The 112,178-nt window shown below is 38.7% G+C and overlaps 7 protein-coding genes and 1 long non-coding RNA gene across 16 annotated transcripts; 2 read left to right on the forward strand and 6 right to left on the reverse strand.

Annotated features, from left to right (window-relative positions):
- Positions 1–1,900: 1,900 nt before the first annotated feature.
- On the reverse strand, positions 1,901–86,974 carry LOC143847353 (actin-related protein 2/3 complex subunit 1B-like). 6 transcript variants are annotated; one of them, XM_077356152.1, is made up of 17 exons: positions 86,968–86,974; positions 24,765–24,868; positions 24,515–24,588; positions 22,708–22,793; positions 16,858–16,934; positions 16,500–16,594; positions 10,563–10,632; positions 8,423–8,492; positions 7,307–7,380; positions 7,155–7,197; positions 5,498–5,579; positions 4,179–4,267; positions 3,961–4,046; positions 3,381–3,444; positions 2,549–2,655; positions 2,329–2,387; positions 1,901–2,205 (listed from the first exon to the last, which is right to left on the reverse strand). In XM_077356152.1, exons 3-17 carry the CDS (start codon positions 24,582–24,584, stop codon positions 2,153–2,155), a joined length of 1,125 nt encoding a protein of 374 aa, XP_077212267.1. In that variant the 5' UTR covers positions 24,585–24,588; positions 24,765–24,868; positions 86,968–86,974; the 3' UTR covers positions 1,901–2,152. The 6 variants fall into 6 exon arrangements, with proteins under 6 accessions (XP_077212267.1, XP_077212271.1, XP_077212268.1 ...); XM_077356156.1 differs by lacking the exon at positions 86,968–86,974 and having other exon boundaries at positions 22,708–22,812; positions 24,765–24,887; XM_077356153.1 differs by lacking the exon at positions 86,968–86,974 and having other exon boundaries at positions 24,748–24,886.
- On the forward strand, positions 26,494–41,706 carry LOC143847348 (GDT1-like protein 4). Of its 2 annotated transcripts, none has more exons than XM_077356148.1 (10): positions 26,494–26,620; positions 26,911–27,037; positions 27,120–27,188; positions 27,372–27,527; positions 27,625–27,723; positions 27,996–28,068; positions 29,254–29,339; positions 32,484–32,567; positions 32,842–32,901; positions 41,328–41,706. In XM_077356148.1, the coding sequence occupies exons 2-10, from the start codon at positions 26,924–26,926 to the stop codon at positions 41,514–41,516; spliced, it is 930 nt and encodes a 309-aa protein (XP_077212263.1). In that variant the 5' UTR covers positions 26,494–26,620; positions 26,911–26,923; the 3' UTR covers positions 41,517–41,706. The 2 variants fall into 2 exon arrangements, with proteins under 2 accessions (XP_077212263.1, XP_077212264.1); XM_077356149.1 differs by having other exon boundaries at positions 26,502–26,620; positions 26,915–27,037.
- On the reverse strand, positions 41,792–47,453 carry LOC143847347 (nucleobase-ascorbate transporter 1-like). Of its 3 annotated transcripts, none has more exons than XM_077356147.1 (15): positions 47,192–47,453; positions 46,396–46,524; positions 45,188–45,285; positions 44,888–45,064; positions 44,663–44,763; positions 44,494–44,569; positions 44,354–44,413; positions 44,056–44,243; positions 43,746–43,842; positions 43,557–43,643; positions 43,313–43,371; positions 43,119–43,210; positions 42,958–43,035; positions 42,526–42,686; positions 41,792–42,415 (listed from the first exon to the last, which is right to left on the reverse strand). In XM_077356147.1, the coding sequence occupies exons 2-15, from the start codon at positions 46,469–46,471 to the stop codon at positions 42,317–42,319; spliced, it is 1,449 nt and encodes a 482-aa protein (XP_077212262.1). In that variant the 5' UTR covers positions 46,472–46,524; positions 47,192–47,453; the 3' UTR covers positions 41,792–42,316. The 3 variants fall into 3 exon arrangements, with proteins under 3 accessions (XP_077212262.1, XP_077212260.1, XP_077212261.1); XM_077356145.1 differs by having other exon boundaries at positions 41,801–42,423; XM_077356146.1 differs by having other exon boundaries at positions 41,801–42,423; positions 47,060–47,453.
- LOC143847350 (uncharacterized) lies at positions 49,786–60,593 on the reverse strand. Its single transcript, XR_013235020.1, has 3 exons — positions 60,374–60,593; positions 59,563–59,678; positions 49,786–50,421 (listed from the first exon to the last, which is right to left on the reverse strand). It is a non-coding gene; the product is annotated as an uncharacterized LOC143847350 (long non-coding RNA).
- PSAL (photosystem I subunit l) lies at positions 69,821–72,265 on the reverse strand. Its single transcript, XM_077356151.1, has 2 exons — positions 72,057–72,265; positions 69,821–70,409 (listed from the first exon to the last, which is right to left on the reverse strand). The coding sequence occupies exons 1-2, from the start codon at positions 72,222–72,224 to the stop codon at positions 69,918–69,920; spliced, it is 660 nt and encodes a 219-aa protein (XP_077212266.1). The 5' UTR covers positions 72,225–72,265; the 3' UTR covers positions 69,821–69,917.
- LOC143845538 (ER lumen protein-retaining receptor) lies at positions 73,677–81,046 on the forward strand. Its single transcript, XM_077353916.1, has 6 exons — positions 73,677–73,900; positions 79,204–79,469; positions 79,696–79,811; positions 80,323–80,396; positions 80,490–80,553; positions 80,650–81,046. Exons 1-6 carry the CDS (start codon positions 73,810–73,812, stop codon positions 80,684–80,686), a joined length of 648 nt encoding a protein of 215 aa, XP_077210031.1. The 5' UTR covers positions 73,677–73,809; the 3' UTR covers positions 80,687–81,046.
- Positions 83,344–91,682, reverse strand: LOC143847355 (small ubiquitin-related modifier 1-like). Its single transcript, XM_077356161.1, has 3 exons — positions 91,474–91,682; positions 83,709–83,858; positions 83,344–83,604 (listed from the first exon to the last, which is right to left on the reverse strand). Exons 1-3 carry the CDS (start codon positions 91,558–91,560, stop codon positions 83,533–83,535), a joined length of 309 nt encoding a protein of 102 aa, XP_077212276.1. The 5' UTR covers positions 91,561–91,682; the 3' UTR covers positions 83,344–83,532.
- Positions 91,683–94,556: 2,874 nt separating this feature from the next.
- On the reverse strand, positions 94,557–111,889 carry LOC143847356 (vacuolar-sorting protein BRO1-like). The gene is made up of 8 exons (XM_077356162.1): positions 111,023–111,889; positions 108,814–109,764; positions 106,861–106,950; positions 104,801–104,869; positions 103,233–103,373; positions 100,155–100,203; positions 95,434–95,537; positions 94,557–95,350 (listed from the first exon to the last, which is right to left on the reverse strand). Exons 1-8 carry the CDS (start codon positions 111,674–111,676, stop codon positions 94,811–94,813), a joined length of 2,598 nt encoding a protein of 865 aa, XP_077212277.1. The 5' UTR covers positions 111,677–111,889; the 3' UTR covers positions 94,557–94,810.
- Between the last annotated feature and the right edge of the window lie 289 nt (positions 111,890–112,178).

Genomic DNA, 112,178 nt, shown 5'->3' on the forward strand with positions numbered 1-112,178 from the left:
CAGTGAGAAAGTTCACAGAAAGAAGAGTGTATCTATCATGAGAATTTATATGATGGGTGGCCGTGAAAACACGTGAAGTCTGAAAAAAGTAGGTACGGCCCACTTTTTTTATGATCCAAACCGTTCATCTGCTTGGGCACAACGTGAATATGCCCAAAAAATCATTTCCATATGATGATCTTAACCCTCCGATCTGTAGAAGATTCCATAAATGATTTTTGGAAATCTCCATATTCAGATCAGTTAAGATCGGAGGGTTGGGATCATCCTATGGAAATGATTTTTGGGGCACAACCTATTTACGTTGTGCCCAAACAGATGAACGGTTTGGATCATAAAAAAAAAGTGAACCGTACCTACTTTTTTAGACTTCACGTGTTTTCACGGCCACCCATCATATAAATTCTCATCTATCAAAACATGGGTTTCCAATATCTAGACCAATGAAAAATTACTAATTTTTTAAGGGAAAAAATGATCTTTCCATCACTCTTTTCTCCCCATTTTGCCCGCATTTTTTGTGTACGCTGTGTTTTCTTTCTGCCTTTCTTCTTTCACTTCTCCAATTTAAGGTAAGGAAGTGATGATGGTATTTGGGTATTCATTGAAGAATTTAATCCGTGAGGGTAATTCATGCAATTCCGCCCATTGTCTTATTTGTCATAGTCGATAGCCTTTCATTGTATTTTGCAGGCCCCTGTTTTGATAATGGGTACTCAGTTTGATAATTACACTCACTTTTATATGACACTTCCTTATGTTTCAGCCCATGTGAGTTTAAGATTATGAGAACCGATGCCGAGTCCAATAATCGGTATTGGAATCACAATTGGTTCTCATAACACCACGATCAATAGTCACTCTCTTTGCACGCCTTTTGAAAGTTGCACTAACTCTGTTTTGATAATGTTACTCATAATAAATAGTCTTTACCGCACTAATCTCTCTCTCTAGTAAGTGAGAAAATGGTGGAAAAAATAATTCTCTATTTGGGAATAAAAAACACAAGGCATTTGCTTATAATTTTCATGTGAATTTTATGAAGGAAATGGCACTGACAATGCATTTGTTTATAATTCTCATGTAAATTTTATAATTGAAATGGGTGGAAAATTTATTTTTTATGTTGAAAGTATCACTGCAAATGGCATTTGTTTATAATTCTAATGTAAATTTTATAAAGGAAATGGGTGGAAAATTTATTTTTATGTTGAAAGAGATACTCTACCAATTGTAAAAGGGCATAAAATTTGTTTTACTACTATTTTATATGAAAGAAAGGAAGCCTGTATGTAAAAGCAAAGGTCCTCCTAATAAAAAGAAATCCATTAATTTTGATTTATTTTAGGAGATTTGATTGGGACCATGGCAGAAGGAATTTTGCGGCAGGGCCGTTGCATGTTAGAACAGCCACACAGGCTCAGATTTTGTCTTATTCATTTAATTTACCTAAGGTGCAACGCTTTTGGAGTCCCCAACCGATTGTTGGACTCAAATTTAGTGCAAATTTTGGTCCAACAATCGGTTGGGTACTCCACAATTGGTTGTTATAATCTAAAACAAACAGGCCCTTAGCCAAATTAGGATTTAGGAGCTTCTAGTGAAACATTTTATATCGAAATCTACAAAAAAAAAATTAGGGTTGGCACTCCTCAACCCAGGTTCGGTTTGGGTCGGGTAGGGTTGGGTGAGATTTTTTTTAAAAATTTGAATGATAATTCCTTGTCTTTTGTTTGAAAAGGGGCTATGATTGCTGCACCTTAAGCCTAAAAGTTAGCTATAAACATGATAGAACTACAAACAGTCTAACAGAATTCCAAACAGTGCAGACACTGAATTGCAGGCAAATGGTGTAGAGAAAGACAAGTCCTGGAAGGAAGAAAATGGTGAAACGAGAGAATTGAACAAAGAAAAACCAACTAAGGAATTATACGGAGTGATGACTTTATCAGTTTAATAATTCCTACAAATAACTATCTTCTTTTACAATACAAATAAAATGCCGTAAAATATGATATAAGGGCTGGGGATCTAACCTAATTAATCTCCGGTTATGCTTCTAATCACTAGATATACATCACTTGCAAATAAGCCAGGGGGAAAAAAATAATTCTACAAACCTTCAAGGGTCCCAGGATGTTGGTTGACATTATCAGTTGTATGCTTCGTTTTCCAGTTCCCAAATAACCACTTTACCATCCAATCCTGTGTAAATGACATGATAGATGAGTTAAGGAAAATCTTAACAAAAAAAGGCAATTCTTAGGAAGCAAACATCTAAAAGACAGGAAGACTAGTAAGAAAAACAGAACCCATCTTCCTACTAACCAGAAGTGCTGAAACTTTTCACAGTATTATCCCCTGCTTTCTTCAATGGCACGATATAACTAAATAGCCAAAGAACGGTCCGTTAAACGAAAAGAATGCAACATGGAATAGTGTAGTCCCTAGGGATTAGTCCCGCCCTAAATGGGGTGGGGATACCCTATGCCATAAAAAAAAATGAAATAGGGGAGTCCATGTTATTGATTGAGCCAAGAAAACGTACGTTATGCAATTTTCATGAGCACCTCCCCGAGGTCTCGAAGGTTCGACTGCATCGTTGCTCACTCCATGTTTTGATTGACCATACAACTTCCCAAATGCTTCTGAAAACTGAAATAACATGTATTCTAAAGTATCAGATTACCAGCTCCTATACAAGTCTTAATGACCTAAAAGCCTTGCATAATTTTTGAACTTAAAAGGACTCCCCTTGCTCTAATTCATGATTGGAACTATGGAAATGATGGCTTAGAAAACATAGATATGTGGAGAATCGCATGAACACAAGGATTGGGTTTTACTGGAGATTCATATTCATTATATTTTATGGTTGATATTTTTTTCCTAAGTTTTGGATTAGCATAATAAGTTGCAACATGAATGCTTCCTGTCAAAATAAATAATCAGGTGGATCAATGCAGGTTGAGTTTTTTTAATATTTGATAACAGATAACCATACTTCATTAAGAAACAAAAAATAAAATCAGCAAAAAGACATTATAGCATGATAACATTGGGCAAGAGGCCCGATATACAATTGCTGCCTATGAACACGCAACTTCCCCAATATATCGGCAAGGTCATTAGCACCCCTTGAAAATTCTCCCAAATCTCCTTTATAATAAGATTTTCTTCTTGTTGGTTTTACAAAAGTAATATGCCGAAAAAAGAGAGCTAAATAAGCATTTGTAACGTGTTGGAGAGTAACTAAAATTCAAACTCGTCATTACTTCAACGTTATTTCCCTAAATTCCAGTAGCTAAGCATTTTTACTTACACGTGCATTATTTTCATATCCATGAAAAATAGTCATACCCTGTAAAATGAATACATACCTGTGAACCATATTTTGAACCTGATGGTGCTATTTTCCTTTCATCAAGGAATTTGACAAAGCTCCTAGGACAACAAAACATACAAAAATGTCAATCGTTTTCTTCTTGAAAGAAAAATTCATGACCCTTGGCTGTAATAAAAGAGGCTAACCAGCTTTCAATCTATGTCACCTGGACTTAAATTAGGCACTTGTTCAGTGAAAAAAGAAAAGAAAAGAAAGCAACACAAACAGTTCCAATTTCATCTTAAAATACTATCAAATGAGATGCACTGCAATTGTTAGGGGAAAGGGTGCTCTAAGTGAGCCTGATTTGTCTCCAAGAACTACTAAGCCCAAAAGATCCACCTAAGCTGATAAGGAGGATCCTATTTCATATGTGGATCATATTATTATTTGAAAAACGGTCTTCACATTACGCAATAAGAGATTATTTATACAATGAACCATATAGCATAACATATTCCTCTTTCATCTGCAGGGAGGATCCATTTTCATATGTGGATCACACTATTATTTAAAAAAGGAGTCTTCACATTAAGTAATAAGAGATTCTTTATATAATGAACCATACGACATACCATATGCCTCTTTCATCAGCAGTGAAAACCATAGGGTTGCAGTCAAATCCCACACCTATAACCATCCTCTCAGAAACAAATAAGACCTGGAAAATGGTGACATGATGCCCACCAATCATTATTCTTCAGTATATGCATATGTTTCAAACCAAAAGGCACTAGAAGATAAAATAGAAAGCCCAGATATGTAAAGTTAGCAAGAGAGGATGTTGACCCACATCACGGAGAGGCAAATCATGGAATGCTACATTTTGAGCAGAAGGAGATGGACCAATGTCATCAACAAAGTAGATCATTGAATTGTGACCTGAACAGTTATAAAAACGACATGGTCATTTTAAGTTCATTCCAACCTCTCTCTCTCTCTCTCTCTCTCTCTATATATATATATATATATATATATATATATATATATATAGAGAGAGAGAGAGAGAGAGAGAGAGAGAGAGAGAGAGAGAGAGAGAACGGTTCCTGCACATATGTGTAGATAAGTTATCTACACACTAACTTAAAATAGAGTGGGGGCCACATTATTTGGGTGATCCAAACCATTCATTTTTAAGGCCCTCACATAGATAGGGTGTCCACAAAAAATCAGATCCATAGGATCATCCTAACCATTCGAACTGTGGAGACAAAAAATGGACTAATTTGTGAAGGTTTAAAGACATCCATTTTACCTCCACAAATCGTAGGGTTGGGATGATCCTATGGATCTGATTTTTTGTAGACACCCTATCTATGTGAGGGCCTTTAAAATGGATGGCTTGGATCACCCAAACAATGTGGGCCCCCACTGTATTTTAAGCTAGTGTGTAGAGAACTCTCTACACATATGTGTAGGAACCGTTTTTTCATATATATATATATATATATATATATATATATATATATATATATATATGAGGAAAAGGATTGTACGCTCGACCGTACCTAAAGTTAGGTACGGTAGAGTGCCAAATCACATGGGTCCCATATTTTTGGTGGGCATCTAAACCATTCATTTGCAACCGCAAATCTGCCCATTTTGGCCTCCAGTTTTGGAGGGGTTAGGATGATTCAATGGTGCTGATTTTTGGTATGCACCCTATCTATGATGGGGCCTTGCAAATGAATGGTTTAGATGCCCACCAAAAATGGGGGACCCATGTGATTTGGCACTCTACCGTACCTAACTTTAGGTACGGTCGAGCGTACAATCCTTTTCCTCATATATATATATATATATATATATATATATATAAGCACTTTTATTGATAGGGAAATGAGAGAACTAGAAACCAGGGAATGCAAATAAAAAAAACACAAAAAATCAAAGAAGCAAAAATCACCACATCCTATCGCAACGGTTAAACTTCACACAAAGTATTTAAGTGCAATAGAAGGCTGCCATAAAGTCAATATGAAGGCCAAACATTATAAATCCAAAATTTATATTATAAACTACCATTAAGCTGTTTCGAAGGTAGAAAATGTCCTATGAATAATTGGAAAGATGTAAATATTCATCATGGTGAAGTTGGTGGAAAAATCTGACCTGCATAAGCTAAAGTATTGCCACTTGGGGACCACTTTACACCAAATGTCCAACTAAATGAAAGGTCAAGTTGCACGATTTGCTGATTCAACAAAAAAAAATCGTCAGACTATATAATACGTAAGGAGAAATATACACAGAGGAGGCTCTGGACTTTCAAGTCATGACTTGAAAGATGAAAATATTTTTTGATGGGTAAGATGAAAATATAAGATATTCATTGCTGAAAAGCCCGCCACACAAAATCATAAAAAGAAGAGAAGCATATTGAAAAGAATATGGGAGCATGAAGTTTGACAACTTGAACCAGCCTCAGTGGATACAGATATCACTGGATAGCTTCACGATATCTCCACACTTTATATATAATAATTACCAAATTTTCACCAGCCTCACGAACGATGAATTGAACTCCTAATAAGATATTTCTCTTAATCTTACCAAGAACTCAGAAAATTGGATAAGCATGGCAAGCAAAGTGATCCAGAAATTCAGTAACCAAATAATGTCCATCAAAATTTTGGTGTTGATAATCGCCAAATCCAAGTCAAAAGATTAATTTGCAGGTCATATAGGTTTGGCACCAAACTACAATTACTACTATTTCGTCCCAGCTACTGCATAATGAGGACACCACTATTTCAAGAAGATAGCATTATACCCAAAGTTCCGTACATCACAATCCAAACACTTCTGCCTAAATATAATTCTAAACAAATGCTTCAAAACCAACTTACAAAATATTGCTTCCAACTTCCACAACTACTCCAACTCAGTGACTCGACTCGGAACTCCGCCGAGTCAACTCACTTTTACCTTGGCTGTGTTCCACGTTGCACTGCATCTGCATTCTGCGTTTTGCCTTAAAGAGTCAATAAAAACTCCTTGACTCTTCCGAGCTATGACCGAGTCAACCGAGTACTCAGCCGCATCAACTACGTTCTTGGCCGCGTCCGCGCCGAGTCAACAAGGATTTTTCTTGTCCGTGTTTTGCATCACATCTGAGTTTTTGAACACTGCTCCAACTCCAACTGAATGAAACGAGCTAGCATCACTAATTATGGATGAAGCCAAAAATTTTGAGCTCAAACATTTGGTTACAACAGAAAGACATGAATGCTAACTATTATTGTACATAGAAGTGAAGCTCAAAGCACTGAGGTCTTTTAACAAAGAAAAGTTCGGTAGTTTTGAGTCTTATGAGCGAGTACAATGTTAAGAGAATTGGAATGAATGTAACTTAGTTTACAATTAAAAGCCCTAGAGAAATCAATGCATTTTCGAGCTCTTTCCAGACTGATCTTGAGCAAGAACACCTTCCAGTGTTCATACAGGCTGAATATCCAGGATCCAAGAACTAATTTTTTGGCATATGACCAAAGTTTTAACCAGGGTTTAGTCCAGAAAAGGCATCTATAAATGACAAGACAAATGCAGAAAAATAAAAGAGCATACTATTTTCATACTCCTTGCCTTTGTTCTTTAAGTTTAAAAAAACACAACTCCAAATATGCAATCAGTTTATAAAGGAGGACATTCTATATAAACAATACATAATTCATAAAGAAGGATCACAGGTTTCGATGTCTTATTCAAAATAATGAACAGGAACACAACATTTATAATAGCAAAAAGGAAAGGTTATTTATAATGGGACCTCTCCAAATTTCAAATCAGAAGGCAGGCTTGTTCCTGAATCCCTGAATCAATAGGAATATACAAATATTAGATATTTGGATTACAAAATATATAATGAAAATATTTAGTTAGATTCGAATTAAAATGCCCACACAGCTTATTTCGACATACCTTGAATCAACACCCTTGATGAAAGTGGAAAAAATTCTGCATTTTCCATCAGTAGATGTTGTTGCTACAAGAATCTGTAAACAAAAATGAGACATGAGCATTGAGAACAAAATTAATACATTACCGACATATGCTGCACACAGGAAGAACCGAAGAAGTGCTGAAATTGCAACGCCGGTTAACCAATAGATCAATGCTTACATAGTTTGAGTTAATGAAAGATAAATCATGAATATTTCAAAACTATAATCATGTGAAGCAAGGAAACAATGCTTTTACTAATTCCAATGTGCAACCAATAAGATTGTGATAGAAAAATTCAGTTACAGCTGCTCTATGATGAGAACATCCAAGTTGAAAAGACATTTTATCATTAGCATCTAAGTGCAAAATTTTAAGCTTGACAAAATGATAAATAGCATCGTGTACCTACACATACAAGAACTACTTGATATCGCGTGGTCAAATACAAACTCAATCACTGCTTTGGAGCTTGGAATGGTAAAATGCAGAACTAGTAGCAGATGGTTGTAAAATAAGAGCTACAATTCAGTGTCTATCAAGATGCCATTCGGAAAAAAAAAAGATGCCACAAATTTAAGAAAACTTTCAATCATCAACATAAAAGATGTAAGATGTGTCAAATGAAGTCAAAATTATTTCTCGAAATTGAGTGGGTATACAAGATCTAAGTATAAAGCCAATCGCCGCGTTGAAACTTGTAAGGATAGAAAGCGAAACCAATAGCAAAAGGATGTAACATAAGAACCACATTTGAGTCCCACTATCATGACGACCGCAAAAAGAAGAAAATTTCCAAATGCCAGGGTTAAAAATGGAAGATGTGACAAAAGAAGTCAAAAGAAAGAACCTTTTGAACTGAACTGAAAGCTGAATCATTAGTTGGCAAAACAAATATAATTACAGATGCACCCTTGACATGTTATAAATGATCATTTATAAGTATAACCACATCCATTAAAAACAGTCCGGGTTCTGCACTTCCAGACCATGCTTTCAATACTACTTGCGCGTATCTATGTTCTTCCAGGTTTAAGGATATAGAGGATACTCAGTGTTAAGTGTAAACTAAGAAAAAAAAGGAAATATACGTACGTTATTAGGATGCCAGGCTACACTTGTAACAGATGAATTATGCCTTTTCCTGATAAGTTTACTCACCCACCTGGAGAAAACACACCATCCAGATGATAATCATTGAATCCAGAGACTACAATTTGCATTAGAATCACATCGCCCAACCATGTCATCTATATTCAATCAGTTAAGACAACAAGACTACTTTAACTACTGTGCAGGAAAATTATTGAAAATGACAGCACACATTTTTATGATAGAATATTGATAAGAAGCTGATATTTGCACCTTATTCAGGTACCATACACCCCTCTTTATTTTTAGATCTTTAATTGGTTTGCAGTTCAACGGGAAAATGAAAAGAGTTCAAAATACAGGGTAGGCTAATAAATAGAGAATGACTAGGTGACATTCACTGTTGGGGTCAAAGTATGTATTCACTGTTGGGGTCAAAGTATGTGAAATCAAAACTTTTGATCTTGTAGAACAACATGAGACGACCCTCATGATCTTGGTCTCATGCCGAATAGACAGCCCGTGTATAAGATAAAAGGGCTACAAAAATCAATGGTTTAGCCTTGCTTTGCGGGATCCTAAATGAAGCTTGACAGACCAAGGGGCTATGATAATCTAAACTAGGTGTTCTCAGCGGCATTTGGGCAGACTTTTGCTCTACTTGGATCTGATCATATTCGCATGGCACAAGCAGGCCCAAAAAGTAGATGTTAGGAAAAATCTCAAAAAGACACTTTAATAATAATTACAATATTTTCATGTGTTTCAACATGAAAACATCGGAATGGTTTCATGATATTTTATTTTTATTTTTTATATATTTTCAATATTTTATTTTTCCAGTTTTTATTTAAATATAAACCCAAATAATAATAATAATAAAAGAAAATCCCCAACAATTTTGTTCCATTTTTCTCCTACATCTGAACATTCCAGTGTTTCGTTTAGGAAAAGACGCTACAACCAGTGGAAAAAAATTGCATGAGAAAATGGCAAGATTTTCTAAAGTTCAAGTGGGATTTTTAGGAATGAATAGAATTCTTGAGCATGAAAATGAGGGGTTTTGATGTGTTTTCAACCCTCCCATTTGTTTGGAAGGTTAAGACATTAAATGCCCCTCAAATGGTTAGAAAGTAACCACTAACAAAGGCTAAGAATGGAAAACCAAAAAAGAGAAAAAATTGCAAAATTGGAAATAGGCAAACTTTTGGCGCAGCTTCGGGTGGAATGGCTTGTTTCAGTTGAAATGACCGGAATAGGCATATGTTTGCCCGGAAAGTTCCGTTTCTAGTTTTGCTTTGTTTTCTGCTCCAGAACGGGATGGAACAGGACGGAATTGATAACTAAGCACGAGACATACCCTTCCTGAGAAATGCACAGGACAAATATTTGTGACTAATACAAAAGTGCCTTGTGTAGATGAAATTTGTGGCCTGCAAGTCATTTTTAATTAAAAATTGCTATGTGCTTCATGGGCCATGTTAGGATGTGTGTATTGGCATCATATAAAGTGAGGTTCTTGTTCCTCCACGTATGTATGATATGCTCGAAAGCTGCTTGACACTAGAGCTAGTGCCACAGCTTTGGTTGTAGGTTAGCGGTGGGGCAATCCCCGGGATTAAACTCTTGCTCCTTTATAATATCACTTTTAATTATTGTTTCTGAAAAGGTGCATTATCTAACATGAAACAGTTGGTACTTGGTGCTAGTCTGGATACCCATTTATGGAATTAGACCATGTCAATTAGCCTCTGCTAGTTATCCAAGATTCTAAACCAGTGCACCAAGCCACTACCCCAAAAATTGAAGGTATATTATGTTTGTCAACTTTCCACAACTTACAAGTAAAATGCACTTTTGGAAGCTAAGGGGCGGATAGACTTTTCACATGACATGTTACTCTCACGGACACTAACGACATGGCAAGTGGGAGAATGTTCTACAACTGTTGTAGATGGGAAAAGTCCTAAAAGACGAAAATATAATGAAACAAGTGCATCACTACACATATTAAAATTTAGCACTTACATGTTTAACAAAATTTAGGCACAAAGAGTTGAAAAGGAGTATCAGTTACATTTTAACAAAATTTAGGCACAAAGAGTTGAAAAGGAGATGATAAAAATGGCAGAAAAGGATTTACCAGTTATTCTCCTGCTCATAATAGCAGATACAAACAGTTTTAGCCCCACTTCCAACAGCAAACTTGTTTTCTGAAGAATGAGCCGCTAACTCATCAAAATTATATGCGAAGCATTTGAATAGTAAAATGAATTTTATCTCTACAAGTGCAATTTCAAAAGCAAATATTACAGTTTAATGAGCAGTTAAATAGTAAAACTAATCTATCTCTATAACAACATCTAAATCTTACTTTAATGAAAAAAACCTTCCATAATGGGCAGATATGAAACTAATAGAATACAAGCTAGTATGATTATGAGAGAGAGCAAATGACATTGTGTTCTGACTTCTGAATCCCAGACATGCTGTTACGAAAGTGCCTGAGCTACCGACCCTGGTCAGTTTCCTGTTCGGTTTCTTTCCACTTGTTTCAAATTACAACATGCATTTTCCAATTTCAAACAATGAATTCATGCAAAATGTCCAATGCCTAACCACCCTATAAGATTATATCTAAAGCACTTTGTTTATGATGGCATGGCAAACTCCCCAACTACAGACAATTTAACACATGAAAGTTACCGCGTCGATGTTCAATTACATACCTATGTACTTTAGCAATATCAGTTTTGAGTTTTGTAACCCAAAAGAATAATAATTAAGTGCAGTTTTGAACCGAGCATAAATAGTTATTGAGCAACATTTATGAACTCCTAAGTCATGATAAATGACACAAAACTCATGCATCTTTGATACAGAAACACCTTTAGGAACTATTGTGATGATCCGTGAGTATTTTTTTTTTTTTAGTATTTGATTGATAGAAATCCATTTTATTAGGATAAAAATGTTTTAATTAAAAAGAAAGAAGGAAACATCACCTGCAGACAGTATGCAAGAGCTAGAGACACACAACGACACAAGCCCCTCCGGCAAACACTGCTATAGGTGGAAAAAAAAAACTACCCCTGATGACATAAATAGAGGTCACCTGTAATAAATGCTATGTAAAGTTGACCACACTAGAAGTCTCATTAATATGAGATGATATTGTAAAAGATGAGGCAATCTCATGTGAGGAGGTTGGAACAAGAGAGTAAAGGAGAAAAGAGAGACACACCCACATCATATTGACTTAAGTGTTCTTTCTAATGCTCCCCCTCAAACTGGACTGTCTTTGAACATGTTCAGCTTGCAAGATTGATAGGGATGGGGAGAACCTATCTTCGTGCGTAAGAGAGGGGAGATGGGTTTGCAATTTTTGTAGGTCAGGAAGGGGACATTTTAGTCCAAAATTGCTAGATTTTGTATAGGGGTTTGAGAATCTTCTAGGTTCCTTTCTTTCTTATATATATGCATGCCTTAGGGACCTTTTCTTTAAGCCTTTTTTGCCAAAAGGTCCCTGCTTTGAAAAGAATATGCTAATAAGTCCTTAAGAATACCATATTCTCCAAAAAATAAAAGCTTTTTGAAAATAATTGCTAAACAGCCCTAAAACAGACGACTGTAAATTTGCTCAATTAATATTTTTAAAATAACAAATGACCTTTAGTTTTAAGTCATTTTCTTTATTTCACGGTTTACCTTCTCCCTCCCATTTCTCTTGCATTCACAAATGAAACTCTAGCTCTTATTCTCTCTTCACAATCAAAACCAAAACCGTATCTGGTAGCCGTGATCGACATTTCTCCATTATGCTCTGTTTGGTTGATGGGTTTTTTTTTTACCCAGGATTTATGTGGGTAAAGGTTTAGTGGTCACATCTGCTTTTTCTTGCTGACATCAGCAAAATCTTGTCTTGAAAATGGTGTTCTCTCTTTCTCTCTCTACTCTCTCTCTCCACTCATCATAATATCTTTCTCTAATTAATGCTTGTCCCCTCTTTTGTCTCCTACCTTTACCCACATAAATCCCAGGTAAAAAAAAAAACCCAGCAACCAAACAGAGCATTAGAGAACCCAATCCGTTTCACTGAAGATCTCCACCAAGCCGTCAAGAAGTCCAACATTTCTCCAAGGTGAGTATTTTCTCTTAATTACTCCACCAGGCCATCATGTACATTTCTCCACCAGTTCGTTTGTGGGAGAGGGGTTTTCGTTGGGATTTTTTAGGTCCTGTTTGTTTTGGATGGATTCACAATTGGTCGTTAGTTTTGGACTCACCGCCATCTACTATATTGATTGCAATAGGGGTGCAACTTGGGACGGGTCGGGTTGAGCTTTTGCTAAAAATGAATTAAAATCAACCCGACCCGATTTTAAGGTAAAAGCTCAACCCGAATTTCAAAAAAGTGACCCGAGTTGCACCCATTGCAATAGGATCTACAAAGCCTCATACACCACAATATACTAGATTGTGATGTGTGATCAATCGACCTCCGGTTTGATGCCCTAGGATCCTAAGGTGTGAGGCCCTGGATCAACTATCTTCCTTCTCTATCTCATCTTCTCCAAAGGTATTACCAAACCCTTCTATTTTTTTTTGCTCGAATTTTAAGACCATCTGGGTGATCAACTACTTCGAGGTTTTTTATTGAATTTATTTAAAGGTTTTATTAGAGCAGTAATACGACCTACCGAAAAGAGCACTATTGAGATTAATCTGAATGGATCAGATTAATCTCAATTGGGTGTCGCAGCCAAAGGGCATATAGGGTGTCAAAGGAATCCTGGACGCTAGATGGTGGTGTAGGAGACTTTGTAGATCCTATTGTAACATATAGAAGCCCTCATGTTGAAATAGTAGCACATGCAACTCAACAAACGTAGGTGGCCTTTTGCGTGTGAGAACGGAAGTATTAAAGATGCCAATCATTTTCGAGAGCAGAGAGTATGTAGCATACCATACCATGTTCACAGAGAGTAGCAAATAAATCAAAAAGACCTTTCATTTTATTGAGGACATGACAATGGAAAGGTTTCCTTTACAGTAAGTATGAAATTTCATACAAAGTTGCACGATACAAAATTTTGATTGTTGTGAATAGGAATCATGTAGTGCAATCCACGAATGACAAGAAGAGAGGGAGGATAAGTGGATAAGCTCGTACTTCCCCAGTAAGTGAGGAATTCGGCCACACACGCACGCGCACGAGCGTAATGCCAAGGTTTTAAATCTCGATTTCGGTTTCGGTCATCAGCGAAACCGAAATGTTTCGGTTTCGGTCATCAGCGAAACCGAAATGTTTCGGTTTCGGTATGAAATTTCGGACGAAATCTTGTAAAAAATTTCCGAAACGTTTCACCGAAATTTCCGAAACGTTTCAACGAAATTTCCGAAACATTTCACCGAAATTTCCGAAATTTCGAGTGAAATTTTGTACTTCACCGAAACGTTTCACTGAAACCAAAATATTTCGTTTGAAACGTTCGTTTCGGCCGAAATTTCCGAAATTTCGAGTGAAATTTTGTACTTCACCGAAACGTTTCACCGAAACCAAAATATTTCGGCCGAAACGTTCGTTTCGGCCGAAATTTAAAACCATGGTTTCAGCTTCTATCCCCACCGAAAGACATACCGAAACTAAAATGCATAGCGGAACCAAAATCATAAGAGTATTAACGGCGTACTATACTAGTATGTTATACATTATTATATTTATATGATTTGCAAGTGAAATATGGAAAAATTTTAAATGAATTACATGATGGGTGATTTTTTGCTCATGTGATGATTTTTTAGTGTATTTGTGCTTATTCTAGCACTTCCTGAAGTTTCATCTTAAATGCATCCAAAATTGACATGTTTCAATTGCACATATTTCCATACGTTTCCATAAATTTACAGGATTTCCACGAAAATTTCCATCCAAAATTGACATGTTTCAACTTCCACACGACAGAAACACATACTGGAACCGAAACATAAAATGTTGACCCCAGTCATGTGATCAATCATTCCTAGTGCGTTTGCGATCGGAGTCGTGTCCTTTTCCAAAGAAGAAAGTTATCACGAGATAACTTTAAAGTAACAAAATGGGCAACAGACGATAAAGGAAAGATTTTTTTTTATGGAAGAGGAATTCATTGGAACTGATAGGTTGTCTCTTCCCCATCCACCCTCTCTTTTTTCACTTCTATTAATTAAATAGATTTTTTGGGAAGAATTAGGGTTAGAGAGAAAGTGGTAGAGGAATTAGGGGTTTAAAAGAGAGATTTGGAGATATGCGTGTTTGAAATGAGGATGCGTGGAGTTTAGGGATTAGGGTTGTGGGATGGGTGAAAGGAGATAGGACTCAACCACTCCAATAATGGAGAAGGTAAGATCCTCAATGCACAACTCAGACAGCTCAGAAAAAATATTAGAACAAGAAGAAAGATTAGACTAGATTAGAGGTTGAACTCTTCCCTGCCTCCTTGATCAATTGTGTTTGCGTAGTAGAATATGACTTCCTTGAACCTTGATCGACTTGCTTTGATATCATGTAAAAGATAAGCAATCTTATGTGAGGAGGAAGAACAAGATATAATTTAGAGAAGAGGAGAGAACCCATACAATTCGTGGGGCTGGTATTGCTGTTGTATTCTCTTAATGAATGGTACATCCCTATCGCATGTATATTTTTCTTTTTTTTGAAAGATCGCCAATTTTATTGAAAAGGAGACCGAGATGGTCTGATTACAAAATAGAAAAAAGAAGAAGCATACAACAAAACAAATCCAGGGAAGAACTTATATAAAGTTATGGAGGGAGAGAGTAAAATAAAGCCAAAGACTCTTTGGACACCCCCAACTTAGCCAATCTGTTGACTTATTTGCGGATCTTGGTACATGCTTAAAGATCAAAGATGTTGATCTTTTGCAGTCGCTAATCTCATCAAAGAATTTGTCAAACCTCCAAGGGTGCTTTTGAGTCCCTTTGAGCCACTTGAGGACATTTAGAGAATGACCTTCTACTACCACATTATTCACATCATTTGTTGCCAAAAGTTGATTCCTCGATGAGCGGCACGGACCTCGGCCTCCGATGCGTCCGCCACCTCGATTGGCCCCGCAAAAGCCCACATTATATCCCCTTGATCATTTCTAAGAACCCCCCCCCCCCCCCCCCACCCCCCCGCCCAATTCCGGCCGGGCCTGGATTACCCAAGCTAGAACCATCAAAGTTGAATTTTAGAAAGCCAGTAGGAAGGGGATCCCAACTTTGGGAAACTTTTTGCTTCTTTTCCACATCCTTGCATATCTCTTGCCAACCTTCCCAAAGGTCATAAGCCGATACAAATCTAAAAGATGGGAGTCTTTACCCGAGAAATGGGCAGGGCTATCACCTTGATAAATAATAAGGCGGTACCTCTCTATTCCCTATCACATGTATATATAAACCCAAAAGTTACATAATGACAAAATTTCCATTAATGATGTGACACATCATAAGACTGTGTATGCACCACACTGACTAAAGTGTCATTTCTACTAGCTATATATATATATATATGTATGTATGTATGTATGTATGTATGTATGTATAACTGCCACAACAGCTAAAATAAAAACGCCTTGAAATAATAAGCAATAACAGTGACTAAATTACTCCATGAGGTACAAACTATCACAAACATTACATTTCTAACACATCTTCAATATATACTGATCAGGCGATCATGCATCACTCTATTCAATACAAAAATTAATATTGAAGAAAAATGATTAGCATCCTAAAAACAAATGATTAACATCCTAAAAACATAATACAGAACTTCAAGCGAATGTATCTTCAATCATTGTGTAATAGAGTATCCATCTTGATGCAGCCAACCACAGTAGGCTATACTAGCAACTTTTATTCGGAATATGAAGTTTATAACACCTACAGGATTCACCATCCAAACAGAAAAACAGTATGACTTATAAGGTACACCCATTTGCATTAGATGATCCGCATAATGGAAAATTCAGAATAAATAAAGACGATTGCTCAAGGGAAAGCTAAATATGTGAAACTAGTTGGACTAAATTACCCTTAGGACTCCACTGAACACAAAGAGCAGCACGGTTCAGTCTAAGAATAACAAGGGTGGGTACCCATTCCAATGCTTCTTGGTTCCAAACATATCTGGAATGAAATCCATAATAAAAAGATCAAAAACATAGAATTATGGTTAAGTATGATGAGGGTCAGTTCCCAGTCATGTGGATCTAATCCCAAACATAAATGGGAAGCAATCATAACATAAAATCAAAATCCTGTAAATACAGACTTCAAAACCCATACTTTCATATTCTTCAAAAAAAATACCCAGACTTCCACCCTTTAAAAAGTTTATCCAACAAAGAAATTTTAAAGTATCCAATTAAATAGCCAAAGCAGATACTCACGAGTTCCGATCATGTGACACCGTGACAATCCTGTTGGACCTTACACTCCAGTCTATCCCAGAAATAATCTGATCATGCTGTGAGAGGATAAATTCCAAAAGGCTAAGATATCTATGATAAAATTTCTTATCCATGTTAAATAAAATGTAATCAAGAATATATACACATCATCAACAGATCAGGATGCACTAGAGCAATAATTCATAGAGAATTCAAAGGGTGAAAGTAAGTAGTTAAGTATAAATCTAGCACTATAATGGAAATAATCTGTGACTGATTAACATATACCATCCCATATGAGAATAATCCTTCATATGACACAAGCCAGAAACATTAGATAGAAATTACAAGTGAAGAAAGCATCAATATGAATGAAATAAAATAGTGATACTGGTGGATATATATATATATATATATATATATATATATATATGGCTGTATAAATATCCTATTCTGTTATAAATTATTCAGTATATACGACACACTAGAGTATATGCAATTCAATACAACTAATACGGACATCCGAAGTTATCGACAAAGCAAAATTTGTTATGAGAAAGATCACACCTTACTAGTGGATATATATGGCTGTATACATATCCTAATATGTTATAAATTATTCAGTATATACTACACACTAGAGTATATGCAATTCAATATAACTAATACGGACATCCGAAGTTATCAACAAACCAAAATTTTTGATGAGAAAGATCACACCTTAATGTAACCTTGCAATGAACAAAGAAATGGCTAGACAATCCCCCTCCCTTCAAAGAAAACATATATTTGCGAGACGAATTTCCTTCTTTTTAAAAATGCTGTATGTGCTAATGCTCCTCTCAACCACAGCTTAACAACAAGCACCAACACTTGGGGGCATCAAAGCACCCCAAAATAAACCATTCTGATTGAACGAACGAACTTAACTAGCAAAGACTGACCACGATTACTGGCGTCTTGATTAATATACCCAACCCTACTTTAATATTCTTGAGTGGTTTTACGCACAATGATAACTAACCTAAATAGGCTCGGATATGCATGCCACGTAGATACCTCACCAAACCAAAGGTTTTCCCAAAACCTAATCCCCCCCACAACCCACCCCACACACACACACAGACATCCCCTTCACCCCAACCCTAAAGCTCTACCCTCCTTGAATCACTTGAACATGAAGTGTTTCTATTTTGTTTCTTTAATCATCCATTTCCATATTACCAATCAAATTGTTAAAATCAGCATTTAAAAACTCAAACTTGACCTAGGTAAAAAGCAGTCAACTCAAGAACAAATCAATAATTGGCTTGGTCGATTCTGCATTAAGCAAGTCAAAGGACTATTTATAGCCTTGGTAGGGCAGAACTCGGACTCATGCGAGAACTCAACCAATTTAAAAACCGAGTAGACTCGGGGAGTTTTTAAACAGTGGTTGGACTTGGCCTTGTCTAATATAAGTATATTTGGGTCATGGCACCTTGCGAGTATTTGAACACTGAGAGGAGCCCTGAAGCTACAACTTTGTCTTTGCTTGTGAACTCCACAAAGTTTCCTTCCAATTACAATGGGGATCATCCATCACACTTCCCAAAAGTCCTTCCTCCCTATAGCCCAATGAATTTGCACAGCTAAATTTTTCTGGCTACCACCAAAGAAAGGTTATCTCCTCCTAAAACGTCCTTCGATTTCTATCATTCCATAGACCTCACATAACCACAAAAGCAGTGATCCTCCAAAGGATATTGCCTTCATCTCCAAAACCAAGAAAGACCACTTCAAAAGGATCTACAACTAATATGGACACGAGAAGTCATTGAGAAAACAAAATTTTTGAGGAGAAGGATCACACATTGACGGCACCTTGTAATAAACAAAGAAGTGGCTAGCCGATGCCTACTCCCTTAAAAAACCCATAGTTGCAAGATGAATTTCTTTCTTTTTAAAATGTTGCATGTATACATGCTCCTCCAACCAAAGCTTAACAATAAGCACCAACTCTTGGGAGAATCTGAACGCCCCAAAAAATTGAAGATTTTAAGGCGGAAGCTAACTCATTAATGACGACCAAATAAAAGGATTTGATTGGAAAAACAAAAATAATGAATAAAGATTTATTCTTTTGATTAGAAAAACAAAAATAAAGAACAAAGAAAATTAATAAAACATTAGGATTGAACAAGCCCTAACTTAACTAGCGAAGACTGACCACAATTCTTGGTGCCTTCCTTGAGATGCCCATGAAACCCCAAGTCTCACGTTACTCCTCCCCCCATCCTGCTTTAATAATCTCAAGTGGTTTACCCATATTGATAACTAACCTAAATGGGCTTAGATATGCATGGCACTTAGAGACCTCACCAAACCAAACTTTTTCCAAAAACCTAATCCCCCCCCCCCCCAAAAAAAAATAAAAAATAAAAAAAATAAAAAAAAATAAAATACCCTACAACCCCGCCCTAAGCCTCTACTCTTCTCGAACCACTTGAACAAGAATTGTTTCTATTTTGTTTCTTTGACAATCCATTTGCATACTACCAATCAAATAGTTAGAATCAGCATTTAAAAACTCAGACTTGATTCTTTACCAAGTTTTTGGAAGATTAAATGAATCTTAGGCTTCTTCGATGGGATGCAGATAAGGCGGTGGGGATTCAGAAGTTGGAGGCTATGATCAAACGGAAAAGGGCATCCAAAGAAAAGGATCTAAACGATGAGGAGCTCTTGACTATCAGTCTAGATGAGGAGGTTTTTGCATCCGAGATTGAACGATTTCTATCGGAATTACAAAAATGCTCATCTTAAGGGGAGTTCATCCAAGACCTTTATTAGAAGACTGTACAGGTTTTTTGATAAGTATCTATCAGGGTTTTGTAAGGTTTTTCAGGGCTCTTGGGATCACTTTGTTTTTTGGTCAGTGATAGCTTTAGAAGGATCTAACTCTAAGTATGGGATGATTATGAAGTGACTTAAGGAATTATGGGTTTTTTCCTCTTGGCCGGGGGATGATCTCCTGGATCCCATACGTTGTAAAACATACAGGGACTCCTGGTCCCTATCTTATGTAATCTTCGTATGATATATATATATATATATATATATATATATATATATATATATATATATATATGAGTTAAGTGAAGCTACACATACGTGTAGCTAACTTAGCTACACCGACGACTTAAAATACAGTGGGCCCACATTGTTTGGGTGATCCGAACCATTCATTTGATAGGCCCTCACATTGATAGGGTGTGATAAAAAAATCAGCTCCATTAGATGATCCCAACCCTTCAAACTGTGGAGGCGAAAATGGATAGATTTGTGAAGGTTTTTACACGTCCATTTTTGCCTTCACAAATCGTAGGGTTGGGATGATCCTATGGAGCTGATTTTTTGGGCACACCCTATCTATGTGAGGGCCCATCAAATGAATGGTTTGCATCACCCAAACAATGTGGGGCCCACTGTATTTTAAGCCGTCGGTGTAGCTAAGTTAGCTACACGTATGTGTAGCTACACTTCTCTCTCTCTCTCTCTCTCTCTCTCTATATATATATATATATATATATATATATATATATATATATATATATATATATATAAACTCAGACTTGATGAGACCAAGGTAAAAAGGAGTCACTCGAGCAAGTCAATGATTGGCATGGTCAAATTTCCATTAAGTTGGGCTATCAAAGGACTTTTTTTGTCTTCGTAGGGCAGAGCTCGAACTCAAGTGAAATTTAGGCCAAGGTAAAAACCTAGTCGACTCTGAGAGTTTTAAACAACGTTTTTTTTTTTGAGTGGTAAGGTAATTCCATTAAAAGGAGAATAAGGGAACAACCACGATCGAGATGGTTAGAATTGTCCAATATAAGCATATTTGGGCCATGGCACTTCCATGGAGAAGCCGCCGAATGACCAACTTACAGCATGTTGATGTCATGCAATGGTTCCAATCATGAAGCTTCACTTGCATCTTATCTAAGGAACTTCTTATAGTAGCATTACCAATATTATATTTTATTTGCTAATTATTTTATATAGATACATGAAAACAATGCAAAAAAGTAATACATAATTTTTTCCAGCTCATAATTTTTTTCATCATCAAATTAATATGAACAACACTATAGTTTTTATTGACCACAATAATCCCATACACAACTCCATATCCAAGTCCTGGGAACTGCGGAGTATCACCTGCATTTCCATATCCATATCAACATTTTGCTAAAATTGTGGGCTGCATGGAGATATGTGTATCGTACTTGTCATAGAAAGTGCGTGACCCTAAATACATACAAAGTGAGTGAACCTAAATATTGAGGACTGCATTATCTAGTGAAGAACATATTTCAATTTTCCAATATAACGTATCCAAAAAGAATATATTCATACAAAATATAAAAAAACCCATAATATTCAATAATAATAACAATTGAAGGAAATTCTAAAAGTATAAAGCATTATTCTCTTTATCTTTTAATTCCAAGTATGATAAGATGATCATAAAATTCGAATGGGGCTAACAAATAAATCACTGGCCTCATTTCTCTAACTCCATGATGTGATCCACATCACATATGGCTAACCTTTTCCTTCTTTTTTTTTGTTTACATTTAAAAAAAAAATCGAATGGAACAAATAAATCACTGACCTCATTTCCCAAACTGTATGATGTGATCCACATCACATATGGCTACCCTTTTCCCTTTTTTCCCATAGACCACACATGGCCCTTTTTCTTCCCTTTTACCATGGCCCACCATCACTTAAAACCAAGCCCATACCATGCCCCATCATCACTTAAACCCAAGCTAGTATTATCTTTTATCATATTGGTTTATCCATAGGGCCCACCACTTAACCCTTCACTTCAGTTTCTTTTACCTTAATGAATTCCTATAGGGGCCCACCACTTGCCCAACACCACCCTGCTATAAAGACCCCTAAATCCCCTTACGCTAAACACATTGAAGAAGTAAAAAAAAAGGAGCCTCCACCTACCCCCCAACACACACACACACACACACGCGCGCGCGCGCGCCACACCCCTTCACTTCTCTTCTCTCCTTCTTTCTCCTCTTCCTCTTTTCTTCCTCCACCTTCTCTACCTTCCCATTCACGATTCGGTGAAGGGGACACTCTCTTTTCCCTTCCTTTCTCAGTCTCTTCTCCCTCTTTCTCTACTAGATCTCCCATATTTTATTCCCTTGTTTTTTTTCTTATATTCTCCTCCTTTCCCTCTTGTGGCTGACATCAGCCCTTTGCATCTCCACCCTAGCTATTCCTGTTTTATATCTAGGAGACTACCTGCAGGCAGCAGCAAGACAACCAAGGCCCAAGGCCCAAGGCCCAAGGCCCAGCACATCATCCCAGGTATGAATCCTACATTTCTCTTCCCATTAGCCTACCCATATTTCCCCTTTGAATCTTTCCCCTCAACCTTAACACCCCAATCATTCCCATTCTATTTCCCTTATACTTATATTATACACTGAACCTATCAACCTCCCATATTTCTATATCCAGCTAGATGCTTTTGGCCATAGTCAGGTATTATTTAGTAGATCGGATTTATTTGATACACATATATTGAGATCTGAGTTCTTTTGATTAATTAGTTGATTTTTCCATTGATTAGAACTTGCTTGGACAAGTTGATTTCTACTGATTAACTATTTTATGGCTTTGAATCTTTATGAAAAATCTAACTGCCTAAGCTCCAAAGTCACCAGAAAATGACCTGTGAACCCTGGTTTGCACCACACAGGATCAGCAAGAAGGGAATTTGACATTTCTCAATCAAAGATTACAGAAATGAAGCATGAATATTGGGCAAGGTACCTTCTGAAGAACATGTACTCTCTCCCACTTGTCCAGCAAGGATTTATAGATATGAACTTCATTGTTGTTTGGACAAATTGCAACCACTACAAAAGGAAAGTCCACCTGTCACAAACTTGCAAGAAAATAAATTATGAGAGATAAATCACAGGGAGAAAATGCTTGAAATAACTTGGAATTAGAGAAACATCCTATATAGGACACACCTACTTATCTTCCTATAAAATATATCATCAACCAAAGGCTTTTGACAATGAAATATATGACTTCAGCAACAATAAGATTTCAAATGAATCACTGAAAGTTGCATACCAAGTGACCCAGTTACTGCTATAGCGCTATATATCAGTTGTATATCAGTTGATGAAGAAGCATTCATTGTGTCATAGTTTAAAATGATAATGGACATAAGAAAATGAAAAGTAGGTTTAGAAAGGGGTAGAAAATGAGAAAGATGGCTGAAACAGTAATGGAAAGGAAATCACGGCTTTGCTAGGTTCAGAGCTACACTGTTATAAATGGTGGAGGATAAGGTAGAGAGGACGAAGAAGAGGAATGGAGAGTCTCCACTAGGGAGCTCCCATGTAATATGATGTATATATAGGCCCAACTAGGGAAACATGTGTTCAAAGACTCTAATACCCCTCAACATACATATAATGCCTAAACTACCCTACGACACTCTTCAATACACGAAACAGGAAACTCACACCAGAAAGACTGCTATGTAAAATGGACAACCATGGAAAAGGAAGAATTCAGACATTTACAAAAAATTACTTGCAAAATTTTACATAGAAAAAATTGATCTGTTCGACCCAAAACTTGCTGCAGTATAAACATCACCTAACCTACTAATCAGCTCTGCACCCCAAGTTGCACCGTTGGAAAAGGGGCTCGATTATTCGCGGACAGAGATAGGTTCTGTTGGGATCCGTGTAGAACTCACCCTTAAAAGCTAGATGCTAAGCTCTGTTTGGCAGCAGATAGTTACCTAGTAGATTAGTGGAATAAGTAGTCAATAGCGAGGAGACGAACATTTGATTTACCTAGGATTTACCTTGTAGAATAGTGATAAGTAGTGTTTGGCTGCCAACCTCATAGAGTAGTGGGAGGGTGTGTCAATAACAATATGGAAAGAGAAGAGAGTGGAAGATAAAGAAAGAGAAAAAGCATAATTCTCCAAGCCAAATTCTATGTTTTTTTGAGAAATTTGGCTTGAAGGTATAAGGAGGGGACATGGATGCCATGTCACCAAATATGAAATAATTGCCTATGAAACTTTTGTCTGGTAGTCTCTAGGGATTTCAATGCTACATTGGCAACCAAACAAGAGATTTTGCTGACGTGGCACCCCAAATGCAAAGCAAAACCCCTGAACTATCCTAGCTTTTGCGCAACCAAAAACAACCTGAGGATGTGGGATCTTTACTTTCGCGTGGAACCCCCAACAAGGTACACCTTTACATTCCTTGTCATCTAACAAGCACTGAGAATGTTCTACCAAATTTCACAAGGCCCCAAGTTAATTTCAGACTCAATTAAAGGTCCTTTGAATTTCTTTTCTTTTCCAGCAAGCCAATACATAAATAACAAAATTTCCTAAATTCAGTTAAAGAGACACATTCAATCTGAAGATCAGAAACAGGAGGGAGATTAAAGAATAACCGTTCATAAAAACCAAAATTAAACCTTCAATAAAACGCAATCAATTGTTTAATTTAATAAACGAAGAAAGAAAGTGGATCGAGGATGAAGGTTAAAAAATAATAAATCAGATAGTAACAATAACAATTTAAAACATTACTAGTGTGATCGGGGCTCCAAGCATGGCAAGTAATGCATTGCGCAAATTGATGAACTGCAACCGCCGCCATGCCTCTGCAAAAACATTTCACAGAATTTCGAGGAGTCAAATACTGTAAAACCCTACCATTCCAAAAAAAAAACTACTATAAAACCCTAGTTCAGTACAATAAAACGGAAAAAATAAATCAATGGCGAGGAGAGAGATCGAAAGAGAAGTGAGTATGCAAATACACAGATTCCAAACGCACAAGGAGAAGAAGAATTCATATACTATGAAGGCTGATGAGGAAATTAATGAGAGAGAGAGAGATAGAGCTTTTTCTGTTGTTTTTAGAGAGAGAGAGAGAGAGAGAGTGAGTTTTAAAAAGGGAATGCGTGTGATTTGTGTGAAATCGGGGGATGATTAGGGGAGGCACCTGCCGAGCGGAGGTTTTGTTATTTCTATAGAAATTGGGGCTATTTTCGTAATTTCACCAGCAATGATTTTTCCCACGTATTCTTGCAAGGGATTGTAATGAGCCCCGAATACGAGATTTATACGATGTGTGGGCGCATGAACCTGTATTTTTCAAAAAGTAAGGTAGGGGCCACTCCATAGAATCATCCAAACCGCCCATTTGTAGGGTCACAATGTAAATAAGTTGTGACCCAAAAATCATTTCCATAGGATTATCCTAACCCTAGGATCTATAGAAGTTTCCATAATGTGCAGTCACTCTACATAGGTATAGGATCATTCTGTTGAAATGATTTTGGGGGCACATCCTATTTACTTTTGTCCCAACAAAATGGACGGTTTGGATCATCCTGTGTAGCGGGCCGTACCATACTTATTTAAAAATATGATTCATACGGCCACACATCATATAAAATCTCACTGTAATACAGTGTGACCCGTTTTAGCAAATGGGTCCCGCCTTTAAAATCTCACTGTAATACTATGAGGACATTTTTGCCTTTCAAACAAGTAAAAAATCTAGGGCGATGATATTGTCACCCCCCCTAAATTACGCATTCGCTCCCCTTTTGGCTTGATTTGACGTCAAAAAGCATTAATAAGGGGGGCGAATGCGTACGCAGGGGGGGTGACAATATCATCGCCCAAAATCTAGTATGGGTTATTTGGTCACAAACTAACCTTATTTGCAAAATTCACTCAAACCTGTCTGCAAATTGTTAAACTAGAAGACTCTTTTTGCAAATAAAGCAAAATAGAAGACTTCTTTTGCAATAAACCTTTACAAAAATATAGTGGGTCCACTCTATCGGATAATCCAGACCATTCAATAGTCGGGACCTACGTAAATAGGCGTTGCCTCGAAAAATCATCTTCATCGGATGATCTTAACCTTCTGATTTGTAGAGGGATGAAACATTATAGAAACCTCTACACATCAGATGGTTAGGATCATATGCTTTGTGGGGATATAATATTTCTTCCATTAGGGCCCAATAAATGAATGATTTGGATCATCCAATGAAGTGGGCCCATTGTATACTAGGGCCTACCCACTTGATCTCTGCATGGTATGGAATCTTCAAATCATATCTCCCCTTGTAGATGACATTGGATCATTCCAATCGAATATTCCTAATAGTTCGATTGTCATTCTTGGGATCAATGCAAATGATCCACATTGGGCACATAGGGACATGTAAACGATCGAGACCGTTGATTTTGTCGGCATCCGATCAAGGTGTTTGACTCTCTGGATCTGTGGATTCTCCGATCTAGTTGCGATCAATGGATTTGATCATGTACACGTGGCACAAGTTCCTAAAAGTTAGATGTTAGAATAGGGCGATGAAAAATTCGCACCCCCTGTAGGATGATTCGCATCACTGCTCACGTCAGCTGTGGCAGACTTTAACGCTTTTTGATGTATACAGGGGATGTGAATCATCCTACAGGGGGTGCGAATTTATCATTTCCCTATTTTAAAGGCTAATTGTACAATTATCACACCTTCCGTTGAACACGGCCTTAAAACAAGGTGAATGATTTTTGGACGGTGGTCTGTTTTTCGAGACCCAAATTCGAAGATTCTGCAAGAATAAAAAATATGCAAGATCTCTCTCAATCTCAAGATATCTCCATCTCTCTGTAAGTTCTCCAAACCCTAATTTTCACCCCTCTGTAAATTCCTTCTCATTTTCAGAAAAATTTCCCTCTCCTCCTCAAGAATTCAAGCCCCCTCCCTTCAAATTTCGCCATTCATTATCATTTAAACCAGATCTGCTCTCATCTCTCCGATATTTCACGAGATCGAGAGTTTCTGTTTCGATCCGTTTCTCTGTCTCTAGGGAAGTGCAGATCTAGATTCGGTTCTCTCTCTCTCTCTCTCTCTCTCTCTCTCTCTCTCGATTTTTTTTTTTTCTGTTTGGAATCTGAAGCTAGGGTTTGAAAATGCGGATCATGATTCCATCTACACGCCCTAGATGTGGATTTTCTCTTTCCTCACTCTTCTTCCTCCTCGTCATCACGTTCTCATCGGCGATCCTCTCGCCTGTATATGCTCAGGTAAATAAATTCATTTCGTTTCATTTTAAAATTCGTATGGATCTGGTGTTTGTTTATAAATTTTTATTTATTTAATTTGAAGGAAGTCGGGGAGGAGACTGGTGAAAATTTTTCTAGTGAATCTGTCAGATTCCTGGATAGGCGTAGTAAAGTGAGTAAATTTCTATATGATTTATTACTTCTTCTCATTCTCTTTAGAAAATCAGAAGATTTTGATTTTTGTCCCTGAAATACGAAATTATTATAATGTGTGCTATAATAGTGCATATGATTGGTTTTCTCTGTGTATTATTCTCATTTTTGCTAGTATATGTTTGTATATTTCTTTGGACAGATAGACCTGTCCTCTCTCCAAGGCGAGTCTGCAAGTGAACATGATGAAGGAGAATTCAGTATTAAGAGAACTGATCTTGGTGGAAATTCGGAACAAAGTGATCTTGGTGTTTTTGATGCTTTTTTCGCAAGCTTGTCAATGATTATTGTCAGCGAGGTTCGCACTATTAATTCCAATCATTAACCATTTTCTGTTTTAATCTTTTGTTCTATCTTGTTCTGATATAAATGCCATCAACTGAAAATATTGCCAGATCGGAGATGAAACATTTATAATAGCAGCACTTATGGCTATGCGCCATCCAAAGTCAATTGTTCTATCTGGGGCACTCACTGCCCTAATTGTGATGACGGTGAGTGTGAGAAATTGACATGGTTTTTTTTTTTTTTTTTTTTTTTTTGGAGCGAGATTTTTTTTTTTTAATCTTCTGGTTCTACTCCAGTTTTGTGATGATCATTAAAATTCGTATCCTCTGTTCTGAAGTTTTTTTTTGTGGGTAGGTAACATAACAGTGGTAGGTTCCGTCCATTATTGGGTCTAGTAGTAGCCATTTTTTTTTTGGAAATGACTAGTTAGCTTTGTTTTAACGTTGCCAACCTGGAACATATTTTACTTGCACATTAGGTACTTTCAACTGGGCTTGGAAGAATCGTACCCAACTTGATCTCCAGGAAGCACACAAACAGTGCAGCTACAGGTACTTTGTCACTAACTGCTTCTAAGTTACCAAGCCATCATTTTCTGCTGAATCAGATTGTTTTTTCGTATTTTAGTTGGCTGTGCCTTTTCTCTGTTTGTAGTAGTAGATTTACCGACGTCTACTTGCATTTCATGGACATTTAGCACAAGATGTCTTGTTCATGTTGGATTTTAATTCATACTTACGAGAAGCTTCCTAGTTGTATGAGAAGTTTGCTTCTGAAGCTAAGTTCTCGCACCCTAAATTTAGGTAAAGCACTGTTCCCAGCCTCTACCAAAGTGCTTCCTATGCGCTCCTCTTAATTAAGTGTTTTCTCTTTTTGCTAATGTTGAAGGAGCGTAGTTAAAAAAATAATATATTTAAAACCTAAATTCTCATCTTCAATTTCAAAAAAAAAAAAAAAACTTACGTGGACCTACATGAACGAAACATGTGAAACTATAAATCCGTAAAACTTGTAATTTTATTTAGCCGCAGAGTTCTTCCTACAACTTGTAGGCTAGCCTATATTAACCCTTTCTCTGAAACCTGCTATAGCCCCAATCCTTCCGTGCACTTTTTGTTCGCTTCCAAAAATTTAGAGCTTTTTGCTTCCTGCATTTCTTCTTCTCTAGACCCCTCGCTACCTACTTCTGGTTTGGGTAGGAATAAGTTAATATTTCTAGACTTCTATTGCCTTCCATTTGTGAATCTCTCTTTGTAAACGTACTCAATTGCCTTTTCATTTATGTACTCATGCTTCTCATGCACCATTTGTGTTTGTACATAGTGATGTTCGGGCCTGGGTACTTGCTCTGCTTTGGGAGTTGTTCAATTACATGTCTAGGTCTTTTCTAGTTCTCCAGTTAGTTTTCTTGAAAGGGTGAACATGATGCAACTTGCTTGTCTTTTTTGTTTAGAAACTGGTGTAGCGATTCTTTTCAACTAGTAACTTAATTTCTGTAACAAATTAGTGGACCTGTTCCACATAAATGTCTTTTTGTACTGCCTTATGTAACTTTTCATCTGCTTCTTGCTGTTCCTTTTTAATACCCCCTTGTATTGTTGGCTAGAGAAATAATGTGTTACTATTTAGTAGGGGTCTGTGTGGTTGTTTGGTACTCTTTACCAGGCTAGGGGTCTGTGTGGTTGTTTGGTACTCTTTACTAGGCTATGGTAACCTTGGGTTCTTTTCATATGCAGTTCTTTATGCGTTTTTCGGGTTTCGTCTGCTCTATATTGCTTGGAGATCAGATTCAAAGGCATCACAGAAAAAGGAAATAGAAGAAGTATGTGTTTTTTTATTCTCATCAGTAGATTTACTTTATGATTGTGTAATATTTGTAACTGAATCTTCAAATTAAGTATCCACTTTTAGGGGTTTTAAAACTTCTGCCTCGACAGTAACATGTTTTTTTTGTGTGTGGGGGTGGGTGTTTTTTTTTTTTTGGGGGGGGGTTGGGGTTGTGGGGATTCAAAATCCCTGGTGCTTGATCTAGTGGTGTTTTTGTGGGGTTTCAATCTTTTCCAAATAATTTTGAATTGCTAAGTTCATCATTGTGTCTTCTCTTTTATTTATGCTGTCTGTTGGATCATATTCCAGCATATTATTGGTTGCCACTATTCTTTTCCAAATAATTTGAATTGCTAAGTTCGTTATTGTGTCTTCTTTTATTATGCTGTCTGTTGGATCATATTCCGGCATATTGTTGGTTGCCAATAAGCTTATGTCAGATGGAAGGTAGTGAATGCTTATATCAAATGAATTTAGGCCTTGTAGTGAATGCTTATATCAAAAAGGGGAGAAGTTTGGAGAAAGAAATCCTCTCTCTCATCCTGACCAGCAATAGTTTGTGAATTTTCCCAGAGTGGTCTTATAGTGAGGCGACAGTTTTGAAGGCGGTGTTGTCATGAGTTGCAAGGCCGTTGGATGTTGCGGCAAAACAACAGGGTGGAGATGACAAAAAGGAAGAAAGACGAGGAAGAAGGAAGAATAAATTAAAACACCTAACTTGCCGTTAGCGGAGACTAAAATGGAAAAACTTATCTCTTTCTTAAAGAAAAGAGATATGGGTAGTTTTGTTGTGAATTGCAAAGAAGTTGGATGTGGTGGCAAATATGGGTGGGGATGACAACATGGAAGAAAGACGAGGAAAAAGTAAGAATGAATTAAAACGCCAAACTTGCTCTAAGTAGAGACAAAATGGAAAAGCGAATAGTTTCTCTTTTAAAGAAGTGATAAAAATATCAATACAAATGTTGTGCAATTTTAGTCTCGAGTAATGATTTACTTATCCTGTGAAAAGGAAATTCCATGCTTAGCCTCACGTAAGCTCCATTCATTTCATCTCTTATAAAAATAAAAATCTAAGAACCTCTTGGTATTTGGTTTTGAGAAATGCTATCTCGACACACCAACAATGTTGGCACTCTCTGGCGCCACCATTGTGGTTGGTGCATTTAGAGGGCCCATCTCTGGCATGTTAGGTGTCTAGAATGCGACCATTGAATGCACCAACCACAATCTTATCATGTTGAAGCGTGCCAACATGGTTAGTGTGTTGGGGGGGGTTGGGGTTGAAGCGTGCCAACATGGGTAGCATTCCTCTTTTCTTTTTTTTTTGTATTTTTATTATTCTTATTTTTAATTTCCCCGATTGTTTCCTGAATAATTCCCAAATTTTCAAACAATTACCTTAAAGTTTTTTTCTTAACCGAACATATGCAGAAATGTATGGTACATGATATCAATTTCTGTGTGGATTTATCTCTGCATGGCATCTGTTTAGGTTGATGGGCGTTTGTTACTTGAGTTTGCTTAGTTTTTCTGCTGCAACAACACATAACTGCATATTTTTTGTTATACGTGTCACTTGCATTGTGACCTTTCTGCCTGGTGTCCATTTACTTGCTTGCACCATAGTGCCATTGAGCTAATTTTCATGTATCTGTTTCTTTATCAAATATTTTCCATGTGACAATGTATGCTCGATACCTGCAAGTTTTAGTATCTTGAATACAGTATAATCTTTTCAGTGTATTTACTTTCCTGTCATCTATTATGAGTTTATCTTCTAAGGGCTTTTACTTGATTGTTTTGCAAGTTTGCAATTAATTGATTGACTCCTTTCAAGACGCTTCTGTGGCCAGAGAAGGGGAGCTCCGTGGAACATTCATTTTAAAAATCTACTACACTGTTAAAATGTTAGGAGCCATTTTCTTTCGGTGTGTGCGTATCATGTGTACAGAAGGATCATTATAGTATTATACTATACATGAGGCTCTGATACAAAGTTAATGCAGGACGGCCACAGAAGTGGTGCTCGAGAAAGTATACGATGGGATTAGGGACCAGGTATGTGGGATTTTAGTCTAGGTGCTGGTTTTGGGCAATAAACAGGTTGAGAACTGTTAGGACCGGTTTATCACACTAAGGACTGTTAGGACTGGTTAGCAGAGCAGGTTTAGGGCTGGAATACTTCACGTGAATGAACTGATCGCAGGTTTAGGACTGGTTTACAGGGTTTAGGACTGTAATGTCCAAAACAGTCCAAAAGAGGGTGGATTGGCTGGTTTACAGTCAATAGGGACTGGTTGTTGCAGAAAATAGGATGGTTAGGAGTTAGGACTGTTTGAAGCTATGATTTGTCCGACACTTTGAATTTATTGTTGACACACGTGTCGTGTCGTGTCTGAAACGACACCTGTGTCCACACGTGTAGACACTCTTTTCGACACTTTTAATTGTCTGCTAGAAGTGTTGGTAACTTTTTACGTATGTACGTGTATGGGCGTGCCACTATTTCTTGATTTTTAGGGGTTGCCATGTCATACACCCCATATCTGTTTTGAAACTCGGCACACAAATCTATATCCACAAATCAAAATTATATATACTTTCTATTTTAGCCGTGTCCCCGTTACTAAATTTTGAGAGTTTGCCGTGTCCGACACTCCGTGTCCATGTCGACATGCGACACTCGTGTCCGTGTCCACAAATCATAGGTTTCAAGGTTTTGTGGGGATTTTATGGGTGTAGGGACTGTAGGTTGATGGGTTGAGGGAGTATGCGAGGAAACGTGGAGATTGGAAGGTTGGGTGATGGAGAGGTGTTTGGGTGAGAGGGCTTGCGGCCAATGACCATGAGGTATATTTGCGGTAAGAAGAAGAAAAAAAAACAAAGAAGAGAGGCTGTGGTTCAACCAAGCTTGAGAGCAAAAATCTTCTTTCTCTAATGTACTCAAGGCTCCAAGACTTATCCCACTAATCCATAGCCTTTGGTATATGGATCGAGAGTGGCCATGCTACATATCAACCCCCAATTTCCCCATAGTTTACAAGATCACTGTTATATTGTACGTGAATACATCATGTGTGTTCAGGCTACGTGGAATGGTCTAGATTTTAAAATTTTGCTTGACCAATTTATGCAGGTGGAAGAAAAACTAGAGGCAGGACAGGGCAAAACAACAATTCGCCGCTTCTTTTCAAGATTTTGTACACCAATATTTTTGGAGGTATATGCTTTTAATAATTGTTAATTCCAACAGTGCTAGAGTTCTCAAAGGTAACATTCTTTAGATGTTTTTATGCTTCATATGGGAGGTATATGTCTGTACTTGTCACCTTTATTATACACAAATTTTGAAGTCTTTACACATGGTGGGGCTAAGACCTTTTTGTTTGAATTATTCCCTTATGTATAATCCTTGGCAGCATCTCTAGAAACCCATACTGCCAACATCATTTATAGAGTCTTATCTTAATATATTTCTTTTATGTTATTTGCAGTCGTTCATTTTAACCTTTCTAGCTGAATGGGGTGATCGTAGCCAGATTGCAACAATTGCGGTAAGCACATCTCTGTCCTTCATATCGTTTTTCTTGGATTATACTTTCTTGTTGCGATCTATAAAGTTGGATTATTATGGTTGAATTGGAATATGGACGTCTGTTGCATATCTGTTTTATGTGTTACACATAAGGTTCAAAATGTCAATGTCGGTCAGTGTATTGTTAGTACTGGTAATATTTATCGGTAACATTGTCGATAGATCTGTAAATTGGGTGATATGGGTTCTTTAAGTCCCAGAAACAAAGCAATACACAATGTTTCCACCATATATTTGTGTTCATTTCCATTTTAATGATTTTTGGCATATTTCCTTCCTTCAAATAAAATTATCATTAGATAATTTTAATTATAGTAATTTGTATAATTCGTAATGTGCTGGTGAGCACATTGCAGCTGCCTGCCTGTATGTTTGTCAATTTTTTTTACTAGTAGAACTAGGAGTATACAAGCAGATTTTAACTAAAGAAATGATCAAATAAACAATGAAAATAGGTAAAACACTAACACAAGTACACAAATGCATATGAAATTAATGGTTAATGGTACTTTGTCTCAGTAGGGAGGCAATGGGCATCATTTTTAATCACATTTGCAAAATCCGTATTGTTAGACGAAAGTTTAGACAGAGAAAATAAATGAGTTAGGGTTATCTCCCCCTGACTCATATCTTTATACTAAAACATAAAGGAATGTACAAAGTCCTAAATGCCCTTAGGCAAGTTACATATTCCAACACTCCCCCTCAAGCTGGAATGTAGATATCATACATTCCTAGCTTGTTACATATATCATTCAATTTTGACTTATTTAAGGACTTTGTAAACATATCAGCTAATTGGTCCCCTGACCGAGTAAACACAGTGCAAATCTCTCATTTCTGGATTCTTTGACGGATAAAATGACAATCCACTTCAATATGCTTGGTGCGCTCATGGAAGACTGGATTGTTGGCAATGTATATTGCAGCTTTGTTGTCGCAATAAAGCTGCGAAGGAGAAGATGAAATGAAGCCAATTTCAGAAAGAAGTGAACGTAGCCAAATAAGTTCCGTGCTTGTCTGTGCCATTGCCCTGTATTCAGCCTCTGCACTGGACTTAGCTATAACATCCTGCTTCTTACTCTTCCATGAAACAAGATTGCCACCTACAAATGTACAATACCCAGTGGTGGACCGTCTATCTACTCGGGATCCAGCCAAATCTGAATCAGAGGAAGCCTTCAACTTTCATATGGCCATGTCTTTTGAACATCAATCCCTTCCCTGGAGCCCCTTTCAAATACTTAAGAATCTGTGTCACCGCAGCCCAGTGAGAAGTACGTGGAGAGCTCATATACTGACTGACAACTCCAACAGCATATGAAATATCTGGCCGAGTAACCGTGAGATATATAAGTTTACCAACAAGCCTGCGATACCTGCCAGGATCCTCCAACAACTCTCCTTTTTCTGGAACGAGTTTCACATTAGGATCCATGGGTGCAGAAGCTGGTTTAACTCCAAGATTGCCTGTTTCTTTTAGCAAGTCCAAGACATACTTTCTCTGTGATAGGAACAAGCCTCTAGAGGAACGAGCAACCTCTATCCCCAAGAAATACCTGAGCTGACCCAAATCCTTAGTAGAGAATTCCTTTTGCAAGAAGGTTTTCAAACGTTGTATACCTTGTGAATTGCTCCCTGTGATGATTATGTCATCCACATAAACTATCAACAAAATACACCCAGCTGAAGAGTGATAACTGAAGACTGAGTGATCCACTGCGCATTGTTTCATGCCAAAGCGCATGACTGCCTCACTGAATCTCCCAAACCACGCACGCGGAGATTGTTTGAGGCAATATAGTGACTTGCGTAGGCGACACACGTAAGAGGAAGTCTCCCCCTGAGCAACAAACCCTGGTGGTTGCTCCATATACACCTCTTCAGTTAGGTCGCCATGGAGGAAGGCATTCTTCACATCCAGCTGATGAAGGGGCCATCTATGATTAACAGCAAGAGACAGGAGCACACGGACAGAGGGAATTTTTGCAACGGGACTGAATGTCTCAGTGTAGTCAACACCAAAAGTCTGAGTGTATCCTTTCGCGACTAACCGTGCTTTTAAGCGCTCGACAGTACCATCAGTGAGGTATTTGATGGAGAAAACCCACCGACAACCAACAGGACGGGCACCAGCGGGTAGGGAAACCAGATCCCATGTATCATTACTATGAAGAGCGCCAATTTCTAGGTTCATAGCATCACGCCAGCCAGGATGGTCAAGAGCCTCAGCCACTGACTGTGGTAAAGAGATAGAAGACAAGGAGGAAACAAAGCTCTGGAAGGTACTGGTGAGCTTATCATAAGAAACAAAATTCGAAATAGGATGTGCAGTGGAACGGGATCTCGTACGAGATGCAATAGGAGAATCAGAAACAACAGAGGAAGGCGGAAGAGAAGATACCTGAGAGCGGGAGAGAGAGATCATCGGCTCAGAAGATGATTGTGCGAGAGGAGGTAGAAGAGACCTATCTGTAACTTGGCGCCGCTGATACTGCTGTGTAATTTTAGGTGGAGCTGGCTTCTCCAACGTGGCAGAAGAAGTAGAAGCTGCAGAAGCTGGCCGCATGGAAATAGGAGATGACGGAAGAGAAGCAGGTAGATCTGGTAAGGGAAGCGAGACCTCGGACTTGAGAGAAAGGGTGAAAGATGCCGCGCCTTGTTGGAAGAATGCCTTAGACTCAAAGAACGTAACATCGGCTGAGACAAACCAGCGACGCAGACGAGGGCTATAACAACGATAGCCTTTCTGCGTACGGGAATACCCCAGAAAGACACAACGCTCAGACTGGGGATCAAGTTTGTCATGGCCAGGTCCAAGGTGATGAACAAAACAAACGCATCCAAATACACGAGGTGTCAGAGGAAACTGTTCCTTACTAGGAGATAAAATCTCGAAAGAAGAGGGGCACCCTCTAAGACAGAGGAAGGAAGGCGATTTGCTAAGAAACACGCCGTGAGAAGGGCATCACTCCAGTATGCCTTAGGAACCCTCATCTGAAAAAGAAAAGTGCGACCTACTTCAAGCAAATAATGAAGTTTCCTCTCAGCAACACCATTCTATTGAGAGGTGTACGCACATGAAGACTGATGTAAAATCCCATGTTGGGAGAGATAGGATTGAAAGCCATTAGTATCAGAAAAATATTCTCTAGCATTGTCAGTACGAAGACATTTAATATTGCAATTATATTGATTCTTAATTTCAGAATGAAATGTGCGAAAAGCAAAGAACACGTCGGATCGACTCTTAAGTAAATATAACCAGGTCATGCGTGAGAAGTCATCAATAAACACAATAAAATACCGAAAGCCAGTATTAGACGCGACCCTAGAGGGTCCCCATACATCAGAATGGACTAATTCAAATGGACTAGACACTCGACTAATGATCCGGGACGGAAACGACACACGACGGTGCTTCCCGAGTTCACAGGACTCGCACTGAAAACTAGAAAAAGGTCCGGGAACCAGAGAAGTCTGCTGCAGCCGCTGAAGTGAAGGATGCCCCAGGCGACAATGCCACTGAAATGTATCCATAGAGCTATGTAAGACAGTAGGCGGCCGGCAGTCAAGACGATAGAGTCCATCTACCTCACGACCCGTTCCAATCGTCTTCTCAGTCGAGAGATCCTGAAACAAACAGTAAGATGGGAAAAATGAGACAGAACAATGAAGAGATTTAGTAATTTGGCTAACTGAAAGTGAACTAAATGGTGATTTTGGGACACATAAAACAGAAGATAAGGTAAGAGCAGGATGAGGGGAGATATGACCAACACCAGTGATAGGTGTAGTGGACCCATCAACAAGGGTGATAGACTGAGAGGGTGATGAGAAAGAGCGAAAAGAATGAAGCTGAGAAGAGTTACCAGTCAGGTGATTGGATGCGCCAGAGTCAATGATCCATGACCCTGAGCTAGATAGAAGGGTAGTGGGTGAACTACCTGGCTGGGCGAAACCTGCAGAGGGAGGACGAGAACTGAGCCGCAGACGTTGGAACTCCTCATAATCAGCACGGGATAATGTATAGGTGGAATTAGCTGGTGCAGGAACAGAAGCAGAGGGAGCGCAATCTGAAACCGAAGCAGTAGTAGCACCCATGTGAGCCGAGCGTGCCTGACGAAGCTCGGGATGCAGGGTATAGCAATGGTCAATATAATGTCCCTCGTGCTGACAGTAAGTGCAAAAAGAACGGCCACGGCCACCACCAGAACGACCACCACCACGGCCGGTACGGCCACGACCAGAGGAGGCTCCAACACGAGGCGGGCGAGTAATGCCATTATAGGTCGCGAGAGCAGAACCATCAATAGGAACAGATATCACTGGATCACCAGGAGAGCACTGCTGGACGCGGGAGTAAACCTCAGTAAGGGAAGGAATAGCGCAAGAACCGATAATTTGCTGACGAAGATGCATGTACTCTGGACCCAAACTCTCAAGGTACTGCACAACACGGATCTGATCCCTCTGACGGGTAGCCTCTGTGAGATCCGTGGTAAGCGGCATGTAAACATCAAGCTGCTGACAGAGGCCAACGAATTGGCTGTAATGGGTGGCAAGAGGAAGATCACCACGGCGGAAACGCATCCACTCAGAATAGGTAGAGCAGATCCGACTAATGTTTGCCACGTCAGAGTAAAGAAGAGTAACCTGATCCCATATCCGTTTCGCAGTAGGCAGAAGCATCAAGGGCCCAGAGATGTAAAGGGCCATACTCTGCCACAGAAGGGTGCAAACAAGAGCATCATCCTGTTCCCATCGATCAAAGGTGAGATCCGTCGTAGGAGGAGGATCACGACGAATGACGTGGGCTTTCCCACAGGCAATAAGATACTTCTCGACGGCTGCTTTCCAAGTAACATAGTTTGCCCCATCCAACTTAACAGTAGTGATATGTGGGAATGATCCATCCACAGAGAGAGATGATGACGAAGAAGACGCCAAAGAGGGTGTCAGACGAACACCAGGAGCCACTCCTGTGGAAGGATTGTCAAGCACCTCCTCCATAACAACAAGCAAGAAAGAAACAGACAGTCCAAACCAAGACGAATAACAGGAGATAACAGAATAGGTGGGCAAACTAGGATAGGCCAAGAAAGCTAGACGCGGCTCCAAGAATGACGGGCATCGACGAAGCTTGACAAGAGGGAAGCCATGAGACACAGAAGGGAGCCGCAAAGACAAACAAGAATCAAAGTAGGGTAAGAGATGAAGATCTAACACATAATAACAGGGAGAAAAGAGTGGTAGGGTTTACCAAGGGATGAAAGGAAGAGACGGAAAAATGTTGTGGGTTGAAAAACTTGGGGTGTGAGGCTTACCAGCAAACCTAGGAATAAAAAAATTCTGATGCGGGGCGAAACACAGCATTTTGTGGGGGAGGGGGGGGGGGGGGGGGTCAGAAAAAATTTCCCTGGGGGGTGCAAATCCTCGGTCCTGGAAAAAGTTTTCCAGCTTGGAGAGAAAATATTTTCCGGGGGTGCAAATCCTCGGTCCTGGAAAAAGTTTTCCAAGCTGCGAAGAAAATATTTTCGGGGGGGGGGGGGCAAATCCTCGTTCTTAGAAAATAATTTCCGCCCTAGGTAGAAATTCTGTGGGGGGTTGCTGCGCGAGGGTACAGAACCAGGAGCTTCGCGCAGGGGAAGAGAAACGTGGCGAGCGGGAGGGAGGGCTGCCTTCGGGTCGGAGAGAATGGCTCCTCCTCAGGAGGAAAAAGATGGTGTGCCGGTCTGCCTCCGATGAAACTTGGCCCGGAGTTGGGTTTCGCGGCGAGGGGGGCGGCGGAGAAGATGGAGGCTGCTAGAGAACCCTAGGGATCAGAAAACCCTAAGGCTCTGATACCATGTTAGACGAAAGTTTAGACAGAGAAAATAAATGAGTTAGGGTTATCTCCCCCTGACTCATATCTTTATACTAAAACATAAAGGAATGTACAAAGTCCTAAATGCCCTTAGGCAAGTTACATATTCCAACACGTATCATTCAAAAAACAAGAAAGAAACAGAAAAACAATATATCAATATAAACTGCACAAATACTGAAAATTCAATCAATCTGACTACTTAAATTTAGAAAATAACAGAATAGTGACATAGGGGTTAGTATTGTTATTGTGAACTGTTATAAAGTGGGAGGAAGTTTGTTTTAGGGTGGGTGTTTCTTTGTAAATTTAAAGATGAGGTTTCCCCTTAATCATCTTGGGAAATTTCAAAAGGTTTTCGTTTCTCAAATGGAGGTCGATTGGAGAGGGGTTCTCATGTTGATTTTTGGCTAAATCGTTCTTTCACTCTCTTCTAGTTGATTGCGACATGTCCTATATTATGTAAAGTCATGCCTCTTGAGATTCCCAGGTTTTAGTTGGAGGCCGTTCCAGGAAAGGATTAGTGGTTTGGACCTTTTGATGATGAAGAAGATTCACTTGGTTAGTAGATGTGTGTTATATAAGTGGATGAGTCAACCATATATTTATTCGTTGCAAAGTGGTTAGGGGAATTTGTGTAGTGGCTCTAAGGTGGGTAGGGAATTGGGTTTTCATGAATTCCCTTGTTGCCATCACCTTGGAGAGAGACCAAGTTCCTTGTTCCATTTCTGCACTTGCTATTGTTTGGAAGGAAAGGAACACAAAATTTTCAAGGATAAAATAGGGAACACTAATTCTGGACATCCAGAGCCTGGTTATTAGGTGAGCACTTGTAAGAAAGGATTTTGGGGATTATTGATGTAATATCATTTTAGAACGTTAAAAGAGAGAGTTAAAAATAACTTTATGAAGGAAAAAAAAAGCACACAAAATGGTGTCCATCTTGCCTAAAACTAAGGTTTAATTTTGGCTATGGTCGTTGGGTAATATGTGGGGTTGGTGTCAATTGGAGGGGTTTTTAGAAATGACAAAAGAGATAGTATTGGGCATACTTGGGTCCAATAGGTTGTAAGGATTCAAACAAAGCAATGCGACTTCACTTAATTATGGGATTTGCATATGGTCCAGGAGTTATGTGGGAGGCTATCGATACAAAGGGACTGATAGAATGCCATTGGATGGATGGTTCTTTGTTTCCTTCTTCCATGATGGCTTGGTCATATTATTGATGAGATGGTTGATATATGTACAAGGGAATATTTTTGTCTCACTTATTTGGAGAAGCTAATGATGTAGCGAGCTGGTGCATGCTTTCAAGGAGGAATTGGATTTTGGGTAATCTCTGCCCTTCATGTAACTAGCTTTTTAAATTATTTCAATTATCATTAAAAAAAATTGTGCATCATTTTCTATATTGCACAGCATCGGGGGAAGCTCATCTAAACATTATGAGCTTTGCTTGGAGCTCTTATTGTTTGTAGTGCGCCAATTGAAGTAAAATTTCGTCCCCCATGTTCTTGCTTGTCTTCATTGGTCCAATCAGTGACCATAAAAAGAAATCAAAATCAGTCTGAACTTGACCCATGTTTCGTCTGCTACTTTTCTGCCGCATTGCTCCACGTTTTTCTAACCAAATCATTTCACATGCACAGGAATGTCTTGCCCTGAAATGGATAATTTTTCTATTTCCAAATTGTTATGTTGGATTAGTGGCTGATTGCAAGACGAGTGAAGACATAATTAATGTAGTTTATAGAGATGTATGATTACACCCTGCTTTTGATCACATTTCTCTGCTGTGCGAGCCGCGTCTTGCCTCCGCTTTCCGCATTTTGCCCTACGGAGTCAATAAAAACTCCTCTGTCTCTCCCGAGTTTTGACTGCGTCAACCGAGTACTTGACCGCGTCGTGCCGAGTTAATTAGGATTTTCTTTGGCCGTGTTTTGATCCACATCCGCATTTTGCAACACTGGGTGTAGCACATACTGTTCATTTGGATCTCTACTAGCAAGTTGCTATGATTGGCTTATCTCTTAACCGAAGTTAAAACTTTTGGGTCTTTGGGGACCCTAAAGTAGTTCAAAAGAAAAGAACTAAATGAAAAAGATATGTTCAGTATATAGCTTTCTGGAGGGACATGTGTTCTGAAGATGAGATTCAGAACTACACTCCTAGGAGCATTTGTTTAGTTGGAAAGTCTCAGACCAGCTGTGACCTCTGCTACATCAGTATGTGCAACCAATACCACCTTGAAATCTAAATCAACATGTATATTCATTAATTGCATGCAATCCATCCACATTATGTTAGTATATGCACGTCACACCATGAACATCTGGTTCCCTGCATGTGTGCAAACCATCAACCTGAACATCTTTTACCGACAAACCCATGCTTTTTCGGTAAAAGATGTATGCAAACCATCAACCTGAATGTTACAGAGATGGTGTGGAAACCCATGCTTTTTGTTTCAGAGATGATGTGGAAATGGTGATTAGTTTTAATTGTTGAACCTGCAGCTGGCAACCCACAAAAATGCACTTGGAGTTGCCGTGGGTGCAACACTAGGACACACAATCTGTACATCAATTGCGGTGGTGGGAGGAAGCATGCTGGCATCCAGGATCTCTCAAGGCACAGTTGCAACCATTGGAGGCCTGCTCTTCCTTGGCTTCTCTGTATCTTCCTTCTTTTATCCTCCATTGTGATTGTAGATTATATTGATTAATTTTTTAGCCTCTTGTGCCCATTTGTTCCTTTTCATTGGTGCTCATTTCACTCATCAAGCAAGACACTGATAGAAACTGATTCTGGGCCTGTTGTTTGTATAGCATCCCAAAAAGAGTGTATGTCCATTCTTGTATTTTATACCCCAATTCAATAAATTTTGCTTTATTATTTGAAGTGCAAGAAACAATAGAGAATATTTAAGAATCCTGGCAAGTCTGATTGTTAGGAAATTGGGATGAGGTTTGAGAAAATTTATGTGATATGCAGTGTCACACTCTCAACTGGTTCTGACAACTCGTGGCTTGGGTGTTTCTTTTGTAAGTTGCAGAATGGTTTGTATAGCAACCCTTGTTATGTATAGAGGGTCACAGGTAAAGCTTTTTGCCACATGTAGGTGTCTCCATCTTTAGGCACAGAAAGGTAAAAAATTTGCACGTCTTGCTAGTCATTCCCTTTTGGTATGGTGTTAAAAACTTAGAGAGAGAGAGAGAGAGAGAGAGAGAGAGAGAGAGAGAGAGTCTACATTTACAATGAAGAAAAATGATGACATCAGCCATATGTCCATGCTGCTGGACTCCATTTGAACTAAATTGAATCAGTTTTCATCCATAATACCTACAGCTGTAAGAAAACCTCTCCTTTTCCCCTTCATTCACCTAACTCATTTCAAGCCTAGGCTGGAGGGAAAAACCTGTTGAGATTGAATGGAAGTGTGTAGAACTCTTCATTTCTGATGTCCTCTCTGAAGTTTCTGAACTTTGCCCACCATGATGTCCCTCTATCCTTCTTTGACGCCTTGACATCCACCGTATTGTCCAACAAAGTGGCGACTATCAATGCTACTGTTGGTGCCGAAGAAAACATTGTATTGACGAAACTGTCAAACTGAATATGAAAATTTGCAGGTTCTGTATTGGTTACTTGATAGTTGATACTAAAGGATCTAGGGGAAACTTAGTAAAAAATGAAATAAATTTAGTGACTCACCCAACTTGCTTTTGTGTTCACCGGCCCATGTCCTGAATAAGCCCAAGACTGGTTAAAGTATTGTGGAATGGATAACCCAAGGAAAAGGGATAACCCAGTAATGAACAGGTTTCTCATTGAATTCATGTTTGTGAATTGGAGGAATGATAGTCCGAGAGATGCTGAAGTCACAAATATGAGAATGTCGTCAATTTATACATACATACATACACACACATATACACGCGCGCACACACACACACACACACACACACACACACACACACACACACATATATATATATATATATATATATATATATATATATATATATATATATATATATATATATATATATATACCCCCGCAGGCCTTTTCATTATGTCGTTACTCGTTAACAGTTGATATTTACTAATCTGATCTTTCATGGTGTAAGAGATTGATTTACGTACTTATTAGACCGAATAGAACACAGTAGAGTGCAGCAAATATCGGGAACGGTATGGATGCAAACAAAGCTCCAAATTTTCCTGCAGAATAAGGTTAGTGTCGAAAGTAGGAATCATCCAATGGTGTTTAATGGTTGTACGTTCTGCAGTCTTGAGTACCGTACCTAACACTGAGAAGAAAATCATAAAGCCAGCGGACACTTGAACAACCCGACGGCTTCCAACCCGAGATAGTCCGAGGACCCCCACATTCTCCCTTAAATCAGATTCAAAATCACTCATAATAATCTTCAAATATGCAAGTACAATTCAATGCAGAAGAGTCTATTAAACCAAAAATTTGCAAAAAGATCCTTACACAGATACAGTTGACCCAGTGACTGTTCCGTAGAGGCCATCAAGCAGCACACCAATTCCCTGTAGGAAAGAAAGTTACTGAGCATAGTGGGTATCTAAAAGAATTCTTGATCTAGACACTTCCAAGGAGCATAGGAGAATGAGGAACTAAATTCAGAAATGGCAAATCAAGGGTATCATGAAAGTAGAGATGGCTTTAGAGATTCAATATGGTAGGAACTAATTTGACACATGTGGGTTACTACCTGCCAGCCAATGCCTCGACTGAGAACATATGTTGGGGGTGGGGTGGCCATGGCAAACCGTGATGCCGCAAAGTATGCGGCAGTGGACTGCAATCACAGAAATTAAAGTGAGTAGACAAGCCAGACCCATGAGTCTGTAATAATCCTTGTACAGTTGAGGAACAGAAGCAGAATATTATCAGGATGAACCTCTATCTGGGAAACAATAACTGCTGCCATCATGGCGAATGAATGCCCTGGGTCAAATGTGGGTGGACCCCATTGTAGAGGATAGGGAAACTTGATCCTGAATACAGAGTAACATCATCCAGATTTATTTAGTCTGTCAATATCAATTGTGCATGCACCTCAAGGCTTACAACATTCGTCTTCTAAGCATATCTGTGTTTCCTCAAACTGATTCGAGTATATTTCTTAGACTTAAAGTATGGAGGAAATTTTCAGTCAAAAAAAAAAGTATGGAGGAAATAGATAAGTTTTGAGATTTAAGTTTGCATACCAAGGGGCAGAGGATATAAGATGAGCTCTATCAGTGCGGCAGTGATTTTTGGTTTTGTTTGGCACATGTCCGTAAGCTCCACCGAGCGTCAAGAGATGGGAATATGTCCATATGATTGTGATGCTTAGAAGAATACTGAAGCGCTCGAACACTGGGAAATCTCTCCATGCCTTGATATGTTTTAGATACTGCATTTTCCCACAAAACCATCCCCCGTGTTAACAAGAATCTACAATTGATGTAGCTCAACCAGAACTGATCATAGCAAAACTATTCCAAGCGAAATTTGGGGAGATACCAGGCAAAATGTAATGACTGTGAGAAGCATTGGTATACCAATTTCCACGCAGTTTCCCACCTACAAAATCATCTTTACTTGAATTGGACAAAAATGTAGATGATAAATGATAATTTAGAGGAAGGAAATAGATGAAGCACCATAGGAAAGCCGTGTTCCAATAGCCCCAAACCGATTAAGCACATAACCGGGGCCATGCTCAGTGGACTGAAAAATCTGAGAAGAGAATTCATCAACCTCATGGTTATTGCTAGTGTTTGATATCTGGATGATGACAGATGAATCTAAGAAAAAAAAATGGGAATATACCGCGAAAAAAGTCCCCATAGCTGACTAAAACCGAGGATGATTTGTAAACTTGATGCTACGATTAATGCTCCTTGAATTGCACGCATTGTTTGTAGAAATCTCTGCAAAATATTAGAGAACATTGGTGATGGCTTTACCATTTCAAAAAAAATAACATTGGTGATGGCTGCCGATGAAGTTACTGAAAGTAATGCATTATCCAGTTAGCTTGCTCTACAACCATACTTCATGAGGGTCAGGGATCTTCTTTAACGATGAATCGCCTATGATTGAGAGGACAGGTATGATGAAAGCGTAAGAACCGCCAACTATAGCAGGCAACCGAGTTCCAAACAATGTCTGAAGTAATGTTTTAATACCAGATACAAACAAGAGTGTCTGAATGGTCCTTGCTTTGTCACCCTGAGTTGCACCCATCCGATTTGCAAAGGAAGAAGAGAAACTCATTAGCATTCGAGTATCCAACCACCGACAGAAAGCCCATATCCTTTCTCAGCTAGATTAACACAATACAAATCAACTTACATCAGTTCCCCCTATCAGTGGGACAAGGATTGAAGGGATCATAACGGATGTTCCGAGCATCACAATATAGTTCTGAAATGCCAAGATCATTGTTTCGTCTGCAGGAGAAATTTCTCAGAGAGTCATCAATTCATATAATATTTTTTATAGTTCCTTAACCAATAATAGAGACTACTTCACTGCATCTATAAAAAGAAATTGTTGTCCTAAGAACATACATAAAACAGCAACAAAGCTCATATCTACATAATGGTGAGAGGGAATCCAACAGTTAGGGGGAGCAATTGTAGCATATACTAGTGCAGAATGAGTTTATCAAACATCGCCCGTTGCAAACATTATTCTCAGGCAGAAGACTTGGGATTGATTCAGAGAAAACTTTCTGGTTAAGCTGAAGTCCAATTTTTGTTCAACTGGTGTTTCTAGATTTTATAATTCATTTCCTAATCAATTCCTAAAGATCAGGAATTCTAATCTCTGCCAACCTAAATCTTTCTATTTTGTCTCATAACATTTGAATGAACGCCTATATGAAGTTGCTTGGGTTGGTTAATTTTGATGGGGTACGGATCTGATTGGCTGTGTTGCTGATCCTGAAACCTCTGTTTTGCAAAACCTTTATCACTCCCTTGCTGCCAGATTCAGAGATTATTCTATAGGTATTGTTATAGAGACTCCGCAAGGATGTGTAGTGAATATATATCTCAATGTTACATAGTTTGAAGTATGAGATTTCCTGGACATATCAGGCCATATCGTCCACGATGAACATTGTCTCGGACAATTCAGTGCATTTTTTTGATGAACATATACACTTTTTTAAATCATCCATCTGGAAATCTGGACTTATTTATCAGTACATCCTTGAAAGAAATTTCAGTTTCAGTTTAGAACTGGTATAAGAAGAAAACTAATTGGGCATATCTTATTTAGAAATATAAGACATATTCAGTTCAGGGTCTTCATACATCGGAACACTGAGATGAGATCTAAGTCAAGTCAGAGAAGATCACTGGTATATGTCATACTGCTCTGTGAAACAGGTTCTGGAAGTCACTGATTTCCACATATGAAAACCAGGATACTCAACTCAACTAAGCCTTTGTCCCAAACCAGTTGGGATCGGCTAATGAATCCTTTAGAAAATTTTCATGAAAAAAGAAAAACCAGGATAGCAGGGGGAAAAACAAACTTAGAAGAAGCCTTACCCCACGGAGGGTTTGAATCAATACAAAATTCCAGGTCTTGCAACTGCTCTTCCGGAGGATGGTGAATGCCTTCCATGGTCGCCACCTTCCTGTAACAGTGTCAATGGCTTGCTATCCCAAAGCAACTTTCTGCAAAGAAAGTGACCAGCATCAGTGTATTGCTAAATTCCCCTCAGTTTCGCACTCTTCATGAGCTAAGAACACTTATGTTTCTACCCTTTTGTTCTACTTTAAAAACCTCAGAAAATACAGCAAAATTTCCTACGCAATCATGGAAACCATGCTCTAATTTTCCCTCTGAAGAAACTTAGGAAGGAGGGTTCTTTGAAACCAAAACACAAAAGAGCTTTGCTGTAACTAGAAATCCCAGAAAACAAGATTAAGTTGTAGACAACAGCTTAAAAGCAAAAAGATAAAAAGAGAAGAATCAACAGATCATAAGATGGAAGAATAAATGTTCTAGAAGCAAGAATTTCAGTGACGAAAGCCTCACTGTGAATGCATCAGGAAAAAAGTTACAAAAAAATTAGAACTTTAAAAGATGCTTGTCTTACTGTTGAAGGAACAGATTAGAGAATATGAGGTAAGAGGGGGGAAAAACTAACCTGTTTGGAGAAATACATAATGAAAAGGTTAGATAAAAGAGAAAAACATAAAGCAAAACCTCTTTGGAAGAGAAACCCTCCAACAAATATTCTCCACTTCTGTCCAAAATAGCTCCCAAATCCATTTCAAGAAGCACACAGCACAATCTCAGACAAAAACACAAGAAAATTGAAAAAAAAAAAAAAATTACTCTGAAAGTTTCCTTTGGTTTACTCAAGTAAATGAATGAATGTGTCCATAAATCTGCTTCAAACCCAGTGAAAATTTGCAGACTCTGTGTTGTTTTCTATCTTTATTTAAAGGAGAAAGCACTGAGACTAATGGAAATGGTCTCAGAGAAAGAGGCAGGATAGAGTTGGGTTTTGAGAAAATAAGAGAGGTGGGGGTGTTAGGACTCTGGTTGGTGTGAGGAATTCATATTTGAAGCAGATTTTTTACGTCCGAAGCAATGGGCATTTAGTAACAGTATTTATTAGGATTTTACCTAGAGTGCAGCGGTATTTATTAACATATCTTTTCACTGATTCTGTGCAACGGTAAAAGGGATTCCGAAATGGGTATCCTCTGGATTTATTAACTACACCCTCGTTTTTACCAATTTTGAATTTTTCTACTCCTGAGAGAGTCTTCATAGTGACCATAACCTTTTTTACAAGGAGATGGCCGTATGTAGCATTGCGTGGGCCCATAAATTGGATGATCTAAACCGTTCATTTACTGGGGCAGACATAGGATTACAACATATTATAGAAACATCCACAAATTAGAGGGTCAGTGCCTATAGTTAGGATCATCCTATGAGGAATGTCGGGGCCTACAAATGAACGGTTTTAGATCATTCAATTATGTAGGTCCAATTTTACCTTTTGGAGGCAAATGTCAAGAAATTTGGGAAGGTTTTGGGAAAAATTAGGTAAAATTATTTCTTCATGGGATTTTGTACGGAATTTCGCGTAAGTGCATTTCACGGCTGACTTTTGCAGGAGAGAATAGCCTCGTAGGCTCACTTCTCAACAGATTTTGTCTTATTGATTTAATTTGTCCAAGGTGTCTGTTCTCTCGCGCAAAACTGTCAAATACCTTTCCACAAAATTCCCTAGCAAATCTTGAGAAATTCCCTAGCAAATCCCAAAATCCCATGAAATGGGGCATAATGATTTTAGATTTTTAAAGAGATTTGCAATTAAGGAGATGATTTTTTCGCCCCTCCCCCCGGGATAATGTGCCCACTGTTAACGTTAATTGTGGGCAGACTCGAATGCTTTTTTACGTCAAACCACGTTTTTTTTTATTTTTTTTGGTGTGGGTGGGGGGCATTATCCTACCGGGGGAATCATCGCCCTTGCAAAATTATCCAGAGAATTTTGTAATTATGATGAGGGTGAGCCTCTCTCTTAGTAGGTAAATAAGAAGAAAGGGGTGTAGTTTGCAAAGAACGGAGAGTGCCGATATCAGCTAAGAATAGAAAATTCAAATTAAACGGTTGGGAAGCGATTCCGTATATCATGGGGCTCCCAACGGCCAAAGCTTTTTGAAGTTTGAAATATGGTTAGAACTCAGAAGAGAGTGTCTTCTTATTTTCAAGCACCTCATCTTAACCCTTACATAAATTTCTAAGAACATTTGCCACGTGTGCAATGTAGAAACTCACACACTAAGGGCCGGCCTGTTTGTTTTAGATTATGACAACCGATTGTGGAGTGCCCAACCGATTATTTAACTCAAATTAAGTGCAATTTTCGGTCTAATAATCGGTTGGGCACTCCACAATCGGTTGTCATAATCTAAAACACAGAGGGCCTAAAAAAAATCTATCATGGGTCCCATAAGGTGACATGTATTCTAAAATAAAGACCTTTGATCGTGTAGAACTTCATGAGGCCAACCTCACTCGAAGATCCATTTGGATTTCCACAATGTAAATAACCCAAAAATTATTTCTAAAGGATGATCTTAATCCTCTGATTTATGACGGCACATCATACAAACTCTACACATTGGAGGGTTTGGATCTTTGGTTGGTTGGGCAGACGTCCTGCTTTTTAGGGGTTTTACTTGGGTTTCAGTTGCCACATCATCTGAAACCTCTGTTTGGTTACCATTAGATGAATGAAATCCCTGAAGGCTAGCTACCAAGGATGTCAACGTGCAATCCTTGTCTCCTCCCAACAAAATCCAAGCAAAAAAACACAAAACTATGATTTTTTGCTTGGATTTCCTGAGAATGATGGTCTCTCTCTACATTGGTAATGAGATCCCCAACCACTACTCTTACCACTATTCTACGAGCTAAGTTCCAGGTAAATCCAAGGCTTTTCTCCTCCATGTTAACTACTCACACGACTACTCTATGAGGTAAATACCTGCAACCTTAGGGATGATTTTTTTAAGGCCAACCTTATTGACGTCAGGGCAATCCAAATGAATGCTTTGGGTCTTCCAACAAGGTGCCCAACTACACTATACATAGGACATATATATACACTGCCGCTTTGATAATGACACTAGTCACTTTGTTTTACACTTTTAATTAGCTTTTAACGGCTCTTACAATACTCAAGATGCTATCAACATCCAATTAGAGAAGTACAAAATAAAGTGCATAGTGCTGTTATCAAAATATGCTAGTGCAAAAATCAGCTGCCTATATATCAAAATGGTAAAGACAATATAAGGAGAGGTCAAGGGTTCTTTTAGGTTTCAATCTACTAAACTTAGATATATGCAAAAGACAACTTTTTTCTCCATTCCACCAGATGAACGGTTTGGATCAGCAATTGATAGGACCCACCAAAATTTTGCTATTTAACATTGGGCAAGCATTTCACACACTGAATAAGTTGAGAATTTAATACACTTCTTAACAAAATTTGAGTACAACTAAGTTTCACTGCTCCTTAATGAACAACATAAATCTCTTCTGTACCAGCTCTTGCAACAGATATAGTAGACCAAACCAAGTATAAAAGCATTCCTAATGCACACTACTGACTGCCATTTTCATTTCTATGAAAGCCCTTCCAGCAAATTCCACATTACAACACGACCATCCGACTTGTTCCGTCTTTGTGCCGATTCTAATCCACAGTTGAACAATTGATGTGGGAGGATCCTTAGTTTTTTCCGCACAAATTATCAAGTTTTTGATTTCCTTAACCACATCAAACTACCAGGGGAAAAATCACTCATGGAAAGAACACAGATGAAGTGGTAATGCTTCTAACTAACATAATGTTGAAGTTAAAGAGTAACAGTTCGAGAAGAGAAAGCAGGACTGAAACAAAGAGTAGGAAAACGCTAACCACTATATATGTAGAAATTTGGCTGAAGCCTCCTCCAAGAAGCAACGTGTTGCATCACTTTAGCCTCTCATATACGTAGAGAATGCTTCTAGATATCATTTGATGGCGTACAAATTCTCTGCATCACAGAAGATCAAGATCTAGAAATTCTAGTAGTGGAGGAAGTACATGGAGTGTGTGGTCCGCACATGAATAGAAAGATGTTAGCAAGGAAAATTCTAATATTAGGCCTACTTCCAATCTACTATGGAAACAGATTGTCACCAGTTTGTCAAAAGATGTGTGGAATGATAGGTCTATGTTACCATAAATTTATCTAAGATACATCAGTTCAACTATACAGTACGCACTAAAGAATAGCATGTTAGGATCTCAAATGACCTAGCATATGATGCCACATCATGACCAACCTCACTTTCATACTGAGTATCTCAATTTGAAATGAATCAAGTTATGAAGATAGTTATAATTTTTTTTTTTTATTAACTTAATAATAAAATGTGTCACACACATGCTAATCTTTTGGTTTCATGTCATGCCACTTACAACTGCAGACTATAGAACAATTCAAGTCTCTGAGTCCCTTTGACACCAATAATTCTTGAACCCCTTCTATACATTAGATTTGATAAAAAATTATGTGAAGCCAAAACTTTGAAAACTTATATTTCCTGCCAAATTCCAAAATGAACACTCAATCATAACATTTGTGGTTGCAGATAAGGCCTCCCAGGATTCTGTTTATTTGGTTGTACTGTTTTCTTAGTGCATATTAAAAAATCAGGAATTTCTCTCCAAATGCACAAGTTTTGTTTTAAATTACTTATCAAGTTTCCCTAACTTTTGATATTATGTTATTACATTTTTTTCTTCTTCTTATGTGTCTACACCCAACCAACCCTATTTGGATTTGTGTTAATAAGAATGTAAGAGCATAATCTGCTCTCTTCTGTACTTAGTCCGATTCTTCCCCATTGTTCCCTTCACCAAAAGAAAGATTAAGCTGGTCTAGGATGCACTTCACTTAACTTGAACTTCGCTTCTGTCATTTCACACATTGGATGAGCAAACTCTATTTCTGGATAAACAGCATCCTGTAGGTTAATATAATTACTGAAGTTTCTTGGTATGACTGTAAATCCTAGATCTCTTGTAGGCTAGATTTGTTAGGTATGAGTTTTTTTGCAATAATTTCGAGTTGTGATCCTCATTGCTGACTTACTCCCATTTCATCTATAAATTGTTGATCTCATTCATGTATAAACTGTCAGATCTCATTCCTTTTTCTTCTCATTGTAGTATCTGAGGGATCATAACATTTTTATATGTTCTCTGATCTAGTTGGAAAGGTAACTTTTTTAATAAAATTGGTTCAAGTACATATAAATTATTTCATATGTTCTCTGATCTAGTTGGCTATTGTGTTGCTATTTCAATCAACTAGGATTCTAGCAACCTGTCTGTCATTTACCTTTGTCCGTTTGCAGAACCTCAATAGTGGTTGGTGCTTCTTTTTCTGAAAGTTGTATTTTTTTTAGCCCGGTACTTTTGAGAAGATATCCAAAAACCCAACGTCTCAGAATTAAGAGTTGTTTCCTAGTCCTACTATAGAGTAATGCTTGAACTGAGCCCATGTAAGATGAGCTGTGAGGCTGGTTCTTGAAGGTAAATGATACTTGGATATGCTAATGGTAACATTTATGAACGTCTTCTAGACAATCCTAAATTTGAGAACTGGGTAACAAATATTGGGTTTAATGATTTCATGGATTACTAATCTTCATACTGGTTCTGGCTTAATGTCAAGGAGAAATGTGGAACCCAATTCAAAGAAATGTTTCTCTGGGGTACTAACAGTTTCAAGTTAAGGCTCCTACGAAACAGAAAAAAGATGATGTTAAGTAGTTCGGTGATAAATGATGCCAATAACCTTTTATTCAGACCATCCATGAATGGTTTCCTCTAAAATATGCACATATTGTATTGCTCTAAAATTGCTATGGCTTATGAAAGCAAGTTATTGCTTACTGGTTTGAATATCTCAGAGTTCAAATTATTATCCTAGATTCTCACTTTTTTAAATTGAAAGTTATGCAGCGCTGGTTCAATAAGCTACTAAAAAGAAGATGCATGGGACATCTACAGAATGATCAGACATTAGAAAACTAGTTAGAGAGGAAATTTGATGAAGGATCAAGCCACTCACTATGCCTCTAGGACTACACCATATAGACGATAAGTTACAAGATACAAGTCTGTTAACTTACCAACTTCTCCAAAAGCTTAAGCTTATGGAGAAAGGCAGTATTTATCTTTTATACTTTAACACTCCCCCGCACGTGTGGCCCACTTGGCAAACACGTGGCACATGTGGTCCCACTTTGGGCCGACCATTGCATGTGGATTTTTGCTATCTGGGAGGTTTGAACTCGAGACCTTTGGCTTTGATACCATGTTAACTTACCAACTTCTCCAAAAGCTTTAGCTTCCGGAGAAAGGCAGTATTTATCTTTTATACTTTAACAAAGTCAAACTTTGGAAGAGAGTACGGGTGAAAATGAGGTCAGATTGGCTCAAGTTGGACCAACCTGAAACCAACCTAAAGAACCAGGGTTCAGATCCTAGCCCAACTTGACGTGAAACGAAATCCAAAGGTGTTGGAACCTCACCGAAACCATGCTTGAATTTATAAATCTACCCCAACACCCCAGATTTATAAATCCAGATCCACACGAGAATTCCCGAAAGCACAGAATAGAACCAACTTAGAAAGTCCTTTAATTGGTTGTTGTAAACCTGCAAGTTTAAAATAAGGAAATTTGTACTTAATGAATAAGGAACCAAGTGTATTAAAAAACGGAAGTATGAATACCATCCGTCTAAAAGGTATGGTAATATGTTTTAACAAGTATAATTTGTTGCTCCTAAAACATGTTTACTTGAAGAAATAACAAAACTTGTATTTATAGCATAGCCAGTGTTGCATGGATTCGGATTCGCGTGTCGGGATCCGACACGGATTCGAGGTGTCGGATTCGGCAAACCCCCAAAAGTAGGATTCGCATTCGGTAATTTTTAAATAAAATAAAATTTTCAAAATTTAATATTTAAATATATATATATATGTCTATGCATATAGATTCATGAAAAAATTTAGAGTAGAGGGTAGAGGCGATTTTTGTATTAAGAGAGCTTAAGGAGCAAGGGTTTGATATTCGCGGGTTGAGGCGCTAGGGTTTTTATTAAAAGAGTACGGGTTGTGATTTCATATAAAAAAAGTTAAGAAGAAAATACATTTAAAGGGAAAATATACAGGATTCGCATTTCAAAAGAGACAACGATGAATCGGATTCACCCAAAAAAAAGAGGATTCGTGCGGGACACAGCTATGACAAGAATCCGGGTGTGTCCCAAGTGAATCCATGTCCGATTCGGATGCGGAGACGTGTCGACACGGATTTGACAGAGGGGGGCAAAGAATCCATGCAACATAGAACATAGCAAGATTTACATGATTAATATCAACAAAATAACCAAACGAGTAAATAAATTACCATAAATGTCATCAGACTCATCAACATTAATATTCATTGAACAAAATATTGATGTAAACCTAGGGTTCGCAAATTAGATATTGAAACTTTGGAAAGTTAAACAGGTTACTAATTCACTAAGGCAGCAAAACAAACATTCCCAAACAAATAAAACGTCAAATTATATTAATTCACAAATAGAGAATTCATATAAAATTTATAGAAAATCAAACTAAGAGATCAATTAAATCAAAAAAGTACTTAGCATAATGATAGATCCAAAAAAATACTTTAGAAGGTTCAAATCAATACCTAAATGTTGATAAAAGGGGAATGGTAATATGGTAATGGGATCAGCGTAAGATGGTGTCAAGGGATTAGGGGAATTATGTGTAAAGAAGGTGTATAAGGAGAAGAGGGGAATGATTAAAGAAATAAGGGAGGATGAGAAAGGGGAAATGATACCGATGGAGAGAGAGAGAGAGAGAGATGGTGGATGCCTATGTGTCAAGGGATTAGGGGAATTATCTCATTCATTTATCCTTCAATTCAGTTACAAAGAGTTTTTATATGGTGGATGCCTATGTAGCAATGTGAGCAAAAAAAAAAAAAAAAACAGTGGGGCTCACAAAAAACATGTGCATGAATTGGAAATCGGGTGGGTTGGGTCGGGTTGGGTCGGGTTGACCCGATTGCAAATCGGGTTGAGCCTAGCCGGGTTGGAAATCGGGTTGGGTTGGAAAAATGGGTTCCTCGGGTCCCGACCCGAGTTGCACCCCTAGGGGGGAGGATGGCTCTCTCATATGGGAGTTACGAGAGGAGAGGAGAAAGAAGAGATGGAGGAAAGGATCTCTCATCCGAGAGGTGTGAGAGGGAGAGGGGGCGAGAAAGTGAGGAGAGAAAAAGGGCGTGCGGCGCTCCAACTGAGGAGGGGTTTATTCCTTGCACTCCAATCGAGGGTGTCTAAATAAATAAAACAAACATGTCCTAACTAAATAAACTAATCCTAGGCTGAATCACATCAGCCCCTCCCCCTCCCCATGTGGGAAAAACTTATTTTGTCGAGTAGATGTAGATGTCTACAACGCATTGGTAGAGGTTCTCACCATCTTCGTAACTCAGCCTCATCAATCCACGAGCAGTCGGTCGAAGGTTAACCTCGCCAACAAACTAGATACCTCTTGTGAGATCTTCGGCAGGTATCTATCATCCTGACATCCACAATCTTCTCGTTCTGATTCTCTACTGATGAGCTCACCCTAGAAGGCAATGACGTAATGACAACGGGCTCTAACGAGTCTCCATTATGCGGATAAAAATCAGTAAAGTTGAAGACGAGAGAAGTAATAATATCCCCAAGAAGGTCCAATAGATATGCATTTAGACCTAACCTCTTGAGGATTCTATATAGTCCAAACTTCTTTCTCTTCAACTTGTCGCTGGCTCCATTCAGGAATCACTCTGTAGAGCGATTAATATAACTATTACATGCAAACCCTTTCTGGGGTAGAGTTAAGGAGGATTCTATATAGTCCAAACTTCTTTCTCTTCAACTTGTCGCTGGCTCCATTCAGGAATCACTCTGTAGAGCGATTAATATAACTATTACATGCAAACCCTTTCTGGGGTAGAGTTAAGGAGGATTCTATATAGTCCAAACTTTTTTCTCTTCAACTTGTCGCTGGCTCCATTCAGGAATCACTCTCGCCAAAAGAACACCATCACTAGATCTCCCGCGCTAAAGGAATGATTTCTCCTATGCTGATCAATGGACACTTTGTACCTATCATTACTCAATTGCAATACCTAACACCTCTTGTTGTACCCCCTCTATGTGTTGGACGGGTCATCGGTCTCATCACTACTCTCCCAAGATAGGATATAGGGATGTAGTCTAAAAGGTGAGGAATGGAAGTGCTATATCTGCTCTCAAAAGGTGAGGAATGGAAGGGCTATATAAGGTCTCAAAAGGTGATTTTTCCGATAGAGAGATTAATATAACTATTATATGCAAACTCTGTATGGGATAGAATTAAGTCCTATTGATGAGGTATCTCTCCAACTAAGCATCTCCATTAAACTGTGATTGATCGCTTATTTTTGTCCATTTGTTTGGAGATAGTTCGCGCTACTGAATTAAAATGTAGTCCTCATTTGCTCCATAATTTTTTTTGAAAATGGCCCAAGAACCTGGTATCTTTACCTGATATAAATGACCTATGAACTCCATGTAGACATACGTCCTCTCGCAAGAACAATTCGACGACCTAAGACGCAATAGAAGTCTTCTGGCACAAAGTGAAATAAGATATTTTTAAGAAACTATTGACAGCAACGAAGATGGAATCAAACTTCTTAGCAATCCTAGGCAAAGTTATCAGCCCAAGAAGCGAACTTGGAAAGTAAAAAGTGAAACAGAAGCGGTACATGTTGGAAAAATATAGGGGAAATAAGAAATGGGGAAGCAATAAAAAATTGATGAGAAGTACATTGAGAAACGTCTCAGAAACGAATTAAAAACATTGCAGAAACGATAGAACAATATCAATGGAAACACATGTGAAACACAAGGGGAACATTAGAGAAATATGTGAGAGAAATGCACCTAAACTTTTTTCATAATTTTTATTTAATTTAGAGGCATACATAGATGATTTGTGTACATTCCTTACATATTTTTTTTTGAATGAATACATATTTTCATTTTCTAGCAGAATTTTTTACTTATTTTTTTATTTATTATTATATGTACTATTGTATTCTTTTCTATATGTATTCCACAATTATTTTGGTGTGATTTTTCAAAATGTTTCCTTTATGTTTCACACACATTTCCTACATGTTTCCATATGTTTTTCATATGTTGCTCACGTGTTTCCATACTTTAGTCATGGGTTTCACAAATGTTATACATAAGTTCCCCATATGTTTCCCACGCGTTTTGAAATCCCCCCGGGCCCCCCTCCAACCCCAACACCCACACACAAAACTCAACTCAACTAAGCCTTTGTCCCAAACTAGTTGGGGTCGGCTAATGAATCCTTTAGAAAATTTTCATGAGGAAGGTGAAAGGGTCTATCTGGCTCAAATTGACTACGTCTAATCCTGACATTAGTTGGGTTCATCTACATGGATCATTTTCTTCCATTCTATCCTATCCAAGGTCATGTTCTCTATTATGTTCCTAGCCCTCAAGTCTTTCTTCACTGTTTCTACCCAAGTTGTTTTCGGTCTGCTCCTACCTCTTTTTACTCCATCAACTTGGCACGAGTCAAGTTGATGCTCTATCCCCGGCTGTAATTGCTTTCCTTTATATATATATATATATATATATATATATATCTGGTGGGGGTCTGCCTAACCCCAAATTACCAAGCAAAAAAAAAAAAAAAAAAAAAAAAAACTTGGCACGAGTCACTTCTTCTCACTGGAGCATCCAAAGGCCTACGTTGGATTTGCCCAAACCATCTTAAGCGGTGCTCTCTCATCTTCTCCTCAATTGGTGTCACCCCCACCATTTTACGGATGTCTTCGTTTTTAATTCGATCTAACTTTGTGTGGCTGCACATCCATCTAAGCATTCGTATCTCCGCTACACTCATCTTATGAACATGCTGCTTCTTGGTGGCCCAACATTTTAGCAGTACAATATGACTGGCCTCGCAGCTATCTTATAAAACTTTCCCTTCAACTTGGTAGGTATTTTACGGTCGCACAGAACTCTTGAAGCATGCTTCCACTTCAACCAACCTGCTCTTATTATGTGATTAACATCCTCTTCAATCTCTCCTTCCTTATGTAGGATTGAACCAAGATAGCGAAAGATATCCCTCTTAGGTACCAACTGTCCAGTCATATTTACTACATCATCGCCCCACCTCCTTACATTACTAAAGTTGCACTCCATATACTTTGTCTTAGTCCTGGTCAGTCAAAAACCTTTGGATTCCAAAGTAATTCTCTATAACTCTAACTTAGCATTAACTCCTGCTTTTGTCTCTTCAATTAATACTATGTCATCTGCAAATAACATACACCACGGCACGTCGTCCTGGATAACCTCCGTAAGTTTATCCATAACTAGAGTAAAAAGATAAGGGCTTAGAGCTGATCCTTGGTGCAGTCCTATTGTAATGGAAAACTCACTAGACGTGCCATCCGTAGTTCTGACACTAGTTACTGCTCCATATTTCGGAAATGTTTCGAAAACACATTTTCCACCTTCCTAAGGCATTTTCAGCAACTATGGTCATAGGTAAATATTTAACAAAATTCAAACTAACATTCTCCCAAAGTCGACCAGGGACAAAAGAGTATAAAGGCTAGTGTATTGAGATTGGCTTGACAAGTCTTGCATTGACGCACATAACATATCACATAATTACGTCGGAGTTTTCTACAAAAAGTAATTATCCAGAGCGTGAAGGTCTGTCCAAGTGGATTGTTTTTCCCAAAATTTAGATTTTTAAGTAAAAATTTCCTTCATGTGTTTGGTTTGGAAGGATGATCCATTTTAAAAGTTTTTTAATGATTATAGTTCAATTTAAAAGTTAAATGGAAAGGATTTGCTTAGAAATTTTTTGTTAGAATAGAGAACGATACTCTTCTCTATATTAACTTGTGGGCTTTCATTGATGATTGGTGCAATTTTTTGGTGGTTTGAGAAAGAGAACAATTTTCTTTTATTTATCAAGAGTTGTTGGACCAGCATGTGTCCTCTTTTGTGTACCGGTAAAAGAACAATTTCTTTTTTTTTTATCCCGATGATGTTGCAAGAAGGTAACAATTATGATATTCGTTTATGCAAAAGCACCATGGAAACTGTTTTTGTCAAAGCTTTGTTCAAAGCATTTCTAAAGAAGCTACTGAAAAATTGAAGCTCAAACCTCCCTTAGAGCACAGACAAAATTTTAAAGCTTCGGTTGAAGATGGATTGGAAACCATAGGATTTTCAATGAATTTTTCAGGAATGTGGCAAAAACCAAGAAAGAAGCTGAAGAAAGCCCAGCACATGTCGCCGTTTATTTCTTGTCGGGATGTTACCCTACCGTCTTCGTCGATGCTAATTATCACAATTTAATGGAGGAAAGAGAACAAGTGAAAGATTTAGAGAATCACATCTAGTTTCTTAAAAGCGAAATTGCAAAGCTGAAAGTGAAGATTTCACAAGTGCAGATGATGATCAAAGTGATGAAGATTAGAAGTTTCTAATTCTTATTGGAATTTTGATTTAAGGAAAGGTGTTGGAATTGTAAATCAAAATCAATCTTTATGGTTTTGTGGAAAGTCTTTGTAGTCTTATAGGCTAGTTATTATGTGTGGAAAATGAAAAATTCATTGAATGTTTTCTAGAGTTCTTAATGTGTAAGCTAGATTATCAAAGAGTCAACGGGGAGTTCCTATGATGTTGCTTAGGATACCTAAAGGATTCATGGGGACTACAACAAGGTGTTTAATGTATTTAGCTATTTTAGGAGTAAGTATGAAGTAATTTGTGGAGAGATTGTAAGCTTAAAGAGAAGCTTCAAGGGAAAGCTTAAAGATTCAAAAGTAAGCTCCAAGGGTAAAGGTTGAAGGGAGAAGAAGTGTAGAAATTTTATGGAAAAAGAAAAAAGAACAGAAAGTTTCTTTTTAAGTGTTTTGACATATATAAAAGTCTAGTTATTTTGGGTTTACATTTGTGTTTTTGGTGGAGATTTAGCTGTAAATCTTCCAAGTTCTCTTACCTTCCCACCTTGCCCTAATGATCACAGCACTGCATAATCGGATCCATCCAGTTGAGGCCAACAAAACCATTGGAAACTTATCATGCCAATTTTGATGACCGAACTCCTCAAGGGGCCTGATGACATTTCATGAAGATTATGAGAAGTGTAAGAAAACATAAAGACAACAAGAACAAAAAAATGCTTTGCAGGCGAATTGAATGGCAACGGGAGAGAGCACACTTGTACACAGTCATGTCCCTTTACATGAATGCAGACTAGTGTGCTCTCTCTCGTTGTCAAACGATGCCACGACAAAGCACCAAATAGGGAAAACAAATACACAAAAAAACTCAAGAAAAAAAGAAGAAGAAGAAGAAGAAGAGTCAAACAAAATTCAAGTAAACAAACACATGAAAAGATACTGGAATTAGGAAACTGAATTCAGATCCGGTAAAATAACCTCTCAGAAGAGAGATCTTGAACAAAACAAGAACCAAACCCTCAGCAGAGATCTCAGCTATATATTAAAAACCAAAAATCTCAAACATCACACCGAACTATAAAGAAACTCCTCTCTTTAATCGCGCTAAAAAAATCAAGAGAAAAATCAACAAAATTCCAAATTCCTACCACTTCAAGAAAAAAAAAAAAAAATCAAATACCAGAAGTTCTTCTTCCATGAGTAATACTGAAATCTCAGAGAGAGAGAGAGAGAGAGAGAGAGAGAGGTATAAATAGAAACTCCACTCTTTCATCACCGCTAAAAAATCTAAACGGAAAAAAGCAAAAAAATTCCAAAATTCTAAAACTTCAAAATAAAATCAAATACCAGCAGATCTGCCATAAGTAAAACGGAGATCTCAAAGAAAGAGACGGGAAAAAAGCAGGAGAAAAAGAAAACGGAGATGCAAAAGAGAAACCAAGATCTGAAGTCAAAGGCCGTCAATCCTCGAACGGAACGGAAACAGGAGTTTTTACGGCTATTAACGGAAACAAGGACTTAAACTTTTTATTGATTGCAGCTCAATTAGTCCTTTCAAATCATTTTTACTCTTGCCTTGTAAATGACGCTTAAAGAAAGAAAAAAAACAGAGAAAGAAAGACTATGACGACTTGTACCCCTATATCTATCTACTTTCTACCTAGTCAGTTTGTCCTATTCGATTTGCTTATACGTTTGACATACAAGACAAACTATTGAGGGTGTAATAAATAATTTTTAGGGGTGTCTAAATTAGACTCCAGGACACTTGCTTTTTATCTCTGCACTTCACGTGTCGAGTGTCGACACAAAGTGGAAGCTTCGTGGGGCTTCCAACTACAGGCCGATACGTGTTCCGTCCCACGGTACGCTCTCCCGCGAAATATGTGAGTGTCTCAATTACGAAAATGCCCCTCTTTTCCGGTCTGTACAATTGTACCCTTTCCATGCAAGACGACGACATCATCCTCATCTCCAGCCCTCTAAAATGAGAAGAGTTTCCACGTGGGCCCACCCACCGCTTCACATTGGTGTGATCCGAAACCTTTCATCAAAGGGCATGGCATTCTGATTAGAGGATCTAACGGTTGGGGATAGGTGTCGCGTTTCCCATTTACCGTTTTGGGACACAACCTATTTACGTTTATGGCCCATCAAATGGACGGTTTGGATTATCCTATGGTGTGGTATGAGCGGGGGCCCACCCACCGCTTCACATTGGTGTGATCCGAAACCTTTCATCAAAGGGCATGGCATTCTGATTAGAGGATCTAACGGTTGGGGATAGGTGTCGCGTTTCCCATTTACCGTTTTGGGACACAACCTATTTACGTTTATGGCCCATCAAATGGACGGTTTGGATTATCCTATGGTGTGGTATGAGCGGGGCCTACGTTGTTCAAAGATGGGCCCACCATTCCACCAACGGTTAGCCCCACCAACTGTTCCTGTTGTGTGTGTGTGGAGAGAGAGAGACCGGTCAAATGGTGGGAAAACGTTAGCCAGCCTAGGGGCGGGGGAATATCAGCGCCCTTTTGAAAATCTAAAATCACTAAATAGTACTTTTTTTTAACCACGTAAAACATTCGTCTACACCTTATGCTTGTAGTTTGTTTACTATTTTCATTATGTAAGCACCATATAGATTGTGTTTATTGCAACAAAGCAGTATCAGAGCAATGGTTGGAGTAATTATCGGTAAATAATGATCAAGAATGTTTGGGTTTTAAAAACACGACGAAGATTCTAGTACGAAGTGGAGTTTTGTAGGTAAACATTTTTTTTATCTCTTTAATTTGAATCAAGAGAGGGCGGGAAAGCTGGGATTTGATTGCATCTGACGAACTTGGCTTGGGAGTAGCAGCTGAACTGACTTGGCGCTCTCTTGCATTTAGTGATGATAACAAACCTTGTCCCAATGATAACCACCTCACATCAACATTTAGTGCAGTTGACAGTGCCTCTGCAATGAAGGAAAACCCCCTTTCTTCTCCAAAGTCTAAAGGACGTAGCTTACCTGCAGATGGAAATTTTGAGCAGCAAGTTTCTGACCCTTCGAATCCCAATGAAAGTCTTATTGGCCTTGGTCCCCCCTAATACACCCTGTTGTGTGGTTACTGAAACTGGTCAGCACCCCTCTCGAGAAGGTCAGAATAACAAAAGGAAAGAAGCTGCTATCACCCCCATTACTCAAAATACCATATGCAAGGATGGACACCCTGATCCTCTTCTCCCAGGATCCATTGCTGGACTCAAGTTTGCTGGTTCAACGTTGAACTATCTCCCTGAAATCCTTCCTCCTAGCACCATTCGAGGGCAAAATCTCAGAATCAAAGATCAATCTTTCATTGCATCTGCTAGTACCTTTTTCTGGAAATGGAAATCCGACCCAAAACTCCCCATGGAAAGCTCTTTTCTCAGAACAAGTTGCCCCACCAGCTCCTACTAACCCAACACCAACAAATCTTGATTTTCTTATCCCAAATGAAGATGAAGTTACGAACCTGGAACTAGATATTAAAGATGAAGAAACGGAAGAAGCAGAGATCAAATGGTCAAACTGTCTTGTGGGTTACTTCTTAGGTAAGAGACCCTACTTCATCGCCCTTAAGGAAAATCTCTCCCGCAAATGGAAACTCAAGGGTGACTTTCAACTATTTACCCTAGAAGAGGGTTTCTTCCTGTTTCAATTTACAATCTCAGAAGATTGCACCCGTGTTCTTGAAGAGCCGGGCCATAGCTATGAGGACGGCCTCTAATCCTCCAAAAGTGGTCCCCCAACTCCTCAATTGAGAGGAAAAAGATCCAGGAAATTCCTGTCTGGGTTCGACTTCCGGGGCTCCATTTGAAGTTCTGGACGACACATCTTAAGCCGCATTGCAAGTATCATCGGGAAACCTCTCTATATGGACTCCCACACAGCCGAATCTACGAGATTAAATTATTCCAGGTTGTGCATTCTTGTCAAGGCAGGTAGCTACCTTCCTGACTCTATTAATCTCAGATCCTCCTCGGGTGTTATCTCTCAAAAAATAGTATATGAATGGAAGCCAGAGGCTTGCAATGTTTGTTTGGACTTTGGCCACAAGACTAAGGATTGTCACCTTGAGCAAAATCATCATCCCATCTCCAAACAGGTTTGGAAACCGGTTCAAAGAAAGGAAGAGTATCAGTCATCTCCTCAGAAAGTTTCAAATGAAAATCCTACCAATTCGCGTCCTTCAATATCTTCCCCAAACAGCAGCATCAACTTCAAAAGGAACCTCCTAGCAATACCTTCACCCAAGCATGGAAATAGTTTTTCTGCTCTGGAGGACCTAATCAAGATGGCATTGATCCCTGGCAAATGGTTAAAAAGAAAAAAGGAAAGCCTCCGGTTCTTCTTCTCCGGCCCTCTCCTTCATGTATTCTTCCATCCCTCTCAAAATTGCCCCCAAAACTCAGTTAAGTTTGGGCATCTATGGTGGCGGTTCTTTTTGGGTGTCTCCGTCTCTGTCAATCTCCGTATTGGTGGTTGGCTCGTGTGCTCAATTTTCCTGTGTTCTTGTTGGACCTCTTGCCATGATTTTTTTCCTGTGCTTTAGCTTGTTGCTTTGGTTTGTATTTTGTTTTTCTCATTGTTGATCTTTTAGCCTTATTTTGTTGGCTTGAGTCTTTTGGTTGTTCCCCCTTCCATGTGTATGGGGGCTTGTATCTATTTCTTCGTGATGTATCTTTTTTCTTATATAATATATCCGGTAGGGGTCCGCCTAACCCCAGCTTACCCATCAAAAAAAAAAAACATTTTTTTTATATCTTTATGTGTTTTTTTTATGGGTAAGCTGGCAAGGATCCCTACTGGTTTATTTGATAAAAGGAGAAAAGATACAAACATGGGCGCAGTACGCCATCCCTAACTCACGATATATGATGAAAGGAGATCCATAACTCAGGAAAGAGGAACTCTAAACGACTACAGCTATGCAATCGAACTGCTCAATACCTATGAGTTACATAATCGACTAACTTGGCGGGAGTGTATTGGGGTCTTTGGGAATGCTTGGCCAGTGGAACTTTTTGACACGATTCGTTGGTTTGGATCCTCTTCTTTGTTATCCTTCTGATCCACTGTGATTAAATTGACTAGATTGTAACTGAATGAACGGTTTGTGTAACCGTTAGAATGAAAGGGTGGTAGGAAGAAGGGTGTGGTGAACGACTGAACGTCCATGGTGAAATGCCGTGTTGGCGGAACGGCCATGTAGCAAACTCTACAAGAATGGCACTTCTTCCCCCTTCATTCTTACTCGATGGAATGGTTTTTCGATCTTCCTGCCACTGTCGCACAATCGGGTTCTAATTGGAATAACTTCCAAGCCCTTCCTCTCTATTCTCAATCCATTTACCAATTTGCATTTCATCTCTATAACCCAACATAGATGATGGTCATCTGCCCATGTTACTTTCTTCCTCTGAGCTTGTTTGGAACCTTTTTGTGGTATTCAGTGTTGAGATATTGAAGGAGTTTTCTGATTTTTCATCCTGACTCTCTTCCGAGTGCTCTGTTTCTGAGGCTGTTTCAGATGATTGGTTTCCATCCATGTCTGATTCATCTTAGATTTCATCCGATTTTTTCTCCTCATGCAAGTTCTCCAGCTCTGAGTTTCTGATTGGATGTGGGAAGAATCTTCCTCTTGATCCATCTTTCTAAGGGGCAGATGTTCCCTTTGCATCTTTGGTGGGCTTGTTTGCTCTTAAAGCTTGTAACTTTGCTTCCCATTCACTGTCGACTTCATTGTCTGACTCTGGAAGTTCTGTGGCTGGTTTGTCATCTTCCCCTTCATTCAGCTGGTTGAGGATAGAGAACTTATTTGGTGCCTTGTCTCTAGAATGGTCGTGCTTTAGATGGGGATTGGTTCTTTGGGTTCTCTTTGAATTCTTGAGCAGTTGGTTCAGCCTCTGTGCTCTTCTAGTGTTACAATCTTGTCTTTTATTGCAGTTCTCCCAGAACTACCAACGTCTTGAACTTTAGTTTTATCTTCTTCCGGGTGAGTAGCTTTACGTCCTACCGGTGCCTTACCTTCTTTATCTGTTTCCTAGGTTTGATGGATCGATTGCAGGCTTTAGAGGGATGGCTGAAGTCTTTTCAGAAGGTACAGGAGGATGGCTTCCAATCATATTCGATTTTTGTCTTAAGATTCCCCTTGGGCTGGTGATGCTGATGGTGTCAGGGAGGTCTGCACCTGCTTCTATTTCTACACAGAGACGAGCATAACTCAAACGATTTGCCTCTTAGGTTTGAGAGTCCATGTAGAGGGGTTTACCCAAACCACTTGCTATTTTGCTAAGGCTAGTTGGTGTCCAATACTCCATAGCAGATCCAGATGGGAATGGAGGTTAGGCGAAGCTTCTCCATGGGAATGCCATGGTACCATTTACAAAGGATTAATGTTCTCCCTCCATAATTGGGATCTGATGCTTCCATCACATCTGTGCAGTTTTTGTTAGAGTAATTAGGTCAAGCAAGAGGTTGCTTGAAGCATTACACCCAAGGTATCTAATTTGGAATACCAAGTTTGTTGCCTCCAGCCCCTATACATATTAGATACACTAGGGTTTTAGTAGGTTAGTGGGCTCTAGCCTAAATAGGCCCACTACACCGGTCCATTATCTTATTGGGCTTATATTAGAACATACATGGGTTATATTATATACCCAACAATCTCCTCCTATGTTCTACATATAGCACAATCCAATCGATAGATAGTGTAATGTTCAAAAACAAAATATTGAATCATCCACATCACCATATGGTCTATATCATAAAAGATTTGTAATCCAACTGAAAACACGAATCCTTTTATGACAAACCAAGAGTTTTAGATATACAACAAGCTAAACTCAACCAAAAGGTAGTTTCACATATAATTGAACTCCACTGATCTTAGATGAATTCATTCATGAGGTATGATTCTCATCGAGATCCAAAATAAAGTTCCACAAAAAGGTGAACTCTATGCATACTGAAATGTAAGCATAGTCTTTATGACTTTAAAAGATTTACTCATAAAGTAAGTCATCTTCATCAAAGTCCAAATCAAGACAAGCTCCTCCTTTTTCGCCAATCCCTGTGAATTACCAAATATGGATTTCATGAAAATGAATCCAATCATTTGTGTAAAACACTAAAGTATCTAGTTCTACCTGAAGAACAACTTAGTACAATTCAAAATGGCAAAAAAAGTATCAGTATCACTCTCACCATAAGCATCATTGTCAAGTTTCAATAAAGAACAAGACCTAAACAGCTTCTTTTGCAAATAACCATTCATAATTGTCAAGTTTCATTAAAGAACATGACCAAATAGTTTCTTTTGCAAAGAACCATTTCATGTTTCTTTTTGGAATGTTACAGTCATCTTATCCATATTTGAGTTAAGCTGTATCATCAAGTTTGGAATGTACAACCTTTCCCAAAAAGGACATGTCATCAAATGTGGAATGACACACAACAACTGTAAACATCGTCGAAACATATCAAGTGCTTATCTTGGCCAAAAGGGAGATTCGAAGATTCAAAATAACATGGATGTAGGTTAAGTACTGTCTATATAGACTTTAACCCCATTTCCCCCGCAGTTTTGAATATTCGATCTTTGATCAGTCCCTATATGAGAGCATCGGCCATATTATCCTTCGATTCGTATCAATCAAAGTGATAATCTCGTGTTCTTGAGATAATTCAGCATATGGCATGTTGCAGCCTAAGATGTCTCATCTTACCATTAAAGAGTGAGGTCTTCAAAACCATTGTTGTAGCTTGATTATCATATAACACACAGAAGGAAGTAATCCTTGACCCACTAAAGAACTAATCTTTAACCGGGTCAGTGGAATGCCATAACCATAATCAGATTCTTTATCCCTTAGTTTTCATCTATAGCTGAAGTTAGGGCATAAAGTTCCAATTCGACTTACACACAACAGCAATAAATTTGCTGTCCTCTGATTCTGAGCCCCATGATACATCAGAATAAACTTCCACAATAAGTGGATGGCCACCATAGTTCAGAGCATACTCTTGAGTACACGAAAGGTATCTCATCAGCCTCATAAGGGCATGTCTATGCTCATGGCCAGGAATGCTAGTAAAATGACTCAGCATGCCAACTATAAAGGCTATGTCTGGCCTAGTGCAACACAAAACATACATGAGACTACCAATCAGTTTAGAATAATCTAACTGATTCACACGGTCTCTTCCTTAGAGATCAGCTTCTTGGTATAATCAAAATGGTGTCTCAATCGGTTGGCACTCACTGCAGCCTCAAAAGGAAAGTAGTTTGTCATATAATGGGCTAGGCAAGGGTGATTCCTTGCCTTTCAAAAACATACTTTCATACCAAGAATGGTGTTAACAACACCCAGGTCTTTTCATGTCGAATTTTTTTTTTCAAGGTTAGTTTCACATTACTCACCACAGAGAAAGATTGAAAACAAGAATCAACATCTGCATACAAGCAAATAATCATGACCTTATTTGACACAAAATGATAGTAAAAGCATTTATCAGAGTAATTGATCAGAAAATCCAAAGCTCTTTACTACTTTGTCAAATTTTTGATATCACAATTGAGGTGTTTGATTAAGACCATAACAAAATTTTGTATAAGCACATACAAATATCTACTTACAGTCCATAGTCTTAGCCTTTTTGGCAAATCGACTAGCTGTCAAGTTAGATTTTCTAACAAAGAGCTCATTTCATCATGAATGGCTTTTGACCCATAACAAAAAGTCCCTAGATCTCATCACTTCCTGATAGGATGATGGATCATTCTCCAAATGATAGGTCACAAAGACCTCACCAAAATTCTTGGGTACTCTACCACATATAAATAAAGTGCATATATCAAAATAATAGTAACTGCTTTAACATCTTATAAAGTTAGTTGTTTACCTGAAGAAAGGGCCAAGTTCGCAGTACCAGTGTGAGTGACCTCCATGTCTGCTCCACTAGCCACTGTACCAGTCTCCTTTACTTCGATAACACCAGTGAAAAATTTCTTTGAGTTGTAAGCATGACAAATGGCTTCTGTATCCGACCACCAATCTGAGGAAGTACTGGCCTTATCTTTTTCCAGCATGGCAGTGAAACTTTTAGGCTCAGCCTTATCTACCAACATAGTAGCTTCCTTATATGGTGTGTCCAAACGATTAATGTTTGACCATCTCAAAGGAAATTGCAGTCTTGTCCATTTTAGTCTAATTTACCAAAATAAAATATGGAAAGAGTGCACCTGATTTGCGAAGCGCGATAACCAAATAAGAATAACTAAGTCCCGAACCAAATCCAAACTCGAATCCGAGATATCCAAGATGAAGCCCAACAACAAGAGATTACTACCAAGGGAAAAACCCAAACCCAAACCCAACATATTGGGATTTACAGGGGGTGAACCAAGAACAAAGAACTAGCCAAGGTGAAACCCGAGGCGAGGGTTGTCCAACTGTCGGCAAAACTAGTTGGCAAGAACCGGTCTAAAACCAGTTGCAAATCCCAAAAACAGATTGGCCTTTTGCATAATTTGCGATTTACAAAACTGTTTTCTTGCAAATCCTGTCCAGAGTTCTCGCCAAAAAACACCAGCTCGTGACACCAATACCCAAATTGAACCGACTTAGAATATGATGGTTCTGAGTTCTCGCAAGTAACAAGCAACATAAAAAGTCCAGCAACGTGCGATTACAAAGTGGGTTTCAAGAAGTGGTGTGAACCAGTTGGGAGCCGGCCAGTTTCCATCACAGCAAGAACCCGACGACGGCAAGAGCCCGATGGCAAGAAGAACCGGCTACAAAATTTCGCACCAACAGTAGCTTCTAACCCTTATCCTCGGTTTCTCGGAAGAAAATAGCAACAAGAGTTTTGAATGTCGCTGAAAGCGTTGGTTCGTTCTCTACCAAAAACCGATGGGGGGTGCCAAACTCCAACACCGTGAGATTTCTGGATTGGGTGAATCAGCCCGGCAGCTTGCTGAGGAAGAAACGCCCTTTTTTTTTTCGAACCACCAAAGCCAAGTACCCCTGTACGAGAGAGAAAGAGACAGACTTCCTCTATTGCAAGTCGTTTCCACCAATTTAAAATTGCAGACGACTCTATGGTGTATTTGGTGGGGGTGGGTGCAAACCCAAATCAATTTCGAGGGAGAAGAATCCCACACCCAAAACGATTTTTAGGGAGGAAAAAAAAAAAAAAAAACACGGCCAATCTTGATTCCAACGAGGAAGAACACCCATGAGCCAATCTTGGAGGGAAGAAAACCCATGACGAAAATTGGGGTTTAAACCTAATGCTTCAAGATTGTTAGAGTAATTAGGTCAAGCAAGAGGTTGCTTGAAGCATTACACCCAAGGTATCTAATTTGGAATACCAAGTTTGTTGCCTCCAGCCCCTATATATATTAGATACACTAGGGTTTTAGTAGGTTAGTGGGCTCTAGCCCAAATAGGCCCACTACACCGGTCCATTATCTTATTGGGCTTATATTAGAACATACATGGGTTATATTATATACCCAACAGTTTTTATGTGCTTAGTTTTGATTTCAGAGATGCATGGATTATCGAAGGATGTTTAGATCGATTGGGAGAGAAAATAAGTGAAATCCAGTCAAATTTTTAAAATCGTTTTTCCAACATAATTTTTTTAGTCAGTTAGTAAAACACCCACTCAATTGTCTAAGATATGGCCGATCGGTCAGACATTGCTCCCTTTAAAATAATTATACCAAGAAAGAAAGTGAAAAGGAGAGCATAGAAGCAAGAAGCATGGCTGTTTAGCCAATTCAGTAATTCAATATACAATCCATAAGAGAAATAAACAGAAGATACAGCAACATATAAACAGAATCATCTACTTAATGTAGTAAGGAAGGTCAAGGACATAGAGGAGGAAGTAAGCCCAGAGTACGCCAGAGATCCCGCCAAAGAAGAACCCGCCGGAGAACTGGGCCCAACCTTCCGCCGTCTGAAGCTTGTCAGCCACCTTCTTCCTTCCGGTCAAAGTTAACGCCGGGGCAATAGAGGGCTCACCTTCTGTAAAAGAGGCAATACCATACATTGTCAAACAAATGCTTAGTATCACCACAAGGCCCGCTGCGGCAAGGGACCCAGCTTGTCCTGCAATTGGTGTGTTTCTTAAAGGCCCGGTCTTAACGAATGGGCCCACTAGAAGGTACCCGTGGGCCAGGCCCACTTCTATTCCCCGGAGAAGTGGGCTGACTGCGGTCCGATAGGCGGGCAGGTTGGAGAGGTACCACGCGATCAACGGGCTCGATGTTACCGGGGTTTCGAGACTCCCGATGAATGGATCGCCGTTAATTGGCTGTACCACTTGGTAAGTTGGCTGCAAAACACAGAGTCCGGGAAGGCATAAAGAAGTAAAGATTAATGGTCGCATAATTTTGTTAGGAAGTGATATATTCACCCCCTTTTCTTCCCTGGTTTACCCACTGCTAGTGTAAAAAGAGAAGTCAAAATGCAAGGGCAGCCCGGGAAGAAAATGGGGTGAATAGAGAGCACTTCCTATTTTGTTTTGGAAAATCTTAAAAAGATGGTGGTTGTTATTAGTCTCTTTCCTAACAGCCACATATTGGCCCCACGTGTGCCATGTGGGCGTAATCGGATCCGACTGATGACCACGAGTGTGGCCCACTGCCCTTGATTCACAGTTATCGGATGCTTCTTGATTCATAAAAGTAAAGTAGTCTTGATTTTATCGGAAAAATGAATGGATCAGGTACTAGCCCGGTTCGTTTTACATGTCAAATTTTGCGTCCGAATAGCTTTCCAGGCATCCGCCTAAGTGGATCAAGAAAATAGCATGCGCTATGTCCACACATTTTTAATATTTATAAAGAAATATATATCTATAAAGAGTTTAATAGCTAAATGTATAAGATATTTAATAGCTACAAGAAATTAACCTTCATATTTATAAAGTTTTAAATCACTTAGAGGCGACCCAAGTGGTGCAACTTGGGTCGAGCTCGACCCGACCCCTGTAGTCAATATGATTTCGGCTGAGCTTGGGTTGGCAGTTCCTTAGATCGGGTCAGGTTAGGGTTAGGAAAGGCCAAACTATTTAATTTTAGGATAGGCCTGACCTGTTTCCTAATTCTTTACTAATTTTATTGTGAATTTAAAAATCTTACGATTATTGTTTTTTGTATTTTTTTTTTTACCTCGCTGCAATAATAAGGTTGCTCCATTGTGACCTGGTGGTCACGAGTTCGGGTCACGGGTTCGAGTCACAGAAATAGCCTCTCTGCAAAGCAAAGATAAGACTACGTACATCTAGCCCTCCCCAGACCCCACAATGGCGAGAGCCTCGCACCGGGCCACCCTTTTTTTTTTTTTATGGCCTCGGGCCAACCCATGTCAAGTTAGGGCTGAGAGACTAGTTGGGTTAGGGTTGACCCTCCTGACTCGAGGCTCAAGTTTGGTCAGGTTAAGATTGAGTTAATGCTGCCTCAGGTTGGGTTAGGGTTGGCCTCAACCTGAACCAACCCGGCCCAAGTTGCACCCATAATATTTTGATAGGATTAACAGAAGGCAATTCACGGATAGGCTGTTGCATGTGAGAGCAGCCACACAGGGAGTCAGGGTCACTTTTCAGCGGATTTTGTCTTCATTCACGAGGTGGTTGCTCTCACATGCAATAGCCCCATCTGCAAAATGCCTTTTGAGACTGACACTAGCAAATCCCTTTTGAATTTCTCATGAGATTTGGGAATAATATTTGATAAATTGACAGAGTATTAATGAAACTTGTGCTTAATTTGTGAATTCGTATGAAATTCAGGAAGTCACATTAAACAAAAAAAGGGTGTGATAAAATTTTAAATTTGTTAGGGAATTTTCGTAACTTTAAAAGGGTTTTTTCAATAATTTTGCAATGATAAGATAATTACTAGATACAGTGTCATATGAGACTAATAAGAGAATGGCATTTTAGTCATTTCCATAGGTAAAGACCAGAAATCCGTCTCACCTTGTCTGCTTGGACGGCTCTGATTGTGAAGCATGGTTGCCTTCTGGAAGGCAAAACCCTCAATGGATTTCCAGAAATACCCTTGGGAGTAACCAGACACCTTGTAAGTGAAGAAGGGAAACTACCTTTGAGTTGGCTGACCAGGGGAGAAGCTGAGGCTGTGGCCATTCCTTCCTTGCAGAGAAAAGAAAGACAAAAGCAAAGAAATAAGAGGGAGAGGAATGAAGTGAGAGCTTCACAACCAATGGTAGGAGTTCAGGATAAGGTGTTAAAATTGTGACTTCTCATTGGATGGGTCTAAAAACCTTATCACTTATCCAAAATAATATCACATGTAGGAATGGTAAAGGCAATGCTTGGGTTGGGTCCCACGGAGGTGTATGTGAAATCAAGACCGTTGATCTCGTAGAGCTTCATGAGATGACCCACATGGTCCTGGTCTCATCTTGAATTGACATCCATGCATAAGATAGAGGCCTATCCAAATTAACGGTTTAGATTTTCCTGTGGAATCCTAAATGGTGTTCAATGGATCGAGGGCCTAGGACCATCGGATCAAGGTTTTCTCGTAGGATTTCTAAACCTGATCACTTATCCAAAGTAATGTCACATTTAGGAATGGTGCGAGATCACTGAAGCCCCGGATCAATGGTAAAGACAATCACACATGGGGGCATATATGTGAAATCGAGACCGTTGATCTTGTAGAGCATCATGAGAGGTCTTATCTTTGGATGGCCCTAAATGCAATTATAAGTCCAAGAATCAGTGTTGGACTTATAATTGTTTTGGACTCAGAATCGATTCTCAAAATCCAAAATGAACAGGGTCTGTCACAAATTCACCTGTACACAGTCAGATATACATTGCATTGTATTTTACTACACCTCTATGTAGTGAGATACATATCATGAGTAACTCTCTGTCTCTCAACATTCTCTTCCATTCTCTTCCATTGATGAGAAGTAAACCCTAATGCTCCGGTTAAATTCGGGATCGCTTCCTCATCCCATTCAATAGGCTAGATTTTCCGTGTCATAGGAGGCCGGCAAGAATCCAAATTTTTTTAAGAAAAACCTCTATGTTTGGTTGCACAAACATTCAACATTTATTGGAATTTCAAATGCCAATGAATGTCTATTCCATGTTTAGTTGCCAAAATTATAATGAAATTCTACTTCATTACATTTTTTGTCCCATGTGGCACTAATGTCTCCTCTACCCATCTTCCAACCAAATTCTACTAAAATGATAAAATTAGAAAAGGTTTTCTCTATTTATATTCTCTATATCTTTCTCCGCTCTCTGTATTGATAATGACACACATTCTTTTTACACTATTCTCCAAGAAGATTGTTGTGCAACCAAACACTACTTAAATTAAGATAAAATTGTAGGAACGATTATCGGACACTGAGTCTAATAATTTGGTTTTAGACTCATAATCGGTTTTTGTAATCTTAACCGAAAGATTTTGAGAAGTGAGTGAGTCCAAAACTGATTATTGGATGCAAAAGTAAAACAAAATGCAATTTTTAGCCTAATAATCAGTTTTGAACCCAAAATCGATTCTTAAAATCCAAAGCGAACATTGTCCAAACATGACCTCTTACCTAGTGAGATACAGAAAAGTGCATTACATTTCACTATCTCTGTCTCTGCTGATGTTCTTCCCTTAGGAGAACCAAACCCTAGATTCATGATCTCGATCTGAAAATTCTCGAATCGACTGATTTTGCCCTAAGAAACGAAAATGAATATATTCAGATTAGCAGGGGATATGACGCATCTAATGAGCGTCCTCGTCTTGCTACTCAAGATTCACACCATCAAATCGTGCGCAGGTACTCCTCCTTAACTTTTCCCCCATAATTTTCTTTCAAATTTCACGTATCAGGCCTCAATCTCTGTCAATGATGCTTTATTCAAGTTTCATTTTGGGCGATTCCTTTGCTTCTGAGTGATTTCAAGCTGTGATGTTGTGAAAATTTTAATGCTGACTTTTTTTTAGAACATGAATCCTCTGCTTTCTTGTTCAGGGTAACTGTTTTGCTGATTTTTTTTTAGAACATGAATCCTCTGCTTTCTTGTTTAGGGTAATTGTTATGCTGGATCGGTTTTGTAATTGTATGTGAAAATTGCTATTATTCTCTTTACTGTTGAAGTTTCTGATTTCTGAATGAAACTGAAAGTCATTCCCTTCCATCGTGTTTTTTTTTTTCTGGATTTGTTGATTGGGATTGTATGATATGGACACCCATTTACTGGGAGAGTTATATTGTTAGAGGCTATTCTAGTCTGACCACGTCCTAATTTATAAGATGTGTATTTCTTAGTACAACCATGTATGAACGATGGTTGAGAATTGAAAAGGTTGAGTATATGTACCTGAAGAGGAGTGAAGAATCAATCTCACACCATTTGATAATGTATGTTACTGAATGGAGGACCTTAGGTAGCTGATATTACTATTTTTGACTAAGAGAATAAGGCAGTATACAAACCATAGTTTCAAAACTCCTCTGCATCGTCGTGGACTCCCCTGAGTCGACTACCTTTTACTCTCGCCGCGTTCTAGTCTGAGTATGTATTTTCCCATACAAAATAAATCATAACTCCTTTGACTCTCCCGAGTTATGACTGCGTCGACCGAGTACTCACCCGTGTCAACTGAGTAAGGAAGCAGGACTCTTCCCTGGGAGCTTTCGATTCCCGCTCTGGCAACCTTGAGCAGGATTCTTCCCTGGGAGCGTTCGATTCCCGCCTTCGATTCCCGGGTGAGCCTTCGAGTACTCACCCGTGTCAACTGAGTAAAGTTGTTCAATCTGTCTTTCCAAGCACATTTGGTGCAGGGGGTGATGAAATCAAAGATGGTGATGTTGTTGTTGGCGATGGCAACGGAAGCTCACACAGTTAGCTTGGACTATCAGAACATTGTTTTGCCCGGTGTACCCAGAAGAAACATTTATTCGGTAATTTGATTTGTGAACTCCTCTCTATATAAAACACTAATTCAAAGTATTGCTGAAGATTCAATTAATAAACAGCACCAGGACCACAGGCTCCACAGGTCCCACAAGCCCGAGCCGGAAACAAATCACCGAAAACTTAACGCTGAAGATTGGATTAAAATGGAGACGGGATTTATTACGACGAGACGAGATTTATTACGCTGAAGATTCGACGAAATTTATTGGATCCATTGCAAAAGGCATCTTGCGTAGTTTGATTAGTGTAAAGTTGCCCAGTTTTTTTAGTCATATCCAGTTTTTTTCATCCTCAATCATCTGTTTTGTAGTATTGATGATACAAAACAAATCTATAAGGACTTCAAACTAGAAATTGGAGAAGGAACAATGACCTTTGAAGAAATTTTCATGAAATTTTGGGATTTTACTTGATTTTTAGGGACATCTATTATAGCTTTTAGAAAATATATGCTTTGGGAAAAGGTGGACTGTTTGGGGCCTTTAGAGTTTCTAAAGTGAGGAGTTTTAAGTTGAAGTAGGATGGTTGAATTAGGACTCGTTTGTAGTTAGAAACAATCTGAGGAGAGATTTCTATGTTAGAGGAGCTTTAGGTTAGCGTGAAGTTTATGTTTTTTGTTCTTAAAAGATTTTAGCTTGTTTAGGGCTGTTTTAAAAGTGTTTTAAAGTCAGAAAGTGTATGGGAAAGGTCTATGAGTGTCTGTGTTTAGGAGGAAGTGTTTTGTTGGTGAGTTTTTGGGTTTCACATTGCAAATAACACCAAGTATTCATGTTCCCCCCATTTATTGTTCTTTAAGTCCCCCCTTTTTTTGCTTGGTTTGAATCTCTACATCATGCAGTTGTGTAACTCTATCCTTCCAATGCTCAGAGTAGGATAATTCTTTCATTAATTGGGAACTTTACTTTGTCATGGGTCATGGGGTTCCTAGATTTTTCAAGAAGTTTCCAAGAACACTCATAGCATTACCCATTCATATCTGGCAAATCTAGGTACTCTAATGGATGCCATGATGGTAGAAATAGAAGCCGGAATGGTGATGCTATGGTGTTTGCAGAACCAACACTAACCCTTGCAAACTAAGCGAGCTATTAATGCTAAGTAGAACCAGATGAAGAAGAAAAAAAAGAAGCGAAAACAACGGATCTAAGAAGAAGATCAAGATGAGAAGGGGAACCCTCCCTCTCTTCTTTTTCTTTCTCCTATATATGAAACCCTAGGTTTGATGCGTCCTCCATATGAATTCTCTAGCTTCACACAAAGGAGAAAAAAAACCCCAAATTCATCTTTGTCAACCACGTAAATAAATTAAAATCCCTAAAGTAACCCTCATAAGTGATTTAATGAAACTGACTAATCTGCGCTATTTGCAGTAATCAACAAACCGATCCTCTTCTAGCCCACCAAAACCGTCGTAAACGGAATCCATTTCCCACCAAATCTGAACTGCAGTTAGTTGACTTGATGGTCGTCCTCCATGCCAAGTTTGAACTTGTTAATTTATAAAAGATTTAATAACAACTTCTCCAACAGCTTATGGTTTTGGAGTAAGTGGTTGTTTCACACGGCATCAGAGCAAAGGTACTCGGTTCAAACCTCCTTGAGAGTAAAAATCCACATGCAATGGCCAAACCCAAAAGAGGGGCCACATGTGCCACGTGTAGGCCAAACCTAAAAGGAGGGGGCCACACTTGAGCGGGAGTGTTAAAGTATAAAAGTTTTAATAACACCTTCTCCTACAGCTTAAGCTTTTGGAGTAACTGGTTGTTTCACAAAACTCATATTGCTCCAATGTGGGAATTAACCAAGAAGTGCATATGCCAACCCCGTCTCCCTTAGTTCTTTCGAAAAGTCATTGACCACAATTTCCATTTCCACCAAATATGAACTGTAGTTAGTTGACTTGATGATCGTCCTCCACGCCAAGTTTTAACTCATATTGCTCCAATGTGGGCCCTAACCGATTGTGCGTATGCCAACCTCCTGTCACATAGTTCATTCGAAAAGTCATTGACCACAAGGAAGTTCCATTGCTTCCCCTCCACCTTTGCAAACTTGGGAAACTCCTCATTGGGCATGGAGGCAAGAACAACATTTTCACCATCCTTACAGAAGGTTTAGTGGTTCTCCCATCGTGAATGGTTTTCAAACATATTGCCATTGCCGGTCTAACAATAAATGACAAACTTTCATATCCACTACGTTCTACTTCTACCAAACTTCATTTCTATAATTCTTTTCAACTAAAATGAAACAAAACATTGATTGCCCACCTTAGGCTCATTACATTTCTTGAGCCAACCGACATTCATTGGCTTTGAGAGTGTTTTTGTCTTCAACCCAAATTTAAATACCATCTCTTGTGAGACTAGATTTCATAACATCTGTCATCAATAATCACCTTGCAATGCTCCCCAATGTAGACTGCCTTGCACCTTGTTTGAAAAGTATTGTTCTTTAGCCAATCTCCTATCAATGTGGGTATAAGTAGATAGGCCGAACGACTAGAGCATCTCCTTGAATCTCTCTGTGGGTGTTATCCTCTTTCCTTTATTGTCTCTATGGTGAGATGGGTTTCCTCCACTTCTTTGGCTTTTCTGCAACACTCAGCGGATCTCGATCTTGGACTTCCACATTGTTAAGTAATTAAATTGTTGTGCTGTAAATTGAGGTGAGAAGGGATCACGAACTACGCTAGTGCTGGTCAACCCTCGTCCTTGACCTCTCCCATGATTTTGTGGGTTTGGGCTGCACTTCCATGACCAAGGTTTTAAATTTTGGTTTCGGTTGCCACGGAAATGGAAACTTTCGGTTTCGGTTGGAAATTGCGGTGGAAATCCTGTAAAATCAAGGAAATATGTGTGAACATATGCAAATGATAGAATTTAAAGATGGAACTTCAGGAAATGCTAGAATAAGCAGAAAAATACACACTTCAAAACCATTACATAACCAAGACAACCATCCATAATGGTTTTAAAACATCAAATACCTAGTGACATGCACTGTCGTGCATGTTTGATAGTTTAGTGCACACTAAATTTCACATTTATTTCGTATAAACATGAATACTTAATACAAGCACCACATTTTGTATGCAATTCATATAAATATAATTATGTAACAATACAACTATAGTATGCCACTTTCACACTTACGATTTTGATTCATGCATTTCAGTTTCGGTTTCGGTGAGGATGGAAACGGAAACATTTCGGTCATTTCATGTCTGTTTTGGTGGAAATATAAAACCATGTCCATGACCATGGGTTTCTACCTCATCCCTTCCACGGCTTGTGGTGCTTTCCCGTTGATATTATTCTTGATTCATGAGATATCTAGAAAAATTCCATTGCTTGAATTTGTCTTCAATATGTAGTCTCCACAATATTTGTTTTGTTGTTTTCTTAGCCCTCTTCTCTTGCAAAATTTTCATCCTGTGGCCCAATTATCCGATTTTTTCAGCTGTTTGCAAACCAGATAGAGGGGGCTTCATTGCAGTTCATTTGATCCCCATACCTTTTATTTTTATTCCTTGATTGATATGTTGATATCTCGGCTACGCCATTAAGAATCATTCATCTCTCATCTTCAACAGTTCATCAAGATTGGAAAGCGCATGATAGAGGAGATGAATTATATCTAGCCTGAAGCACCCTAGATGTTGCAATAATCTTGTTGTAGCTCAGAATAATCTTTACCTTTTTTGGGTAGGATACACTGCTTAATCATCTAAGACTGCGCTCTTTTCATAGAAATCTTAACACAATTCACTGAATGATATTTTTATTGAGCTATATCACATGGTTTTCTTGGAAAAGTACTAGCAGGCCACAGGGAGAGAGAGAGAGAGAGAGAGAGAGAATTTAATCAGATTTTTAATCAAGTATACAATTTTGCATCTGAAATTTGGATCATTTCTGCAAACCTTGTTCCCCTTTTGTTAGAATCATTAGTATGTATAGAACTAGTTACTTATCCTTGGATAACCGTGATACAACATGCATTATTATCTCTTGGCTTTTTCTGCGATCTTGCTTTTGCCATGTATGGTATCATTTAACAGCATTTTAACCTTTCTTCTAATGCATTCTGTGGCTGCAGCAGTTTTTTAATATCGTCACGGCATTCATAAATAACTTGCAATGTTCATAATATGCAGGCATTTCTTTGAAGACCCAGGAGCTCTACGCTATTGTTTTTGCTACTCGATACTTGGATATTTTTGCTGATTTCATCTCACTGTATAATACCATCATGAAGCTGATTTTCTTGGGGAGCTCATTTACAATTGTCTGGTATATGAGGCGCCACAAGATTGTCCGCAGATCTTATGATAAAGAACAAGACACCTTCCGCCACCTTTTTCTCATATTACCCTGTCTACTTTTGGCCTTACTTATTAATGAGAAGTTCGCCTTTAAAGAGGTATGAGAGGTTCACCATCCGGCCACCTTTTCACACATTACCTAGCACATCTATATTAGTTAATCATTGTTCATGAATTTTAGCACTATAAGAAGCTACTTGATCAGATCAACACCTCTTGCGAAAAATTGTTTGGAAGATATCCTTCAAAGTGCTTAGCGTTCTGTTCCCCACTTATTATTTTTTGGTTTCATTATTTTGATAAATACACTTGCCCCTGAAACAGGTCATGTGGACATTTTCCTTGTATTTGGAGGCTGTTGCCATACTTCCCCAGCTGGTATTGTTGCAGCGGACTAGGAATATTGATAACTTGACTGGACAATATGTTCTCCTTCTTGGGTGAACTACCATTTCTTTATTCTTTAGTCAATTTACCATTTTAATCATTATAGGTTCCAATCTTATTACTACTATTCTGGAAACTTCCATTCCCATCACTGTCATAAATGTTCAAATAGCGCATTAGAATTTTCATTTCTTGTTACAATCAAATAGGTATTCAGTGTTCAAGAAGCATTAATATATATCATTAGTTTTGTCCATTTGACATGCCTTGCAAATGATATGTGCACTTGCTATTTGGATTTTCATGTCACTCCTACCTCAAACAGTTCATTTTTTTGGACTTAGGCTTCGTTATCTATGCCTATTTCCTGGGCAAGATGGCCGCTATTTTCTCACCTGTTCTCTATATTTGCATTATCTCTACATTATTCACTCTGTTCTCAGATTTTTTTTTTTCAAGTATTTTGATTCAGAAAATTAATCTCCATTTATATGAATATTAAAAAAAAAAAACTAATCTCCATTTATCGACATTTATTTAATTATCATCCCGGTCTCAATGCAGTGCCTACAGAGCATTATACATTCTCAACTGGATTTATCGCTACTTTACGGAGCCACATTACGTTCATTGGATAAGTATGACAAGCTCTATATTTTCTATGATTCATCTCGTCCTCCTTAGTTATTTTTTGCACTCATTTTTTATGTTATGGCTATTTTGTTGTGCAGCTTGGATTTCTGGCCTTCTGCAGACATTACTTTATGCTGATTTCTTCTATTACTACTTCAATAGGTAACATATTGCAATTAAATTGAATATATAGTCGTAACCTCTTGTCCAGGTTTGCTTAGATTTTATAAGTATACTTATTTTTCTCCTCGTGTGCAGCTGGAAGAACAATGTGAAACTCCAGTTACCAGCTTAAGGCCATTCTCTGCTATTTTGTGATTGGAATATAAGGATTAGTCAACATGTATGTTTTTAAAAGTGTATTTTACCATTTTTGGGGTCTCCTTTTCTCTTTTGGGTGCTTTAGTGGCCTTGTGGGATCAGAGTAAGCTTTTCTTTTTCTTACTCTAAGAGAAGGGTTTAGACTTAGAATGGTAGATCAGTTTTTCAACTAAGAAAAAAGCATGTCGTTATAACTGTGTGATATGAAATATTCAACCCTTCTCATGCAATCACCAGGGATCATACTACAAATTTTTTTTCTTGAAAATATGTATGGAAATGATATCTACAATGAAGATTAGAACCTTCTAAAATCTTGATATTCTTTCTTGGCTATTCTTTGTAGTCCTTTGTAATGTGTCATAAATTTTGAGTAGTTCTTCAAACAATGTGCCCAAGCAAGAGTGGTTTCCTTAAGGAGAGCAATTGTGCAGGCATGCTGGATGAGTCTGTATGGAGAAGGCATGGATGGTTTGACATTGGATATATTTTTGGTTGGTTCAGTGAAAAGGTGGGATACACTGCAATAAATGAGTTTCAATGAGATGGAGACTTTTGTTGCAGAGGTGCTGGAAAGATTAGTTCTATGAGGTTCATTGCATAGAAAGGGGATCAAGCAGCATACACAGATATTGGAGGGCTTTATAATAGCACTGAAAAGGGTAATGATATATTCGCCCTTTTTTTTACTTGGACAGCCCCCTCTAGTGTAAAAGAGAAGTCATACGCATTTGGCGTGGGGTGGGGTGGGGGAGGGGGGGGTTCCCAAGAAAATAAACGAGTGAATATATCACTTCTCCTCTGAAAAATGTAAAAAGTAATGGAAGAAGAATTAACGCACTTTGATGAGGTGGATCCAACCGGGCACCCTTTTATGGCTGGTTTTACAGTGATGGTGCCCTTTTTTCTCTAAAATTTTATAGCTTTTGAGTGCATCTTTATTTTGGCAGGTAAGCTGAGATCGAACCTGCGATCTCAAGGTTGAGAAACAAAGTGTTAACCATTTTTTGGGTGCAACTTGAGCTGACATTATATTCTTGTTTCCCTGCGCTTGTATGTTAGTGGAAGATTTTTGGGCAGTTGGGCAGGGTGGTTCTTGCAATTTTCAATTCCCCCAGGAAACTTCCAACATTGAGACTGTAGGTGCAAAATTGCAAGGCCAAGGCCCTGTTTGGATTGCAGGAATTTTCTTGAAAAGTTCAAAAATGAAAAATATTTCTAAAAATTCTTACAGTATTTTTACCCACGAAGATATCCCTCTAAATTTACCAAAATCATATCATTTACAAATAAATGGGCAGGAAAAATTCTGAAAAAATTCCATCAGAAATATTTTTCTAGCAATCGAACAGGACCTAAAGTACACATACCAGCAATCCTCTTGTTAAAAAAAATAAGGGAAAACTACTAAAAACCCCCCAAATAAAAACTTAACTACACAAATCACCCCAAAAATTCTTAATTACCAATAGTGGCCTAAATAGATTTTAATTTTGCCTTTTACCCATTTTATCCTTATATCACCCTTACAAATCCCTAAAATCTCTCCATCCCATTAATCTCTCTCTCTCTCTCTCTCTCTCTCTCTCTCTCTCTCTCTCTCTCTCTCTCTCTCTCTCTCTCTCCATTAGAGAAATTATATGGGACGGGAAGGCATGCACGTGCAGACCACAAATACGATGGGCCCACATTATTTTGGTGACCAAGGCATTCATTTCAGAGGGTTAGGATCATCCTACGAAGGAGATATTCCGGGCACTTCCTATCCACGTCAGGGAACATCAAATGAATGGCTTAGATGACTAAAATAAAGTGGGCCCACTGTATTTACAACAATTGAATGGCTTGGATCACCAAAAGAATGTTGGCCCACTGTACTTTTTGTGCTGCACGTTCATGTACGGCTAAAATTTCTCAATTGAGAGAGAGAGAGAGAGATAGAGAGAGATTAATGGATGGAGAGATTTTATGGATTTACAAGGTGACATAAGAAAGGGCAAAATGGGTAATAGGCAAAATTAAAAGCTATTTATGGGGTGATTGGTAATTACAAAAATTTTGGGGGATTTGTGTAGATATGTTTTTATTCAGGGGGTTTCTAGTAGTTTTCCCAAAAAATAATCATCCAGTTAAAAGGATAAACCCTTGGTATAGATGATCTCAACTTGAACAAAAATGAGCATCATCCAATGAGTGGCATACGTTCTTAGTGATCAGGAATGTTGATCTGATGGACCATGAGAGGGCAACCCAATCAATCCTTCTTGATGGCACATCAGATCAACAAAAGCCGGAGCCTAAATTCATCTTTAATCCTTCTCAACGGCCTAGAATCATCCATTGGGGCCGAGATCAACAGTAATAGACTAAACTTGTGATAACCAACAACATTCATGAGCCCCATGTCAAATCAGCATTGCCATAAATCGAAAGGTTGAGATTACAATTTCTTCATCAGAAAATGAGTAAGCCAGATTCAATTTGCCCCTATATCTGTTCCAGTGGATGGATGCAATATATGGTCTTTTACCTTGAATGAGAAGACACCTAGAGGAAAGCAATTTTTTCTAAGTTAAATAAGGATTAACCCATTCCTCACATCCAAAAAGAAAGAAGCTCCAATGAGCTGTGTGGAGCAAAAAAGTGAAGCATCATATCCTGTCATCAAAACCTATAGAAGCCACCTCAACTTGATGATTCAGTAGTTTAAAGTCTCTAGCAAATCCTTCTTTACAGGTCTTACAACATAGAAACTAAGTAGAACTACATAGGCCAGAATTTCTGCCCTTTTTTTTCTTCAATTTACCTCCAGGGCTCTAATCAGATTGCTCCATGGTTACCACCTGTCTGATGCAGCATGGCATCAATTTCATCGCCGTCTTCCATTTCCAGCTGCAATTCAGGAGAAGAGCAACAGAAAATTGCTAGATAGGTAAAGCCCAATACAAATCAGATGATTGAATTTAAAGAGAAGAAAGAGAGAAAAATAAGCCTACCTCGTCTGGGGTCTGCTCTCCACGCAACCGACATCCATCAAATAAGAACGCAATGGAATTGAAATCTACTGACTGTCGATCACAGTATGCATTCATGAGCTTCCGCAGCTGGGTGCTGCGCTTGATCCTGAAAAAGACCTCATTCCCATCCTACGGTCAAAATTATGAAAGCTCACAAAGATTAGTCATACAGATCTGTGGTCCTGAAAGTGTTAAAGCATGCCAAACACAACCCAAGGATTGCTCGACGAAAAGCCTAGAAAATGAATTGAAAATTACAGCCAAACCACACCACATAATTAATCAAATACTTTATCTGTTAAAGCATGCCAAACACAAGCCAGGGATTGCTCGACAAAAAGCCTAGTAAATGAATAGAAAATTACAGCCAAACCACACCACATAATTAATCAAATACTTGTATCTGTTATTTTTCTTTAGGGATGTGAGAATAGTGGTTTAACCTAAGTATATAAAATGCAGATACGAAGAGCATGGCAAAATTCCGTCACATTATGACATGCACCAGTAATGTTCATAGTACAGTTAATAAAGTCAGAGAACCTTCAAGGATATATAGAGAGCCACCACTAATCCAAAAGATCACATTGGAGTTATATTAATTCTGTATGGAAATCCATTATCAATGCCCCTGGAAGACAATAGGAGTGGGCTCGTTTTCAGCATGCTTGGAGATTGGCAAATACAGAGGCAGATAGGCTTGCCCAGACTGGTGTTGATCGCCCAGCGTGGAGATTTTTGACTTCTTGCCTCCTTGTCTTTGGTTGATTTATTTGTTATTTCTCTTTGTATGTTCTCATATCTCTCCCAACCTCCTTGGTTGTGAGTTTTTTGCATTAATAAATCTCCATTTCAAAAAAAAAAATAAGAAGAAGAAGAAAGAGAGTATCTTCCTTCAGAGAAGAAGTTAATATCAAGATAGGTGGCATCCAAGCTCACATGCTCCTCATATCCGCCACCTTGCTTCCTTGGATATTAACATCTATATTCTATATTCTTCTAGTGTTATGAATAGCCCGAGAAGACTGAGATGGTGAATAACTCAAGCATACACATCCAACATGCCAATGATCAAACTTGTTTCTAGCAAGTTCAAGATGCCCAAATACTTGGGGACTATGAAAATTGAAGTTTTTTCTTTGTTGGAATTAGGTAAGATGAGTTTTAGCATTTAAGAAATTGACAACAGAGAAAACTATTTTTTTCCGATTATTGTGAGGCAAGGCTTCCAAATCTAGTTTCTTAGGGAAATTTGGGTCACCAATTTTTGTAACCTGTCACCAGAGTAAACTTGCCTATTTGATGATATCACTGACTATTCCCGATTAAACTTGCCTATTGTATGACATTATTTCAGGCTATTTTAACCACAATTTCATTTCTTTTTTCTATCATCCATACATGTATTCACTTATGTTTTCATCTATAAGTCAGCTGATCAACTTCTCAGTTTACTGGTTGCATTTCCCCTCCAAAAAAAAAAAAATTCTCAGTTTACTGGTATTATAAATTATGTTGCAGGATGCCCCTGTACCACCATGCATATGACAATTAGAAGGTGGCCTTGTTCAAGTGGCCACAGGAGTAGAAGACCATGCTCAACATTCAGCAATTACAAGTAACTGTTTTTGACATGATTACTTTGTTACATCGTTATGTCTTACTAAATTTTTAGCTTTTTGAAATGGATGTTCTTGCTAAGAAAATACCATTGTTGGTCTTCAATGATTCTGTTGTCAACTGGCTCAATCACATTGATGAGATGGGTTACCAAGACATTGTGCATCCTCATAACCACATTTTTATTAGGTTTAGAAGCACGCGGTTCAACTTAAAAACTCTCCTGCCTTAACTTAAATTGTGCATCAATCACGGGTAGGCTTGATCTAGGCTTTTGAGAAAACTACCCTCAACTTAAAATCTATGAATTGGACGAATCGCCTTGGTCCCATCGATAGAAACAAGGGCAGCAAATACAACTTGCATGAGACTCTAAAAAATACAGCTGGAAGTAATGGTCTTCTTAAAGTTAAAAAAAATAAGTTCAGTCTTGGAAGATGGACTGTACATATAGAAATCCCTCAAGGGAGTGTGCAGGAGGGATAGATACGAAAAAGGGATTGAAGGGAGGGAATGAATTAAATGCCTGAAAAACAAGGAAACAAAAAACTCCACCCAAAATATGATTGACTTTTTTCGTGTTTTTTAGCCACTTCTCACCCTCATCCGCACCCTCTCAATTCTATCCTCCCACCCTGGTGTGGAACGGGTTCCCAGTCAAAGTCCTGGGATTTCGTAGATAGATTGTGGTAGTGTACTAGTAGCCTTCTTTCTTGCAGTAGGGATATTTCTATAATTTTTAGAGTGTTTGAGTGGTTTTATAATGAGGGCATTCTTGTAATTAGAATGTGATGTAGGGGGTAATTGTAATAAGGAGGGTGAAGGTGGTTGGAGGCAAAAGGGGACCAATACCACTTGGCATGGTAGTTGGGATCACAAGGGTGGTAGTTGTGGGCCACATGGAGGGGACCACATAACCCCTTGCCATGGTGCCACATGGCAACCACATGTGGAAACTTCTAGACCCCACCTTCCTCTCTATAAATGGAAGATAGGTGGTGGCATGTGGGAAGCTTTTAGATGGATTCTTTTTTAAGTGGGTTTTGGAGGGAGGTTGTTGTGTACTTTGGGGATTTCTTCATGGATTGGCAAGAAAACTTCTTGAATTTGTAAGAGTTCTCTCTCCTCTACCTCTCTACTTATGAATTCCAAATAGAAATGAAGAAAATTCATTTTTCTTTTCCCTAGATCTGTAATTTTGTCATACAAATAGCCATTTTCTGCTTGTTTTCTTGTATTTTCCCCATGAAAAATCATCTATATCTGCTGTAGTTTTCTTGTGTGAAAACTCGTTCGCTGCCGCTTCCCAGATCCACATCACACCCGCACTACGCCTCTCAACACTTGGAGAAACTAATTTATCATGATAAACAATCATGGTTGTCAGACATGGCCGAAAGTGAGTTTTTTCCTAGGAAAAACTTGTTATTAATCATTGATATTAGTAGGGCTAATTGGAAGGGCAGACAAATGTTTAAAAGAAAATACTGCCTGCATGAATAATAATAAATTAGATGATAAAATAAATTGTGTAAATATCAATCCATGTAGTATTAATGGTAAGAGGCATACCCACAAAAAAAAAAAAAAAGTAGTACTTAATGCTAAGGCTTGGATAAGAGAGAGTGAGTCCAATTCAAGAGAGAGAGAGAGAGAGAGAGATGAGTGAAGAATCTTAATTATTGGAAAAATGCCCATCACCATCGTCTCTTAAACTTCATTCCATTTTCTTCACACTGGAAGCATTTAATGCTAAGGCTTGGAGAGAGAGAGAGAGAGAGAGATCTAAAAAATTTATGTGGGAAAAATCGGTCGAATGAAGTAGCATTTATTAACTATGACATTTCACTAATGATGAGTTTCAGTTCATGTCCCCTGGTTAGTCTTTTTAGCCATTGGCTACGTACTACACTCCATTTGTGTGTATTTCACGGTCACATCAAACACTCTAAGTTAATGAATGCTTATCTCCTTCTCTATTAGGAACTGTAACCCGATAAATGCAACTCTCCTTTATCACGCACTTGCTTTTTTCGTGTTTTTCTCAACAGGAGGTGGGGGGGGAGAGGAGGGGACTGGAGAACAACCAATAGCGAGATTGAAAAGCCATTAGCGAAAATACATGGGTTTTGTGTTTTGCACCCCAAAAGGACATCCACGTTTTTTGGGTTATAAACATGCTTATTGTATATACACACACACCCCAATGCTCTCGGAATGTTAGTGATATAAAATTCGATTGGCAGACCATATTATCTCCGATTGGCAGACCATATTATCTCTACAATACTATCTATGAAATGTAATCGTCTGACTCGCTCATCTTTCTAGATCTTACAGCCTTGGTTTTGAGTATTGTTGATATCTTCGATCATAGCATCCTCTATCTTCTATCATACCATCCCCAACCCTATATCTGATCACATGGGAAACTCAACTCAACCTTTGTCACAAACCAGCTGGGGTCGGCATCTGATCACATGCAAAAACGGATCAAAAATAGGACACAAATTTCTAAGCTACCGAACCTCGACCTCTAACTAGCACAAAAATATCCCACCCATTCCTCCCTACCCTATACTTCCCTTTGATTACTTTCCTCCAAAGAGCCTCCATCTCATTTCAGCATGAAACAAGCTTCACAATGCCATCACTCAAAAACCATTACAATTGGAGGTGGACATGCTCTGACTTCTAACAATAGATAATTCACAACATAAATATCTTCAAAGTGAAAGAGGATTCTATGAATTATTTATCAATGGGTGTACTGAACCAAGCAATGGCCTCTATGGTTTGAAAAAAGATAAGGCATCATCCAACACTAATCAAAAATATCAAATACTGACTAGATGCACCATTATCCAATTTGTGAAAGAAAATGGGCAACACATTCACAATTTGGGTACCATGCGCAACAAGAACCATATCACATGCAATAGCAAAATTTGTAAACTACAATAAAGGTTTTAGAACACTCAAAACATAGATAGTTGGTCGCACATTCAGCTTAGTCAATCGAGCTTTCAAGACTTCTTTAGTAAATAGTAAAAGAAACTAGAAATCAAAACAAAATATAAAACGAAAAAGATTAAGTAAATTACTAAATGCTAGTTTTGAGCTACATAAACAGATTGCATGAATGGATCTGAAGTTATGAACAAATGCTGAGATCTAGGGTTTCAATCCCAGCTTATTCCAAGAAAGAAAGTGAACATTAAAGATGTTGAAACCTGGAATTTAAGACAAGCTCATAAGCTACATGTATTATGCTAGAATGTTTTTACAATAATGAATCAATTTCACAGGCTCAAATTGCCATATGATACTTAGCAATAAGTCATCAATTTCAGGTCACTCGTCAAAAGCATGTGACAATTGTAAATAAAGTAAGCCGTGATAGGTTACAGTTCAAAATCATGAGACCTGAACCTGGTCATCAAAACCTGAACCTTGAACCTGATCATCTAAGCCTGAACCAGATTATATGAGCCTTCAAAAATCAGTCACGGATGTCTCATTCTAAGATTCATCAACACAAAACCAATATGGATCACTTTTTTTTTGAATGGCACTATGGATCAAAAAACCAATATGGATCATTCATGGCAACACAATATATATATATATATGAGCATGCATTTGCTGCGCTCGAGCACAGAAACAGGGTAGGGCCACATTTTGGGTGGGATCCAAAGCATTCATTTGATGGGCCCTTTCATGGGTTGGGTGTCCACCAAAAATCAGCTCCATTGGATCACCTTAGGGTGTCCATTTGTAGGGCCAAAAATGGACAGATTTGTGGACAAACAGTATCTGCCCATTTTTGGCCCCACAAATGGACACCCATTGGTGATCCAATGGAGCTGATTTTTGGTAGGCCCTCCATCCATGATGGTGCCTTCCAAATGAATGCTTAGGATCACCCCTCCAATGGCCCCACCCCCCTGTTTCTGCGGTCGAGCGCAGCTAAGCCTAGCTGCGGTCGAGCGCACCCTTATCTCTCTCTCTCTCTCTCTCTCTCTCTCTCTCTCTCTCTCTCTCTCTCTCTCTCTCTATATATATATATATATATATATATATATATATATATATATATATATATATGTGTGTGTGTGTGTGTGTGTGTGTGTGTGTATGTGAAACTGGTATTCACACTCCTTGTTTTAATAATGACACTCCATGCTTTAGTAAACACTTCTTTGATTGGCTGCTGATAGTATTGTGAAAATCATAACAACCTTCAATAGTTTAAAACTAATAAGTGTAAAATGAATTTCTTCAAAAAAAAATAAGTGTAAAATGAAGAAAGGAGTATGACTATTAAAACATAGGAGTGCAGATATTATTTCCATGTGAATGTATATGTGTGTTTGTGTGCTTGTAAAATGAAGAAAGGAGGGCCATTATTAAAGTGAGGGAGAGCATGCCGTTCCCCATGTATGCATGCATGTGTATATATCTGTATGTCTGCGCACACGTTTTTGTGTGCACGTGTCAGTTAGAAATGAATATGCATATACCATTCCCCTATGTTTGCATGTGTGTGTGTGTGTGTGTGTGTGTGTGTGTGTGTTAGAGAATGTCAAGAGTGTGGTCTAGTGATAGAATGGAATATGATCCATCTGCATATGAGCAGCATTTAAAATGTCAAGTCATCAAGTAGAATTCAAATATTTCTTTTGGGGTTCTTTCTCAAGAAACTCGATTAGTACTTGAAGAAATCACAAAATGAATAAACTCAAGTTACTGAACAAGTTTTCCAAGCTTTTCTATGAAATTCTCTCGTGTTTTTAATAACAAAATCAAACATGAAATTCAATGGGAGTTTGAACGGAGTTTACTTGAGTCGGTTGGCTCATCAATTTCTTAAAGAACTTGATCAAACGTTTAATTATTACAATGACAAAGCCCAATTTGACAAGCCACATATAGCCTTGGAAAGGCCTCCCTAGACCACCTGATACAAGTTTCTCTCTTTCAATCACAGGACACTTAAGGGATGCAGAATAGTACAAAAGATCAGAAAATATAAAGAAAATACTTGATTATCCAAAAATAATGGTTACCATCTGTTCCCCTCCAGGATTAAAGTTATAATCTAGCACATTTCCTTCCTATGGGATATTATCAGTAAGAGAGACATAGAGAACCCTACCAACAAATGAATGAACCTCTGTGTTGTGCACCATATGATGAAAGAGTAATCATAAGAACTAACATACCGATGGTACCATACTATTGGCATTCACAATATCCAAATTCTCAAAGAGAGAGACGGAGAGAGAACCCTACCAACAAATGAATGAACCTCTTTTTGTGCACCATATCATGAAAGAGTAATCATAAGAACTAACATACCGGGCACCAAACTATTGGCATTCACAAGATCCAAATTCTCAAAAAGTGAGAGAGAGAGAGAGAGAGAGAGAGAGAGAGAGAGAGAGAGATCCCTATGAACAAATTAATGAACCTCTGTTTTGTGCACCATATCATGAAAGAGTACTCATGAGAACTAACATACCGATGGTACCATACCATACCAGTGGCACTCACAATATCCAAATTCTTAAGAAAAAAAAAATAACCCTACCAACAAATGAGTGAACCTCTGTGTTGTGCACCATATCATGAAAGAGTACTCATAAGAACTAACACGCTGATAGTCCCGTACTAATGGCGTTCACAATGACCAAATTCTCAACCAAAAAAAAAAAAACCCATGTCAGTAACTTTGAGGACTCCAATACCATGTCAGTAACTACCCTATCTATCTAAAATATAACCCAGATATGTCTACCATTCCTGTCAATTTGAACATCAAACCCTAAAAAACACATCAAAGTACACAAATTGTATTACCCAGATATCAACATAAACAAAGCAATCTTACCGTCGAAAACAAACAACATATAAGTGGAATAACAATCCCATACAAAACACCAAAATCAAGTGAAAGTAACAAAACTCAGCAGTATCTACCACCGCCAATACGACTTTTTTTAGAAAAAATAATCAGAGCTATACTAAAGAACCATAAAAACAAGTTCCAAGACACAAAACCCTAAAAAATCAAGAAGAAAAATATAGAAAGACAAAAAAAAAAAAAAAAAAAAAACCCTACCTGTCCCTTGACCTTGAGATTGATGTGAGCCGATTGATCCACCGGCTTCTTATCTTCTTCCTGAGTAGCAGGAGCAGCCCCAGACATTTTTCAGATCTCAGTTCGAAGATCCCTTCGCTTTTGGTTAGGGTTTTAAGGGTTTTCTTCGTTCTTCGCAATGCGAGGAAACAGAGAAATAGAGAAAGAACTGGGAAAAAGAAGTGATGGAGACGGACTTTATAGCACTCTCCATTTAATGCATAGAGTTTTAAAAAGAGTAAAAATAAAAATTCGCCCCTCTGTAGGATAATGCGCCCACTCTTAACGTGATTTGACGTCAAAAAGCGTTAAAATCTGCCCACAATTCATGTCAAATTGGAGGCGCATTATCTTACAGGAGGGCGAAAAATTCATATTCCTTTAAAAATTATAATAGATGGAATTTTGGAATCCGCGAAAAGCGCAAAGGAAAAGGGAATTTCGCTGATTCGCTATTAAAGGGTGGCGTACGAATGGACGGCTAAGATCCATTTATTTCGGAACCAACGGCGTGGAATAGAGACAGTTAGGCTTATTCAAACGTGAAAAGTGGGGACTCTCTTTTGCCTATTTGAGAGGGTGATTCTTTGGCTCGGCTCACTTGTGTTCCGGGGGTGCAGGGTCGGATTGGGTTAGGCGGGTCGGGTTTGGATTGAGTAAATGGTTCATTCGGTTGGGTTCGGGTTAGGTCCAACCCAAACCCGACGCAACCCAACCCAAGTTGCACCTTTACTTCTTGTGAATGTGAATAAAAAAAAGGGAAGGAAAAGAAAGAAAAATAATAAGAGAAATAAAGAAATTCATTGTTTTTGAGAGGGAATAAGCACGAAAAAAATGAAAGAGAGAAACAGAGTGGTAGTAGAAAGGGCAGAGTGTGTGTTTTCTGTGAATATTCCACTTGCAGAAGATAGATGTTACGGGCCTAATTAGCCGTAACATAATTAAACAAAGGAAAAAAGAAAAAACAAGAGGAGGTAATAGTTGATTCGAGGCAACTGGATCCTAACGGCTCAAATCGAGAGGAGCCATGACTCTTCAAACAAAGTTTCCTTTGGTGCTGTAAATTTCTCTTATTCTCCCATTTTCACTAGTATACACTTCTTAAATACAAGCATACAGGTAGTGCCACATCTCTACCCCATTAACCCACTTACATGACACGTAACAAGTAACCAATACCCACTTATATGACACATACAAGTAACTAACACCCACAAAATCTAAAATGCAATATCCTACAATAACGACTTTGTAATTATATTTTATTCAGCATAACAAGTACGTATCAATAGAAATATACCGGGGCGCCATTTTCAGAGAATAGCAAGTTTTGATGAAAAACACTAGGATTCCAACCTTTCACTACAACAGCAACAAAACAAACGGGCAATAGAGTTTTGACGGAAAATAAACCTCATTTCCCTCAAAACTTTGAGGAAAGTAACTGAGTTAAAAGGATCTTTGTGGCAAGGGAGATGAACAAAAAGCAAAGATGATTGTGCCAAGGCAATGAACACACGACCAGGCATATATATGGTACTGATCTTGTGATCTTGACTGCCATAAGGTGGGCTCTGTTAAAAAACTGTTAACGTATATAAGATGAAATAACGCCATCTCCAACAGCTTAAGCTTTTGGAGTAATTGGTTGTTTCACAAAAACAGGGAGATGAACTCGTGACTATCGGAATATTGGTTAGTCTTTATGTTTCTGTTGTACTTTATTTTGCTATGGGCATCGTCCTTGTATTACGCTTCTTTGAATCAAAATTACTTTAAAAACAAAACGCTCACCCTACAATGGACGAGGTGACCCACATTGCCTTCCTCCTCATCGGCTCTACTATGGACGAAGACGGATGCCTCAGGGCTGTCTCGGTATAGGTTTCTGCGAAATAACCAATTACTTCAGTAACTCGAGCTGTTAGAGTTGGTGTTATTTAAGCATCTATACTTCAACAAGAAGTTGAAGTACCTGTGTGGCTTTTGTGGGGTTGCCCTTACACGTGGATTTTTAATATCAATGAATTGTTGCCATGTGAAACAACCAATTACCCCAAAAGCTTAGTCAGTCGCTATGTTGTTCTTCCATGGCTGTGGTTTTGTGGCCTTGTTTCCCTAGTAGGGCTGGGCTGTTCTCTTTGCCCATTGTCTTGTGTCTCTTGCTCTTCTTTTTCTTAGTCTCGGACCTCACCTCGCCGGAAAACAAAGGAAAAGAATTTTCATTTTATTTTCATCTAACCAAGCAAAAAAATTGGTAGCAAAATTTTGTGGTCTATAGGCATCAGGACCATTGACCTCAGCGACTATCACAGCAAAACCCAAAGATCCAGGTCCGATTCCGAACGGAGATGATCACCGTACATGTAGCAGTCAGTCCATGCTATGCGATGATTTTTTGCCTTGCTCGGTTTCTTTCAATGTAAAATGGCTGCAAAACATATTTTACGCCCATTTATGGGCGTAAAAATGTTTTACACCCATTTTTCGTCAAACGAAATTAAAATACGAAAAATAATGATGGTTCGTAACCCTTTTCACCTCCAACTTACCTTCCATATGCTCACTAAAAATGCTCATAATAAGGTGGATAGCCTGAAACTTAACCTCATAGTCTCTTAAGCCAGTCAGACCTGAAAATGCATAAATGATAAGACACCATTGCCATCTCTAAACACACCTCCAATTCCCGCTTTTTTAGGTTTGCCAAGGGAGCAACCTTCAATATTGAGTTTAAGAATAATGGGAGGAGGAGCTTTCCAAAAAGCTGATATCTTCTTCATTTGAGCGGTGCCTTTTGAGATCGTCTTCTAATCCCTATTAAAGCACTACATGGAGTGACCCAAAAATCTCAGCGACGACTAACACAGCCACATTGAATCTGATTTTCTAAGCTAGAAGGCAGGGGTAGGCACACTTATCCTAAAAAAATTCGAGCATTTCTTTCTAGCCAAATCTCCCACATAACCGTAAAAGGGACGAGGCACCAAAGAACACGCTAATCTCCGAGGACATACACTTCATGAGGCTTAAATTCTAAACGAAGAGCACAACAAAATGAAGCCTTTATTCAAGAATATGGACATGCTACTGTCGTGTTATTAGAAATAAGTCGGAACAATTCAGTATAGTATAACAAAGAATACAAACATCTTTCAACACATGTTTCTTAAATACAATATACAATATGCGCACCCATATCTAATGATATTAGGGGCAAGGTGCATACAGGTACATGAACAAAATGAAAACACACAACAAAACAAAATGGAAGAAAGTGAAGAACATGATGAGCAGATAAATCGAATCAGAAGATGCTCTATTGGTGCTTATAGTAACCACCTTGATGAGGAGGATATGGTGATGGAATGGTGTAAGGAGGCGGAGGATGCGATCCAGGCTGCTGCATTTGGGGTGGAGGATGCGATCCAGGCTGCTGCGAGTGGGCGTTATAGTATGGCCCACGCCACCCCGGATAAGCAGGTTGTCCATACTCATGGCCCCCTGGTTGTTGAGTCTGGTAGTGACCACTGGAAGGCGGCGGTGCATGGTAAGGAGGCTGCTGTGATGAGCCATATGAAGGATGAGGCTGAGCAAATCCGGCCATCGGCTGTTCTGCAGATTGGTAGTAAGATGTTTGTGGGCGAGAAGGATATTGTGTGTTTTGCAGGTCTGACGGTTGTGAGAAAGCCCTCTGAGGAGGTGGTTGTCTCGCAGAAGAGGGGTTGTAACCACCTTTTCCATCAGCAAAGTTCAGACCTGCCACTTGCCGTTGCACATCTTCGATCATTTCTCGACACTGGATGTTTCTGGTCATCACGAAATCGCTGCATTGCTGTTTCATGTTTGCGATTGCATCCTGTTGAAAAGCCCAAGTAGGTTCTTATTCCTCGACCTGTCATGCCAGAGCTAAACTGAAAAGCTGTGAGAAATAGTTCATACCTGAAGAGTAACATAAAACTTCAGCCCCTCATTGATGTTCTCCTTGATTTCTCGGAACTTTGATATGGCAGCAGCAATTTGTTTAAAACTCTTCTCACGAGAAGCTGGTAAGGAACTTGCACGAATCAACAAAAATTACAGGCAGGAACTACAGGATCCCCGTAGGAATTATAGTTTCATGCATAAAGGCAAGACATAACCCAAAAACTCAAGCAAATTATTCTTTAAAAGTTGGCATGGAAGCATATACATGCAGGGTTTTCCTTCCAAGATGAGGAAAGAGAACATACAATGGCTATGCATCCCAGATGAACCCTACCCACCTTAGTGAGGAAGTTCGGGAAATCCTCCTCATCAGCACTCCCCCTTTGGAAGACAGTTGATACATTGATTTTGGTTCGACTCCACTGATGGCATTCTTACGCTAACTCCTTGTTCTTTTATTTTGTATTTCTGAGTATTTGGGAACTAAGACCATTCCAATGCTCCTTTTCGTCATGCATAAACTGAACCAATAATTGGGATTAGCAGGAAAATTATGCTTGGAATGCTGTCAGGAGACAATCTGCTACATCTGGTGGAATCCTTTTATTCTGTTGGAGAGCTCCGCCTTCAGACTCACATCCATATGCTATTTCTGTTGTGGAAAAGAAGAGTTGGGATTCTGTGTGAAAGTAGGGAAAGAAACTAACGCAGTAGCAGAAATTTAAGGAGCCCTCTATGGTCGTCTTCTTGAGCAAGAAAGATCCAGTCCAGATCTTCATGGTTAGAATATCCAGTCCCGATCTTTAGGGTTAGAAAGTGATTCTCATTTGTGGTGAACCCATCAACCAGAAATAAAATACTCTGATAATATTTTCTACCAAGGTTAATAGAATTTTGGCGCCCTTGACCGGTTTGACTTGGAAAATTACTCTTATTTCGGGAAGGTAATAGGGTAGCTGACGGGTTTGTGAGTAAGGTTGTCTCTAGCTCTCAGATCTTTCTTACTTCCCCAGAGGCCATTGGTCACTTTTTGGATGAGGATGCATTAGTGATCAGAGTACCCACAATATAAATTTCAGTAAAATCCTCGTTCCTCTTTGGTTGATCTGGTTTTATTTTCTGCTATTATTTTGTTTAGGCTAGGCTGGTTAACTCTGTTCCAGTTCTAGCTCTTTCTCTTCTTTTCTATCAGACTTATGCCCCACTGCTGTATCCTATTCTCGCACTTTCAGTAAAATTCTGCCTAGCCAATAAAAAACTATGGATGTAAGTACTAATGAAGTGCATTTCGTTGGATGGATCAAATAAAGAAAGGCGTGTCAACAAAAAATGCAGTCATCCCCAAGCATTCCGTTATCACCATTATCCGCAGATACCCAATACATTGGATCCAAAGAAATCCAATAGTTGGATCGCCAATTGATTGCAGGTTTAGTCACCTTTAAACAGTAGGGGTGGCTCTCAAGTCTGGAATTGAAGATTTGCAGACCAGTCAGCGGGGCCCACTCTTAAGTTCTTAACCTCACTAGAATCTGTAAAGACATCGGGGTCATTCTCAACATGGTTCATAGAAACCCAATAGATTAGAAGAACCTAAGGTTGCAAGTATCAGGTTTCATATGCTCCAGACAAAACGGCGCCTCAAAGCGACCATCAGTGCGGCCTGCTTCCATGCCATCTGGCACAATCTGAGTACCCTGACTAATTACACTTGCAAAGGACGGACACCCCCATCACCACCCACCCCCATAATGATAGTAAAGTGCATGGCGCCTAGCAGCCTATACTAAAGACCGCCTGTTGTTCTTTACCTGTTGGTTGAGATTATATTTTACCTCATTTCTACTAATGAATGTACAGAATTATTATATTTGCATACCTTCTACCATTTGTCCCCTCGCTCCCTCCCTCTGAATCTTCTCAATCCATTCAGGAAATCATAAACAAGGAGATGGAGTAGGTCGGAAGATTGGTAGGGCCACTTTGATTAGCGTCATTCTACCACAAAAATATTAAATAACTCTTCTTCCATCATGCTGACGTCTAATACAATTGTTCAACCACAGGGGCCCACATCGTCTACGATGGGATACAAACTCCTAAAGGTAAGCCAAGATAAGACATGGGCAGGACATCCATTATGCACCCAAAGTGATCAGCAAGGAAAGCCACCCTCTCCCCAGATAAGTTGAAGCCTGTCGTGGAGTTTCTTTTAATGTTAACCTTCAAAACCGACAAAGCCTCCTGAGCCTCTGAATCCTTGCAAAACACGAAACTCGAGGTGGGATACCCAAACCTCCTGATCAACTCTCCCCATTGACACCACTTCAAACAACCCCTTATACTCTGACATTGCCACCATCTTTCTATACGCCTTCCCAACAATGGTGAATGAGAAAGATAACAAGGGATTGCCTTCGTAAGCCCATGGTTACTTTGAAAGAATCCAGCTGATTTGCAGTTAACCAAAATAGAAAAGAATGGGAAACACTTCCCTATATCTATCCTCTTTAACTCTTGCTAAAGAAGATAGAAACATCAATTCTACGTGGTCGCACGCTTTTTCCATGTCAATCTAGCATATGAGGCTGCTATCTCCTTTCTCTTTCCATGAATCTAAATATTCTTTTGTGATGAAGTCCCCATCAAAGATTTGGCGCCCTCCAACAAAGGAGCCCTGGATTGGGGAGATGACTTCCCCTATGTTTTCCACAACTTTATAGCCAAGGTCATAGAAAATCATGCAGCAGTTTCTCACTAAACTAATAGGCCTAAAGTATTACACTTAACAGCCTCTAATTTCTTAGGGATAAGAACAACAGAGGTATCCTTAGCTTCCTTGCTGATCATTACTTTCATAAATCACCATTTATACGCTCCCAGTTGTCCTGAAAGAACATAGCGAAGTCGTCTGGTCCAGAAGCCTTGTCACTATCAATAGTGAACTGAGGCCTCTAACTTCTTCCACATTGAAAAGCTTGCTCAAGCCAAAAAATACATATCCCTTGCCGACTTAAACTCAATTGCACCTAGAGGAGGTCTCCACATGTCTTGGCTAGAGTATAACCATGTATAAAACCCAACAATCTCCTGTTCGATTTCCTTTTGGTCTTCCACCACTCCCTCAACTTGGATTGAATGCAAGTAATTAAAATCTTCTTCTCGAGCTGGTCACCTTGTGGAAAAAAACATATTTCCGTCGCCATCTTTTAAACATAATGCTTTCTATTTTGCCTCAATTTAACCTCTTCTTTTCTTAGAATATTTGCAATTCCTCATATCTTTTCTTTACAATGGATCTCCTCATGACTTCCTCTTCTGAGAGCTCCCTTGCATCATCAATAGCCTCCAAGGCCCACAGGTCTTCCATCAATGTCTCTTTTTGGTCTCCTAATGTGACTGTCTTCCTGAATTTTTCAGGAACTGTCGCTTCCGCATTCCACTCCCACAAAGTTCTTACCAGAAGGAAAAATAAGCCAAGGCAAGGTTTTAGACTTCGGTGCAGAATATATGAAACATCATTTAAACATAAGAAATTTGAGAGTAGTGAAATGAAACTGAACTTTGTATCAATTACTGAAGATATCCCATAAAATGTCTCAAATTTTAAATTAAGCACACTAATTAGACATTAGATTCTGAAAGCAAGGTATTATATTAAATGCAGGTATCTGTGATGCATGTCGAAGACGAGAGTGATAACGTGCTGTAATACTAATGGTTCTTGACAGAAATTTGAAAGACAAATCCGTTTATCCAGATCAACGAAACAAAATCATAGAAAAAAAAAAGCACCTAATCAGGTGACGTATGCACCAGATTACCTCTGATTGGTGGTTTGTTAGGGATTCCCACTCCATACATTCTCCAATAAAGTTATTCATATAACCTTTCTGACCCTACATTTCTATGGTTCAACTTCAAATATTTACATGACCTGTCTAGCAGTCTTCATCTGGTTAACTTATTTACAGGCCAACTACCAAGACGAATCATAGTCGTGCAGAGAAACACGCTTTTTTTTATGGTGATATGTGCTTCTTTGACGATCTAAAAAAACCAAACGCATCTCTCTCTCTCTCTCTCTCTCTCTCTCTCTCTCTCTCTCTCTCTCTCTCACACACACACACACACACACACATACACACAAATTATATATAGTGCGCGTGTATGCGTACATGTGTGAGCGATGCAAATATTAGGGATGCAACTCGGATAGGGCTGGGTCTCAACCCGACCCGAGAAACCATTTACTCAACCTGAACCCAACCCGACCCGAGTTTTTAAGCTTACAAAAAAAATGATAAAAATGTCCGGTTTCACTCGGGTCAGGTTTCCCAAGCCACCAACCCGAATTCAATCCATGTTGGGAAAACTCAACCCAAACCCGAACTCAACCCAACCCGACTTGAATTTTTTTCAGGTTGAACCCGAACTGAGCTGCACCCCTAGTAAATATCTTCCTTCCACATGACATTATTTAGTAAAGAAATTTCACAGCAGCTACAGTTTCTAGTCTCAACACCTTTGAAACATATCCATGGTAATGTAGACAAAAATTTCACAAGGCCTTTAAAAGCACCCGAGTTGCATTCATGAACAATATAAAATGCCTATTTCATACAATAAACCAATAAGTAACTTATAGAAAATAAATTCAGTAATAAAAGTAGGATGTTCACTAAATTCGACCAATTCCCTATGATGACTTGTGCGTAACGACAAATTACACCAACCTCTGTAGTCTTCCAGATTAAAGATAGTAGCAAAATGATCATTTTGAGCCTGCAGATAAAAACAGTGAACATTTTCAGCATTATAATAACTCAAACATTAAGTGCTTACATTTTAGATTATGTCAAATTTCCCCTTTCAACAGTTTATGTCAAATTTCCAAGTGACTCCAGATAGCCATAATGCATCTCTGTTTCAGTTTCTACCTTTTAACACAAATAACTATTAGACCTTCTCAAGAGCATCCATAAACTGTTAACAACTTGAACCTCATTTTTAACACTTGGGTAATCATTGTCCATATGACTTCTCTGCTGAAATAAGAGTCAACACTGGCCTAAACACATTGTGAAAGAAAAGGGCAAAAAGAAAATGAGAAGCAAATGGAAGCCTTACCACATTAAGTAAAACAGAGAGAGAAAATCAGCTTTTTATCTAATACAAACCCTAATCCATCAGATAACAAGTATAAAATGAATCTGCATAATCCATTAGCCTTCATTCTACCTTATAGCTAGTCCCAATAGCACTAGAAATCATCAGGTTGCTTATAATGAAGACAAAGACACCACGTAACCCAGCTTCATTGTCAAATTCATTGGTCCAAATTCTTCGAATTTCTTTTACCATAATTTGGAGCGATGTTGCACAAATACTTCTAAAAGAATTACCAAAGGAGTTCAATAAGAATTCAAACATCGAAAATCGCATAAAGTACTCCTCTAGACAATGCCTCCCTAAACAATTAAAATTTTATCGTATTAATACTTCATTATTGACCTTTTTAAAATTCATAATATCTATTGTCGGATTGTTAGGATAAACCTCTCTCCAAATATTATCATATTGGTGGTCTTTATATTATAAAAGTTCATGATCCTATCCAGTGTTTAAAAACTCGTTGACATGACAAGGAACTTGGCCGAGTTGACAAGGATTTTTCTTGGCCGCGTTCCACGTTGCACCACATCCGCATTCCGCATTTTGCCCTACGGAGTCAATAAAAACTCCTTTGACTCTCCCGAGTTATGACCGCGTCACCCGCATTCTTGGCCGTGTCCACGCCTAGTAGACAAGGATTTTTCTTGGCCGCGTTCCCCGTCACATCCATGTCCTTAAACACCGATCCTATCCACTCCTAGTGGTCTCTGTAAAATCTAGCTAGAATGTAATGAATCCAATGAGATAATTAAGAGGGATTTCAAATAAGAGTTAAAACTCAGTTCTATTCATCGTAATGAAAATTAAATTAGAAGTCAAACGCGCATGGAAATCAACCACTTCTAACACTCCCCCTCAAGCTAACATGTTCTTTGAGACATAGTAGGAAGTGTGTCATTTGGCAAAGACATGTACAAGTTGTTCTTGACTTGTACCATATCATGGAAAGGATTCTTTGTTCTTGACTTTTTCACAAATGAAGTGGAAGTCAATCTTGGCATTCTTGGTCCTGGCATGAAAGATAGGAGTTTGTAACAAGTTGATGGAACTTTGGTTGTTGCAATACAACGCGTGCGTGTCTAATCTCAGGTGGAGCTCCTGAGATGTCTAGCCATGTAAGCTTATCCCATAGTTGTGGTCATGGTGTTGTATTCAGTTTCTACATTAGTACTGGCCATTGTCTTCTATTTCTCACTACACCATGAAATCAAGTAATCATTCATTAATGTGCAGTATCCTATATATAAAGTCTGTGTGTGTGTCAGGGTTTCCAACCCAATTAGCATCTCTTTAATTTTAATCACATATCTTGACTTCTTTTATCTTTTTACTCTAGTTATGGATGAACTAACGGAGGGTATCCCCAGCGAGGTGCCATGGTGTATGTTATTTGCAGATAACATAGTATTAATTGACGAAACCAAAGAAGGAGTTAATGCTAAGTTAGAGTTATGGAGAACTATTTTGGAATCCAAAGGTTAGACTGAGCAGGACTAAGACAAAGTATATGGAGTGCAACTTTAGTAATGTAAGGAGGCAGGGTGAGGATGTAGTACATATGACTGGACAAGAGGTACCTAAGAGGGATATCTTTCGCTATCTTGGTTCAATCCTACATAAGGAAGGAGAGACAGATAGGGGAGGGAGAAATTGCGTGGTATAATAATGATAGCCACAGATAGGGGTATCCAAAGAGGCATCCAGTACAACTATATTATTTGCAAATAATCTAATTTTAAGACGGTATCCAAAGAGACATGTAAATCATTAGTAACATATTATGCAAACAATTATATTTAACTTTTAAGACATGATATTATACACAAATCTTTTTCAGCGGCATCCAAAGCGGCACTTAAACTTATAACTTAAACAACTTTCTAAATTTGTATAACCTTCCAAAGAAATTACAAACAATTCCACAAAAATAACAAAAAAAATCCTAAAATACCCAAACAATCATCCCATCTAATTTGATGTTGGGTTATCCCAGTAATCTGTAATCTGTTACAGGGACAACTTGTCCCCGTCTCTTGAAATTGCATGATTATTGGATAAAATCTGTCAACTTAAAAAAAAAAAGAATGAATAGACCTATGCGGGCCCCTTGTTGATGTCATCATGATGCCATAAAGACTTCATGCCGACATCATCAACAAGGTCCAGCCAAAATCTGATTTTGATGCTTTTTCCCCAATCTTTTCGCTGCTGCTTCAGTGCCCCATTGATGCTTATTTGGGGCCTGATGGTTCAAAGTATGGTTTGCATCAGTAAGCACTAGAGTCCAACCCCAAGAATAAGCTCCAAATGATCAAATGTGTTCTACCTTGTGGTGAAGCTGATGACTGTGTATGAAACTATTGGTAACCCGTTTAGTAAAAGACATGGAAACTGTGAGATCCTATATTGTCTACCAAAGGAAAGCTTACACCATGCAAGTGCATGTATATTTCATAGCGAGAAAGGTAAGAATGTTTTGGCAAGTGCATTATTATACTTGTTTTCTACCCCACATACCATGCGATGATACAATCCAAAAAGAAAAATTAGAATAGCCTATTGCATAGAAGCAAAGGATAACAAACTTTTGGCATGGCAAGATGTTGAACCATTGATTCATAAAACAGAAATAAACTAACCTGAATTTGCAGCAATAACTGCTCTTGTGCCTCTATATTGTGGGCAATGTCTTCACAGATAAGATCATACTTTGCTATCTCCTTCCTGAAAAGATCCTCATACGACCCAGTGGTCGTCATCAACTTGGGTAGTATATCATCCTGCAATATATACAAGTGTGGAAGGGAATGTTCATAGCTGAAGTTTCATGAAAGCTACATCAACAGTCTTTATGACGGAATGATCAGAACTTTTTATTTTATTTTGTGACTAAAAACAGAATGACCTGGAAAAAAAATAGAATGACCAGAAAAATAAAATATCTTCCTCACTACAATTGATTACAAGTGAACATGGATAAAACTAAAATGGTACTTTATTAGGAAGTCACTACTATGAAGAATCAATAGTGCAGCTCTTCAAAGGAAAACCCACTTCACCATGAATACATTCATGTCAAAAGGTAAAACCATATGATAAGTTAGAGATGCCCTGTGAAATGTAGAGAAGGAATGATGTGGAGTGCGAAAGCTTTTTCTTTTTGGAAGCATAATGGCACACTTTATAGAAAACAAGGGGGAAAAAGGAGTGCGGACGACCTAGTCCCACAATAAGAAGAAAAAAATGAAAAAAAAGAACACTAGAAGAAAAAATAACAGCTACAGCTTAGAAAGATTATCTCCCACTCATAAGAAAAATGAATATCATTGGCATTCCGAAGGATATATGAGAACTAGACCCATACATCTCTGCAAATATCCCTAATTTGCATTATATAAATAACAAGGCACCAAGGACCAGAGCACTTGCTAGAGTCCCAAACAATACTGATGCTTGAACGGAAACGGAATAAGAGCTCTGCTCACGCAAGGATGACCGAAGAGAGGATTCAGGAAGCGTCTTCTTCATGCCCTTCTTTCCTAGTGCATAGAGCTTTCCGTATTAGGAAAAAAACACTTGTTTATTATCAAATAGATTTCCATCTCAAAACCATGGATGTGGTCTTTTCGTCTAGAAAGAAATATCGGGCAAAGGCATCTTCCAGTCATTCTCGCGCACATCATCTCTCCCACAGATCTATTCACCTCTCTCTATTTTTCCGATTCTCACGACCTGGTCATCCTTTTCAGAAACTGATGCTTGAAGGTTTGTATTTTCAGAAAGAAGCAAATTTATAAAAGAACCCGTTACAAGCTATTCAGGTTCCCAAATGAAAGAGCAAACTATACCCAGAGGTGCATCTAAGACATAGGGACTAGGCAGAAGTAGGTGAAAGCGTTCGGGCAAACCTGTGATTTAGATTGATTGCAACAAAAGAAGCGTGTTTACTATAATCAAAGTGTTTCCTATAATCAAATAGAGTGGTAAATTCATAAATCCTTAAGCGCAGGCTATAGAAGCACATAAAAGGATTCAGGCAACCAAAGCATGCAAAATTGGTTAGTCACAAATAGGAAAGATGTAGCACGACCAGACATTTATGAGGATTCATGTGCACCTATTGTAATGATTTCAGAGACAAGATTCGCCAGAACCTGAAATGAGAAACTTATTAATAACAAGAATTATAAACAGTGACCCAGCGCACCTTCCTTTTCATCTCTTTAAGCATATCTTCAAGAGCTGCCCGTTGTGCACCAAGTGTCTCCAATTGCCTCTGCACAGGATGAGGATGTGTTACAAAAGAAATGATGTATGACCAGATGGTTACTAAACAAAACTTCAAGAGACAACTATTTTTAGTAGGACATCACCTTTGACAACTTCATGTTCACAATTTTTATTTTTTTTTGAAAGATGACTATTATTAATCCAAAAGAGAAACCATTCAGGGGACAAGATGTCCCCAAAAGGGCCTCAAGACACAGAGCCCACAAAAGTTACAATGATCTAAAAAGCAAAAGCACAGCTAGGACTGTCCATTCCCATTCCCCATTACATTATCAGGGTTACAAATCCGCATAGACTCCAGCATGACGCCTTGTTTTGCAAGTTCATCCGCCGCTTCATTTGCCGAACGCCTTTTATGGTTGATACTTGCCGGATCGAGCTTATTAGGTCCATAACTTCCGCAATATAATTCTGAAGTCTCCAAGGCCCTTTAGACTTTTCCGTGGCCCATGCGATCACATTAGATGAATCGCCTTCAACAATCAGTGGAAGGGAGAAATTGCTATAATACCATTTTAAGGCAAATAGTAGAGCCCTTACTTCCGCCTCATTAGCATCACACACGCCAATTGGTCCCGAGTATGACATTACTATACTTCCTCGCTCATTTCTGATTACTCCACCGATCCCAGCCATTCCAGGATTTCCTATCGAACTGCCATCAAAGTTAAGTTTCATACAACCCATCGGAGGAGGAACCCATTTTGGGGTGGTTTTGATTGGTAGCTTTCTTTCCCAAATAACCGCGCTCCAATTCCTAAGTATTTCCCATGTTCCATATGTTCCCCTTTGATGCTCTTCACCCATTATATTAGTTCAACCTTCACTTCAATCCCAATCCGATCCACGCACTTGATCTTTTCGCCAAATATTCGATTGTTTCTTTCTTTCCATATGTTCCAGACAAGAACATATAGTAGGAGTTTCCATTGAAGTTTTCATGTTAGGAGTTTCCATAGAAGAACATATGGTAGGAGTTTTCATGTTCACAATTTTGAACACCTCTCTCTTAATAAAAGAAGGGAAAAAACATTTTAAACGCCTCTAGAAGAACAAAAGTTAGACTATTCATAATTAGACTAAAGCCTACATATATCCAGTTTTTTTTCTTTTTTTTTTCTTTTTTTTTTTCCTTTTTACTTTTTCTTTCTTCTTTTTTTCTTTCTTTTTTGAAAATGTACATATATACAGCTAAAAAAAAAAGGGGCGGCTCGGTGCACGAGGCTCCCGCCATTGGGGGTCTGGCGAGGGCTAGATGTACGCAGCCTTACGCCAGTTTTGCAGAGAGGTTGTTTCCGTGACTTGAACCCGTGACCACCAGGTTACAATGGAACAACCAAGGTTTTAAATTTCGGTTTCGGTTTCGGACCCTACCGAAATCGAAATTTATTTTTAAATTTCGGTCATTTCGGCCGAAATGACCAAATTTCGGCCGAAATCCAAACCGAAATAGTTTGGCCGAAATTTAAAACTATGGGAACAACCTTACCGTTGCGCCAAGGCTCGCCCTCTTACGTACATCCAGCTATTGTTGGAAATAAAAGTTAAAAAGAGCACAATATGAGCGTCGTGACATGTTTTCAAAATAACAACTCAACATTGTGAGGTAGATAAAAAGAACTTTTGAATAGATAAAGAGATGAGATGAACAGATAAATCAAGACATAATTGGCCATGCAATGTTTAGAACCTGAGTTTGAAGGACATCCATGTTCATACACAACAAACTAGATCAAGCAAATGGTCAAGGATGCAGCTATCTGAAATGGCAAATAATAATTTGCCACTTTTCTACCTCAAGTAGCCACAAAGACATGCTACAATTTTTATTTTGATAAGTGGCATGGTGAATGAACATGGTGTACAACTAAATTGTACCAACTACTAGTAAAAAAAAAACTACAGGGAGAATTGTTTCCTGCAACAATTTATAAAGAAAAGCAACAAAATGTGCTAAACAGCCTTGGAAGAAATTACCAAACTCTGTTTCAAGGTTCCCACAATAGCATCTTCATTGCCATCCAAAGACATAATTGGCCTTGCAAGACTCGGAAGTGCGGATTCTATCTGTAGCTCATAGAAGAAATAAAAATCAGGGAAGAAGGAAGCTCGTGGGCTTACCACAAAACCCAATGATACATAGTACAGAGCATATGAACATCAATAAAGTAACTTATCATTTGGTTAAGATAAATGACCAGTTTAACAATTGAGATATCTAACATCATGTAGTTTATAACACCTTCAAACAAAGACCAAGGGTGGTGTTCATATGGACTTGCTATTGTGAGGCAATCTCTGCCCCCTTCTGTTAAAACGATAAAAAGAGAAGGTAAAAAAAATCCTCAGGCTTTATAGGCAAAGGTAAAAATGATGTTGCAGCTGTAGGGGAAAAAATCATAGAAGTCAATGGATTCAATAATTTTTCAGGTGTGGTTAAAACCAATTCAATCTACAAAAACAAAGTTGAGAACAGATATGTGTTCTCATGAATATGATCGCTATAAAGCGCATTGGGTCATTATGTGTCCATCAGAAATGTGTACGAGGCAGGATAATATTGGTCTGGAAAGAAGCAAGGTCTGAGATTGAGGAATCTTACCACCGTGCCAATGAAGGAGTGAGGCAGAAAGGATAAATTTAGAAATTGACAACTCTCAGCCATTTGGTACCGGAATAAAACGAGTTTGTGTTAATAAGATAAGTTCAGAACCATTCCCTCATCTAACAAACACTGAAACTTAAGCTATAAGATCCAGTGATAGAATAGAAGTTTTGGGGAAAGATCAGCTTACTTACACACTATATCACTTATAACTTTCTCGGGAATTTCTCGGCAAGGGATAATCTCAAGATATATTTATTTTATTTTATTTTTTCGGGTTTATATCGGAAAAAATGAAAAAAAAAATTATTTTAAAATATATAAAATATATATAAATTAAGAACAAATATATAAAATAAAAATATCATAAAATATCGATATTGTTGCAGTAAATGAAATTATTTCTGTATTTTTTTTATGACCGCCATGGGCAAGTCAACCACGTAATGTTTTTAAACCAATTTTGTTTTAATTTTTATCGGACAGGTAGCCCTCAGCGGGCGACCGCGGTGACCCCGGTCGACCGCGGCGGTTAAATTTTGAAAATAAAAAAGAGCGCCTGATAAGGGCGGGCAACCTCGGTGGACTGGCAAAAGAGCCGTTGGGGCCTGCGCAGGGTAGGTATACCTACCCGGTTTATTATGGTTTTGCCCGTGAACAATCCTAAATGAACTAGGGCTATTTAAACACCATTAAAGACCTTCATTTACACCTTTTAAACATTAAATCTTCAAACCCTAGAGCTTTCTTCTTTGAAAATCAAAAGGATCCTTCTTCAAACCTCTTGTGTATTTAAACTTGCATTCATTTCTTGTCAAGAGGATCTTCCTAAGCATTTAGTTTCAATCATTGGGAGAATATTGTGAGCTTGAGAGTTGTATATGCCTTAAAGAGGCTTGAAAGCTTTTCATTTTTTTCCTTCTTGTATTTGGAGTTGCAAAAAGGAGTTTCTTTCTTCAAGATGGTGGTACAACGAAGAAGAACGTCCTCGGAGGGGGATTGTATACAAGGGTGTGTCCCCTTGTGGAGGTGGAGTTTGGGAAGAAAACTGCTAGAGCCTAATATTTGTAAGAGCAAACAAGTATACAATAGATCCAAAAAAACATAATATCAACTGGCCATCCCACAATCAAAAGCTTGCAAGATTTATGTAAGATTCTAAGGCCCTGTTTGTTTGAGATTATGCCAGCCGATTGTGAGTCCAAAACCAATTATTGGACTCAAATTGAAGTCCAATAATTGGTTTTGGACTCACAATCGGCTGGCATAATATTAAACGAACAGGGCCTATGCAAGAACATACATGAAAAAAGTAACAAAAATACCGGCCGGCAGTCAAGGATGGCCATGAGGACTGAATGATCTCTTACAGCACGCTCAATCCGCGCATCACTTTCCGTGGCTTGCTTTAGGTTTCCAGCAAATCTGTTTAACCTATCTTGCAAGTTCTTTGTTAATGTGCTGGACTGGGGTCTAGTCCACCGTGTCCCAAATTGGTTTCGAAATTGAACATCATCCGCGGCTTCTTTCTGGAGAAGCTCTTCAGTCTGGACCAGCAGCTCCTGGTTCACCCTCCTTAAATCCCTAAGCTGTTGCAACTCAGCTTCTAAACCAGACGGACCACCAACGATCTGAACTGCCTCTATATCTTCTTTAAGATCTATGGGTAGGGTTAAATTCCCTTCCAACGCAAGAATTGAATCTGGCAGGTCCATTTCCTTGAGCTTAACTCTGGTTATCTCACTCCCTTGTTGTAATTTCTCAGCTTGTGTACGAATAATATCGTCGACCATCGCAGTATACTTAGAAAGAGCCTTTGCGCTGCTTTCCGGAACAAGAGCCGAAAACATCTTTTCTTTGCTTGCATCCAAGATTTCATTCATGGGTGTGGACTTGACCAGAGAGGCTGCTGGAATAGGTTGTAAGGAGCTGGCCGCTGGAACCCTCATGAGATAAACCCTATTGTTCTCCTTCATAGCTCTCTCCAGGTTGAGATTTAGATTAGCTTCCAACTTGGAAACTGCTTCAAGAAGCGAGGCAGCAACCCCTTTAGCTGATTTCTTTGCATCAACCAGTGTGCTGATCCCACTTTTCAATCGCACGATTTCTTCTGCGATCTCTTCTTTCTCATGTAATTCCAAGCCATACCTGTAGCAAGCTTCGGCATAGAACTGGGCGGCCTTTAACTGTACGTGAGAAACCCAGGTGCGTTCAAAATGCTGATTAAGAGGTTGAACATTTAAAGCTGCATACGCTTCCTCGTAGTAAAGGCCAACCTGCCATTGTCATTGAACAGTTTCAGTTTCAACTCTATAGATTCCAGTTTCATCTCTGTAGAAAAAATTATTAACGATGCATATCAAAGCGCGATGACAAATTCATCACACTATTTCATATTTCAGATACCAACAACAATACATGGAAGGCAGGTTAAGCGATAAACTCAATACGAAACTTAGGCACATATTACAAAGTTATGGCAGAAAGAAAGATTGAAAGGAAAAAACAACAAACCAAGCCCATGTAGTCAATGTAGTCATTTAATTACAGATTATCCACCAATTGGAACAAGAAATTCTAGCGAAAATGGTGAGAAACAATCCACCAAATATAGCCAAAGTTGTCATTTAATTACATATGATATGCCAATTGGAGAATTACAGAAAGTACAATTGGTTGAAAAATAAGAAATTGATAGAACTGGGACTCATTGAATGTAACCGATGGCTTAGGGGCTCTCACGTCTATTCATCAAGATTAGCTTTGTTCTTTGATGAGATTCAGGGGAGGCTTGAATGTTTACTTCCAGCATGTTAGAAGGTATGCCAATGGAGAAGCTGATAGGTTAGCTATAAAGGGGGTTTCTAGGGAGGCGTTTGAGCATTTTGATTTCCTCCCTCCCTCGGTATTTCTTCTATTGCCTCTATCTCTCCCTCCCGGGATGGCTATGTTAGTTTCTTCTCTTTTCTGTTCATGTATCGACCATCTCAGTCTTGGTTTTTCTTCTCATTTTTTAATTAAATTTTGTTGCCATTCATAAACAAAATAAGAGGGAAACCTATCGCAGTATAGAAATTGATACAAAACTGTTCTATTCTAAACTGAAAATAGAGAAGGGGATAGAAAAAAAGGATAACTGTGAGTTAATTTGAGGAAACTCAGGCCTCCAATGTGATGATAGCATTCTATGTGACTATTTCCTGGCTTTCAATTGCCATAAGACATCTACACTGTATAGAAATGGAGAAAAGCAAAACAGCACAAAAAAAAATTCAGCAAAATAGGAAAATAATCTAAATAAGAAAGAGTGGGTGTAACAGGAATCAAAATGGGATGCAACTAGTTAAAGAATAAATGATTAAATAACACCAACTCTAACAGCCTAAGCTTTTGGAATAATTCACTGTTTCGAAAAGAAAAAAAAAACAAATAGCCAAACTTGTCATTTAATTGGAGATGACCCATCATTGGAAAATAACAGAAAGTACAACTGATTGAAAATTAAGAAGAAATCAAAAGGGAAATTCAGCTAACCTGCCTCGAGACCTTGGCACAGAGCCCAGAGGGTTTTCCATCAGCAATAACCTTCTCAAAGAAGCACTCCTGTGCCTGAGCGAGCATAAGCTTCTCAAGCATCGCCGCACACTCCGCGGAAACATCCACAGTCGCCGGCACGGCCTTGCCGGATTCATTATCCCGGAGGAACGAAAAAACCCCGGCCGCCGCTTGAAACGAATTACAAGCAATTTTAAGTCCATTCGCCGAGGATCGTTCCACCGATAGACCAATCTGACTATGAACTGCCCCTAAATTGAAGAGAATTGCGGCTTTTTCGAGGTGAATGTTTTGTAGAGAAGCCTTCTTACTGTTCTTGAAGGAATCATACCATGTGAAAGTTAGGGTATTGATATGGTCTTTGTCTGGGGAAATTGGGAAGCGAGATTCGATTAGACAGAGGGATTTGAAGTAGGTTTGGAGGAGATCACGGCGTGATTCGGTGGAGAGAGGAAGGGATTTTTCTAGGTCGGATCTGATTTGGCGGAGAGTTTGGAGATCGTCTTCTAGGGTTTGGGCTTCACGTTCTGAGTAGTGAAGGGATATGTAGTTTCGGAGGGGTTTGTAGAGTTCGATTGGGGTTGTTTTCTTTTCGTGGATTGCGAGCATTACGTTTTGGTATGGAGATGTCATTTGAGAAGGAGAGGGCGATTATCAGAATGAGAAAACACGCACTTACCCAATCTCCTTTCTTGTTTTCTGCGCGAATATCAACAGAGAAGATGTTGAGAGAGGTTGTGCCGGGAAAGAAACGGTGAACACATTGAAAATATCATTTTTCATGGAACGTTTTAGTCTGGATTCTTTTTTCTTCAAATTGGTTCACATTTAGTTTAGTTTTTGGATCTTAAAATTGTTTTGTTTGGTTGACGTTTGTCACCGTTTTCATGAGAAATTATGGGAAATGACATCAGCACAACCATATTTTGATATTTTCGCTGATCCATCTTGTCTGTTAGTATTTTAAGAGGGGCGCTGATATTCTCTCTCTCCACACACACAACAGGAACAGTTGGTGGGCCCAACAGAAACTGTTGGTGGAATGGTGGGCCCATCTTTGAACAACCGTAGGATAATCCAAAATATCCATTTGATGGGCCATAAACGCCAATAGGTTGCGTCCAAATATCATTTC

The sequence above is a fragment of the Tasmannia lanceolata genome, unplaced genomic scaffold (genome assembly GCF_043159265.1).
Source record: "Tasmannia lanceolata isolate RefF3 unplaced genomic scaffold, GAP_Taslan_0.1 ptg000015l, whole genome shotgun sequence".
Classification (NCBI taxonomy): Eukaryota; Viridiplantae; Streptophyta; class Magnoliopsida; order Canellales; family Winteraceae; genus Tasmannia; species Tasmannia lanceolata.

Bases quoted from the DNA above. Each gene is read 5' to 3' on its own strand.
- LOC143847348 (XM_077356148.1), top strand. From the start codon at position 26,924: ATGCGGATCATGATTCCATCTACACGCCCTAGATGTGGATTTTCTCTT. The intron at 29,340-32,483 runs GTATGTGTTTTT...CAATTTATGCAG, and splicing joins AGAAAAAGGAAATAGAAGAA to GTGGAAGAAAAACTAGAGGC. The intron at 32,568-32,841 runs GTATATGCTTTT...TGTTATTTGCAG, and splicing joins GTACACCAATATTTTTGGAG to TCGTTCATTTTAACCTTTCT.
- LOC143845538 (XM_077353916.1), top strand. From the start codon at position 73,810: ATGAATATATTCAGATTAGCAGGGGATATGACGCATCTAATGAGCGTC. The intron at 73,901-79,203 runs GTACTCCTCCTT...CATAATATGCAG, and splicing joins CACCATCAAATCGTGCGCAG to GCATTTCTTTGAAGACCCAG. The intron at 80,397-80,489 runs GTATGACAAGCT...TTTGTTGTGCAG, and splicing joins ACATTACGTTCATTGGATAA to CTTGGATTTCTGGCCTTCTG.
- LOC143847355 (XM_077356161.1), bottom strand. From the start codon at position 91,560: ATGTCTGGGGCTGCTCCTGCTACTCAGGAAGAAGATAAGAAGCCGGTG. The intron at 83,859-91,473 runs GTAGGGTTTTTT...TTTTGACCGTAG, and splicing joins ATCTCAAGGTCAAGGGACAG to GATGGGAATGAGGTCTTTTT. The intron at 83,605-83,708 runs GTAGGCTTATTT...CCTGAATTGCAG, and splicing joins GAGAGCAGACCCCAGACGAG to CTGGAAATGGAAGACGGCGA.
- LOC143847347 (XM_077356145.1), bottom strand. From the start codon at position 46,471: ATGGAAGGCATTCACCATCCTCCGGAAGAGCAGTTGCAAGACCTGGAA. The intron at 43,036-43,118 runs GTACGGTACTCA...CTTATTCTGCAG, and splicing joins GATTTTCTTCTCAGTGTTAG to GAAAATTTGGAGCTTTGTTT. The intron at 42,424-42,525 runs GTGAGTCACTAA...TTTCATATTCAG, and splicing joins TGAACACAAAAGCAAGTTGG to TTTGACAGTTTCGTCAATAC.
- LOC143847353 (XM_077356152.1), bottom strand. From the start codon at position 24,584: ATGGCGGCGGTTGCAGTTCATCAATTTGCGCAATGCATTACTTGCCAT. The intron at 8,493-10,562 runs GTAAATCCTTTT...TGTTTTCTCCAG, and splicing joins TATGAGCAGGAGAATAACTG to GTGGGTGAGTAAACTTATCA. The intron at 5,580-7,154 runs GTCCCATTATAA...TTGTTGAATCAG, and splicing joins CTGATTTGAAATTTGGAGAG to CAAATCGTGCAACTTGACCT.
- LOC143847356 (XM_077356162.1), bottom strand. From the start codon at position 111,676: ATGACATCTCCATACCAAAACGTAATGCTCGCAATCCACGAAAAGAAA. The intron at 109,765-111,022 runs GTTAGCTGAATT...TGACAATGGCAG, and splicing joins GTGCCAAGGTCTCGAGGCAG to GTTGGCCTTTACTACGAGGA. The intron at 106,951-108,813 runs GTATTTTTGTTA...TATGAGCTACAG, and splicing joins CCATCCTTGACTGCCGGCCG to ATAGAATCCGCACTTCCGAG.
- PSAL (XM_077356151.1), bottom strand. From the start codon at position 72,224: ATGGCCACAGCCTCAGCTTCTCCCCTGGTCAGCCAACTCAAAGGTAGT. The intron at 70,410-72,056 runs GTGAGACGGATT...TGTGTTTTGCAG, and splicing joins GAGCCGTCCAAGCAGACAAG to CCAACTTACCAAGTGGTACA.